At 37.1% G+C, this 144179-nt stretch overlaps 4 protein-coding genes and 1 long non-coding RNA gene across 18 annotated transcripts; 3 read left to right on the forward strand and 2 right to left on the reverse strand.

Moving 5' to 3' along the window:
• Positions 1 to 5360: 5360 nt before the first annotated feature.
• Positions 5361 to 12067, reverse strand: LOC128030385 (uncharacterized). 3 transcript variants are annotated; one of them, XR_008187887.1, is made up of 2 exons: positions 11806 to 12067; positions 5361 to 5672 (listed from the first exon to the last, which is right to left on the reverse strand). It is a non-coding gene; the product is annotated as an uncharacterized LOC128030385 (long non-coding RNA). The 3 variants fall into 3 exon arrangements; XR_008187886.1 differs by lacking the exon at positions 11806 to 12067 and adding an exon at positions 7932 to 8041; XR_008187885.1 differs by lacking the exon at positions 11806 to 12067 and adding an exon at positions 5767 to 5907.
• A 1319-nt stretch (positions 12068 to 13386) lies between these two features.
• Positions 13387 to 38249, reverse strand: amph (amphiphysin). Of its 12 annotated transcripts, none has more exons than XM_052617835.1 (26): positions 37970 to 38248; positions 33171 to 33251; positions 30329 to 30383; positions 29910 to 30004; positions 28701 to 28796; positions 28419 to 28526; positions 28199 to 28284; positions 25744 to 25819; positions 24419 to 24501; positions 23522 to 23660; positions 23218 to 23340; positions 23019 to 23120; positions 22838 to 22861; positions 22543 to 22569; positions 20486 to 22189; positions 20160 to 20192; positions 19508 to 19549; positions 18996 to 19154; positions 18544 to 18597; positions 17931 to 17978; positions 17629 to 17682; positions 17329 to 17370; positions 15564 to 15794; positions 15027 to 15200; positions 14713 to 14814; positions 13387 to 14634 (listed from the first exon to the last, which is right to left on the reverse strand). In XM_052617835.1, exons 1-26 carry the CDS (start codon positions 38036 to 38038, stop codon positions 14530 to 14532), a joined length of 3912 nt encoding a protein of 1303 aa, XP_052473795.1. In that variant the 5' UTR covers positions 38039 to 38248; the 3' UTR covers positions 13387 to 14529. The 12 variants fall into 12 exon arrangements, with proteins under 12 accessions (XP_052473795.1, XP_052473868.1, XP_052473819.1 ...); XM_052617908.1 differs by having other exon boundaries at positions 22013 to 22189; positions 37970 to 38201; XM_052617859.1 differs by lacking the exon at positions 37970 to 38248 and adding an exon at positions 37831 to 37968.
• On the forward strand, positions 38037 to 43673 carry LOC128022745 (ubiquitin thioesterase otulin). The gene is made up of 8 exons (XM_052610548.1): positions 38037 to 38129; positions 40864 to 40946; positions 40990 to 40997; positions 41064 to 41170; positions 41254 to 41394; positions 42085 to 42195; positions 42771 to 43040; positions 43218 to 43673. Exons 1-8 carry the CDS (start codon positions 38037 to 38039, stop codon positions 43614 to 43616), a joined length of 1212 nt encoding a protein of 403 aa, XP_052466508.1. The 3' UTR covers positions 43617 to 43673.
• A 4548-nt stretch (positions 43674 to 48221) lies between these two features.
• On the forward strand, positions 48222 to 65365 carry LOC128030394 (progressive ankylosis protein homolog B). The gene is made up of 12 exons (XM_052617979.1): positions 48222 to 48751; positions 53833 to 54049; positions 55759 to 55877; positions 56726 to 56809; positions 57116 to 57286; positions 57454 to 57588; positions 58669 to 58761; positions 60171 to 60266; positions 61616 to 61745; positions 62450 to 62573; positions 62705 to 62804; positions 64056 to 65365. The coding sequence occupies exons 1-12, from the start codon at positions 48656 to 48658 to the stop codon at positions 64194 to 64196; spliced, it is 1506 nt and encodes a 501-aa protein (XP_052473939.1). The 5' UTR covers positions 48222 to 48655; the 3' UTR covers positions 64197 to 65365.
• Positions 65366 to 69941: 4576 nt separating this feature from the next.
• Positions 69942 to 72179, forward strand: mycb (MYC proto-oncogene, bHLH transcription factor b). Its single transcript, XM_052617993.1, has 3 exons — positions 69942 to 70115; positions 70371 to 71040; positions 71315 to 72179. The coding sequence occupies exons 2-3, from the start codon at positions 70380 to 70382 to the stop codon at positions 71839 to 71841; spliced, it is 1188 nt and encodes a 395-aa protein (XP_052473953.1). The 5' UTR covers positions 69942 to 70115; positions 70371 to 70379; the 3' UTR covers positions 71842 to 72179.
• The last annotated feature ends 72000 nt before the right edge of the window (positions 72180 to 144179 follow it).

The following is a 144179-nucleotide window of genomic DNA, read 5'->3' on the forward strand; positions in this document are numbered from 1 at the left end:
TCAGGGTAACGGGTAGCAGTACACATTATCGTCAAAATATACTGGTGACCATGTTTTGACTTTGGAAGAGGCCCTACACAATCAATTACCAGCCTCTCAAAAGGTTCTCCAATGACAGGAATTGGCTGAAGAGGAGCTTTAGGAATGATTTGATTGGGTTTACCAGCACGCTGACAGATGTCACATGTGCGGCAGTAACGAGAGACAGCAGACTTGATTCCAGGCCAGTAGAAATGTTTAACTATCCTCTGAAATGTTTTTGTGACACCAAGGTGTCCAGCAAGAACATTTGCGTGTGCGAGATGCAAAACATGAGAACGGTAGCTGGAAGGCAAAACAATCTGATATACTGTTTGCCAGTCACCTCCGTCTGAAAACTTGGGCTGCCACTTGCGCATCAGAATTCCATCATCCCAAAAGTACGCTACCTTTGCCAACAAAAGACTGCGACTGTCCACTGCAGCACTAATGCAGTTTACAAGTGTAGGGTCTAATTTCTGTGCAGCAGCCAAATGTTCCCTACCCACTATGGAATGACGTTCGACTGGAAGCTGGGCGTCATGCTCAGTGACCATCTCATCCTCAACAGATAACTTGCACTCTACCAGTTTAGGTTGCTCCCTCAGGAAAGAATCAGAGAGATCAACGACATCTTGAAAGCTTCTTGACTGAGAACGTGTAACAGCACATGCTGGAAAAGCTAGAGGATGGGTTGTAGAGAGATCATGGGAATCACAGATTATTGGCTTGCTTACCACTATTGGACTGGGAAAAACGTTACCACCAGCAAGGTCATTACCCAGTATGAGACCAACATTATCTACAGGCAACCGTTTACACACACCCAATTGAACAAAGCCTGTAACAAGGTCAGACTTCAAGTTAACATTGTGTAGTGGAATGCTAATACAGCCCATCTCGATACCACGCACAAGGACATTTGCACCAGTATATGACACATCAGAGAATGGCAAAACATCCTCAAGCACAAAGGATTGGGCCGAACCAGTATCTCTAAGAACCTGCACACACTTCTCTGCAGAGTCACCAGCTAGCGATACATAAGCGTTCAAAAGAAAGGGACCATAGGATGATGTTTCAGCAGCAAACAAATCAGGAACCGATTGTACAAATGCCACACCTTTAGGCTTTATATTTGTGGCTTTCTGCTTCCATGCCTTACAATCCCCAATCATATGACTAGGATCAAGACAGTAAAAGCAAACCCTCCTATCTGTGCTCTTTGAGAACGACTTCCCTCCACCACTAGTCTTGCTGCCATTCACTCGGAGTGCATCTTGAACTCTAGACTCTGTGGTCAGGGATGTTTTAGACTGACGTGTTGAGGAAAAGAGAGTTCTGTGTGTAAGTGTGAATTCGTCGGCAAGCACGGCTGCATCAGAAAGTTTTGCCACTTTTTGTTCGTTTAAATGAACCACAATGCCTTCTGGCACAGAAGTTTTAAAATCCTCAAGTAAGATCAATTCTTGCAATTCCTCAAACGTGGTAACTTTACTAGCAAGACACCACTTTTCAAAAAACACCTTTTTCTCCCTTGCAAATTCAACATAAGTGTGTTTGGCTTGCTTTGAACACGCCCTGAACTTTTGTCGATACGCCTCCGGCACCAACTCGTATGCCCTCAACACAGCGGCTTTCAGAGTATCATAGTCTAATGACTCCTCAATTGGCAAAGCAGCACATACCTCTTGTGCTTTGCCAACGAGGTTGCTCTGCAACAGTAAAGCCCACATGTCTTTCGGCCAATTCAACTTTGCAGCTACCCGCTCAAAAGCAACAAAATAGGAGTCTACCTCTGATTCACGAAAAGGTGGCACTAATTTGATGTATTTGCCAACATCAAATTCAGGTTTAGACACAATGCCATCACTAGAGGAAGGTGGCCTAGAACGAGGTATAGGAATCGGGCGACTACGCAGGGTTTCCACTTCTAACTCAAGCTTACGTAACTTAATGTCACGATCTGCTTGTATTTCAAGAGCTCTCAGCCGAAGCAGCTGTGTATCATGCTCCTGCTTTCTTAATGCAAGATCAAGCTCTTTTAATTTCAGGGCTAACTGAGGATCTTCAGAAGCTGCGTTCTTATTGCTAGCTACAGAGCTTGAGTCATCTTTTGTTTCAATGCCAGCCTCATCCCCCTGCTCTAGTGTTTCTTCTGGGAAAACACCTGCCTCTACTAACTTGCTATACAGCTCCTCTTTTATTGCCTGTTTACGTGCAGCTTTAGATACTGTAACATTATAAAAGTCAGCTATCAAAAGCAGATCTTTTTTTCGACAACAGTTGTATTCCGCCAAAGGAGACAGCGTGAACTTTATCAAATCAAAATCCATGTTTCCAATAAAACATAAGACCTCCTCACCCACCAAAGTTTAAAGCAGCCAAACAAACCTACATCCAACCACAAGAAAACTGCAATTCTAATTTGCGTAGTAAAAAAGAAATGGACGAGCCCCCAATTGTTACGTGCCTCCCTGGTCTAGGGTCAGGGATGGCAGAAACAAGGAAATTTTTAAACAAGGTAGAAAACAACAAGTTCTCTACAGACCACCTGGAGATCTTCTCTCCTGTCCCAGCATGCCACAGAAAAACCACACAGACTTGTCACAGTCTAGAATTTTGGTTTATTTGACAAACTCAAGGAAAGATGCTTAGCATGGAGCAAAAATAAACTTCAGGAGGGGACCAGGCCAAAATAACAAACATAACAGATCTAACTTACAAAAAGGAGTACTTTCTAATCTCTCAAAACAAAATCCAAAATAAACAACAAAAGTCTTACCTTACTCCCTTTCTAGCCAAAAACAGGTGAAAACATGGACAATAAAAGAAATGGCGTCCTCCTCCCTACGGCTCCAAAATTAATTAAACTTTCAACTTCAGGTCTAACCCTTGGGAGCTTACTTGTACAAAAACAAATAAACCACAACTCTCCAACGTTTCAAACTGTATACACCAACAACTATGTAAACAAACAACTAGCACACATGCTATGGTCTGAGGCAGGATGAAAAGTCTCCAGAGGCAGTAAAGGGCACACTTCAGATGGAGTCTTCAGCTTTTATCCACAAGCTTCCCCTCCAGTAGCCAATCAGAGGAACCCGGTGATTGATGACAACCAGAACCAGCTGATCTTCATTAAGCTTTTGAAATGGCGTAGAGAGAATAGGGAGACAAAACACTGCACAAATAACACCTTAAATTACGCCCAAGGACGTAACACCACTGTGAAGTCAGCTGCATCAGTGCTGGTATCACGAGCAACACTACCTCCTTTACTGATGTAGAGTAGCCTCGTTGGGGCTTCTTTGTCTTTAAATTGGTACCAGTGGATATAGTCTGAAGAGCCCTCATACTTGCAGGGCAGATATATAGTTTTGCCCACTCCTTTAACCACAACCTTTGGACCTTGATCCAAATCCAGTCCCAGCACAACTACTTTAATTAAACAAATAAAGCAAACTTCAATACATTTAAATAATGTTTTTATTATTATTGTTATTATTATAATTATTAGTATTATTATTATAAATGTCACTTACCTGGCACCTCTAAGAGGAGGACAATAGAAATGTATAAAAACATCATTCATCTGGTGAAAAATGTGTATAATTGGTGTAAAGCTGTCTTTGAGGTTTCACACTGCTTTTGTATGAACTTCAAAAATGGGGTGCTGATGTCATTTCCTGATATGGAGATACCTTAGAAACCATGTTTAAGCAAATTTAGCATGAGCCTTTTATTTAAAATGAAATTGTCACATTATCCCCAACTGTAATATATTAGACAACTTACTGTATCAGAAGGATTAAAAATAAAAATGGTTATGGTCATACCAACGCTTAAGGTTATTTTATAATTATATTGCATTTGTATAGTAAGACTGTATCAGAAAACAAGAAAGCTGAGAAAAAAAGTGAAAAAATAAACTGACAGGCCAGATGTTTTAAACAAGCTAGTATACAGTAACAATAGACATTATGATTAAAGTTTTTTTTATTGATTTTCATTAACATGCAACAGTCACAACCACACAAACTTATGCAACATTCAAACCCATCTTGACTTCTGAGAGACACTGCTACTCTGAGAGGCTCTTTTTATTCCCAGTCATGTTGCATATTGACCTAATAAGTTGCAAATTGGTCCTCCAGCTGTTCCTTATATGTACATATAACTTTTCCGGCCTCTTATTGCTACCTGTCGCAACTTTTTTGGAATGTGTAGCTCACATGAAATCCAAAATGAACCAATATTTTGCATGACATTTCAAAATGTCTCACTTTCAACATTTGATATGTTTTCTATATTTTATTGTGAAAAAAAAAAAAAAATTATGAGATTTTTAAATTATTCAATTCCTTTTTTACTCACAATTTGTTCCAAATTTTTTGGAATCAGGTTTGTTAATAAAATAAAATAAAAACCCTGGGTTATAAAGCAGAATCTTCATCATTAGCATAATTTTTTATTTTTGCTAAAATGGCTCATTTTGATTTAAATCTGTGAAGTTTTGTTTTTGTACAATTCAGTTAAAAAAACATTTAGCTAATGATTACACTGTGTTCATTCTTCATCTTAAATTTACTTTTGTTGTGTTACTGTCTGTTTTATTAGTTTTTGTTTGTCTACCGTATATAGTTTTTTATTCATATTTATGCAGCTTTAGTTGTAGTTATTTTATTACATAAAATTAAACAAAATAAAAAATGACAAATGTCGCCTTGGAAACTAGCTGAAACAATGTAAGTCTGTGTTTTTTAGATTGTATTTTATTCTGTTGTTTAATTTTCAAGTATTTTAAGGAAGTTGTCTTTCCCATCAGTGATGAATGTAAAATAAAATTTAAAAAGAAGACCGTTCTCGTGAGTGCGGATCATAATTTCCTATAAAAAGTATTTCAAGGAACAAATATTCATAAATATTTCTTAGTTCTATTTTTTAGTTGGCCTAACTTTAATAACCCTGACCCTATTCAAACAAGTGCTTCATCAAACTGAATATAAAACCAACCCATAATTACACATTTTATAAAAAAAAAAAAAAATTGAAATACACATAACATTTAAGATACACTTGATATATTCCAAAATAACAAATATAAATACAGTGTGTAAAAGCAAAATCATACAAACATGTACAATGTCTCTATGAACACCAGGACAATAATAATTCCAATCTAAACAGATCCAAATTCCATCATCCAGCCAGAATGTGCATATAAAGTTTAAGTCAAATTAAGAATTTAAACAGAAAATTACAATTTAAGTATAAATATTGGTAATAACATTACCAGTATAGTTTATGTACAGGATGTGAGTAAATCTTCTCACTGTGGCCGCTGCTTCTGTCCCAGTAGGCGCAGAAATAAACAGCAGAATGTTTCGGCTGAATCTTACTCAGTTTTAGATCATAAAGCTTTGCTTTGTCCACTGTGAAGTCAGCTGCATCAGCGCTGGTATCACGAGCAACACTACCTCCTTTACTGATGTAGAGTAGCCTCGTTGGGGCTTCTTTGTCTTTAACTTGGTACCAGTGGATATAGTCTGAATCACTCAGACCATCCGCTTTGCATTGCAGATATATAGTTTTGCCCACTCCTTTAACCACAACCTTTGGACCTTGATCCAAAGTCACTCCCAGCACAACTGCTTTAATTAAACAAAGCAAACTTCAGTACATTTAAATAATGTTATTATTTTGTTGTTGTTGATAATTATTATTATTATTATAAATGTCACTTACCTGGCACCCCTAAGAGGAGGACAATAGAAATGTATAAAAACATCATTCATCTGGTGAAAAATGTGTATAATTGGTGTAAAGCTGTCTTTGAGGTTTCACACTGCTTTTGTATGAACTTCAAAAATGGGGTGCTGATGTCATTTCCTGATATGGAGTTACCTTAGAAACCATGTTTAAGCAAATTTAGCATGAGCCTTTTATTTTAAATAAAATTATTGTCACATAGCTGTAAGATATTCAAAAGGATTACAAAATAAAAATGGTAATGGTCATACCAATGCTTAAGGTTTAATTATATTACATTTGTATAGTAAGACTGTATAAGAAAACAAGAAAGCTGAAGAACAATAAGTTAAAAATATACTGACAGGCCAGATGTTTTAAACAAGCTAGTATACAGTAACAATAGACATTATTATTAAAGAATTTTTATTGATTTTCATTAACATGCAACAGTCATAACCACACAAACATATGCAACATTCAAACCCATCTTGACTTCTGAGAGACACTGCTACTCTGAGAGGCTCTTTTTATTCCCAGTCATGTTGCATATTGACCTAATAAGTTGCAAATTGGTCCTGTTCCTTATATTTACATTTAACATTTCCGGTCTCTTATTGCTACCTGTTTGGAATGTGTAGCTCTCATGAAATCCAAAATAAACCAATATTTTGCATGACATTTCAAAATGTCTCACTTTCAACATTTGATATGTTATCTATATTCTATTGTGAAAAAAAAAATATGTTTATGAGATATTAAAATTATTCAATTCCTTTTTTACTCACAATTTGTTCCAACATTTTTGGAATCGGGTTTGTTCATAAAATAAAATAAAAACTCTGGGTTATAAAGCAGAATCTTCATCAATAGCACCTTTTTTGTTGTTGTTTTATTGTTTTTGTTTTTTGCTAAAATGGCTAATTTGGATTTAAATCTGTGAAGATTTTTTTTTGTAAAATTCAGTTAAAAAAACATTTAGCTAATAATGACTGTTTTCATTCTTCATATTAAATTTACTTACATTTTGTTGTATTTCTGTCTGTTTTATTAGTTTTTGTTTGTATACAGTATATAGTTTTTACGCAGATTTAGTTGTAGTTATTTTATTACATAAAATTAAACAAAATAAAAAATGAAAAATGTCACCTTGGAAACTAGCTGAAACAATGTAAGTCTGTGTTATTTAGATTGTATTTTATTCTGTTGTTTAATTTTCAAGTATTTTAAGGAAGTTGTCTTTCCCATCAGTGATGAATGTAAAATAAAACGTAAAAAGAAGACCGTTCTCGTGAGTGCAAATCATAATTTCCTATAATACGTATTTCTTAGTTTTATTTTTTTAGTTGGCATAACTATAATACCCCTGACCCTATTCAAAGAAGTGCTTCATCAAACGGAATATAAAACAAACCCAAAATCCCTACAAATAACAATTACACATTTTTTTATTTATTGAAATACACATACCAATTAAGATACATTTGACATATTCCAAAATCACAAAAATAAATACAGTGTGTTTAAAAAAAAAAAAAAAACTCATTCAAACATGTACAATGTGTCCATGAACACCAGGAAAATAATAATTCCAATCTAAACAGATCCAAATTCCATCATCCAGCCAGAATGTGCATATAAAGTTTAAGTCAAATTAAGAATTTAAACAGAAAATTACAATTTAAGTATAAATATTGGTAATAACATTACCAGTATAGTTTATGTACAGGATGTGAGTAAATCTTCCCACTGTGGCCGCTGCTTGTGTCCCAGAAGGCGCAGAAATAAACAGCAGAATGTTTTGGCTGAATCTTACTCAGTTTTAGATCATAAAGCTTTGCTTTGTCCACTGTGAAGTCAGCTGCATCAGCGCTGGTATCACGAGCAACACTACCTCCTTTACTGATGTAGAGTAGCCTCGTTGGGGCTTCTTTGTCTTTAACTTGGTACCAGTGGATATAGTCTGAATCACTCAGACCATCCGCTTTGCAGGGCAGATATATAGTTTTGCCCACTCCTTTAACCACAACCTTTGGACCTTGATCCAAAGTCACTCCCAGCACAACTGCTTTAATTAAACAAAGCAAACTTCAGTACATTTAAATAATGTTATTATTTTGTTGTTGTTGATAATTATTATTATTATTATAAATGTCACTTACCTGGCACCCCTAAGAGGAGGACAATAGAAATGTATAAAAACATCATTCATCTGGTGAAAAATGTGTATAATTGGTGAAAAGTTGTCTCTGAGGTTACACACTGCTTTTGTATGAACTTCAAAAATGGGGTGCTGATGTCATTTCCTGAAATGGAGTTACCTTAGAAACCATGTTTAAGCAAATTTAGCATGAGCCTTTTATTTTAAATGAAATTATTGTCACATAACTGTAAGATATTAGACAACTTATCAAAAGGATTACAAAATAAAAATGGTTATGGTCATACCAATGCTTAAGGTTATTTTAATTATATTGCATTTGTATTGTAAGACTGTATCAGAAAACAAGAAAGCTGAAGAACAATAAGTGAAAAATAAAACTGACGGGCCAGATGTTTTAAACAAGCTAGTATACAGTAACAATAGACATTATGATTAAAGTATTTTTATTGATTTTCATTAACATGCAACAGTCACAACCACACAAACATATGCAAAATTATTTTAACTCACATATTCATATATTCCACAAGAAACGCACATAACTACATACATATGTGACCCTGTCACCCATAAAGTCTTAAGTCGCTGGGGTATATATTTACCAAACAGCCAAAAAACACACTGTATGGGTCACTTTGATATAGTAGCCCACGAGGATTCAACGTAAGATAAGAAGGGCTGCTAGACCCTGTAGAACTTTCCAGAAGTTTCTGAAGAGGTGGCCTTGACTTTTCCATCCGAGAAGAATGAGGCGTCTAGCCAATAATGAGGAAAAGGCAATAATTTCTATGTGGTTACCTGGCACTACCTATAAAATTGGACTGAGGGATCTCAAAGTCCGTTTTTTGCTGTTGGGTTGAAAAAAAAGGCATCTTTGAAAAGGTCCTTAACAAATTGAATCAGAATCAGAATCAGAATCAGAATCAGAATCAGAATGAGCTTTATTGCCAGGTATGTTTACACATACGAGGAATTTGTTTTCGTGACAAAAGCTCCGCAGTACAACAGAATGACAGCGACAGAACATAAAACACATAATAAAAGAATAAAAAATACAAATAAGTAGATAGTGAATAACAATATACAAATGACAATTGTAGGCAGGTATATTACAAAATGAAGTTATGTATGTACATATATATTGTGTGCAAAATTTAAGTGTATACTAAGTATGTGTGTTAGATAAATAAAGTGTGTGTGTATATAAATATAAAGTGTAGTGTGTCCGCCGTTATTATAAGCTGTTCATAAGATGGATTGCCTGAGGGAAGAAACTGGTCCTGTGTCTGGTCGTTCTAGTGTATAGTGAATAGGGTTAATAAGTTAATAGAATAGGGCAGAAGGCAATGCTTATTTACTGTTAAACTGAAGTCTGAACTGTGACTATATACTGAATGATCTGCAAATAATTGGATTATTTGTCAAATAGTGTTTGCTCACTGGGATTGGAGAACAGAGCAGTGAATGTAGAGATACTGGGTTACGCTCCTGCTGCTCCATCGACTTTAATTTTGATTCCCAAAACATTCCCAAAATCTCAAATAATTTTAAGGTTTTTTTTTTTAAATGTTTTCTGAAAAATAAATAACATTTCTTATATAATAAAATAAATATAATAATATAATAAAATAAAAAAGTCTAACACGCACACATTTTTTCCAACTGAGAAAATAAGATGAATGTCTCCCCCTTGCGTTATTTGCGTGTCATTACAAACACATGTAAAATTGGTACTGTACTTAAAAAGATGGCTCACCTTCAGTTGCTGGTCCCCATCGACTTTCATAGTATGGAAGGGGTTAAATACTACAACAAGTGACGTTGAACTATCCCTTTAACTACACTGAAAGTTATTTTAAATGCTCTACCCTGACCAGTGATTGTACAACACAGGATATTTAATTTGTAGGCCTATTACCAGTATGTATACATAATATTTATACTGATGCTGTTTCCTTTCATGAAAATAAACCACGACTCATATGAACTATTCTTTATTCACTTTACAGTTAAATTAGCACAGATATGTACATCACAGAAATGCTCTACAGTGAAGCTAACAATACTAACACAGGAGTGATGCAGTTTTTGTCTCAGAACCAAACGATGAAGACAATGATAACTCTATCAACCAATGACATATATTGCATATTTTTTTGATTTCCCACCCCAAACTTTCCCCCTCATCATTGGCTAAAAAATATAAAGTTGAATAAATACAATTTCTCCAAACATAAAACATCATTCACAAATTAATATTCCCACGTCCATTCAAGGATAAGTTCTGTGTTCATGTCCTTATGGATATAATACACATAATGTCTGTAATTATAGGGAGCTACATGTTGTGTTTTGCAAAGCTGTAATAGCCAGGTGCAATATTTCAGATTTCTTCTCACAACATTTCTCATGCTGTAGGAACTCAACACATATTCATCAAGAGGACTTTGATTAATTTGGCATAAACACTGAAAGTCTCGGTCATAAACTGTCAATATTAAATATATGCCAAATACCACCACCATAGCCGCGCACGGCCAGCCGTGAAACTACAGAGAACACTAACGTTGATGCAATGTCACATTTATATCTGAAATATCTCAAAGAAAACACCTAAGTTCCGTGTAACACTTAGAATGGTTAAATAGATCATATCACTACAAATTCTGATAAAATTCGCTGCAGAGCAACAAAGTCAGTACAATACGCTTGGTGCAGAGAGGATAAGATAACTTTTTTGTCTTTAGAGGGGAAACTTTCACTTGAGTTAATTCGACAGACAGGAATTACATGTGGAGGTCACCAGAGTTCCAACAAAGCACACATCAATTTGTTGCTGCTCACAGGTAAACAAACAAAAAACAGGGATTTGATCTTGGTTTTCTGAGAAAAGGTTGACCATACTATCACATCATGCTTGGTTATTTTCTTTATGCTCAGAGTAGGTACAGTATTTTTGTCTCCTCTTGATTTCGTTTAGTCGATGGTGTTATTTCCTCTTATGTGGTGTTTGTCTAGTCTGATAGTTCAGATGTCATCAGTACTTTAGACTTTATAGTGAGTGGCTCGGTCGGCAGACGTCCAGATCCATGTGCCTTCTCACAACACACCGAAGGTCATTTACTCCAGACACTGTGTAAAGTTTTCAGGAAACAGTTCTTTCTGAGCCGAAGTGCCATGCTGTAAAAAAAAAATGTTGAAATACACATCGCATTTAAGATACACTTGATATATTCCAAAAGCACAAATATAAATACAGTGTGTAAAAAAACTCATACAAACATGAACACCAGGAAAATAATAATTCCAATTTAAACAGATCCAAATTCCATCATCCCGCCAGAATGTGCATAAAGTTTAAGTCAAATTAAGAATTTAAACAGAAAATGACAATTTAAGTATAAATATTGGTAATAACATTACCAGTATAGTTTATGTACAGGATGTGAGTAAATCTTCTCACTGTGGTTGCCAGAGCCCCAGTAGGCGCAGAAATAAACAGCAGAATGTTTCGGCTGAATCTTACTCAGTTTTAGATCATAAAGCTTTGTTTTGTCCACTGTGAAGTCAGCTGCATCAGCGCTGGTATCACGAGCAACACTACCTCCTTTACTGATGTAGAGTAGCCTCGTTGGGGCTTCTTTGTCTTTAACTTGGTACCAGTGGATATAGTTTGAATCGCTCAGACCATCCACTTTGCATTGCAGATATATAGTTTTGCCCACTCCTTTAACCACAACCTTTGGACCTTGATCCAAAGTCACTCCCAGCACAACTGCTTTAATTAAACAAAGCAAACTTCAGTACATTTAAATAATGTTATTATTTTGTTGTTGTTGATAATTATTATTATTATTATAAATGTCACTTACCTGGCACCCCTAAGAGGAGGACAATAGAAATGTATAAAAACATCATTCATCTGGTGAAAAATGTGTATAATTGGTGTAAAGCTGTCTTTGAGGTTACACACTGCTTTTGTATGAACTTCAAAAATGGGGTGCTGATGTCATTTCCTGATATGGAGTTACCTTAGAAACCATGTTTAAGCAAATTTAGCATGAGCCTTTTATTTTAAATAAAATTATTGTCACATAGCTGTAAGATATTAGACAACTTATCAAAAGGATTACAAAATAAAAATGGTTATGGTCATACCAATGCTTAAGGTTATTTTAATTATATTACATTTGTATTGTAAAACTGTATCAGAAAACAAGAAAGCTGAAAAAAAATAAGTGAAAAATTAAACTGACAGGCCAGATGTTTTAAATAAGCTAGTATACAGTATCAATAGACATTATGATTAAAGTATTTTTATTGATTTTCATTAACATGCAACAGTCACAACCAAACAAACATATGCAACTTTCTTTTAACTCACATATTCATATATTCCACAAGAAACGCACATAACTACATACATATGTGACCCTGTCACCCATAAAGTCTCAAGTCGCTGGGGTATATTTTTAGCAACAGCCAAAAAAACACTGTATGGTTCAGTATAATATATTAGCCCACGAGGATAAGAAGGGCTGCTAGACCCTGTAGAACTTTCCAGAAGTTTCTGAAGAGGTGGCCTTGACTTTTCCATCCGAGAAGAATGAGGCGTCTAGACAATAATAAGGAAAAGGCAATAATTTATATGTGGTTACCTGGCACTACCTAAAAGAATCGGACCGAGGGATCTCAAAGTCTGTTCTTTGATGTTGGTTTGAAAAAAAAAAGCCATCTTTGAAAAGGTCCTTAACAAACTGATTCCATTTCTAAACCACAATTGAAATACCAAATCTGTAAGGATGAAACAAAGGGTTAATAGAATAGGGCAGAAGGCAATGCTTATTTACTGTTAAACTGAAGTCTGAACTGTGACTATATACTGAATGATCTGCAAATAATTGGATTATTTGTCAAATAGTGTTTGCTCACTGGGATTGGAGAACAGAGCAGTGAATGTAGAGATACTGGGTTACGCTCCTGCTGCTCCATCGACTTTAATTTTGATTCCCAAAACATTCCCAAAATCTGAAATACTTTTAAGTTATTATTTTTTTTTTTCAAATGTTTTCTGACATTTCTTATATAATAAAATAAATATTATACTATAATAAAATAAAAAAGTCTAACACGCATACACTTTGTCCAACTGAGAAAATAAGATGAATGTCTCCCCCTTGCGTTATTTGCGTGTCATTACAAACACATGTAAAATTGGTACTGTACTTAAAAAGATGGCTCACCTTGGAAGGGGGTAAAAAGCCCTGTGTAAGTCCATGGGGACCAACAAGTGACGTTGAACTATCCCTTTAACTACACTGAAAGTTATTTTAAATGCTCTACCCTGACCAGTGATTGTACAACACAGGATATTTAATTTGTAGGCCTATTACCAGTATGTATACATAATATTTATACTGATGCTGTTTCCTTTCATGAAAATAAACCACGACTCATATGAACTATTCTTTATTCACTTTACAGTTAAATTAGCACAGATATGTACATCACAGAAATGCTCTACAGTGAAGCTAACAATACTAACACAGGAGTGATGCAGTTTTTGTCTCAGAACCAAACGATGAAGACAATGATAACTCTATCAACCAATGACATATATTGCATATTTTTTTGATTTCCCACCCCAAACTTTCCCCCTCATCATTGGCTAAAAAATATAAAGTTGAATAAATACAATTTCTCCAAACATAAAACATCATTCACAAATTAATATTCCCACGTCCATTCAAGGATAAGTTCTGCGTTCATGTCCTTATGGATATAATACACATAATGTCTGTAATTATAGGGAGCTACATGTTGTGTTTTGCAAAGCTGTAATAGCCAGGTGCAATATTTCAGATTTCTTCTCACAACATTTCTCATGCTGTAGGAACTCAACACATATTCATCAAGAGGACTTTGATTAATTTGGCATAAACACTGAAAGTCTCGGTCACAAACTGTCAATATTAAATATATGCCAAATACCACCACCATAGCCGCGCACGGCCAGCCGTGAAACTACAGAGAACACTAACGTTGATGCAATGTCACATTTATATCTGAAATATCTCAAAGAAAACACCTAAGTTCCGTGTAACACTTAGAATGGTTAAATAGATCATATCACTACAAATTCTGATAAAATTCGCTGCAGAGCAACAAAGTCAGTACAATACGCTTGGTGCAGAGAGAGGATAAGATCACTTTTTTGTCTTTAGAGGGGAAACTTTCACTTGAGTTATTTGGACAGACAGGAATTACATGTGGAGGTCACCAGAGTTCCAACAAAGCACACATCAATTCGTTGCTGCTCACAGGTAAACAAACAAAAAACAGGGATTTGATCTTGGTTTTCTGAGAAAAGGTTGACCATACTATCACATCATGCTTGGTTATTTTCTTTATGCTCAGAGTAGGTACAGTATTTTTGTCTCCTCTTGCTTCGTTTAGTCGATGGTGTTATTTCCTCTTATGTGGTGTTTGTCTAGTCTGATAGTTCAGATGTCATCAGTACTTTAGACTTTATAGTGAGTGGCTCGGTCGGCAGACGTCCAGATCCATGTGCCTTCTCACAACACACCGAAGGTCATTTACTCCAGACGCTGCGTAAAATTTTCAGGAAACAGTCCTTTCTGAGCCGAAGTGCCATGCTGTAGCCAGTCGCTCTCTCTGATGCCAGTGAGCCAACCAGCATCCTGAAGAGACAACAAAATGAGCAACAAAATCACATTACGTTTATCATAAGAAAAGTTAAAAGTCAAGACAAATCTTACCTGATCTTCAGGTAGTTCTGTGGGTACTACCAAAACAATGTCTCCTTTTTTCAGCTCCAGTTCGTCTGGGTTTGCTGCTTCAAAATCATGCATCGTTTCAGCCTGCAGGACAGCATAGGAATTAGTTCATCTTGTTGCTAGGCCGAATATTCTGTACACTGTAATGGGCTATTTTTCTCAGAGAAAGCTTTAAGGTTACTGTACTGTATATCCACATTATATTTAAGATATTTACAGGCATGGAAATTTTTAAGTTCAGTGTGCAATGCGTCCGGATTCGGCCTTAAATTGTGTTTGCTTTACAGTATATTCACCTTGAAAAGGTATCCAGGAGGCATTCCAGAGGAGATGTCTTTGGTTGCCTGGCATTCTGTGATCATCCCATTGCCACTGGTTGCTACTGGAGATATGATATCACCATCACGGTCATCATCCCCCTCATTACTAGAGGCAGGCTCAATAACAACAGAAGGGATAGGCATCTTTTCCTGAGGTGGGGCAAAGAAGCAGCATCACTCAACATGCAACTCAAGTAATAAACCTGAAGATATGCAAGTACATTTTTGACAAGCAGCTTGATACATAATACACATACATGTAATACATACTTAATGTAATAAATAAAAACAACTGAATAAAAGAAAAATGGGTAACATTTTACATCACATTAAATAACCCCTTTTCTTGCACAATGGGGCTTTGTTGTAAAACATTGCTGAAAATAACTGACATTTTGATTCAGTGATTAAGTCTCAGTGAGTTTTAAAGTACAGTCCAGAACGGTTAGAAAGAAACCAGGGTCTTGTCAATGGCCTGCATACCAAAGTACAGAATCACAGGTGAATATCTACCTCCTCATTCCCATTGTTTGCAGCACCCTCCTTACTGGTTTCATCTCCTGGTTGGGGCTCAACATTATCAGGAGCATCTCCTGGTTTGGGCTCAATATTATCAGGAACTTCTCCTGGTTGGGTGTCAACCATATCTGGTTCATCTGTTGGTTTGGGCTCAACATTATTTGGTTCATCTCCTGGTTTGGCTTCTAGTGAACTGGCCTCTTCCTCTGGTTTGGCATCTATAGTCTGGAAGAGGTGCTCAGGAGTGAGAGCCAGTGTTTGAACACTCAACACAAGCCACTCATGTGGATGGATCGGTTTACAGAACCACGGAGGGGAGCACTCAGAGTGTCACAATGAAGGATGCAGGGACCAGTTTAACTTCTGAGGTTAAAACTGTCCCTGATGAGGAATGGCAAGTCAGTTCTCAGAAAAAAACAGACTTGAGTTTCACCAAAAGTCAAGTACTTTGGTTAGGGGAAATGTTCAACAGACGGCATGAAGGAACAGGGATCATGATTCATAGTGGATGATCACTGCCTACTGGATGAAGTACAGTAGTGTGGGTGAACATTCCTCAGATCATACTGACTATATGATCTCAATATACATGTGAAGAATTCATCAAAGAACTCAACATAACTCATTCAACAACGAGCCAAGGATAACGGTAAAATGGAATCCATTTTTGATCTTTCAGCAAGTGGACTACATAAATAAATTCCAAATCCCCATACAATTCAAAGCGGCTGAATGCAGATTCAACTAAACATAGATCGATGCATAGATAATATTTATACCCGAACATTTTTGCTCCACTTGCTTAGTCACTTAATGTGCTTCGAAAGAGAGAATGTAAAATTACTGCCCGTTATGGTGATGTAAGAATGCAGTCACCATGGAAACCGAACATGGTGATTGGAGGGGTAATAATAGTCATCAGTGAAGACACTATTTAAAGGTTCAGTAAGCAAGGGAATGATCAGGTTATAACATCATCTCTGTTTAACTGGATTCAATGTGTGCAACCTTATGGATCAAAACTAAAAGACCAGGGAAGAAAAAATGAAATGAAAATCAATTAAAGGTACAATCAGAAATGGCAGAAACAGTGGCAGCAGTAGCCTTCTAATCAGCTCTGGATCTAAAAACAAAGTTTTGCATTTGGAACGATTAGAATATATTATGTCAGAGCTGACAGTGTTTGTTGTTGTGCTGCCAGGTGTTGCAACTGCTCATTATACCCTCAAAAACTTCAAATAAAAGATACACATACAAAAAGATGGGTTATAGGTTCTGATTAATGCCACAGCACATGTTAGAAGTCTCCATCCATCAACACGCACTGTTAAAAAGCATTCTGCATAATGACATATGTGGCTACCATCCTGTCCCAGTGCATCAGTTTGGTAACCACACCAAGTGTCATGTGAAGCCAGATGATGATTTAATATCAGACTGAGACTCTTTATAAAACGCTACAAGGTATTCTGCAGAACTCACTAAAAAATATTAAGACTTTAAATTTTAAGGAAACCCAACTAGATAGTCAAGAAATATCTGACAATATTAGTGTTTGAATAATACATAAATTAAAAAAAAGTATTTTCATATGGCTTCACGATGATACAAAACAATTTGCAAAAAGAAATAAATACATAAATAAATAAATAAAAATACAGTAAATATTTAAATAGCAATGTTGGAATAATAACATGAAATAAAAATATAATAACAGTATTATAAAAGTTAGTTTATTTATTTAGACTTGAATAGTTACCGGAGTCTCTTCAATGGGAGACTCTTTATCCTCAAAAGTAGCCTACACACAAAGAAATGTGGTTGTCAGCATCATTACACATTCATTTATTCAAATTAATAATGACACATACTGCAGTGATTAGTCAATAAATCTGTCTCTGGTCATGCCAGTGTCTGGCTTGCCTTCATAACCGTTACTACCCATCTGTATCAGAGCCTGGATGCTTATGAACATCTCAGTGAATGTGATGCTGGAAGGCCTTTATTACTAATAAAAAGCAGTACTGCAGTAACATTAAATATATAGGGATGCAATTACCAGAGCCGCCTCTGTAGGTGACTCCTTCTGTGTTTCTTGGATGGAAGCAGAATCCTACATGCAAATAAAAAAACATCCATTCTATCTCCAATTTATGTTATATTTCCAAATAACACCACCTGTTTTCTTGTCATATCTTACATCTCATACATTAATATTCATTTGGAGACATTGCAAATGCCAAAAGGCATTACTACTGAGAACAAGGACTTGATAGATACAGTAACCAAGCACATATGCAACGTTGCTGCATATAACTTGAGTTTCTCTTATGTCATTCAATGGACATAAGTTATAGTTACCGGGGCTTCTTCACTGAGTTGCTCCTTTTCTATGTCCTCAACTGGAAGCTAAAGAATGTTTGAGACTTTTTCATCAACAATTTAATCTAAGGGTCAACCAAAACTGTTATTTTAAGATCTACAACATAACTGTGCTTCTGACTCCTACTGTTGCTCATGAAAAATAAAACCAATAGTAAAAACTGACCCCAAAGCATGTGTAAATGAAAAAAAGAAAGTAATAAAAATGATAATATTTGGTATGCCATTTTACACAAATAAACACATTCAAAATTCACCTCCATAAAAATAACTCATTAAAAGAAACATATGTAACTGGCTAATACATAAGAAAAAAAAGAAAAGTCAGAGCTCGCACTGGTAGTGCATGCAATTTTGTGTTATGGAAAAAATCTACATGTCAACAAAATAATAAAACAATTATATGTATGTACAATTCTCTCAATAATGTAAAATAAACATTTGTTAAATCAGTGTTAAAACAAATCAAATATGTTTAAAATAACAGAACTCAAGAGACTTTCTTTTCCAAAACATTTGAGTTTTGAAAATACAAAAGGTAATATGGCCAACATGCAGGCACTGTTTAGAATGATTATTCAGAGGTACATACCTCAGCCTGCTCAGCTGCCTCAGTCTCCGCAGACACCGGAGACTCCACAGTGCTCTTTATAAACAACAGTACACAGATATGATCAATGACTACAGCTCATTTCTGATCTGATGTGAGAGAATAGATATGTACCGTATGTAGCCAAAAATATAACATGATGATCATATCATGACAGCAAGGGCAATAATCTTGTTTTATGCACTGATGATGATGATGATAATGATGACGAATTCTAACAACACGGTTATTAAAAATGATAAAAACAGTATTGACAGATTGATGTAAATTAAGATGACGATCACAACAGCTATAATGAGGATGATGATTTAGTGATGAAAGTGATACCAGTAATGATGGAAAACACTGATGTAAAAACGTTGACAATGGCGTTGATGACGATGGTGATGACAGTTTTACTGATGACGTCTATGATTTAACTCTTTGTCACTCACTGTAGCAGTCTCTGCAGGGGGGCTTGAAGCAGTGATCTCCGCCGGTTGTGTGTCTGTAGGGGGAGTGGTGACAGGACCCTCCCCACCCTCAGCTACTGAGGCTGGGGCTGCTTCACCTTCTCCTTCAGCTACATCACCCTCTGGGGCCTCAACCTCAGACTTTATATTCATTTATAAGAGAACAAACAGAAAGACTGTCCAATGACACCTTCACTGTTGGACTAGTATTAAAACCCTTAGGTTTAAAAACACTTTCAAATATATAGTTTGCAACAAGCAATGACAGATGTATTTATGTACGTAGTACAGTCAGAATTTGAGACAAAATTGTCTTGATAAAAATGAATATGAAAACAGTTTTCTACAAAAGGGGAAGAAATAAAAAGAGGAAAAATGAAAAAATAAAAAATAAAGATATATTCATGGAAATATTCATGGGAATAAATAAAAATGCCAATTGACACCCATTAAGTAAGAAGTACAGACCATTACAGTTACTTCAGTCTACTCACCATCTTATCAAAGTCGGCCACAAATGTTGGGACTGTTGCTTCCTAAAAAATAACAGAGAATTAAAAAGATAGAGTTAAGCAAATCAAATTTACTTGTATAAAATCTGAAAAAGTATAATCAGCTACGTTCGACTGTTTTTTTCTTTGTTTGTTTGTTTGTTTTTATAATTCCTGTGAGAAATGGTTTAATGGATCATTCGGGGAAGAGGAATTAGTAGGGATCATAGTTAGATATAAAACAGCTTTTGGTTTATTAAAGCAGGGCCACAGTTATTTTTATCAATGGGTTCTACATGTTCATTGTAAAATTGTTGTCATCATTTACAAAATTAATTGTATTTGTTACTCATAAAATACATGTCAGGAATATTTTTGAAACTCCCTGGGGGTTGAATTTTGTTGAAAATGATGAGATCCATCATTTCTTATCTTTTTTAAAGATGCTCTTAAATTTGTTTAAATTTTTCATCCTTTTTTTTTTTTTTCAAAACAACCAATTCTAAGCATTGCTACAATGCCATTATGAAAGCACAATCAGTTGGGACAATGTGGCTGTTGTGATTGGCCACATTGTCAGTTATTCATAATGTCATTATGAATTCTCTTTTAATCTATTAAAAAGTTAGATTAATCTTTCTAAGATCCTATTTACCTTAGAAAATCCGTTAAAATCCTTGTTGGACACCTAAACCGAATTAAATAAATAATTAGCATGTAAACCCTCAAAGACATGTATTGTAATTGCACACACTTGGAGGACTGTAAATTCTACTTGAATTTAGCAAAAACAACAAACAATGAAAGCAAGCAAAGGAGAGAGAGGAGAACAGGTCTTGGGACTGTGGGCTGTGAGAGGGGTTCCAGGGTCAGAAGGGTTTTGTAACAGGAAAATAGTACTTCATCTGCAGGAAAAGAGGGGAGTATCTTGCTGTAGTCTAATCTACACTAAACTAAGCAGAGTTGCAGGAAGTCAGGTACCTCTTCCAGCTCTGTATCTATTTCTTGGTATAACTTTCCGTATCTCCGGTTTGCAACTTCGTCTTCTGACAGGTCTGAGTTCTCTGGCTCTTTATGATAGACCTTCTCCTCTGCAATGGTACTTTTAAGATTAGAGGTGTCTTGTTGCCCAGGGAAGGAGGTAAAGGGGTCTTGAGATGGAACAGCCTCACCTGGCCAGCCTGCGGTAAAGTTTCCTTGGCCATCAGAAGAGAAGAAGCCACTGCTATCACTCACCTCCTGCCAGGAGCCCTTACTGGAGTTCTCAGAGTCTGCAGCTGGTGCAGGAAAAGCTGCCCACTGGGCAAACCCATTGGCATATCCAGTTTTGTCCTCAAAGACATCAGAGTCTTTTCCTTGTCCAATAATCTCCTTTGTCCCGGTGGATTCCCAACCCCCTGCCCACCCCTGGTTGTTCTCACTGATAAATGGGTCTCCACCGCTTTCACTGGCAAAAGGATCAGATGTGATCTCATTAGCAAATGGGTCCTGATCACCCCCAGTAGCAAAAGGGTCTGATGTAAATTCAGTGGCAAAGGGGTCCGCTGCCCACTGTCCTTTGTCTCCTAGCTGGGTCTCTGCAAACGGATCAGAATGAAACCCACTTTTTGGACTCTTCGTTGATAACCCTTCGGTATAAAAAAGATCACTGCCTGTAGTAACAAAGGGTTCACTCCCAGAAAAGCCACTGGGATCTTTGTCCGAGGTCGCAAATGGATCATTTACATTCCCAAATGGGTCATCCCCTGATGCTGCAAAGGGATCATCCCCTGTACCAAATGGATCTTTGCCTTCGGTGTCAAATGGGTCTGAACTCAGAGTAGATTCAAGAAAATTTTGAGGCATATTTGCTCCTGCTTTGGTTGGATCTGCAAGTGGCTCATCCAAGCTTTCATTTTCAAGCTCTGAGGCAGATGGTGTTGCTTCAGGCTGATCCCAGTTGGATGCAAATGCATCACCACCGAACCCAGAGTCAGCAGGGGTAATCTGCTCGAGGACACCATCACCTGTGCCACAATCTGCAAAGCACTCTTTGGCCACAGTGCCTTGTTCTGGAGCCACAATGGGATTCTCATTCTCGGCACATTCAAGCTCATCATCTGCACTGACCCACCCACTATTTTGTCCTGGGACATCACCCCATTCTTCAGCAGTCTCGTACTCTGAGCCGGATCCATCTAGATCAACCTGGCTAGACAGACCCCATCTGGAACTATCTCCCCCTATGCCCTCTGTGGTATCCTGAATCTCCTGACCAAACTCATCAGTGAATATGATTCCAGGCATTGGTTGCAAGCCCACTGTCTCCTCTGCATCTCTCTCCTCTGACCTGCAACCTGCCTTTTCTTCTGCCCATTCCACCTGATTTTTAGCCCAGTCTGTCTGACCTTCCTCTACACTCTCTTTCCCCTGTCCTGGATGCTGTTGCTTGGCCTCATCACCCCCCACAGCAAAGGGATCACAGTCTGGGTCTGGCTCAAGATAGTTTTCTGGATTCCAGGCTCTAACCTCATCTGTGGCTGCCTCTTCTGGAGGCTGTGATGTTGCCTCTGTAGGCCAACCTTCGGAAGGTGGCCATCCCTGCTCATCCACTGCAGGTTGACCATTTCCAAATTCCTCTGTACCTGTAGTGGCTGAAGAGCCAAAGTCAGCTGCCCAGTTGGCAGTGAAGCCAGCATCTGCAGCCTGGTCAAGGAAAGAAAGGTAACAAGTGGTTACTATGCAAATAAGTTTCCCTTATGATGGGGGCCACCAAAGATGGAGACAGATTTGTCACAGACAGACACAGATTAAAGAAACTAAGTAGGAATAGCTTTTATGAAAACCATCGTATATAAAAATGTGTAAACCACAATCCAATGTCACACTGGAGAAATGGAGGACAGGACTAATTTGTAAAGTTAATGAATAAATGAACATTTAAGAAGTTATCAGCCAATTGTCCAAAGTCTTGAAAGCTGGAGGTTAAATCTGGCAGTGAACTTTAATTACATTTGCAATTGCTTTTTACTAAGACACTCTTGTCATTCATTACTTACGGGCTGTGCAGGCTCTGCAGCATTTCCCTAGAAATGAACAGAGATATCAGAGGTATTTGCTGTCAAATTAATGCTCGAGAGGAACATCTTTGATCTTGTCATAAAATTACAGTGAATTTACATTTTTATGTCAGTGCAAATTTATTGTCTTAAGAGACTACAAATCTAGACCACATCTTTTGACATCAGGACAGGAGACAGGATTCTGTCACCAAGTTACTATTAGCACCAAGATTTCTCTCCTTTGCATCAGCTCACATAGATCAGGGAGTACAAGCAAAGAAAGCAGACTTACCGCCCAAAGATCCCAAGGAAGTGTCTGTAAGACAAACAAATCAATAATTTAGCCAACATTTCCTTACTGATTGATTAATGTTATATAAACAAAAATGATTGCTAAGACATAAAAGTTTTCATTTGACCTGTCACTCTCAAGTTTTTTTATTTTATAAAATAAGCAAAGTGTTAAGAATGACCTGAGATATGGGTGATTGGGTCTGCCCGATAGGTGTACTGGCATCCGGCTTGAATGGATCAAAATCCAAATCCAGGAGAGATTCTCCAGGTTTTTCGTTTGGCTAAAGTAAGAAAATAAAATGAATGCTGCAGATGTAACTACTAGCAGATATTATTCTTATTCCACATTACCAGGAAAATAAGTGAATGCTCACTCACTTGTGGTGACGTAACACTGATCTCTGGAAACCCTCCATCGAACAGGTCAATTATCTGCTCTTGTTGGAGCTCCTTAGTTGGAGTAACTTTTGGAGGAGGTGGTTTTGGAGGTCCCATTTTGAGCTAATATGAAGAGATATCATGTGTGCCTTTGAACCTCGCAAATCAAAACCTCACAAATACTGGTCAAGGAGATCATTTGTACTCATTTTAGTGCTACACATTATGATTATATACTACAAACTTCCTAACTACTTGAATCATCTTCTCAATGCTGCAGGACTTGGAGGGTTTTCAGACCTACCTGTGAAGGTGATTTGGGTCGAGGTGGGCCAGGGGATGTGGGCCTAAGTGTGTGGTTGGGGCTGACAGCTGGGCTGCTGTCAGGGCTCTCATCATCAGGTGGGGTGGGAGTCCTCGCTAATCGCAGTGGCCCTGAGTCGCTGTCAATCAAAAATGACACACAAATAACATCTTGCCAACTCATCATGGCTTCTTTTGTTCTGAATATATTATTTTCACTATATCAGAGCTCTTAGGGGAGATTTCTAAGAAGGGCAGCTTGCAAGCAACATATCCGTGCTTTGCTATGTGAACTATTTAAGAGATGGTCTCAGTTCATCAAAGTTTTCAATTGTGTCCAAGTACCATAAAATTTATCATTTCTTTCACAATGTGCTCTGCTTATCACCCACTTTTCACTGTGAAGCTATATTTCGATGTAATGATGCACCTACAGTGAGATTCACTAAAACAAGCGAAGGAGAAACATCTACTGCATAATTACTCATCACCTACCAGATCTACAAAACTAAACACTATCATCATCTGCGTCAAGCACAGTGCTGCACTGCACTACAAACCACAGGACATTTACTTACTCAAAGGTGTTCTTTCACAAAGAACAAAGGTGTTCTTCAAATTTCCTTTCTAAACTTAGAACACTTTAGAGGAAGTAAACCTCCCATGTCTTTACATACACTAACAGTCGATGTGATTCCACTTACCGTTTCACTCTGTAACAGGAAAGAACACGAACAGAGCCAAACCATATAAATATTTGATTAAAAGCCAGAATTATGGCGATAATCTCGTTTTCTTATCTTCTTTGAAAGTGGTAAAAATATATACCATTAGTGCCATCAGTGAATAAGTGCATTCTGTGCAGGGAGGTTAATGGAGGTTAAAGACTGTTCCTTACCTGGGTGCTCCCTGGATCGTGAACATTTTGTCCGAGTGCTGCTCAGCGAGCTTATTCATCACTTCATACAGCTTATGACAGAGCTGGATCCAAAACATAGAGAAAGAAGTCATTGGAAAAAAATAATTATGAGAAGAGCTAAAGCAAAATGACTTGCCTTAGGCAACCTTAGTGAAATAAATGTTGTCATTCAGGTACTGTGGTACTACCGAATGTGATACTGCGCCTGCTAAGATTTGTATTATTTTCATTCCTTTTTGTTGGCATAAACTTGTACATGATCTCACAGTCATTAATAAAAACTAATTATGCAAATCATAATACGTTCATAATAATTCATCATCACCTTCATGAACACCAAATGCTCAAATGGCTTTTTCTTAATGTGAAATAAAGGAATACAAATGGTTTTCATTCCTTCAATAAAAGTAAAAATAATGCATGCGTCAATAGAGTGATGCATTGACCTCTATACGGATCACACTGACACAAATAGAGCAGAACTTTGCAGTAGCTCCTCTGCAGAGCAGCGTTGTTTAACCCTTCTGGCAAAAAAACGTCTTTAACAATGCATAGATGCCCACTGACAGCAACATGCTGTGTCTAATAATAAACATAATCTACCAATGCAGAGTGCACAACTAAAACATTATAACCTTCAGTGTGGACCCAAAATGAGAGATGTGGATCTAAAGAGGCACAATTTACTACTGTTTAATGTCTCTAACATTAGAAAAATATTATAATAAATAAGTATAAAATAAATATAATAAATAGAAAACTAGAACATAGTATTTGGAGCAATATTCAAAGAGTATTTAAAGAGTTATCTAATGGATGAATGTAGAGCAGGCAGTGCATTTAAAAAAAGTTGTTCTCCCACACTGTTAAGAGTTAAACAGCCCTAGAAATATCACTCAACAGCTCATCAGTGTCTCTTCTGTAATTTTGAAAACTAACACACACACACACACACACTTTATCCATCTTTCATGAGGAATTGCTGCACAACTAGCAGCTTGAATCAAAAATGAGATTTCATGCGAAGCATTAGAGCTTTTCTTTGACTGACTACATGGATCAGAAACAAAGCTCCTAATCTTACTATGTAAAGCCATGAATTTTGTCATAAACCACTCTTGATAACACAGTAGCCTCTATAAACCCTCATGCCACAGGAACTGTTCCTCGGATGTCAATCACAAGTGTCTAGAAACAAGAATGATTCACAAGGAGGTACATGTGCTTTGTGTTTTTGTTTGAGACATTTAGGAGGAACATCATGTTTAACAGTTTCAAGAGCTTTAGAAATTAATCTAACTCACAAAAGAGATCTCCCTATGGAATCGGGCTTCCAGGCTGGAGACGTTTTTGAAGGTGCTTACATAGAACCCCACCCGACTGCAAAGAGGAAAGGAGAAGAATAATGATTAGGCTCCGGCCTCCAACAAGTGCGCAATATGTTGAAGAAGCATCTGGATGGTGTACAAAAGGAAAAACAGATGGACACTGATGATGACATTTAGAGTTTAAGAATTCCTTGTTTTAAAATATCAACAACATTTTACCACATATATGTGACCCTGGACCACAAAACCAGCCTTAAGTCGCTGGGGTATATTTATAGCCAACAATACATTGTATGTATTTTTAATGCCAAAAATCATTAGGATATTACGTAAAAATCATGTTCCATGAAGATATTTTGTACATTTCCTACCATTAATATATCAAAACTTAATTTTTGATTAGTAATATGCATTGATAAGAACTTTTTCATTTGGAACTCTTTAAAGACAATTTTTTTATTTTTTTGCACCCTCAGATTCCAGATTTTCAAATTGCTGTATCTCAGCCAAATATTGTCCTATCCTAACAAAGCTTATTTATTTAGCTTTCAGATGATGTGTAAATCTCAGTTTCATAAAATTTACCTTTATGACTAGTTTTGTTGTCCAGGGTCACGAGTGAAAAGAGATCCAAAGTCAAATAACCTCTGCATCTCAAACATTAATACATCAAGCAAAATAGTAAAGCTTATTAATCCTTTTGAAACAAAGAATGCAGAATCATATCTGCAAGTTGCTCCTATAAGCTTTAATGCCTCAGTTCACGCCTGCATGTCAGTTAGAACCCTAAAATTCTAAATAATACAAATATAAAGTGATTCAGCCATTGATGTCTGCAACAGTTAGGAATCTATCTCAGTCATTTATGCTTTCTGGTTTGAGCTGAAATGAGCACGGCTGCAGGGTCTGGTGCAGAGAGGAAGCTGATGATTGGATAGATTATGTAACCAGGATGTTGCTCCAGTGAGCAGACAGACCCTTTCAGCTCAAAACAGCATAATGCTTACCGGAGCATATTCACCACAACATACAGCTGACCACAAGATACAGCACATATTGTATTACCATCAAAATACTATAATCTAGAATAATACTTAAAGTAGTAAATGGCATAGTTTACACATCATTTACTCAGTCATTCTCTTCAAGACTCTTTTTGTCCAATTAACAGAAAGTCCAAAATAACATTAGACCCAACTGATTTTAATTGTATGAAGAAAAAAAAAGTGATCCACGGCAGGAAGAAATAATTTTATTATATGGGCAAAAAGAACTAAAGAATGACATGAAGATTAGCAAACAATGTTTATTGTTGAACTGTTCCTTTAAAAACACAAATTTGCTGGAATATACAGGTTATTGCACATCATAACTACAAATATGCGGAGTAAATCAGAGCATATCGTTATATAAAAAAAGCATCATAAATAAGTACTGTAAATCAACTGATGACTAATCTAGACACTTACACTCTGATCCTTGTGTCAAAGCAAATGACTCCTGTTGTGTAAAACAGCTATTCATAGCATGTTACCATATCTACCATATCAATCATGCTATTTTCATCCATATGAATTTTGTTAATATCTAACTCATTCAATCAACAATGGAAAACATACACTACTCTTCAACCCACACGTCAGAGCACACATTTATATAGCTAGCTTAATGCCATGGAGTTGCTTTAAATATCCAGATTAACTCCTGCCAGACAAACATAAAAAGCAAGGCTTTTTTTTCCCAACAAGACCAACAGTATTCAATCTACATGAAATATATTTTACAAATTTGCCCCAATTTCTTCTTGGATCAGTGCAGCATATTCCTTTCCCTTTAAAAGTGTTGAGAAAACAACATCTTACCTCCTCTACTCCGTGTAACCGCAGCAGTGACATGAGTGTTCACAGCTAGCATGCTGTGCAACTAATGGATAAATGTAGAATGTTGGGATGTAAATGTAAATTCCATGAAGGCCTTTGGTCAAATGAAATCAATATTATTGGCCAGAGCCTTGTATTGTCAGGGCACCAGGCTGTACCTATTACTGCCACCCCACTGAGAATACAGTAATTATACTGGGCACAGCAAGGCTTTAGTTATATAAGAGACTGGTGGCTATGTATTGAGCTATTCTTCCACATAATGTTGTTCTCCAGTTAGTGCCGAATGTGAACAAAGGGTCAAAACATAACCCAACAAAATGTCCAACTACAACAATGAGAACAACCAGGGAATTTGAACTCTTTTGGACCTTTTCGCACCATATAGGTCTGGAGGTCTCATCATATCAGATGTTTCTTACCAGAATTAAAATAATAAAGCAGCAACTATAGAAAGCCGTCAGGATAACAGAAACGATTCTTTGAATGCTTTTCACGTAGCCTAGTATTAAACTCAGATTTTAGTAGCAGTCAGTCTTAAAATGTCTCACCTATCCCAGAGTGTGGGCAGTTCATCCTGCAGGCCAACGTTGAGATCATCAAAAACCCTTTGGGCCTTTTTCAAGTCTTCCTCTGCCTACACACAGATATGGTACATATGTTCAGGCAATAGCTCATATCACTGGGGCAGCAATTTTATGGTTTCAACCACTGTTTTCATAACATTTTAAAGATCAAGTTGTGATGCACAAATAGAAAAGACTTGTATACCTTTGCTATCTTTTTCTCATTCCTCATGGTTGAAGCCTGCAGGGTCTCAAGATGGTGCCTTGCACTGTCATAGTCAATTAACTTCCTGCTTCTCTTTGCAACACGTATCTGGAGGGGGGGAAACACTTGGGGTTACTATGGTTACCCTTCTGCTGAATATGTTTTGCATTTATTCTCAGCACTGAGCTGGCGCATGCATCCTCTTAAATAATATGGATGACAGGGATATGAATGACACTTCCCCTTAAAACCAATTCAGCATGAGTAAAATGACATCGGCACCTTGAGATCTGGGAACTGAGTCAAATATGTTTCCAGTGTGTCGATGGTAGAGTCTACCAGCTTCTGATGGAAGTCCTCCCACAAAGCATCACAGTTCTGCAGAAGAGACAAGACAGCCGTCAGTCAGATTAACTGAGAGCATTTGACAAGCATGAGAGATTTAACAGAGCGACGGAAGAGAGAATTTACTGTATAAGCCCCTCTGAATGTTATTCTGCAGCTTCTGCAACATAGATGAGTATGGGTGTTGGATTTGAGATTCAGCAGCAGAGAAATTAAAATCTAATTAGGCTCTTACTCATTCACAGAGGATGCAAATCAGATCCAGGAAGCTGAATTCGGTGAGGTGCGAGTAAACAAAAATGAGTGTCCTTGGGTAAATGAAATTGAAATTCTCTGAGGACAGCCCCACTTCCATACTAAAAATGACATATGTCATTATTCACTATTAATAACTTCCTCCCTCAAACCACATCATCTGTGTGTCTGTGGCAGAAGGACAGATGGAATGGTTTGGTTTTTTCTTCAGTCTGACACATAAACTTTCTCTGCTGCTGCTAGTGAAAAAAGCGCTAATATAAACAATATGCAGCCTGATAATTAGCACTATTGCTTGTGTGATACTCAAAATAAAATAAAATGACTTGAAGCATTTCTTTCCTCTAAATAATAAATATACAGTATACATACCTATATGCTATAATTTCAGCTATTAAATTTGCTGTATGGGAATTTTAACAGCCTGAAGATTAATTAAGATGACCAGTTGACATGACCCCTTCTGAATATATCTTATAAATTATCTGTGAAATGCATGTGCATGGGCTGCATAATAGACCTAAATGGCTCAGTGACTTGACCCAATTTTTCCTAAAAGCCACAGCATTTTATCTTTGGCACAGGTATTGAGTACAAATCCCTCAGCGGAGTCGTGTGAGAGACTGCCAAAACCTCTTGCCTGTTCTGAAACTTCAGATCGGACAAGAAAAGATGAGAATGTTCCAGAGTTGGTGAGAATTTTTTTGAATTTTGAATTGAACACAATCCTCAGGGTACCAGAGGTCAGGTATTTCATTTTCACCCACTTTAACAACAGTAGTATATGTCTTTTTCTAGAAATTTGGCAATGCTGTTTCAACATCATTATAATGTCAGTATTTTAAATACTAGTACTAACACATGGACAATCCCAACTATATTTCTGGTTACCTTTCCAATAACCATGACATCATCTTTGCCGTGCCAGTCAGACTCATATACTTCGTGTAATGACTCTGTCAGGTTCCTAGACGCTTGCTGCATCCCTGCAATAATAACAAAAAGAGAATCCAATTCAGTAGTAAGCAGATATGTGACCCTGGACCACAAAACTAGTTTTAAGTCACTGGGGTATATTTCTATAGTATTTTAAAATATTATTTTATTTAGATTTTTTTTGCTCCCTCAGATTCCAGATTTTCAAATAGTTGTATCTCAAACAAATATTGTCAGATCCTAATAAATCATACATCAACTGAAAGCTTATTTATTCAACTTGGTAATGTATAAATTGACACTTAAGACTGGTTTTGTGGTCCAGGGTCACATATGTGTATGTTCTTGTATGAGTGTATTTTGCAATGGTTCACCTTTGACAGCTGCTATGTAGGCTTTCATCTCCCTCTGAAGCCTAGAGCCCTCAAACTATGGATCAGAACACAAAAAAGTTGATTTATTTTTAACGTCCATCACATCAGGCATTAAACCACACAGGCTGATAATGTAAACATTAAATTGCCTTGCTATACTAGTGAGGTTTTCTTTTCAGATTTTTTCAGATCTGTCAATGAAAGAAAAAGGCAGTAGTTTTAGACATCCTCTGCAGTTTAAAAGTTTGTGGTGCGTATATATATATATATATATATATATATATATATATATATATATATATATATATATATATATATATATATATATATATATATATATATATATATATATATATATAAACATTCATTCTGAGCATTCATTCTTAAATTCATAGCTGAAGCGAATCGAATCACAGTAAAAAGCTCTTCATACTGCGGACAACATAATAACTAGCATTTCAAGCAGCGGAGAATAATTGCTGTCCATGGTGCTGAAATCAAAGCGTCACACTGAAAATCACATGCAGACTAACAAAAGATGCGTTCACAATTAGCTTTCCAGTTAGTGCAGCAGATGGAAGTCATTTCAGTTTCTGCACTCTAAGGTGGCTACAAGGAGAATTTAAATGAAAAGCCCAGCTCTGATGATCTTTATCTATACAATATGGTTAAATAATGCACCTTTAGAAGCGTAAGTCTGAAATATGCAAGTATTACTTCGCTTACTCATCACTTTGATTAAAACACACACAAACATTTCAGCAAAGGTGCTCATGTTGTTTTAACAGACAACTTCATTAGTGATATCTTGTGGCCACTAGAATATGTCAATATGTCATCTGTGTGTGAAATATTATAATGGTTATTTTAGCTCGACTAAAGGATTGGGATGTGGTTGTTTAACATTTACTGAGTCTGGTGGCTTTTACAGTCTAGGGTGGCCATTACAATTGACCAGTATCAAACTGACAGTATTTTACAGGCCCTGATGCAGAGAATTGATGTGTACAATATCGCAACGCAGTTAATGGCTCCATGTATCTGCTCTAACAAGCATTTTATGAAACAGACTTTTAGCATATGCTGTGTGGGTTCAGTTTTGGCTGTGACTGGTATCCTCCAGATGTAGTGATCGACTCTGACTCAGCAAATTAATATTGCACCTATTTATTCTGCATGTACTTCACTTTCCACAAACCAATTTATCACATGACTACGGAAAGTACAGAGCAAACAGTCCTTGAGAGAGAGGGGTTAAATGAAAAGAGATGTCTGGAGGTGAGAGAGGAGGTGAGCAGAGGAGAGGAGAGTGTTTCTGGAAGCACTGGCACAATGGAGCATAAAGCAGTCTAATCAGGATTAGTGAGGACAGGTGAAGAGGGTGGGATTAGACTGCTGCTATTTCTTCAGCAAACACACACATCTTCTGGAACACTTTCCCTCCCTATCTTCCCTCACAGACACTTCACTACAACTTTAATTGTGGAAATATAAAATTAAACATCATTTGATGAATTTAAAACACTTTTTATTTGCCCAATACATTTCATAAAAGTTTGTTTCGAGATGTCTCACGAGCAAAAAAAGCATGAAGGCTTTTAACTATCTAGATTAATTTTGCTTGACTCTTAAAATGTATTTTAAGATTTCCATATTAAAATCTTTTAGTATGAATATACTGGAGAAAACAATTACTACGTTTTTTTTATTATTATTGTTTTCACTTGTATTCTAAATCTAATTGGCTACAATGTCTATTTGGTTTTAATGACAGCTCCTGTAATATAAAAACACCCCTTTAAATGCTGAGATATATGTAAAAGCCAAAAGGCCACAAATAATGAGAAATAGCTAATGGAGTGTGTATTGCATTAGCCGACATAGTTCTAAAGAAAGAGAATAGAGAGAGAATTGTATCTGTGCTGTGCATCCTGGCAGTGCTTTTGTAGTTCTGTGGGATTGAAGTGCTGTAGTGACAGCAGGAATGAGAATCAGTACTGTTGTAAAAAGGCCTACAAACCTGTAAGCAGGAAAAAAACACATGGATACCGATATTCTCAAATCGTTTTCAGGCCTCATTCATATAAATAAATCTGATATGAATTTTGTGAACTTTTGTGAATGCCCTGTTAGCAGAAAGATCGGATATTCCCCTGTTAATGCAAGCTGCATGTCAGATGTTTTTGACACAGCACGCGGTACAGATATATCTATTACAAATGAAACATTTCCTGTTGACTAGCAGAGTATTAATTTCAATCGTTTGTGTTAAATAAGAGGAGATTTGAAGCTGAAATGTGTTGCTTTTGAATCATCCTGAGTGCATGTTGCCGCTGATATCAGTGACAGCGACTTGTGCACAGACGAGCACATTTGGTCTTAATGAGGAAAAAAATTATATGAGGGCAGATTAGAACCCAGAACAGTTAACACGCTTAGCACAAGTTCGACCGCTAGACCCCTGGATGTTTACAGCGGATCTGTGTTTATAATCACTGTCATGAAGAATCGGTACTAATTAATGATTTTGATGAAAGGATTAAACTATCACATTAAAAATATTTATATGAGTTCTGTCAAGATAAATCATTGCAGTCATATTCAGGATTCATCTGCTTCTCTATTCATAGTATGCTTTATTAATAAAGTGTGTGCCGAGTTTGGTGTTTTAATATTACTGTCTAATGCAGTGAGCCATGTTAAACATTGTTAAAGTCAAGCCTGTGTGGTATATATGCAGATATCGTTCAGAACTCTTACAAGATAAAAAGTGTAATTGGATATTTTTCCACTTATACTGACCCTTCACACAGCATAGCCCTATAGACCAGACTCATCTTACCTCCTGTCTTTTGAAATTCTGCACACACTGCTCGAACTGTTCATCTTTTGTCTCATCCGCCTTTCCCAACTTCTGCAGAACCTGAAAACAGAGTCAGAAACATTGATCCATATCAATATATATATATATATATATATATATATATATATATATATATATATATATATATTTTTTTTTTTTTTTTTTTTTTTATATATTATTATTTTTTTTTTGACGATGTATCCAAGCACACTTTTCCTGACAAAATACTTTAGTGTTAATGCCGAGACCAAGTAAAATACCAAACATCACACATAACTCCCAAACTTTTTTTGTAGTCTATATAAATGCTTGCATGTCTAATTATCGTTAAATTAATGATAAAGGCCAGCATGAACCCGTTCCCACAGCATTCTCATTGATTCAACCAAGCCATGACTGAATTCCCATGAGAGAATCCTCTAAGAGTGTCTGAAAACCCTGTGGACAGTATGACACACACACAAAGAAAGGGCTGAGCAGGAGTGGGGGAGGAAGAATGGGCATAAATTACACTTCCTAGTCTGTCAGGTCTCACTGCCAAAAAGAGGATTTCTGTCACATGACCAACTTGCTGCCTACCCATAGTAACAAACACGTCTCGACTGTTACTCAAAGATTGAATTTGCTAAGATCAAGAGGAGTGCCCGTTTCGATTTTATCTCAGCTAGAAGTATTCAAAAGCTTCTCAGTTTTCGCTATAGCCTTTTTATGTAATTTTGAATAGCTAAATATTTACACAGTATGATTCTTTCATTACGCCAAACGACATGAATAATACACAACATTCATACAATGACAACATGAAGTCAATGGACATAATGTACGCAGGTTCTGTGCAAACAATTGAAGTCTTTATAGTCTAATGCAAAGGAAGTGGATGTTTTGCTTTGGCAAACACACACATAGTGCTTTACCAACAACCTTGAGTTTTTTTCACCCAGTACAGCTAAACCAGATGTCAGTATGTTCTTCTATAAACCAGCTATCCTGTTTGTCATGCAACCTTAAATGTTATAAGTATGATTACAATCACACTAACATGTTTTATGTGTTAGTACAGTAAACTGTATGTACAGTTCAGTTCAGTATACTGTTACCTCCCACCACATGTGAAAGTATATGGCACGAGTCTCCTTCAGTAAAGCACAGGGACAGCCCCCGGGGAACATGAATAATGTCAAAGCTCCTCATTACTCCTGGTGGTAAGAACGTGCCATCTGGATGATTTCTTTGTAAGACACTGATATTGGAAGAGGCTTTGATATGGATCAATAGATAACATCCCATCATACATATATAATGACATCATTATAATCATCATCAAATTATCTACATCACAGTATATTAATATTAATGCAGTGCTCTATAATCAGGATTCAGGAACAATACTTATAAGGCACAAATATATTAATAAAACTGGCAAATGGAAAGGGTTCAGAATGTTTTTTTTTCTGCTGGGAACATTAATGATAGAACCAGATACCTCCCTTTGTTTTTAGATATATTGCCTAAATATGTAATTATTTAAAAGTGCAAAGTTTTAAACAGCACTGTATCACACTATAAAAGACAAAGTGTGTGCTAATCTGTATGTTTCATTTCTTAACAAATGACGTAAACCTCACATCTAGTGCCAGAGGATCAACACTGAACTCTAGTCTGAGACACAAAGCCCAAACTGGAAACACTATACAACGGTAGCAACCGGCCAATGAAATATTAACCCAACTTAGGCCTTTAAAACACACTCCACCCTACCGTGATGTCCTAGTTTATGTCCACAAATAGGTTATCCTTCATAAAGTGTTTTATAATGTTTAAAAAATAATCTCATATCTTTGCAAAATATTGTGGAAAAGCAAATGTTTTACAGCAAACTGTACAGTGCTACTTCAACAATGATAACATTTATCATGCAATACACAAGAGCATAAGACAAAATAATTTACATGCATTATTTATTTATTTTGATCCTGCTTAGTAAAGGTATTAAATTATTTGTAAAACAATTTACAGCGCTTAGCACAATGTTTCATTCAGTTCACAATTACATTGTCATGTTGCTTCAATCTTTCTGTGACAGTAAGCAACAGGATTATGAGTCATTTCAGTTGACTGTGAGGTATTTTGTCCCCACTGGGATTCAGATTAAAGGATCCCTTACACCCCTTATCATGTTATCTGCCCTGCTCAGGACCTTCTGTTCCAGAGGCAGTAAATTGTATACCTGTTCCTAAATGTGCTGGTCTTAACCCTTAATGGAATCATGTTACACTGATAGACATTGTGAGCAGCCAGACTGAACATTCTTGAACTGTGTGGCTTCATGATGCTCTTATGAAATCAGAGAGATATTTGAAATCTGATTAGATATTTTGCTGCGTAGCTTCAAAACTGCATCATCAAAATTGTGAAATCATAAATAATAGGAACTAGACACACTAGAAATTATACCAAAATATGACAAACATTTAATATAATACAAATTAGAGAAATATAAATAAATGTTGGCAACAGACCTAAGCTATGATTTTAATTATTACCATTAAGCATGAGTCATCAAGGTAAGAAAAATAATTCTAGAGGGTTGGACTCCCAATCGAAGGGTTGTGAGTTCTAGTCCCGGGCCGGATGGAATTGTGGGTGGGGGGAGTGCATGATCAGCTCTCTCTCCACCTTCAATACCACGACTTAGGTGCCCTTGAGCAAGGCATTGAACCCCCAACTGCTCCCCGGGCGCCGCAGCATAAATGGCTGCCCACTGCTCCGGGTGTGTGCTCACAGTGTGTGTGTGTGTGTGTGTGTGTTCACTGCTCTGTGTGTGTGCATTTCGGATGGGTTAAATGCAGAGCACAAATTCTGAGTATGGGTCACCATACTTGGCTGAATGTCAACTCACTTTTTCACTCACTTCACTTCACTTCACATATCATGAGGCAATCAAATGAAACAGTCATTAATAAATGCCACAAAGGTCTTGTCATTATGAAAATGTTTTCATTTGCCGCATGTCATTGTAGTGGTTATGGTTTTGATGTCTAAATGATCTCAGCAATACACACAGAAATATTTACAATAAACCTCTATTAAGATTATAAACTTGCACTGTGGTTAAAAAAATCACATACAAGCTAGAGAGAGAGAGAACACTCGTGTTTAATTTTTCTTTATATATATATATATATATATATATATATATATATATATATATGTATATATATATATATAATCATTATCATTATGTAAAATATATGTAATACATTATGTAAAAATTATCATTATTAAAAGCTATATGTCTAATAATTGCAAGTAGTTCTACTTTATTTTTATAATATTTTTGGCAGTATCTTTTATTTATAATGGGACATTATTAAAACTGTTCTGATAGATAATGGCCACTCATAATTATAATATTAAGAGATAACATGACATACAAGGTTGCAGTGAAATTCTGTAATTGGAGCAAACACACATGAGATAAATGTGATCACCAGTCTATTATTTTGATCTAGCCTATTTACAGAGGATTTTGGCATCACAAAATCCCAAAAGACTTATGAAAAAATATGAAGCTTTCATCAAGCCTCCACCAGGAATCTACCAAAACCTGTCCCACTTTCGCACAATTCACTCTGAAAAACCCCACCACAGTGTGACACGCACAGTTCATATACATGATAAGATGAAACACGGATCTCTAGGGAATCTTCACTTTCGATGTCTCATTACAGGTGGCCTGCCTTCAGTCTGTGAGTGAACCATGGGGATTAAAAGAAAAACAATCCTCTTACTGCAGCTCGGCTCGGGCTCGGAAAAACCACTACTGCTCTGTTTACCAGACGCCTTCGGTTTACTAGCTGACAGACGTTTCCTATTCAGCTCGATAGCTACCAACTGCAAAATATTGCGCAGGCTGTCAAAGAAACCACGAAAACCCAATCCCATTCTACAGTTAAATGCCAATTTATTGTCAAAAACATCAAGCGAAAGCGACACACACTTAATGGTCTATTCATATCTCGGTGTGAACAGAGAAAGACTGTTGCGTGTCTCTCCACAAACACATTAAAAGCGGCCTTCACGATCTCGTGGCCGCTCGGAAACCTCCTCCCGCTGGTATTCATACCGCATAGACGAGGGCATCCCCGCCTCCCCTTCTCCTGACCTTGCAGGAACATGACAGCTTCAACCAATATCTTGAGTAATAATGGATTACATCGTCGGAAATACAAGGAAAACTGATCTAGGGAAAAACAATCTGTCAAAATAAGAAGGATGAATGGTGAGACAAACAGTAGTCGAATACGTGGCACTGTATCTGTGACACATTAATCTAGGCTACTAGTCATCCATTGCTTTCAAACTGAGATGAATCATTTCTCCTTCAGGAAGTTATATACAATAAATTTAGAACACAAAGTATCATGATTCCTCTTGGGTTTAAGTGTGATGTCTGTCAGCACCTTAGTTGCTTTTAAATGGCAGTGCTGGCTAAGATTGCAGTCTGCGCATTTTTGACGCCGGGAATTATGTTTAAGGTCTGATGCAGTGAAAATGTAAAATAAGCATGTGAGAAAGCTGAAAAGAAGAAGAAGAAAAAAATCCTTTAACCTAAAATATTGCTGGTTAAATCGCACACCTGAAACTCCTTCCCCTGCCTGGAGAATCTGCTGGACAGCTCCACGAACACAAAATGCTGCCTCTGGCTTTGTCAAACGTCTTCTAACAATCAAGTCGCTGTTGATCTATCACAAATAAGGAACTCATTAAATCCATACCTTTTCCTGTGCCCGACTGAGCCTCTTTTGGACGTTTTTGGCAAAAATGCCCGTCTTTATTTCAGCCATGGCTGCTAGAGCTCTGAAACGAGAAAGGCGACGTTTCAGCACCTCCAGAGCAGAGGAGAGCGGAGGGGGAGGAGCGGCATTTAAAGACACAGTACGCGCCTCAGAGAGCCCTCACCAAAGCGCTAATCGTCAATATCTAAAACACAGGATATCAAATACTCTTGAAAAAATCATCGACTATTTTTTGGACAACATTTTAATACGTATAAGCATGTGCAAGGCTATGTGACTACCTAGAGAGACTGGTAGAGCTTCGCAAGTGAATATGCTCTACTACATCTCTTGTGGATGCATGTATTCTTACACTCTCACGTTTTACGCTCCAATCCCTCCCTTTTGCCCACTTTTGATGCCCCCTCATTGGCAAAGGCAAAGCAGGCGCTGTGTGGTCACGGTCACCCATATTGCCCATAGCCCTGGTCATCCTCTTTTTTTACATTAAGTAATTATTAATAAATATTCAATATAACATTTCCCCACCTTTTTATTTCAGTTTTAGTTTATCTTAAACTAACAGCCTACATACTTCGAAACGTGTACATGTAAACCTTTATTTATTCATTCATTTATTAATTTATTACCAATTTCACTTTCAAAATGATCTCCTATTATTACTATCAAAAATAAAAGTCTCAACAATTCTGAAACAAACTAGTGCTGTCATCTAGTGGATGAAAAAATATCCTACACAGCATTGGCCTGGGCAGTTGTAGATTACTAGGGTCGGACTGTTTTAAGTTTAAAATCATATAAAGTCATATCCTGAAGGCAGACAATACAGAAATATGGCAGATGGGTAGGCCGAGGCCACAAATGTTTTTTTATTAAAATTAATATGATTAATAAGTAGGCCTATAATAGCCTAAGTAAATATAAATATTTACCAATCATCATGAAAACTTATTCAAAATCATGAGCTTTCAAGTGAAAAAAATAAATGTATTCGCAAATAGTGGTGTGACATAGGAACTATTTTCCAGCAGAAATCCTGAAAAGCAAAATGGTTTGTGCACGACAACTAGATGAAAAATAATTCACCACAAGAGAAACGCCTGAGTTATTTGCCACTAATGCAGATAAAATGGTTACTCTATTATTATGCTATGGGGATAATAATAATAATAATACACATTTATTTGTATAGCACTTTCCATAGGCTACATAAAATGAAACTCAAGTGCTTCACATGAATAAAATCAAATAAAATCAAAATCAAACAACTATAAAAGGTTCTAAATGTACAATAAAGCATAGTTTGACATCAATATAAATAAAACAACGATAAAAGAAGATAAAATAAAACATAAAAACTGACTTACACACAACTTCAGACCACATAAAACGCAAACAAGCCCAAACAGGTGACAGTGTGGCACAGAAAGGCTCAAAAACTGTTCAATCTAAGAAATGTTTGCTTGAACAAATAAGCTTATGGTCGATTAAAAAAAGAGGGTCCTTAAAGAGGATGTGGCAACAGCTAGCAGCAGAGCGCCGGAAAACTACAAATCCCACAATCCCCTATTCACAGGAAATATACGTAGGCTTTTCGCGTTATCATATTTTGTAGTTATATTATATTCTGTTCGGTGGGACAGTAAAAGCAGGTGAGTTATATAAAAGCGCCTTCGGCTGTTTTTTTTTTTTTTGTTGTTTGCTTTTTTATTTTTTTATTTATTTTTTTTATGTTTTTTTGTCTTGTCTGAAAATGGTTAGTAAATCATTACTTTGTTACTATTCGTTTCGTTACTGGTGTGAGATTGTGGAGTTTGTCAGAATGCCGAAGTGTTTTTGTGTATGTATTTTTAATTAATTTATTTTTTTAGAGTGTGTGTGTGTGTGTGCGTGTGTGCTAGTCGCATAACTTCTTTTATTTGTATTTGTATTACTTCCCTTCCCTTCCCTTTTATAAATAAATTACTTATTTACTTATTAAGTGGTGGTTGTATTTTCTGGAGCAGAGGACTGATGTGATTCCTCCACGTTTTTCTTTAATTCGTTCCTTTATAAATTTAGTTAGTTTGTTACTCCCACTCCCAACCCTAGACTGGGAAAGTGGATCGTAACACAGTGCATGCAGTATGGCTGAAGCTTACCATACAATAGGTGCTTATGGAGAGCATAGTGTAGATTGTGCCACTTTTTTACTAAAGTGTTATTCAATGCAAATAGAAATAACAGTAGATAAACGTAATACTTCTAATTATAATTCTAGATATCTGCTATTATGTGTAATTGAGATCATACTCGGTTCGTTATGTCAAAGGTTAAGACAAGTGATTTTGGAATACATTTACATTTCACATTTTCCTTATGATAATTTTCCACTATCACTTTTAGTGACACGCTTTACTCCACACCAACCATTTTGAGCAATTGCTTATTTGAAAAATGAATTGCGTATCTTTATTCTATTCATTTATAGACTAAATACAATTATTTGTTTTCCGTTTTAAAATTACTGGACACCATTTGAATATTTTTAGTAAATTATAATAATTAAAAAGCATGTCTAATTAACAGAATTCATAAAACTTTTTTTTATATATACAACTATAAAAATGTAATAATTTTTTAGAATAATAGGACCCTATGACTTTATTTTTTCAGAAAGCCAAATGCTAAAACACAACAAGCATCACACTGAGTATGTGCAGCAGATGAAATAGCACCATTAAGTCACACAGACACTCAGTAAATGCAGACTTCTTATTTTAAACAGCTGTCTTTTTGGGTTTCACAGACACTAGTCCATAACACATTTTGATTAAATTTTCTTTGCTAGATTAAGGAAGTGACACAACTCACTATGCACCATTTTGCATAAGTCTTTGTTGTTTCATAGTGATGTGGACCTGTACAGAGGAGAAGAGGAAATAGAAAAAGAGCAGCAGGACAAGCAGCATCCAAAGTCAGTTTTTGAAGAATATTCAGTGTGTACTGAAATGTTGCAGAGATGTCTGTGAGGTGCTTTATTCCCATCAGCGGCTGTTGCAGAGATGTCTGTGAGGTGCTTTATTCCCATCAGCGGCTGTTGGTGAGACCCCGAGCAGTGTATCAGCTGCAGAGGATCTTCAGACCTACAGCGAGAGAGAATGGAAAGGCAACACCACAAAAAGTCTGCTTATCCGAAAGGTGAGCCTGCTTCTTTCACACATTACTCTAAGTGTTTCTTTTTTAAAGGGCATTACTCACACATGTCTCTCTTTTTTTTTTAGGGATATGAAGCAATAGCCAGTGAGTTCAATCTGTGCAGAGTGAGAGGTGATAACTACTGTGCTCTAAGGGCGACTCTCTTCCAGGTGCTCAGCCAATCAAAACAGCTTCCTGCCTGGTTGCACGACTCTGACATTAGTAAGGTAATTAAGCCTTATAGTGCTTAGACGTTAGACATCCATATTACATCCTCACTAATTCTGTTCTTGCACAAAGCAGCGTTACTTGATCATTCAGGGCTCAATGCTAAGGATTTTTTCTGCAGACCCAGTAGGGCCAGTGGTTCAAATGTGACCCTGTCACAAAAACAAACAAAAAATTGTTGCTGTTATTATTGTTTTTGACCCGTGCTATCTTTTTATGACTCCAAAATTTTAGATGTTAACATTTTCAGTACTCTATTCTAATTTCGATACCACATCACAAACTACAAGGCTAACAAATATAAAGTTAAAAAATGATTAAAAACAGTTATTACTGAACAGTTTGTAAATAAGAACAAATGAACAAATGAAGTTCCCCTCAGAGCTTCATTCATATAAACCTCCAATTAAATCATTAGGATGGAGTACTAAATGGATTAAGTCGATGGATTTTTTTTTTTTAAGAAAGGCTTGTAAATATGTGCAAGTAATAAGCTTTTGTGACAATGCAGCAGTGGCCCAATCAGGCCAGTGACAATCTCATCAACTGTGTCCCAAATGTCTTTGACGCTGGCCCTGGGCCATCAGGCAGTTCTTATTGTTGAGCCCTGTCATTATTTTTTATATATTAATATAGAATGTTATTATGTGTTAAGTTGATTTTGATGCATTATGGGTTTTCCATTGTAGTGGGCAAAAGAAATGCACTCAGATTTTATTACGGAGTGGCAGTTTCCATTTGAAACTAGCATGAGCAAAGTGCAGCATCTTGAACAATGTCTGGAGCTACTGAAGAATAAGGTAACTTTTTTTTTTTAATTGCTTATGCATATTTATATACAGTACCGTTCAAACTTTTTGGGGGAAGCTTTTTTAAATGTTATTGAAAGCTGTCTCTATTGCTCACCAATACTGCATATTTTGATCAAATATACAGTAAACAGGGTAATATTGTGAATTTTTATTACAATTTAAAATATATTGAAAAATAGAATTTATTCCTGTGATGGCAAAGCTGAAATTTAGCAAAAATTATTCCAATCTTCAGTCTCAAATGATCCTTCAGAAATCATTCATTATGCTGATTTGGTGATTGGGGGAATTTTTTTTTTTTAAACAATCAGTGTTGTTCTACTTAATATATTTGTGGATACTGTTATACATTGTTTCAAAATTCTATGATGAATAAAAAGTTCAAAAGATAATTTGAAATAGAAATCTTTTCTAACAGTATAAATTTATTTACTGTCACTTTTTAACAATTTAATGCATCCTTGATGAATAAAGGTATTAATAATAATAATAATAAAAAACAATCGTATTTACCCCAAACTTAACTGTACCCACTTGGAAATATTTTATTGTTTTATCTTCAGTGGCAAGAGGCTGTCCAGTGTAAAAGTCTTGAGGACAGGGAGCACATGTGCCAGCATGTGTTCAGAGGTCATGATGAAGAGTATGAGCTTCTTGAAGCGCTGAAGTTCTTGATGCTGAGGACTGCCATTCAGTTGCACTCAGATATGGAGAAGGGCTCTGACGTACCAGAGTTCTGCTGGCTCCTCTTTGCTCGTGACTCGTCTAAATGCCCCAAGACATTTTTCACCAACCACCTCAGACATGTAGGGTTTAGTGGTGGGCTGGAACAGGTTAGTGCGGTTTATATGAACGATTACAAAAAATCTTTAGCCTTATTATGGACCAGTCATGTACATTTAATAACTACCAGATTATTATATCTACTGTTAATTCATTAATTGCATTGTTTCAGTGGTTGAAGTGATCTTATTTCATAAAGGAACCTCTACTAATGTAATGTTGTTTAGGTGGAGATGTGCCTCCTGGGTTATTCCCTTCAAGAGATGATCCAGGTTGTTCGGCTGTACAAGTGTGATACTGAAGAGTTTATTACATACTACCCGAACGACCACAAGAATGCCAGTCCTCTATGCTTGCTTACAGAAGATGACGGACACTATAATGTACTCGTCCCCAAAAAGTCCTCCAAATTTGATGCATATGGTAGACCAAAGTGGATTCAATCTTCAGGTGGACAACCAAGCATAACGACCTGTCTAGTAAATGGCAAGGAGTTACAATCCTTCATGTTTTCCACATGGCTGTTCTTGAGTTTATGTTTTGGGATATTCTTCTTTCATGTTTTAATTCTTATAAATTTAAATATTTGCTTATCTTTACTTTTCTACCTATGTAATTTTAAATAAGGAAAAAACTATACATTTCTTAATAAATTCTGTGCAAAAGTTTTATGAGACATAGAATGGGAGGTTTGTAATGTTTTTTTATTTAGTTGATAATTTGCAAAGCAATTATTAACTTTGTATGTTACAATAAAATTCAACTGTAATTTTAGGTGTTACATTTAGCTAATTTAGTGTGCCATTCAGTTCAGGAGTTTCTGCTGGTTTCAGTTTCTTCTTGTACTGTCTTCGGTTATCATCATCTTAATAATCTGACAATTACTACTTTGCAGAGCAATTTACACCGTGGGCAGATTAATTGTTCACTGAAACATTATATTGAAATGTTCTGATGATAGAGTAAAGAAATGGCAGATGTTTCAGAAGTTTATGAATGCATGAACCTTTCAATTGATAAAAGGTATTAGATTTTGGGGGTGTAATGGTTTAAACCAGCTTCAGCTGATCTTGTATGGTTTACATTACATTACAATGCAAATGTAATATGGTCTCTGCAGTTGCGGCATTTTGTATCAAATGTAGTTTATCAATACAGTTGGAAAACCAGTTTAAAATGACAATATTCAGGGCAAAAGAAAATAAAAGCATAAATCAATATTTTTGCATCATACAGTGAAATAAAAATCAGATTCAAACAATACTGAAATGGGTCTCAGTAACAATTTAAGTTAAATTTAAAACTAATTATTTTTAATGACCACGAGACTCAAATAATACATTTCGTGATTTGGTTTGGACTCGCCTTCTCATTCAAAGAGTTTTCTTTATTTTCATGACTATGAAATTGTAGATTCACACTGAAGGCATCAAAACTATGAATTAACACATGTGGATTTATATATGGAATTATATACATGACAAAAAAGTGTGAAACAACTGAAAATATGTCATATTGTAGGTTCTTCATATAGCCACCTTTTGCTTTGATGACTGCTTTGCACACTCTTGGCATTCTCTTGATGAGCTTCAAGAGGTAGTCACCTGAAATGGTCTTCAACAGTCTTGAAGGAGTTCCCCGAGAGACGCTTAGCACTTGTTGGCCCTTTTGCCTTCAGTCTGCGGTCCAGCTCACCCCTAAACCATCTCGATTGGGTTCAGGTCCGGTGACTGTGGAGGCCAGGTCATCTGGCGCAGCACCCCATCACTCTCCTTCTTTGTCAAATAGCCCTTGATGCCTTCAGTGTGACTCTACAATTTTCATAGTCATGAAAATAAAGAAAACTCTTTGAATGAGAAGGTGTGTCCAAACTTTTGGTCCGTACTGTATATGTATTTTTTTTTTTTCAAAACAAAAGACTCTTATTTTTTATTTTAATGTGTGTATTCCCCAGGAAACATTGCCCCTTGGGGGTATGAGTTCAATGAAAACAGAACACTTGTTTATCAATGCTTGTTACAAAATGGTTGTATTTCCTGAACGCTTTATAATACAGATTTAAGGTTGGTCTCTTTTTAAAGAAAACACATACCAGATTATCAAAGTCAAAGCATTAAAAAAAGTATAAAAAGTTATTTAGAAATTGTTGTTTACAGTAAAGTATAATGTAGTATACTTTTTTATTGAATATAAAATAAATATTTTCTAAAATATGTTGCACTCTAAAAAAGCATGCATATAAAATCAAAGCCATATGTAAGTTATGTTTCAAATTTGAAGTCAATATCACAAAAATTGTGGTTCCTTTGAGATTTTGTTTGGGCATTATACCAGAAAATTACCACTGGTTGACACCCAAACTATATAGAAAGTTTTTGATGCAGTTTTCTGTCACAAATCAATAATTTTCTGTCACGATATAATTTATATTACAAAGCAGTTAACAAATATGGAACCTTGGCTGACAGACCTTTCCAACAATAGGCCTATGTGTTTTGTCAAGATTACAAAAAGATTAGATTTTCTAAAACAAGCCACAAAATCTCAGTTTAAATATACATTTTTATATCTTGAATTATACTCCCAAAAGGACAACGTATCCCCTGAGATACAAACATTTAGAGACAAGATTACACACACAAAAAAAATAATAATTTAAAAAGTATTTAATTCATAAAATTGAAAAAGTAAAACTATGGGCATCACAAGGCCATTTCTAGGCGGACTACCATAGGCTGAATAAAAACGGGACTACTCATACATATTACAACTTAAAACATAGTGCATGTGGCAGAGGTTTGCATACTTGAGCTAAGGAAAGAAGGGGGCCTACTAGATATGCAAACAGTAAAATTTAGTGTTTGTAAAGTAAACAGGTGTGTCAGAGAGAGAGAGATCAGCAAGACTTTGGCTTATTCGCTAGTCAAATGTTATACCTATCTATTCAATACTGTGGAATACTGCAATAAGTTTGGTATGCCACCCCTATAAGTCAAGCATTTTTTATTATATTTATATAGTGATGTATTTATTTTTATTATTATAATAGCCTCACTGGCTGAGCCCCCCTAAAATGAAAATCTAGAATCGCCCGGGTAAACCTAATAAGCTAATGCTAACGGCTTTTTAAACAGATAGCCTAACTCCCCTCCTGCATGTGTAAATATGTGTACTGCCACTCCCTATACGCAGAGCACATGATTATAACATGAGCATATACATAATTATAAAATATACATTTTAGGGTGAATGCAGTAGGCTAGGCACACGTGATGCGCCATTCCCGTTCCGGTGAAACTTTTTTGGTCTGTTGGCATTAATAACATTCATTAACGTTAATTAATGTTTTAATTATAATATGATGACGACTCATTGACGGCTTCACCTCCAAAAAAGCAGGAGTGTGCCTTTGTAAATGCTGAAATTTGGAATGCTCCAGCAGATGAATAGCAGTGTTGATTTTCGGAGTGTCTATTTACACTAAGTGCAAATACCTTGCCTTGTTGGCAGAAGCTACTTAGACTAATTTTGCCCATCTACGTTTAATTAGGATAGTCAACACTACAAAAGACTGTTGACTGACATTTGCTTCAGTGGTGTAGAAGGCACAGCAAGTAACGTTGCAGCTTTGATGCGATTGACCCGAGTTCGAATCCATCTTTTGTTGAGCTTTTTTATTGTCTCTCCTTTTAAATCTCCTATTGCACTGGAAAGGCATTTATTGTCAATATAAATTAAGGAAATAATTGAAAAGTTGAAAATAATGTATCTGGTACGGTTAGGGTAGGTTTAGAGGGATATTCTCCCAATAAGGTGGCATCCATTTTTTAAAATTTGAAATAAAATTAGATTCTACAATCAATATGTTATTGCATACTGTTTTGTAATTAACTACAATATTGAGGTTCAGACAATTGCCAATATTTGTATAAATACTGTAGTATACATAGCAGAAAATCTTGCTATTTTAGTGTAAATATAGCTAGGTTATTTGCTCTTGGTGCAAAGCATATCATTAAGAAAATACTGATATTTAACCCTTAGTGCAAATAGCCATTGCTATTGATTTTTGATTGAGTTTATTATTGTTTATTTTGATAATTTTTAATCTTTTAAAATGTTTTACTTAATGTGTGTCATTTTAGTTTAGTTTTACGTTTCTTTTTCTTTTTTGCTGTAGAGCTACAATAGTAAATTATACAATTTAATTCCAATTTATTTATTTACCTACTTTTATGTTTTATTAAAGTTCTATTTTGACCCCTAGAGTAGTATTATTAGTATTTTTTTTTTTTTTTTCAAAATATTTGGGGGAGAAGGCACAACAATACAATTCTGATTAGGTTACACATTTGGTCAGCACCGGCCCTGGAACTATAATCAACTTTTATCGGAGGGTGAGCAGATTTCCCACTACAGGCGTTAAATGCTTCTTACGAGCTAAACAAAGAATGTAAAAAAAGAAAAAAAAGAAAACCAAGAAATATAAAACCTACATTTTCACCGCTTCTGCCCACAGCTTCTCAAATGTTTGTATTCCCCAGGATAGGTCTGTTAGGGTTATATTAGAGTTAGATTTTTTTTTTTTTTTTTGTAGTAATTTCAAAGGCAACATGAATAAATTATTCAAACTGTATTATATTACATAGGCAATTTAAATTAACCTAAATGAACTGACCTAATTTAATATAAAGCCATGTGGTCCCTTTAGAGACCCCTGATGGACCACGGCCCCCTGGTTAAAAGATATTCACTATGTGTCTATTCAATACACATGGCGCACAAAATGAGAAGTTAGTCAAAGTGACATCCTCTGTCACACAAAAAAAAAAGGAAGTCATAGTTTGCACATTTTGGGGTGAACGGACCCTTTAATTGACAGTCTGTCAGACAGCAGCGCGTCTCTCGAGACTTGCCCGCTCTGCAGCCCCACCTGCTGGCCGAAACAAAATTAGACGTCCGTCTTCACTGAGATTCCTCCGAGTCATTTAAATGTTGTCTTGACTTTTAATTCTCATTCTAATGTGTTATTTATTGTATTAACACTCCATGCCAGATGAACTTATATGCCTACATGCAGGAAAGATGTAATGACGAAGACGGCCATTTGATCCCCCTGTCCCGTGCTCTGACCTACCTGGCAAGCTCTTCTCTGAACCTGAACTCTATTTTAGGCATCTCTGTGTTGTTCTGCCGTGCGTTCCTGTGTTTTTCTGCACGCACCAGCTGACGTTCAGAAGAGGAGTGGCTTTTATGCGCCGACCGTCCCCCACGTGTTGTTAAGGAAAGGATGATGATTTAAGTACAGTTAACCGAGTGGCCATCTACAGCAGAATTGCGGCTGGCCAATCGACTCCATGCATACGGCTTTATACTCGTGTCGCACTTAATCTCCGCGGCCGATTATATGCATTTATTTTTCCTCTCCACTGACGGGTGAACAATGGAGAAGCCGTCAGCAGAAATTTCTGGCGACCCTCCTATTTTCCCATGCACCAGATCATTGTTTATGATGCTGTTGTTGTGTAGGAGGGCAGGGACGGACCTGATCTCGTCGGATTTCTGCTAGAAAACACTCAGAGCTCGACGGGCTGTGACCGGCCTCGCATCCTTCCAGATCCGAGCCGCTGTTGTTGGCAGTGCTGCTGCTCTCCTCCCGGCGAACATGGTGGAATTCCCGGTACTCACGCATTACTGGACTCTTATCCGATTCCTGGTGCCGCTGGCCATAACCAACATAGCCATCGACCTCGGCGAACAGGCAAGTGTGAATGAATTGTGCATCAAAATACAAGGCTGCATGACGTAAGATTGGTTGTGTATCCTTGGAGCTAGACTCTGCAGCAATGGGCATCCATCAGATTATTAAAGCTCTGTTTATCAGTCGCCTCGGAATATGTAATATGATATGAACGTAATTTATAGGTTAGGTCGACCCTGTGGTTTTATTCCCTAAGGAAACTTTGAAACGGTGGCCCTTCGTAAACAAGCATCATCACAAACAACAGGAGCCGGTCAGCTGTGTTCGTCAACAGCTGGCCATACAGCGCATCCAATGACGTGTGTCCCACTGAACAATGCACTTTTGGATGGGCTGATTTTGTTGTCACCTCAGCGTGAACTAACTTGTTTTTGTCAACCATTAAGGAATGCTTAGTTTTTCTAACAGTATTTACATGTCTAAAGTGAGACGGCTATAAAAATCTTAAACCCTTGGCTGATTAAATGTTTAATTCATGTAATTCAAATCTCATTTTGATGCTCTTATGTTTCTTCATTGTCCATATTGAAAAGTCTTTCTTAATATTATGAGATTAGTGTCCCTGTCATTTTTACTGAAACAATTAATAGATCGAGAAAGACTGACAATCGGTTTGACCAGTGTTTTTCAGATATTCACCCTTTTCAGCCTAATTGGTTGTTGGTTCCTCAATATTAGGTTTATAAATAAATTTATACAATTTTTAATAATACATTTGTATAATTATTGAACTTTCAAAATGAAGTAATTTATTCTTCATCAAGAAATGTGTAGCTTAATTGCATAATTGGGTAACACTTTAGAATAAGGTTCCATTAGTTAATTTTAGTTAATGTATTAATTAACATGAACAAACAATGAATAATACATTTATTACTGTATTTATTCATCTTCGTTAATGTTATTTAATGAAAATACATTTATTCATTGTTAGTTCATGGTAATTCACAGTGCATTAACTAATGTTAACAAGCACAATAATGCATTAGTAAATGGTGAAATTAACATGAACTAAGACTTATAAATGCTGTAGAAGGATTGTTCTTGCTTAGTTCATGTTAACGAAAGTAGTTAACTAACATTAACTAATGGAACCCTATTCTAAAGTGTTACCCATAATGGTAATGCAAATATTGTTAGAGTATAATGAAAAGTAATGATTGCAACCCTTTACACACAACTTGGCAATATAATCACCATTGGCTAGTAATTTTTTTTGTTTAGTCGCCATACTGATAATATTTTACACACACTCACAAACACACATTTATATATATAGAAACTTGGAAACCATGTATGAATGCTTATTCGTCATTTTAACTAAACATAGGACTGGTGGTGATATTGTTGGCCATTCAGGGTTTCTTTAAAAAAATAAAAATAATAATAGAAATAGATAATAGTAATTATTACTAAAAGATAAAACTAAGCCTACTAGTTCTTCTGCGGTACTAACAATATACACCACACTAGGGTTGATGTGCTGCTGGTTTCATGAATATTAAACACGTTGTTAGCGTTCCTTCGAACTGATTTGCTAAACTCAAAACAGGGTCGGTAATAGATGAGCACCAGACAATGGTATTGCCGTTTGCGCATTAACCCCACCCACTACCAGAGAAATTGAGAGATCTTCTGCTTGTTTTTAAAGCTGAATAATTCTAAATGAACTCTGTTATTTTGACAGGAAAAAATTTAACAAAGAGTGGTTTATATAAAACGCGTCGATTTAGCATTGTATGAAAGGCTCTTTCTCTTTGTATGTGTGAAAACCATAGACTGAATAAAAACATGGACGTAGTGTCCGTGACGTCACACGTAGACTCCTAAAGAGAGTTTTTGAAGCTCTAAGTGTGCAGAGCAGGCCGTCGCCATCTTGGCAGCGCGTCACCGCGTGGCTCTCCCGACAATCGAAAATGGGCAAAAAGGCAGGAGCTGGTTGCTGAAGTCACGCCCACCTAGCGCGACAGCAGTGACAGCAGCGGCAATCCACCTGTCATTCAAGTGACCACGCCCTTAATTATGCAGAACTTTAAGGCTTAATATAATTTAAACTGATGAGTTATAAATAAAATTCACCCCCTTCACAGTTATCATGAAGAGCAAAATATAGCTATATATAATATTAGCTATATAGACCAAACAAATTATTTGCACCAGGTAGGGCTGTGCAAAAAATCGAATGCGATTTTCATTTTATTTGTATTGGGGTTGCTTCAAACCGCGGACATGAAGAACAATCACAGACTTGGCAACACTGGTTCAGGTGGAGCGGCAGTTACTACACAGAGCCGTAGTCTACCGACAATCTACACAAAATCGTTTTCAAAATCGACAAAGTATCACCTGCGATTTTAACATCGATTTTGTGTAGATTGTCAGTGAATTACAGCTCGGTGTAGTAAATGCCAACCAGTTTTGCCAAGTCTGGGGTTGTTTTTCATGTCTGCGGGTCAAAGCGACCCCAATACAAATAACGTGATATTTAGCCCCTAAATGCGAATTTTACCAAGGCAACCCTGCTAAAAAACTTATATTGTAACCCCGGGAAGCAATTTTTATCGGGGAGCCTCCTGGAAGCGCGATTGGACATGAAAATCGCATTCAATTTTTTGCACAGCCCTAGCACCAGACTGTGAACATGTTTTTTTCTGCTGTAAAGTTGGGCATTTCAACATAGGGTGTCTATGGGATTGACTCTCTTTTGCAGCCAGCCTCAAGCGGCCAGTCAATGAATTGCAGTTTTTTTTCACTTCCTTGTTGGCTTCATGAGAGAGAGTGGGAGGTTGCTGCTCGGTGAAAACAGTGCTCTCAGCAAAAAGCTGTGTGCCTTCACTCTAGAGTTTACGGTGCATCAAACACAGGTGCGCTGCACATCCATTGAGATGAACTGAAAAAATACAGATCGCTTGATGGAGAGTGAAACTCTGAAGCACTCGGTCAGTGTTCGGCGAGTGAAATATATATGTACGAAACTTATAATAGCCTCTAACTCACACACTGGCAATTAAAATCTAAGAATTTACTAGCCAATGGCTAACCATATTATACATCATTTATTTGCCCAGAGTAAAAAATATTTTCGCAATGTAGAGGGTTGGGTTGTATAATGCATTATCAGTTGATCTTAAATCTAAAAATATTAGATTCAACTGTTGCAATTGACCGCTGTGGAGGAAATGTAGTGTGCTGATGCAATCCCTCAGTTTTCACAAGAGCACGTTTACATGCACACCAGTAAGCTGATAACTCACAAATATCAGCTTATTAAAATAACAAGTTTTCCCTGTTTACATGCACATCAGTAACCTGACAATGCAAGTAAGCTGCGTTCACATGACTTCATTAATAAATCAGGTTATTTTCCTGTAGTGACGTCAAAATATAAGCATTTGCGTATCGGACTCAAGAGTATTTAATACATTTGTCAGTTGTGATGTTAAATTAAGCTTGCAACATGTCAACTTGCAACATGTCGGGAAATTTATATTTTACATAAATAAATGCATTGTCACTGAACCACTTCTGCTTCTGCTACACAAGATGCGAACACATTTTAATAATTTTCAGAGTCATGAAAAGCCAAGACATTTGCTCAGTCTAGATGTGCTTAAATCTGCAATAACTATGCGTTCCTGTCACGTATCACACATTCGCACTTCTTTAAGCCGACAGAAAGCAGGTTATTGTATAGCTATACATGCCGTGCGAAATCAGAGAAAGAGGCAAAAAACTACCTGTTGTGACCGGTCTATGCTTATGCCATTTATGACCTTAAGAAAATGAGTTACCGGGTTTACGTGACCAAGTTCGTTTTCAGCTTAAGCATAATCGGATTAAGAACATGCATGTAAACGCACAATTGTGTGGTTTTTTTTTTTTTTGGTAAATATAGAGTGGAATATAAGAATATAAAAAAAAAATGTATTGGATTTGATGGCCTCAAGCCACTACACTGAACACTGTTTGATTTTTGTAAAACTGGAATAAAATATTACCATTCAAATTTTGATAAATACAAATTAGTTTTTCAGAATCACTAATGGGAGGGAAACAATGTGAGCAGGTACTCTAAGAGCCCATCTGCCCACAGTAACGAAATATCATTATCTCTCTGCACATTGTTCTTAGCCGTTGGAGATGAAGTGACAGACAAAAGTCAGAGTAAGACGGTTGCAGAAGATAAGGAGAAGAACTGTACATTCACACATCCTTTTGACGTTATCTGTTATTGTACAGGTCTTGCTGCTTCCTAATTCTGCAACTGACTATCTACTGTAGTATCATCCAAATGAAATCTTAAGATTTAAACATAAGCAGAGTTCTCTTGAAACTGCAAATATTACAGAGTGGTGCCACCAGGTTAGTCTAGGACAGGTCAGAAAAGGTTATTAACGGTTATTAGAACATCTCACCATTTTCCAACAGGTTTGACATCTGACACATTTCCATATCATCTTATCATGTGTTGATGGGGATATATTCTGGCATGTGACAATAAAGCTGTAAAATTGTTCATAATACAGTTGGTCATCATTGAGATTATTCAAGATTACGAGGTATATTGTTTATTGTGTTTCTCTCGAGAAAGGTCCATGAATGAATGTAATTTTATAACAAGTCTTCCTCTTTCTGCATTTCACTCTTGCTTAATATCATTTAGACATCTGACACACTGTGCATTGTGAAACTGTGAAGTTTGTATTTTCACACATAATTTGGCTTTAAAAGACAGAAACTCTGTAAAGAGACAGTTCTGGGTCAGTGGTCCTATGAAACATGAACTTCTCCAGTAAAGCAAACTGGTCCTGAGTTCTGGACAAGCCATGAAAGGCATTTAGTCAACTGATACAGAGGTTCTGTTGTATATTATGGGTGTAAAACCTTCTTTGAAAAGAGGAATCCCATGAGGAGTTTCATTTCATCCCTCAACATCAGAAAATAAATGTTTTAAGATAAATGTAAATCTAGATTATCTGTTTTTGTTTTTTTGTACTCACTCACTCTACTAATCTGTCTTCTGTGATGCTGAAAAAATGGAATTTCTGATGAATTTGTATAATTTCTGTCACTCTCTATAGGCTCTGAACAGGGGTATTGCGGCAGTCAAAGAGGATGCCGTGGAAATGCTGGCCAGTTATGGTCTGGCCTATTCCCTCATGAAGTTCTTCACAGGCCCTATGAGCGATTTCAAGAACGTAGGGCTGGTGTTTGTCAACAGCAAACGGGACAGAGCCAAGGCAGTCCTCTGTATGGTCGCCGCTGGAACCGTGGCTATTATTTTCCACACTCTTATTGGTCAGTATATCAATGTATCATTTCCTCACTCCGCTTTTGGGAAGTTGTGGCCTAGTGGTTAGAGAGTTTGACTCCTAACCCTAGGGTTGTGGGTTAGAGTCTCGGGCCGACAATACCACGATTTGAGCAAGGCACTGATTGCTCCCTGAGTGCTGCAGCATAAATGGCTGCCCACTGCTCTGGGTGTGTGTTCACGGTTTGTGTGTGTATGTTTACCGCTGTGTGTGTGTGCACTTTGGATGGGTTAAATGCAGAACACAAATTCTGAGTATGGGTCACCATACTTGGCTGAATTTCACATCATTTCACTTCTGGTCTTGCATGTCTAGGTTGTATTAAATGTATAGGGGATAGCGCATCGCTTTGCACTTTTCTAAACAAACGCATCCCGATGGTAGGCTTAGTGAGCAATGTTTTGACTGGAGAAGGACCTCCTTTTAGCTCAAGTGGACTGAATCACTCAGACCCCACTCACCACTGCAGATGTAACTGTAAAAAAACTCATTACACAAAGGAACATTATGTTCCAAGCACATTCCCATCCACAGGTAACTACATGCCTGTTCTGTGTACTCTGTGAATGGAGAGGCGTCTCTCAAACAAACTATATTTAAGCTCACAGAGGTAGATCACCATTTTTTTCAGGTTTTCATTCGCCCTCTATGATTCTATTGTCCTTAAACAAATTGTGCAAAATACTGCACTCCTACTCGGCAGGAAATACGTTCTGCCACCCATATTTACCAAATTACAAATACTTAAGTTTGTGGGATTTGGTTGAAAATGGTTCACTCATCTTGAAACACTCTATTTATACAATATAATCCAAAAATTAATATGAACATTATATAAACATTAAAGCAAATTTACCCTGAGAAAACAGCTTCTATACCCCAGATACATTTGCATTTAGTCAAATAGCTATTTACATACAAACCTAGAAATCAGAGCCATTTTCAGCCGCTCAGCAGTGCCCATATGGTTACTGCTATGAGTGCATGGAGAAGGAATGTAACCACGGTAACCCTGAGGGATATAGAATAGAAATCACCACCTTCTTGGAAAAAGGCAGGAATTTTTAATCACTAACCACCTCCTGTCTGCCACATGTAATGATGTGCTTTTAAATGAAGGACTTATGTTCTGTTAGCATAACATGGAGACTCCCCATCATCTTGAGTGTGGTCTCAGACATATTATGGCTGTCTGTGCAGTCAGAGAGTTTGGTAGAGTGCTGTCATCCATCTGTGGATCACGTCACTGCACACATTCCTGGGAAAAGTGGAAAGAAACAGGAGAAATGAGAAACACGACAACTTCTAGTTCCTTGCATGTTATTTGTACCAAGTTTAACAGCAAAAGAGTCAAGAATGTTATATATAATATTGTATATTTTGTTATATTATATTAGAACATTTGTATCCTAGGCATTTTATTTGTTCAAGTTTTAACAGCAAAGCCATAATTTGTTTCTTTTATATTACATTACATTTACTATCTATCCATTCTCCAAACAGGTTATTCTATGTTATGTTGTGGGAATGCTGAAACCTAGTCCAGCATTATAGTATAGTATAATATAGTATAGTATAGTATAGTATAGTATAGTGTAGTATATTATAGTATATTATTGAATGTTATATGGCATCATGTTATATAATTATTTATTATAATACATATTCATCTTGTTCTCATTTTTCCTTGTTTAGCCTACACAAATCTGGGCTATTACATCATTAACAAACTGCATCACGTGGATGAGTCTGTGGGGAGTAAGACCCGGAAGGCGTTTCTCTATCTGGCTGCTTTTCCTTTACTTGACGCCGTGGTGAGTGTATCGTGACGTCTCAACCCTGGATATTTTGCTGTAGTATCATAATGTGTTCTTGCTCTGACCGCCAGATCTGGCTCGTCTGCCCGGCACAGATGGCATAGAGTATGTGTGTATAAGCCAGCGTGATAAGGCCATGCATCAGAGCCTGTTCAGATCTAGAAATCATCAAGCTCCTTTGGATGAATAACAGCTCACGCGAACATCCTGTGCCTCTCAACGGAGGTTAAGCTGCAGCAGTGTTTTGTTCAAAGTGTTAAGTATCAAGAGAGTGTACCCAGTTAACGGGGGTCCATGACCCCTAGGGGATGAAATGTGGCATTGCAGGGGGGTTGCCAATTATTGCTTTAAACTCTCTTTTTTTATTTAATATTAATTTTAACAAAACTAAACATAAGAAGCTAAAATTCTACAACTTTTTTTCAAAGTCACTTCAAAAGTCATTGATTTCTTTTTCATATAAATGTATAAAAGATTAAGCCGCTTGTTTAGAACTAGCATCATTATGTGCAACCTATTAGAATGATTTCTGAAGGATCATGTGACGCTTAAAGACTGGAGAACCTGAAGATTCAGCTTTTCAGTCACAGGAATACATTTAATTAAAAAAGGAAGAAAAAAATCACAATATTGATGCACATGAATAATGCATTAATGGCTTTGCAAGGTTACGGTAGGTGTATTATATAATAACAAAAATGGGACTTTAGGACTAAAATGTACCCACTATTTAATATAATATGTAACGGGGTCCCTCTCTTTCTTTCTATCCATTAAGGAGTGCTTGGCCTGGATTAGCATATTGTATTGTGCATGTGACAGTTAGCTCATGTCTGTGGTTTCAGGCCTGGACTCATGCTGGAATCCTTCTGAAGCACAAGCACAGTTTCCTGGTGGGATGTGCGTCTATTTCTGATGTCGTTGCACAGGTATGTGTCGAATTCATCAAATCAGCATTTCATTGCTTGATTTATGTCTTCTTAAAATCATTTCAGTATTGGTATGTTTATGAAAATGTGAATATAGTGTATGAAGGATAATTGAAGTGAACGTAATTGGTTATGTTTCTGTGGATGTCATAGTAATAGTGTATTTAGTTTTTATTAAAGATGTATTTGGGTCTGAATTAATAGTAGAGTCTGTGTGTGCCACGAGAACGGCTATATTTATCACTGTCATTGTAATCAGGTTACACAGTTGTGCTTCTCTCTCTCTCTCTCTCTCTCTCTCTCTAGATCGTGTTTGTTGCTATTTTGCTTCACAGTCACATGGAGTGCGTGGAGCCCTTGTTGATCCCAATCCTTTCTCTGTATATGGGTGCCTTGGTACGCTTCACTGTTGTTGGTTTGGGTTACTACAAGAAAGTTCATGATAATATCCCAGTCTCCAGTGGACCTGAGGTTGGGGTATGTCCAGTGACTCTCTTTACACCAATTCAACCTATGTGACCTTCTCAGTTCAGTTTCACATCTACCTTGGTCAGATTCTGTACCAATTATTTCTTGCTCTGCCCCATCAAACCTGTGAGAATCCTAAAACTGTGCTATGTACTGAGCCTCATTCTGTGTAATAGGGTGATGCCACTATTAAAAAGATGCTAAGCTTTTGGTGGCCGTTGGCTCTCATCCTGGCTACGCAGAGGATTAGCAGACCCATCGTCAACCTGTTTGTGTCTCGGGATCTGAAAGGAAGCATAGCTGCCACAGAGGTTAGTGTGTCCCATGGCAAGAACACGCATGCCTTTACAGTATTTAGATTAAATTTAGCAATTCATTCACAGTGAAATTCTGCTTCTTTTGCTATGAATATATACTGAAATGGTTGGGGAAACCAGTTTTTATTTTATTTGAAGTGCAATCAGATGAAAACAGAGCAGCACTTGAATAAGAATTGTGACATTTATTATTTTAGTTGGGACTACAGAAATGGTAAATGCATATATAGTGTCAATATTTAATTATGCATCCAGTGAATAAAATAAATATTATAAACTAAAACTATTAAAAATAGTCTTCAGTAATTTAATAATCCTGAAATAAAGTGAATTATAAATATTAGATTAAAGATGATATTAGACGTAAACTTAAAATGTTGAAATGTTGCCTTGGCAACTATCTGAACTAAAATTAATTTAAGATAAAGTACTAAAATTACTAAAATAACACTGAAGTAAAATAATTGAAGCTAATTAGAAATGTTTAAATAGATATAAATGAAAACAAAATAAAAGCTAATTCAAAGTATTGATAAATACTACAATAATATATAATTAATTCTAAAATAACACTGAATAAAACTAATTTTAGCATAGTTGTTAATGTGGCATAACTGCAACTCATCTGCATCCATTGCTTTATAGGCCAACTTAACACTGAAGGACAATTGTTTTTCACCTCATACCTACTGTAATATACTGTATAAACTAGGTTTAAACAATAAATAAACAATTTGAAGTTGTCCAAAGATTCTTAGCAATACATATTTCAAATCAAAAATTACATTTTGATATACAGTATTTACGGCAGGAAATTTACAAAATATCTTCATGGAACATGATCTTTACATATTATCCTAATGATTTTTGTCATAAAAGAAAAATGGATAATTTTGACCCATACCATGTTTTTTTGGCTGTTGCTAAAAATATACCCCAGTGACTGAAGACTGGTTTTGTGGTCCAGGGTCACATATGTTACGTCACTCAGCTCCTCTACAATAGAAGCATTCATTATAAACAGATGAAATTGTGAGTGTTTAATGTTACCATCATCTCACCATTGTTTTCCAGGCTGTCGCAGTTCTCACAGCAACATATCCAGTGGGTCATATGCCATATGGATGGCTCACTGAACTCAGAGCTGTTTACCCTGCTTTTGACAAGGTAAATGTTGTTGTTTTCCCTCTAACTAACAATGTTTTTAATCCTTAATCATACAGTTCTCTGAATGTTTAATACTAATCATCCTCCACGTATTTACTTGAGTTAAAATGACAGCATCTTCTTCTAACTTTGTCTCATACCCCTAAGGGATGACAAAATTAGTTTATGTCTTATGCCTTTTTTTGTGTACTAATGCTGCAGCATGTCTATTATCTTGTTGTACTTCATGACAAAGCAATTATTTTTGGGGTAAACAGAGCGGGTTCATGGAGACAGAGCTGCAGCTGGAGTCCCAGAGACTGTAATTAAAAAAGAGGCACAGTATTGTGGTGTTATTTATGGTTGTTTGCCCTGAGAAAAAGGATCAGAAGGAACAACGATTAGGAAGTCATCGGGAAGTGAGGGATCATTCTCTGGCCACAGGTGTCTGGCTAACTATGAATAAAAATGATCTACACTGCCGTTCAAATGTTTGGGGTCTGTAATATTTTTGAATGAAGTGTCCTATGCTCACCAAGGCTGCATTTATTTAATCAAACTGTAAGATTGTGAAATATTATTGTAATTTAAAATTAGGCAGTGGCTATTTGCACTAAGTATAAATAGCAATTATATTTGATGTACACTAAGTGCAAATAACTTATTTTCTTAGCGATAAATGATATTTACACTAAGTGTAAATAGTAATTCGATTCTGTTTACACTAAGTGCAAATATCATTTCCATTGGTTACCACAGGTTTTAAATATCTTTGTAGCGGTTCCCGCAGGCAGAAATTCCTCCTATTACCCACGGCACAAAAATTGTCTTATTTATTAAGACATTTTATTAATTATTTTAATTACATAGGCTACTATTCCATTGAATTACATACTCATATTATGCATTATTGTGCATTGTAAATGATGCAAAATGACAGCATTTAAATTATAGAGTTCTCCTTGCTTTGTCAAATAGTGTCTCAGTGAATGGGACACATTTTTCTGATACTAAATCTATACTGTATATTGAATACTATCAGAAACAATAGTTTCAACTAGGCAGGCTACTGGTACTTAATGTAAATAGACACTCCATTAAAATATACTGTTTTCTATTTTAATATATTTTAAAATGTAATTTATTGCTGTGATGGCAAAGCTGAATTTTTATTCATTTGCAGTCATTACACCAGTGTCACATGATCCTTCAGAAATCATTCTAATATGCTGATTTTGTAACATAATATAAATGTCTTTACTGTCACTTTTGATCAATTGAATGCATCCCTGTTTAATAAAAACATGCATTTCTTTAAATCTTTCTAAATGCTCAAAACACCCCTCTTACATTGTACATTTTTCTGACAAAGAAATGAACAGCTTTCTTGACATCTGCGACATCTGTTTGTCTTTGTTCTTATTTTCCAGAATAACCCAAGCAACAAGTTAGCCAGCAGCGGGACAGTGGTGACAAAGTCCCACATCAAGCGCTTCACTTTTGTTTGTTTGGCTCTTTCCATAACAGTAAGTTCATCCACCATCTCTTCTCTCTCCGTCTGGCTTTAATAACACTTGTTTCATATTTTAGTAACAGCGGTTACTGAAGTTTAGCAAGTTTAAAGGTGCTGTGGGAGTCACATTCTTTGTTTAGCTAATCAGAAAGAAGATATTTCTAACTGTCAGTCATAGCAGCCCATACATGGAAAGCAGGAAAATGAAAGTGTGGTAGATAGAGCTTGCTGTACTACATTTGATTTGAAACTTTATTTGTGACCATTGACAAACTATGTTCTATACACTATGAATATGAGTAGTATGAGTTCTGTTGCTTCATTGCCATTTACAGCTTCTCTCCCAAACTAGCCTAATCTGTATACATCACACTAATCAGTACACATTTCCTTATAATTAAATTGTATAGTCCCCTGAATATAAAAAATGCAGTTAACAAAATCCATATGCTCTTATTCAGCTACTAAACACGTAGTTGTAAAGCCATAAGGAGTGCATTAGGACAGAGTGACTTGATATTGTGAGTGCTTTTAGAGTCAGTCTAAATGATTAATTGATGCTCTCTGCCTCTGTAACAGGGTCAGATCTTCCCTTCCTGACCTAGATTAAAGCCTTCATAGTATTCAACTGCAGCTATCATTTTTACACCATCATTTCACCTCTCTGACAGTTATATGGAGGGAGAATCATGATTGCACGAGTCTGTGTCACTCATACAGCACGGCTTCTGTTTAATCTCGTATCTAATCGCTATATAGTTGTGCCCTGATTTTCTCCTCTTAAGTGAAATGTTTCATGAATGCATTGCTATGGATAAATACTAGGGTTTCGTCGTTTTTTTGAAATTAATCACTCAAAGGCATCAAGGCGTGATTTTTTTTTTTTTTTAAGTTGCATGTCCCCTTAGGACTTTTTTTGTAAATAAAGTGTCATTGATGGTTGGTCTATGTTACTGAATGATTGAGTTTTCCTTCTCCCAACTTGTCTGGTCATGTCTGTCTGTGCACACACTTCCAATTCCAGGGCTCTTAGTCGCATTTCAAAGGCTTTTCTCCGGCCAGACACTGTAGATATAAACAGTTATGAGTGTAAATGATAGTGTTTTGATAGCTGTGTAATGAGGGTAAGTATAATATACTTGCTTATGTGTGCTGGATCTAAAATCAACATGCATACTATATTACATTCCCCCTAGATAACCAGAAAAAACAGTGCCATTTCACAGAAATAACCAGAATAACCTTTTTTTTTTTTTTTTTTTTTTTTTTTTTTGTATACATTTTCCTAATTTGAGTTTTCACTTACTTCCTACGTCATGTCTGGATAGCTCCATTCAGGTTAGTGTGTTTTTCTCTGTGCAGCTCTGTTTTGTGGTGTTCTGGGCACCACACATTTCCGAGAAGATCCTGGTGGACATCATTGGAGTAGATCATGCCTTTGCTGAGCTGTGTGTCACCCCTTTACGAATTTTCTCCTTCTTTCCCATTCCAGGTATTGCACTTTAAGTCAATTTCCATAAAAACAAGCATTCTACATTATTCTTTTAACATCCTGTAGAACGTACATAGAAAGTACAGTTTTAACCAGTAAGCCTACAACACTCTTAATCTTCACTGTCACGTGATCTTTCAGAAATCATTATAATATAATGATTTGCTGCTCAAGAGTCTTCTTCTTATTAGTTATTATTAATTTCTTAGTATTCATTTCTTATATTATAAGTTGTGCTGTTAAATGTTTTTATGGAAACTTACTATGGAAAATTTTTTTTTAGTAACATTTGAAATGTCTACTGTTACTTTTGATCGAATTAATGTCTCCTTGCAGAATAAAACTATTAATTTCTTTAATAAATAGACAAATTCCACAGACCCCAATCTTTAGTGTGTACTTTGTGAATGTCCCATTTTCAAATTCTGAGGAAATCTGCAAAGTTCTGTAGCTGCACATTCTGAAAAAATTCAGGGTCTGATGTGCAGTGCATCATCAGATAGACAGATGGACTTAGGAGGACCGGTTGCTCTTTGAAAATGCCTTTTGAAAAGTCAAAGGTCAAGAGTGGTCACAGAAACTGAGAGAGAAAGAACCACAATTTAGATTTACTGATAGCAACAACTGGCATGTAAAATATGTTTTCACATGATTGCTTGAGACAAATTTTGCATAAACTTTTTTTTTTTTTTTTTTATCATCAGTGACGATTCGAGCTCACCTGACTGGTTGGCTCATGACCCTGAAGAAGACCTTCGTCCTGGCGCCCAGCTCTGTCCTCCGCATCATTGTCCTCATTACCAGTCTCATAGTGCTGCCTTACATGGGGTAAGTTGTTTTTGACTCTACTCAAATGTTGAAGCATATTGGTCAATAGTCTTTTTACTTCAGTGCATCAAATTGTAGAAGACAATCTGTTAGAATGTATTTGAAAGCTGTCTGCTCCTCAATTTGTGCAGAGTACACGGAGCCACACTTGGTGTTGGATCCCTGCTGGCTGGTTTCGTTGGGGAGTCTACTATGGTTGCAATCGCAGCATGCTATGTCTACCGAAAGCAGGTACAATTACACAGAAGCCTGCCGTTTTTTTCTAACGATACACCTGCTTTTTATTTGATTAGTAAATGCAGTTAAAGTGTACCTTTTAACAATGCATCAGTGCACTGCTGTGGCAACTCCACAGACATGAATCTACAAACATTTCAACGTTCATTTCAATAGTGTATAGCATATTTTAAGCACACACACATACGGGAGACTGAGGGTAGTTATTTCAATAAACATAAAGTCTTGAATCAAAAGTCCAGTTACATAAGTGTGTTTTCTCTAGCAGTGGTTTGTATGCTGGCTTCAAAGTTCAATAATTTAGTCTTTCAACCTAACATTTTTCCTACAGCTGTTGAGTGAACTTTATTATTTATCACAATAAAGCACACTGACATATAAGGCAAGGGTCAACTATTTCATGAAGGTAGACTTTATTTGAGAAAATGCTGAACTGTGTCTCAGAAAGGATTTGTTTTCATACAGTATATGTCAGTTTGAGATTTGCCTTATTTTTATGGATGAAGATTGTCACATATTTTTAATTAATTAAATAGAATAGCTGCCTTTTAAATCAATGGTTTCATGTGTATACACTACGGTTCAAAGTTGGGGGTTAGTATGACTTTTATTCAGTAAAGATTGATTCATTTAATCATACACAACAGTCACAACATTGATGATGTTTCAAAACGTTTCTATTTCATAAAATGCTGTTCTTTTGAAGATTCTATTCGTCAAAGAATCCTGAAAAAATGTTTCATGTTTTTCACAAAAAGATTAAGCAGCACAACTGTTTTTAATACTGATGATAAATATTTCTTGAGCACCAAATCAGCATGTGGACACTTAATAATTTGTCATCACATGAATACATTGTATTAAAATAGAAACCAGTTACACTAAATTTAAATAACAGTTTTTGTATTTTTTATCATAAATAAATGCAACCCTGTTGAGATTGAAATTATTTAAAAAAACAAAAAAAACAAAAAATACAGTGTACGTTACACTATTCATTTATTAGTTATTTTATTAAGTTTAACTGAAATCCCATTAAATCATATGATTTCACAACTCCACTTTTGATTTGTAAATTAAACTTCCTTCTACAAATAACCTTTGTAAATAATTCTTCTTAATAATTCTTAATTCTTACTAGGCTTTTAGTAATGTTTTAAACATAATTTAGTTTGGTCCGTATTTCATAAATGAAGCGCAATGCTTTAGGAAAGATAATTCGCATTTTTCTTTCTGCTCACACAGAAGAAAAAGAAAGACTCCGATGAAGACATGACCATCGACGGGGAGGACTCTGCCCCCATGAACGAGTACAGGGGCAGGGGCCGCGTGGACGACATCGTGGAGTTTAGAGAAGAGGATGAGGAAGAGCTGGAGGAGGACTGAGCAGTGGATTCTAGGCTGTGCAGGATGTGTTGTGGGAATCAGGGCGGTGTTCTTATTGCTTACTGTCCCCCGCTGTCGCCCTTCCCCTCCTGCCGAAGCGAGAGCCCAGCTCACCTTTTCAGTGTGCACACAGTTCAAATAACCACAGAGGGAGATTTAGATATCGGTTGTCAAGACTACAGTCGTCTGCTGCAGCATATCTATGTTACAGTACACACGCAGACATACAAATGCGTACATGCGTCTTCCAGCTGCCGTCGGGAGATTTTATTTTCTGATGCAGGACAGTGAAGATATCGATTTGTACCAAAGCAATGTTGTGCATTAACTGCTTTTTATCTTATTTTTTTCTGTATGCTGATCTGTATGCCGTCCTATAATTCATGATTCTTCAAAGGAAAGACTATACTAAATGCAGTTACATCATCCACTTGGAATGTATTTTCTGTTTCTTCTTCTTCTTCTTCTTCTTCTTCTTTACTTCTAATATTTAACAGAAAGGACAGACTTGATAAGAGGTCCAGAGGCGGTGACCTGTGTTACTGCACAGTTTCAATATGTTTTTTTTTGTGGCTATTATCATTACAGGAAATGTCAACAAAGGATATAAATATATATTACAGATTTTTATTGGAATTGAGAATGAATTTGATGGACATCTTAGAAAACAGCACTTTCAGAGTGACAAATGGTTGAAGTTTATGGGTCATCTAGAGGACCTACATTTTTTTAAATATACATATCATATGTTGTAGGTGTATAAAATATACATTTTGTATGGGTGATGTTGTGAACTCTGTATATTGTAGGAAAAGAAAGAATTGGACTGTGTGTTTTCATAATTACGTCTATTGGAAGTATTTTTTTTGGGGGGGGGGGGGGGCATCTATTTTGTATCTCAGGATGTTCGGGATAGAAAATATTAAAGTACTATAAAGTCTGATTAACGATCCCTCCCAAATGAACTGTTTTCAAGTTTCTTCATGGGACATTGATACACAGCTACTGAGGATGTAGTGTTTGTTTCATTTAGATGATAGTGAAGTCTGGCTGAGCTTGTTCTGTATTTGAGATTTCCTGGACAATGCAAAGTCGTGATAGAAACGGTCATTATAGTTTCAAAAGGAAAGTCTTCAGTCCTCTCATTAAATGTGAAAATGTGGTTTAAAGTGGTCTATGGTGAGGTTCTTATGTTCTGTCTTCTATTAAAATGGAGTAAATGGTGTGTTTGTCACTTTTACTGCAGTTGATGAGAAGTCTGCTGCACAGAAAACAAAATTATATATCTAATACTCTAGAAAGCACATTATTTGCAATGTGATTGATGTAAAAATTTGTGAAAGTGATTTCACGATGCCCCCTACCGTGCAGTTTTGACACTGCCGTGACTTCTGAACACAGTGACCTAGTACACGAACAGCTGAGGGTCAGTGCAGGATTGAGGCACACATGCTCTGTGTGCATGATCAGTGAGCTCAAAGATAATAATAATAACATTATTCAACATAATAGGAACCTTTTTATTATTATTTATGAGCATTTTAGTACAGTTCCTAGTTTTTTTTTTTTTTGCTAATTAATAATAGTAATAATATCGCATAATACCCAATGCAATAAATAGATTATTTCTGTGATACATGAAACAAGATATTTTGAATAAGTATCAGTGTTTTTGTCCCTGTAATGAAAGTCAAAGGGGCCCAGTGTTATTTTGGACCCCACTGATTTTCATTGCATGATCAAAAACAGTTAAAACATCTAGAAAATATATTATAATGTGTTTTACAGTTGAATGACATAATGTCATTCAGGTTTAGAGTGACGAGGGTGCATAAACAGTGAAAGAGTTTCATGTTTACATGAACTATCCCTGTTTAACTTGATTCAGTGTTCTAGTTTAATCTATTTTCAGCCACACTGAGAAAATGGGGTAATGATTCACATCTATATTTTTTAACTTGAGCCAATGAAAAATAAATAAAAAATAAATTGAGCTATATGTGATCCTGTTACCTGGCAGACATTGACAAAAATCTGATGTGTGAATATGATGAGCACAGAAATGCTTGGTCTCCTCCCACAATGAAGTGCAGTAGATCCAGTTGTTTGTAACGTTTTAAATATGATATTTTTCTTACAAAAACACATGGATTCACTGCTGGATTTGAATTTAATTTTCTTCTTTTTTTTTCTTATTATTTTTTCTTATATTTCATTATTTGTATTTCATTTTGTATTTATTTATCTTTTTTTAAGAGTATGCCAGACCTACATTTCACTGCTTCTTGTATGTCATATAACTTGTACGTGACAAATAATATCTTGAATCTTGAGGTCTTTTACCCCATGGAGCCATGTGAGGCACTTTTTATAATGGATGGATGCGCTCTGTTTGACTACTTTTGGACTGTTGAAAAAAACACCTGCCTACTGCTATTATAAAGCTTGGAAGAGCAAAGATAATTTGTGAAATAATCCGATTGGATTCTTCTGAAAGAAGAAAGTCATACACACCAATGATGCCATGAGGGTGAATAAAACATGCATTTTTGGGTTAATTAACCCTTTAAGAGTCATGCTTTACTCTGGAACATGCAGTGCAACAGATTATTATTTAAAAGGAATATCTCTTTACACCAGGATATTTTCAGATCATTATTAAAATGGTGGGACAGATTAGACTGAAATTGCAAGGCAAAACTGGATTAAGGAAAAAAAAATTCATACGTTTCATTGGTTTGCCACATTTTATGACATGCAGAAATCATGTAGAATACCAGTAAAGAAAATAACATGCAACATTTTTACCCTTTTTAAGACTAGTTGGTTCCGGAGGTTCCACTTATTTTGCCATTGGGATTTTAAAGTCTTCGTGTTCAGCAAAACAAATAAATTTGTACAGGCTTTTAACAGTTTAATACAGGAAGTTATTTTGAATGTTCGTAACCAAAACAGTTGAGGAGCACCATTTACTTTTAACTTTCATGTTTGATTACGAACATTTTTCAAAATTTCTTCCACTTGTGGGTGAAGGACAATTTTCATTTATTGGTAGATGTCCTTTTAACAAAACAAACAACTTTAATAGTGTATGTACATATCTGTGTTCAGTTGTTATAAAGTTATTAAGTAATGCAATATTTTGTTTTTTCCCAACCATCCAGTGAAATTGAAGATATTGTGAAAGAAATTGACGAGGGAATTCTGATTGTAACTGATGAGCAGCAATGTGATGTGCTTCCCAAGGAATAACCCACATTGCCCTCATTTGGACATCTCCCATTTCCCCAAGGCATTTGGACTCCTAATGGGTCTGTATGCAGTGAACATTCACTACCTCAAGCGCATTAAATTTATCATTGAGGCTCTGCAAAACCTTGCGAAGAACAGCTGCTCCCGATGTTCAGGATGTGTTCATGGGCTTCACAGCAAGCTCTTTCATAAAAAGTATAGTTTTTTTTAAAGGAGCTTTTGGTTCTTTTGAGCCTTTCACTACATTTTAGAATGCACATTTAAAGTTTATGTTATGACTTGGTCTCATTTTCCTATAAAGAATTTAAAAAAAAAAAAATCTTCAAATTGACAAGTGCTTTTGCACTTTGTTTCTTGTGTTATGACCACTTAATTAATAGTGTATATGGTACAGTGCATTCCCATGGGGTCAGCCTTTCCCTTGTGCACACTTGGCACAAGTGTGAAAAGAAAAAACCTTTAATAGTAACCCCAATGTGAAAGCCCAGCCCTCCCCACTTCCCTCAGCACTCTCCCACAACCAGGATCCTCTCTCATGGCTAAACATGGGCCTTTGGCATTATGCAAATGAAGGGAGGATGAGATGAGTTGAGTTGAATGTCTGGTAGTAAAGCAGACCTGTTGGTTCCCAGAAGGACCCCTGTGGTCGAGGAGTGCATGCCTGATGAATCTGTGCTCAGCCATATATCACACATCACTATGTCATGTTGAGCATAACTTGAAAAGTATTAAGTCCACACAGAAAATAACCTCCCTACTCACCGGTCTTCTATTTTTTAAGCTTTAAGGTTTTTATTTTTCTGTGGAAACCAAAAATATTTATTTATAATAGAATTCCCAAGTGGAAAAAGGGAATGTAACCACAAATGTTTTCTATGAAAAACAAAGTTTAGGTTATCACATAAACCTTTCAATATTGCTTTAGAGGACTTGAAATGTAATGCAGTGTATTTTTACTCTTTTCTTTTTTTTCATCAATATTGAGCTTGTCGGCCATTGAAGTATTCTCTGACTTTTTAAAAAAGAGCAGTTCAACTGTTTGATAATAAGAAATCAATCTTAAGCATCAAACTGAGCATACTGGAATGATTTGTGGAGGACCACGCTGAAGACTGGAGTAAAGATGCTGAAAAATCAGCTTTGCCTTTACAGAAATAAATTACATTTTAAAAAAGTCAACTAAATAAAATAGAACGTTTTCCTTATTGTAGTAATACTTCACAATATTACTGTTTTACTATATTTTTTAAAATACATTAAGCCTTTTTGAGCAGAAGATACTTATATCAATAACAAAAAATCTAAAAAAATATATAAAGTATTTTAAACACAAGAAAATTAAATTATTAAGGATTATACAAGTGCAATAATTAAATCAATGTATTCAACAATTCTAAATCCTATTAAGATTAAAAAATAGTCTCCAGAAAAATCCTCTTAAAAGTAAATTGAATGCTGTTTAATATAATACTCAATTTAAAAGCTTAATTACTGACAATAAATTCAATGTTTGTGTCAGAGAAATAATTATTAATATCACTCAATTAAGTTAAAGCCATAGACTGTAAAAATGTGTGTGTGTGTGTATATATTATATATATATATATATATATATATATATATATATATATATATATATATATATATATATATATATATATATATATATATATATATATATATATATATATGTGTGTGTGTGTGTGTGTGTGTGTGTGTGTGTGTGTGTGTGTGTGTGTGTGTGTGTGTATTACAGATGGCCACCAGAGGGAAGTACTAACCACTTCTGAATAAATCAAGAACATTTGCTCCTTATCCATCAGGTCAAGATCAAACACTATATCAGACTTATTTCGATAATCAGTCATAAAATGTACTCTAATCTTAATGCTTATGATGATGGTGATGATTAAATAGCTTACAGTATTCGCCTACTTTAACGCAAATAGCGACAGTAACTGCATTAATTAACAATAGACACTACAATAAAAGGGAATAATTCTCATTCTTGAAAATAACAGTCGGATTGCTTTAATGTAATTATCAGAAACAATTCATTTGGATAATTAGGACGTCTGCGTATTTATTTTAATCAACAGTTACATAGGCCTATTTGTGGTTGTAAATAAAATCGCCCCTTCTGACACCCAACACAAACAACTGTGAGGGGAGCTTGTAAACTGTGTCAATAAGACGTGATTTTGGGTTCAGGTGTAGGCTACTACTACAGAGCATAGATTCTCGGAGTCACCCTCCTGCTAAACTCAATGTGCAACAAGGCTCCGCCCGGAATAAGTCCGCGCTGGCAAGTAGTTCCATGACTCGTTTTCATTAAATAACGCCACGTCTTAAATATCTTTTTTCATTGTTGCATACAATAGCCACTGTATCAATGACATGTTACTAGAATAACTAACAAGAAACGTCTATGTTCTGTTCATCTTTCACATTTGGCGGGAACGGCGCATGAATATCAAGAGGAGGAAAACAATCCGTAGTATTAAAACCCGCGGGAGCAGCTGTTCGAAATCTTGCAGATGACAAGCAGCCGTAGGTTGAGCGGCGCGACCCACTCACTCACACTTTGGACTTCCATTCACCTGATAGTTCACATACACTGACATCTGACCATAGTGTCAGTTTTCATTGAGTAGCACCACAGCTACGGTAAGTCTGTCTGAATTATGATTTATTCTCATTCTTTACTTTTTTATCCATTTATTTGTGCATATATATTTGGCGAACTACTGGTCATTAAAACAATTGTACCATAAGATAAAAACCATAGGTTTAACGTTACATGACTTGTGTTCTGTATTACTTAATGCGTACCACATTCAGTAAGTTGATGCGTTTGTAGGAAACTGTACTTAACTGAAGTTTAGGCTTAAGATGAATTTAACCATAATGTATTCTTCACAGGCATTCACCATGCCGCTGAATTCAAGTATGGCGAGTAAAAATTATGATTATGATTACGAATACGACTCCTACCAGCCCTATTTCTATTTCGACAACGAGGATGAGGATTTCTATAACCACCAGCACGGACAGCCACCGGCGCCCAGTGAAGATATATGGAAGAAGTTTGAACTGCTGCCCACTCCGCCGCTGTCCCCGAGCCGGTGTCCCTCGCTGTCAGACCCCTTCCCCTCCACGGCCGACCAGCTGGAAATGGTTTCAGAGTTTCTCGGGGACGACGTGGTCAACCACAGTTTTATTTGCGACGCGGATTACTCTCAGTCTTTTCTGAAGTCGATTATAATTCAGGACTGTATGTGGAGTGGTTTCTCCGCCGCGGCCAAACTGGAGAAGGCGGTGTCGGAGAGATTAGCGTCGCTGCAGGCGGCGAGGAGAGAGTCGTCCAGGAGCGACTCCGTGGACTGCTTTCGGTCCAGCTCTAACGTCAGCTACCTTCAGGACATGAGCACCCCTGCCTCACAGTGCATTGACCCATCAGTAGTGTTTCCTTTTTCGTTGACTGACAGCTCAAAGTCGTGTAAACCGTCATCCACACCGACTTCCACAACCGTGCCACTGGATACTCCACCTAATAGTGGGAGCAGCTGCAGCAGCAGTGACAGTGATTCCGGTGAGTTATAGACTGCTTTTTTTAATGCTGATGAAATGTACTCGTTTGACTGATCGGCTTACACTTAAATAAGTTAAGATTTATAAGCTGTAATTATTGCTGCGTATTGGTTTTTTTAACCAGAGAATCTGGTGGTTAAAGCGTTAATCCTAGATTGTAGCGTCAATTGCGTAAAGGCACACACGCCCACTGCACGCCAGTCTACGCTAAACTGTCTACTATGAATAAGCAGAGCTGCAAATTGACGTCTATTTTTGCTTTTTAATCCATCTAGATGACGAAGAGGAGGAGGAAATCGACGTTGTCACGGTGGAAAAGAGAAAGTCTGTGAGAAAGCCTGACGCCCACTCAACGCATCAAAGCCCCGTTGTCCTCAAGCGGTGTCACGTTAATATTCACCAACACAATTACGCTGCGCATCCATCTACGCGGAGTGAGCAGCCTGCGGTCAAGCGGATTAAATTCGAGAGTCCCATCCGGGTGTTTAAACAAATTAACCACAACAGAAAATGCTCGAGTCCCAGGACGTCGGACTCTGAGGATAACGACAAACGCAGGACTCATAACGTGCTCGAGCGGCAAAGGCGGAACGAGCTCAAACTCAGTTTCTTCGCGCTGAGAGACGTGATTCCTGACGTGGCCAACAACGAAAAAGCTGCCAAAGTAGTGATACTCAAGAAGGCGACGGAGTGTATAGCGAGTATGCAAGAAGATGAACAAAGACTTATTTCACTTAAGGAGCATTTAAAGAGAAAATGTGAACATTTGAAACGGAGACTTGAGCAGTTAAGCAGTTCTTAAGTTGCTTGGACTTAATTTATGGACTGAACCTGTTTTAAGCATCCTTGTATGGTAACGTCAATACAAGGTCTAGAGGGTGTGGCAAGTGACGTAGTGAGCAATCTGACGTCGATTTATACAATAGCACTGCCTCAGTTTGAACATAATGGAGGTTAGATTTATTTGTATTTAATTTTTTATTTTTATTAATGAAATGGTCTGCAGTTCTGTTTACTGTTGGCCTTAACTTAATGTTTTGTTTTTGTAAGTTTTGTACATACTGCACATATGTATTCAAGATACTGTTGATTTCTGGATCATAAAATGCGTTTCTCTATAAAACTGTTTTCTTGGGTTAATCCTGTCTTCAATGTGAACTCATTACTTTTTGCTGCATCTTTCAGTCTCCTGATGACCCACTTCAAAGCCTTCAATTAGGCAATCCATTAAGATACAGTCATGCACTCATTTGTGTAATTGATTTGACATTCAGTGTATGTAAGATTGTTTTTCATATAATTTACCTTGGCAATGCCGTCATCTGTTTGTAGCTTTTTAGGATGACTAATGCTTGTGTCAGATTTACATTCTCTATTTACAAGCATCAAAGCCAGTGCCTTATGTAAAGCCACTTAGACTGAATCACACATCCCATTGATTTTTGTTACAGATAACTGCATTTTATTCTACAAGAATATAAAGATGGGAGTCTGATTTTGGGTACATAATGAGTGTAATTTCTCTATATAATTTACTATAAAACTGCTGGCTTAATGTTATGAAATGCAATATCATTGGCATTTAACTTTTGTAAGAGCTCTGATGCACCTGTTGTACAAAAAGATGTCCCCTTTCCTTCTATGCTGGTATTAGGAGTCTCATAAGGAGAGCATCTTATTCTTTCCTTCACCTTCTACTCAAAAGTGCCATGTTTTCTAAAAAAAATTGTGAAGGGCTTGGTAGATGACATCCAGTGCGTGCTCCTTTTCATACTCCATTTACATTTTTTCTCTGATTTAATTTTGTCTTGTTATTCTGCTAAGATTATGGAAACCGTACTGGATGGATGAGGACAAATTCACAGACTAAACATTTGCTGTGCCAATTTGGGTCCAAATTTGTCTTTGCTTGGTTTCACAGACAGGTTTAGGTTAAGCCAGGATTAGGCCATAGTTCCATTAGGACCTTTAAGTATCTTTTATAAATTTTCCTTAGAAAAAAAAAAAAAAATTACTGGTTTGCATTTTGAGACAAATCAATAGTACTAAAATATTTCCAAATATTACAGAAAAAAGAGAACAGACATGCATTTTAGTCTGGGACTAGGTTTAAGCCTTGTCTGTGAAACCAGGGGTATGAATATTACATTCTTTATAGCAGGTAAGTGTTTTTATGACCAAACTTGGATCCATGTAGGTAAACTTCCAAAGAAGTAAGTTCAGGAGTCCTGAATAAGTTAAGTCTACCACAGACAGCCTCTTCTTGTTGTCTTCTCTTCTTGACAGGTTGTCATTTAGGGTAAAAGTTTTAGGCCTGGTTTCAAAAACAGGGTTTAGACTAAACCAGGATTAGGCCATAGTTCAATTAGGATATTTAAGTAATTTTTAATAAACATGTCTCAGAAAACACGTTACTGTTGTGCATCTTGAACCAAAACAAAGGCACTGATATATTTTAAGATCAGTCAGGGTAAGTTTCTTTCAGTTGTCCTTGAAACCGGGGTAAGTGTCAAGCACTGTGTTATTTACAATCACTGTTAGGATGATAATGAAGCTAAATAGTCTATGTAGGGTAAAATGATGAGCCACAGGTTAAATTATAATTGTTTTGTGGAGTAATAGATTAAGTTGTCGTGCTGTGACGTCAAGCCCTGATCAGACTATGCACAGCGCACCGCGATGCGCGTGCTTCTGTGAGCACATGGAGGAGAGAGGACGTCCACTTAGCAGACTGGCTAATGTAGCCTGTGGGTCGCAAAATATTTGGAAATGATCAACAATTCAGATATGGAAAGCGGACTGGGTTGCTAAAGGCGTCCAACGTGGTAAGATTATTATCCATTGTTGCGTTTAAGGTGCATCCAGTAGTTTTTAAACCAAATCTTAGCTTTAGCAAAACATTGTCCTTATGTTGTTTTGTGCCACAGGTGCAATAATTTAATTCCGTTTAATAAGCAGTAATCAATATAGATTTGAATGGGAAAGCCGAAACTTTTTGTTTTAAAGTATTATTATTATTTTAAATTATTAAAATTTGTTTAATTATACATTATTTTGGCCAATGAACTTTGCACGATTATAAACAACTGATTTATTCTGATTTGTCAAAGCTTTTTCTCTTGACCTAATGCCACATAATATCGACACTTGCAGCTTTTCAAAAACCTTTTTATGTTGGCATGACATTAATGTGGTTGTTATTGATAGTTTGTATGTTACCTATAGAAAACATTCAGCTGATGACAACTTTATAGACTTTATATATAGAGTTTATGTCTAGGTGTGTCTGTCCTCTAGAAATGGTTATAAAAGCTATTACAGTGAACTGTCTACGTTTTTGCTTAAATAAACAGGTTACACTTTTTCTTTCATGTGCATATTTTATAAATTACAATGTTGTTGTTTTTTTGTTTTTTTGTTTTTGTTTTTTTTGCAAGTCAGCAAGCAGGTCCATTGCTATGATTTATGATATGATGCATTACATCTACCATTAAATGACTTTACCAGAAAAGTTTTTTACAGGTTTGCAGATTTATTCTGTCCTAATTTGAAGGTCTTGTCATTGTCACGGTGTATGCAGTGCTCGTCTTCCTTTGGTACAGTTAGTTGACGGAGTTCATAAATTATTTTCTAAGGCACTCAGCCTATCATTGGCGTTAGGACTACCCAGTAAGAGATTTATGATATAGAAGACGGTGGTGGATTGTCATAAGGAGGTTTCCTCTACAGTTATGTAATGTCAAAATATGTTACAGTGTACTGTCTTCATGGTGCTATCAGAGACGGAACGGGAGAAAGTAAAATCCTACATATGCAAATAATACAGTGACTATAGGAAAGACAGTTTCAAACCTGTATGCATTTCTTTCTTCTGTGGGACACAAAAATGTTTTGTCCATGCAGTAAATGTCAACAGGGTGCTATGCTGTTTTGGACCCCATTGTCTTTCATTGGGACAAAAGCAATTTAAACATTCTTCACAATATCTTCTTTTGTGTTCTGCAGAAGAAAGAAAGTCACAGATGTTTGAAAGGACAAGAGGATGATGTACAGTACAGTAAGTGACAGAATTTTTATTTTTGTCTAAATTTTCCCTTCCAGTTGTCCTGTAGGACTGCTGACACATCCAAATGTGCATATCCTCAATTCAGTGTGGAGGAACATTGTAAATTAAAAGGAGCGTACTTGCCTGTGCACAACTGTTCCATAGCTTTAACATGTCCCTCGAGAGCAGACCTGACTCAATCAGATAGCTTAGATTTCAGTCTGTTGATCACTGTGATTGAGTGATCCATGCTTGGACCCCCTTTTCAGTGCAACTGAAATTTTCAGTTTAGGACCATCTGTGTTGACCTGAGGTCTGGTCGATGACCTTATTTACAGGGAAGGTCTAAAAGGAACATCCCCCTCAAGATAGTTGATGTATCATTGTGTCTCATATTAACTATATACTGCTGACTTCATTATTCATTGGTCATGAAGCATTGATCCATATGCACCTGGGGAGATGCAGCAGCTGGTGGAGCATACAGAAATGATTGCTGCAGCAACATGGTTGAATTAGCTTTGATTAGATGAGCGTGAATGTTGAACTGAATGCGCTGGATGGCACTTTGTTGAAGTTGATGATCCAGAAACCGAGCTGGCTGGTTGGTTGTTCTCCAGTATGGGAACACAAGTTAGTGCTCACTGTTTGGTTAAGACTGGGCATCACAATTCTATCCGAGCCCATTATATAGTCTCATTTATGGGTGAAATCAGTTCATGAAAATTTCAAGCCTGTATGGTCCAATATTAATACCAAACATGAAATCACGTCTGCATCCAAATATAGCATACCTCCCTACTACATAGTAGGTGAAAAACAATGAACAGAGTAGTTTGTCCAAATTCACAGTATTTATTAAACAGAAGGCAGAAAGTCACAAGATGACCTACTGTGTCCAGCAAGATTTTGAAGTGGCATCTGATGGACACTTTAATATCCCATGAGGCTACGGGAGATGGCAGTGAAGAGACAACACAACTGACGCCAGTAGGTCACATGACAATGAGAGCATGACGGATGTAGTGCATCTGGATTACATTCACAATACACAGAATTCATACTAGACAGAACGTAGGTCTTCAACCCTGCTCCTAGGTACCCGCTGTCCTGCAAAGTTTATTTCCAACGTGCTTTAGCACTCCTGCCTGTGTAATTTCAAGAAATCTTGAGGAGCTAGATTGGTTGCGTTAGGTGTGTTTGATTAGGGTTGCAGCTGGACTGCAGGACATTGGGTCCTCAGGAATAGGGTTGAAGAACTCTGATATCCACTCAGTCTGCATTTCTTGATGCAGCCTCGCTTTTTTTATTCCCACCCTTGGTGATTAAAACCAGAAACACTGTGATTCTTGCAGGCGCGGTTGTACAATGCTTTGCTCTGACTCATAGATGGTGTATGCAAAGAATGTTTTTCATTAAATATTAAAGATTAAGACGTTTTTTCTTTTCCATAAATTACAAACTCAAAGTTATTCTTTTAAAAAATGGTTCACCCTAACAGCAGACATCTATTGTGACATCACAATGGAAATATTATTTTCATATGTAGTGAAAGTCAGGCTGCAGTTAGGTTGGTCACTCAACCACAGCCTGAAGTCATGTTCTCTTTCATTTACGTAACCAGACACAGTGTGTTTTTCTCAATAACAAAGCCCAGAGAAATCTTTATTTTAACTCTTTTTGCCCCTTTGGGGTGACTGAGTTGTAAATGCCTGTTGCGGTCTGTCCAGTTCTTGGTACCAAGCGTTTAAACCGTGAATGTGAGGGCGATATGGTGCTAATGTCAGTGAGTCTCATCCTGTCCTTCTCGCACTGGGGGTCATCAGGGGCATTGGAAGCCTCCCAAATACTGAGAGAAGCAGCTCTGCTCTCCCTCTCTCTCTCTCTCTGCGATACTGCAGCATGCAGTGGCTTCTTAGGGATTGATATGAAACTTGATCTTCAGTAGCATTTTCCATAAGAGGCTGCAATATTTAGCCAAGTGCTCAGCTGTTATGTGTTATGTTACCTGGTTTGTAAAAGATGTCCAAGACCGAAGTAGTTCTATACTATTGCTTTCACTCACCCATCACCTAGTTCTGTGGATCTCAAATGGTTGGTCATGTCCCAAAAATGGGTCACAGATCTGTTCTGATTCCGGGTCATGGACGGCAGAGGAAAATATTAATTGAGTATTAATTATTAATTGAGTATTAATTGAGAAATAAAATGCAGCTAAACATATAAAAGTAAATAGGCTCATCAGCTTATAAAAAGGATAGTTATAACATAGTTATTTAAAGCCTAAAAGGTGATGTTTGCAAATAAAATAATTGTTTCCATACAGGTTTCCCAAAAACTCTCATGGCCTTTACTGCCTCACCCATATCAATATGTTTGCTGGAACTCATGACCCATGACTGGCTTATATGTCTTTGCACAGTAAACCAAGTTAGTAGGAAGTATTACAAATCTGACCTTTAGTTATTATTGTAAATGTCTTGCACTCAACATCAATTAATTGCCCTGCCATAAACGTGATTGCTGCATTTCATTTGAGCTAGATGTAACCAGTCATCGGTGATCAAACTAGTTCTTGATGTTAATGCTGATGCATTCCTTGAAGTCAGGAAGTGATCAGATGTCACATGTTTTATCCCTAAACATTTTACAAGCCTTTTATGGATTAGATAGCAGTTCCTAGAGTCCAGGTTCACTCGTCATGGCTGATTGAAGCAATAGCTGTGGCAAAGTGAGCGGCCTTCCCTTTCATGTTATGGGGATGAGCAGTTAAGGACTCAATGTCTTGGGCTCTTCCGCACAAGCCCGTGTCCCCAGGGAGGCTTGAATTGCTCTGGCCAGCCCATGTAAACGAGAGGAGATAGCCGGCCATCTGGAGAAAGCGATACGATCACAACTGGTTTCTGCCATTTAAAGTGCCCCATCACCCCCCCGCCAGCACATCTCCCTTGGCCTTGACACATGTTTAGTGGCATGTTAGTCATCAGCTGTCATATATTTTATCTTATTTTCTTTTGTTCATTCATACCTGGCTATTATAAACCACACTCGAATGTGGAACAAGAGAGCTCAGTAAAATGTTCTTTGTGGGTTGTGCGTATGTTCGAGTGTTGTGGTGTGCCTGTGTGTTTTTCTAATTGTTAGAGGAGTATCATGTTCTCCTGCACACAACACAAGGATGTATAGACATATCGCAGCCAAACACAATGAATTATTCAACTGGGCTCATACTGTTTGCTGGTTGGACAATGCACACAGAATCCACACAACAAATGTGAAACTTCATATTTAAAAAAAAAATCTATTTCTATATATAATATAAGCTCATTCTTTGTTCTCATATAACATCTGGAGGAATAAGAGGAACCAGTAAATGATACAGAGGAAATGAAGCTTTTTTTAAATGCAGGCAGCACTTGTGATTGTCTTGAAATATTTTCAGATTAATGTCCAATATAAAAAATGTAAAACTTTAAATCCTAAAAACTAAAATCAGTAATTTTAAATGCTACAAGTGAGCCAGGTTGTCAGTCACCACAACATTATAATGTACAGTATAGGGATATACTGGTATCCAATTTTTTTGCAAAATCACAATGTTTTGTTTTTATTGTCAGTGTACACAAATAAAAGTAGGCCCTTTTTAGATTTGATTGATTTTAGTCTTATTGTATCGGAGTATTTAAGGTTTCTCTGTGAATCAGGAAAAACTGAGAGTGAACGCGCAAGGGGTTAAAGACGCTGCCTTCAATTGTTTTTTCAGATGTTAAATTTAGATTTCAAATTCAATATTGATTACTGTATATAACGCAAGTACTTTACTGTATAGACGGTTTCAACGGCAACAACATAAACAAACGTTACTGCGCGTGCACGCTTTTGTGGACCTAACTTAACTTCCGGTAGACTTCCAAATAGAATCAATAACAGCCAAGTCCCTCTAGAGTAGATATTTTTTGATAACAAACAAAATATGTTTGCTGCGTGGATCAGGCGGACTTGCATGAAAATGCAAATGCATTCTTTGCCAGCAGGAGATGTTTTAAAGCATAGACATAAAGCGCGAGAAATAGAGGTTTCCCCAGTAACAGCTGTAAACAAAGCAGAGCTGGTACGCTCACACGCTGCTTTATCACGCATATAACATGCAAGTCTTTCTTCAGAAATACAGCGATATAAAAACAACTGTGCCTCGTTTTGATATTTAAACATGTGAATGTAAGGAATTATTATTATTATTAAACGCACAGAATGTAGCGTTACTCATGTTTTTTCAACGAAGCCTTTTTGAAAATAGATCAGTTTTAAAGTTGTGGCGAGTCTCCAAAAATAAATAAATGTATGGGAAACACATCCCGCAGCACAACCACCTGAGCCCAACTTCAGTTAGAGCTTAAGGTATTTGCCCGAACCCGATGAGACCCGACGGGTTCGGGCTGAATTTATACCATCTTAGGGGCCGTTCACATATCGCGCCTAAAAACACGTGGAAAACGCTAAGCGCGCCGCTTTCTCCTTGTTTCCAAAGCACTCGGGCAGTTGCGCCCGTCATTTAGTCATTTTAGCCCTAGCGCAAACACAATTATGCTGATTGGGTCAGTCGCACTGTTGCTCCTAAATATATTTTTCATAGTCACACACAGTAGTTTTCAGTCTGAAATGCGACACTGCATAAGCTAACCATGACATGAGTGCATGCTTGGCTAATACATTTACCAAAGAGTTTTTCCTGGAGAATCCAAGTGTGTTGTAAGTTGTTAACATGCTCAGCAGGAAGTGTCTGATAATAACTCCTATTAGATATTATTTATTTAAGCTAATGCTCTCAAGGTTAGATAAATGTGATTCTTAATAATATTAGCATGATATTTGAATACTAATACAGTGAGTACAGTAACACCAAGAAGACACTAGCACAACAAGATATTGAGATAATATGAATGCATACTTTGTAAAAAAGAAGTAAATTGCCCCTTGAAATCTGCAGTATAAAAAAGTATACTATATAAATAGATTCATAAAAAAGAGGGAGGGATCTTTGGGATGCTGGTTTCTAAAAATAGCTGGAATAAAATCAATATCAATATAAATCTATCTGGTATATACTTATGTATGCACCTAAATCAAACAGTAACTCTTAAAACAAAAGGCAGCATTTTTCAACATTCAATTATTAAAACACCTGATGATGAATGTTGTACCCTTTTACATTATTTAGGGTTTAATACATAGTATGTGAACATAAGTATGATTGTAATAGTTCTGTAAGTAGGCAATCTAAGCAGCGAAATCAGACCATCATAGGCTACTAAAGCTAATAGGTAGATTTTTTACTTAGGGTTTTTGGAAGCAAATTTCAAGGTGTATTTTACCTCCTTTGTTAAATCCATATTCATATGAGACCCTTAATTGAATATAAACAGTATTTGATGTTTTCTGTAAATGTGGATACAGTGGATTACTGAATGATGTTTCCGCCAGAGCTTCAGCCATAATGACTTTATTTAATTTTGAGGCTTGAAAAGGAGGAACTAGCTCTCTGTTCATTACAGTGCCTTAAGGACTGATTCAGCCTGAATGATTCTGGAGTCTTTTCTCATGCAGGCCTTTCTCACTCACTCACTCACTCACTCACTCACCCACTCTCCCTCTTTCTCTCTCTCTCTCTCTCTCTCTCTCAGTTTGTCTGCAGAGGAGTCAAAGTGAATGGGATGAGCCAAATTGCTTTACAAATTGATTTAAACAGCTAAGGTAGTGTCTCACATGTGTTGTGTTTTGAATCCAGAAGGCGTCCTTCTCAAATAGAAGAGCTGACTTTGGCTTTTTCAATGAAGAAAAACCCTTCTGGGTCATCTCTTCCAGGTGTGGCATCTGTTTCATTTGAGGAATGATTTGTAGTTGATTGTGTGAGGATCCTGTCCTTCATTCCATGTACACTTTCACAGGGCCGACTGCCTCGACTGTCAAGTGAGACTTGAAGATTTCTTCCATTTAGTCTTCTTGCTAACAATTATTATAATTTTTTTTATTCTTAGAGATGCTTTTGAGAGTCTTGTTTTACTACGTGTCACAGACATGGAATTCATCTATGTATTCTTACAGCTGATATTGCTGATGTGTTGGCAGGCAACCAGCTCTGCATTAAGTCAAAGTTGAGTATGATGTTTGTGCTTTTAAACCGAACAAAAGTCCATGGAGACTCTACTCTTCCAAGTAGGGCTCTTGAAAGCAGATATTTAAACAACAAATTATGAAATCAGGCCTCATTGTTAACCCCTCATTTATTCCAGCTCTACTGTAAACCTTCTTAGAAGCCATTGAGAACAGTCAGTGAAAGTTTGTGTGTATTTACTGATTATCAGATAAAATGGAAAAAAAGTTTTTTAACTATATGCTTCTAATATTATTCTGTATAACTTCTACTGTTATTTATTATTCAGATTTTTGGGAAATGTAAAATTCTAAAGATTTTTTTATTTTACATATATATTTTTAAATCATACATCTATTATTTACATTAGTAGCAAGTATGAAAAAAGTACATAATACGTATTAAATATTTCCAGATAAGATTTATTTTAACAAATATTTTATTTTCCTTTTATAATGATTAATATTTTTCTCACACATTATAACTGGATTTTATACATGAAATGAAAGTTTTTTTTGGGGGGTGTTAGAAACTAGATCTGCAATTACTAATAATAGTACCAACTCCCCACTACAACATCGAGGCTGGAGTTTCCCTTGCTACCTTGCTACACATCTTGTCCAAGCTCTCTTTACGTCCACCCCCAGCTTCTAGTGGCAGCCATCTTAAATACACATTTTTTCCCCACTTTCCCCAAATTGGAAAATAACATATATACACACACACACACACACACACACACACAAACTCTTGCCTTTGACACTTATTATATACACATGATTTAGAAACAAGAGTTTAAATATAATTAATAATACAATTAAAGAGAACGAATAAACCAAAACATTTCCATCAGATAATCTTAAGGTTATCTATCTAGGCAGTGTGCCCCAAAATAGTATAGATATAAGATATAAGCATTTAAAGCTTGCAGTTCAACTCTTCTGCCAAAATGACTTTATTGACATCAGATCATACTTCCATCTTCTCATCAAATCTTCTGACCAATCAAATGCTCTCTAGAATCCGAATCGCCCGCCTCCTGTACTATAACTATAGACGCTGAAGCACCAGCTGAGATCAGTCATTTGTTTACAGTGTAGTATTTCCTGTACAGTGAATGCCTTGTAGTGCACAGTGTAGGTCATAGGGAACTATTCAGACAGTGTAAATTATACTTTCGATTGGTGCAAATGAGGTCTGGTTTCACGCAAACTGCAGCATAGCACATCTTGACTTTGGCTCCAGTTCAGAGACCTGATCACACGGAGTGGATCATATGCACAAATCGCATTTACTAAAAACCTTTGCAACTAAACCGCCTCAGCATGATTATGACCACTATTTTGTTTTACTAAGAGTTCCGAATAGAATCTAGGGGGTAATCTATTAGACTGTGGCTATCAAATACTGGCTGCTCAGTGTCCCACCTTCTCTTCCTGTTTCAGTTTAAATTACGTTACCACATACACCAGCTGCAGAGTTAAGCTCCAAGCCTGATCAAACTCACCTACCTGTGATTTTGTAATGATCCAGAAGACACTGATTAGCTCAGGTGGGTTTGTTTAGTGTTAGAGCTGAACTCTGCAGGAAAGTGGATCTTGTGGGCCAGATTTGAGGATCCCTGACATAGAATAACTCTGCTTGTTTCAAAGCACTGCAGGGGACCTTTAAGGTATTCAATCATCGTATATTTGGGTGATTCCTTGGAAATGAAAATTTTGAAAACCCCTTAGCTGAAGCAATGTACATGTCACCGAGTTTAAATGGAAATGATTGGCTTCCACCATTTTTCCTTTACGTTGGTTGTTTTTGCGGGTGGAAAGCCTGATCATCTGCCCTCACACAATATTGGCCTATTGTTAGGAAAGAGAAGGATCTTCCGGTTTGCCTGAATCCACTGAGCTTCCAGTAAATATAACATTTTTAGAGCTTCTTTATATCTGTGACTGCCGGCCATCGTAATGTAATGATTTTGAATGCCTTTACTAAATAACAGGAAGGAAAACTCAGAAGGTGTTGTGCATTGTGTTATTCCAGTAACCTGGTCTTCTACATAACTTGCCCATCATGGTCATGGCTAAAGCAACAGCACCATCTTGCTTTGTCAAGATCGGGTTGTTAATAAGGAGCGCTTGTATGTCCTACACTGCCAGTCTTGCCAGTCTTGTTATATAATTTAATTGAAACCAGTTAGTGCTTAAAAATAGCCAAAGGCCAAAGGAACAGAAACACCCTTATCCAGAGGAAAATACAAGACTTTCAATGGTTTTATGGCACTACCCTTTTCTGTAGTAACAATTCTCTTGAGATGGTCTTTTGAAAGGTTCAAAGGGTTAGTTTACCCAAAAATGAAAAATAGCCTGTGTTTTACTTACCCTTGAAGCATCCTAGGTGCTTTTCTTTCAGATGAGTCATATCGGAGTTCTATTAAAAATTGTCCTGGCTATGCCAAGCTATCATTGCAGTCATCTAGTGTTTCGTTGAATAGTCCACAAGACATCAAATAAAGTAGGCATGCTCTAATCTTTTTATTTTTATTTTTTTGAGGCAGATCGCCGATCACAGAAAGCAGTATCTGCTAATACGATCAACAATACCCATCTTTTTTGGGCCATGTTTTTATCATATAGAATTATTTATAGTAATAGTTCACAGAGGAATTTTAGACATTTATTCAGGGACTTCCCTCTTATAGGCGGCTCTTATGAGGGGATTTTTTTATAAATTGAGGAGTGGAGGGGAGCATTTTTTAGACATTTTTCAAAAATATATATGTCACCTAAATGTTGGAACATGCAGTGCATTTTTGTTTTACACTCATGCAGTTGTTGCACAATAGCTTACACACAGACAGCACAAAAAAAAGTTTCTCAAGCAAGTGGCAAAACATTTAAAATAGTTTTATGTTATCACCAACATTAAAATAAACATTTAAAAATAAAAACTTATCACTGACAGAAACCGTCAGCTCTACTGCCTTTTCTTTTGATTAAAAAGTTGTAAAAAGTTGTAATTTTTATTACAACTAATTCTGCGGTTCATGAAGAACTTTGATTTCTTACTTCCACGAATTCCATCTGTTATTGCCTTGTTTATCTAAAAGTGCTCTTTTCCTTTAAACCTAGCAAACAAGTCATATGTGTTAACCGTGAAACAAAATATATTATATACTTTATATGCATTTATGTTGCAATTACTACATTTTCGTTGACATATTTACAGCAAACAATGGGCTGTTACTTTAATTCAGCGCTTGCAGCTCAGCAAAAATGGACTCTGCGCGGAAACAATCTCTGCACTGTTGCAGATGCACCGTTCCTGGAACGCAAACGCACTGCAACTTTGTGCAGTGTGAATGCTTTAATCCGTCAACGTGAGCGCAGAAAAGATATGTACCGCATACTCACTGTAAACTGAGTATGTGTGAACCTGCCGTTATATGTTTGCACTGCGAGTGTGCATGAGTGCACAGTCTCTAGGGAAGCGCTGAATTGTTTAAACACTGCCAAGAATGAAAAATAAATGCAATTTATAAACTTCAGTGATGATGCAATACTGCCTCGACTGTGCAAAGCCCCTTTCACACTGCCATTCCGGCAAATACACAGGTAAAGTGTTCCTGCAATTGTTCCCAGGTCACTAGATTTTGCACTTTCACACTGCCAGTGATGACCCAGTATATGTGCGTGCTTTCACACACAACCCTTGAAGATCCCGTAACGACACGTGACATCAGCGCAGTGATGTGTAATGTACGAGTCCAAAACACTAGGCACGTTATGCTTTCACTGAAGCAAGCAAACGATCTCTGCGTCAGCGCGGAAAGTGAGGAAATAACTGATCTCTGCTTCTTTACAGTTTGCACATATGTTTTTGTCGCGAACGTTGATCTTCCTTCAAAACAGCCAGTAAAAGAGTCGCGCGATAACGCGCGTCATCACTTTGACACGGAATTAGATCTTTGCTTTTGTTCACACAGCGCTCGTCCCGGGGTCGAACCCCGCAATGTTACTAGGTCCCCTACCCGGGTTCAATGCGGTAATCAATTCCGGGACGTGGTTGCTTTCGGCGACCCGGCAATGTTCCGGAAATATTGCTGGTCCGACATGCAGTGTGAAAGGGGCTCAGGTGACAATTCCTGTGTCAACTGTGCAGTGTGCAGCTGCTTCTAGACAGATGCGAGGTGATTTGAAGTCATTTGGGCATTTTGAGAGAGAAATAGAGCATGTGCAGTGATCCACTCGGTTTGTGAAATTATGTCTCACAGAAAGTTTTCATATAAGGAACTCCCGCACACTATCTTAACTTGAAAAATGTATTTTGAATAGCACAACGTTTCGATCACACGACCTTCATCAGGAGTGTGACCGAAACGTTGTGCTATTAAAATTTTTTTTTTGCAAGTTAAGAGTGTGCGAGAGTTCCTTCTATGTTGACACGACCTACCAGGTCTTATTTTCCTACGCAACTATTACTTACAGGGTGCGATGGAGTTCGTTCACTAATTCACAGAAAGTTTTCAAAATACTTAAAGGTATTTTAATGAAGAAATGTGAATTGTACCTCACCTTCAGCATTATTATTATTATTTTACCTGTGCCGGACAGAGACTGAGAAGGTGCTGCTCCATGTCGTGCCAAACCTCTCACGGCAGGCACATCATCAGCTTAAGGTGGTGGTTTTTTTTTTTTTCGGTTTTTTTTTCTGTTTTTTTTTTTTATAGATCTGCCGGAACTCATTCTGCATATGACAGATATTGGAACAGAGAGAAAGGTGTTTATTGCGTTTGAAACTTGTATATTGTTCTTATGAAAAAGCATGGATTCACTACAGGAGGCCTTTATTCATCCCCTGGAGCCATGTGAGGCACGTTTTTTTATGGATGCATGCACTTTATTTGACGAGTTGTGGACAACTGAACAGAAACCCCCCTCTGACTGCAATAAAACTGGAATAGCCAGGACAATTTTTTACATAACTTTGATATGACTCATCTGAAAGAAGAAAGTCATAGACACCTAGGAAGCTTCAAGGGTGAGTAAAACACAGGCAAATTTAATTTTTGGGGTGAACTAACCCTTTAAGAATTGATTTGCATTTCTCATACAACTGTGTTGCCAATTCAGTGTCTGTGAAGTGTGAAGTGATCACATCTTCTTGGGCAGCATTTGTTTGCTTTCTGTTGGTTAAGAATGGGGTGTCATTTTCTCGTTCTTTCTCAGTATGTCCTTTCCATCATGACACAGTGATTTACTGATCTACCGTCTCATGTTCCCTCTCTCGCTGAGTCACGGCATGTATTTAAAGAGTGGAGTGGTATAACTGGATTCGCTTACACCTCGTGAAGAGATTTGCTGCAGTCATATTACAAGCTGTGCTTACTCTTATTAGCATGTAGCAAAAACCAAAAAGACCAAACTAGGACCGAGTTGAGAGGCCGGCAGGTCCTATTTTAGATCTGTAGCCTGTAATGTACACATTTAAGCTGCCAGATCTCTTAAAATACTCCTGTTCAGTGGCCAGAGATCATCTTGATCAGCTCACCCGCTGTATCTGGTCAGTACGGTACCATTATAATCCAATAAAGACTCAGTGAAGTGCATACATCGTTTCTCCCCTCGTTTTTCTTTCTTTAAAGTCTTTTGTTCATTCTGTCTCTTTAAACAATTACATTTTCATTCTTGGCCCACTTCCTGAAGCACACCGGCGATGCCAAGGAGAGCATGAGAGAGGAATGAAGCAAGGAATGAAGGAATGTGGCAAGAAAAGCGAAGTTTATAAATGGTTATTGTGTGTCACCACTAAATAAGAACGCTTAAGCAATCAAGGACTTTGAGATTCCTTGACTTGTCAAATCCCTGGTCCCAACTCAAAATGCCTTTTGCCAGTGTGGCTTAACGCACGTTTACTGTAAACAGGCTGGAATCCTGGCGTCTGTGTGAACAATGCACTGACTTGTCTGCCAAAACCGTAACCCTGTGTTTATGACCAATACCACTTCAGAAGCGAGGCTTGGGATTGTGTAATAGCACGACTGTCTTAACAGTGGAGTAATTATGGAATAACTTGGAAAAAATTTGCCTTTTAAACTCTGTGGCCTCTGAAGGATGGCTTACTGTTAGGGCTGGGTGATATCATGTGCATCTAGTCAGTAAATCTGGATCTGTGATTACCGCTAAATCGCCATCACCTGCTTTTAAATTGAGCGCCATTTAATAGACAGAGCCGTAGATCACTGACAAGCTACACAATATCGTTCATTATCAAAGGCGATTCATCAGTGTTTTGCTGTGTTCAGTCAATGTGGGAGTTATTACGCGAGGGAGTTTTTATCCAATAAATGTTTTTTTTTCCCTATGACTGTGTGTCTATGAAGTACTTCCAGGTCTTGACCAAATTACAGTTGCATATCACTTTGCCATTTTATTTGTTATTTTGAAGAGCCTTACAGACTTCCGGAGCGAAAGAATCAAGAAAAACAGACACTGACAAAGAAAATAAACGAGTATTTATCTGCTTTGTCCCCAGACTTAAACCCCGTTGAAAACTTTAATCTTGCCTTTCTGTTTTTGCTGCTGGTCAGAGGTTTGAATCTTGCTGTGTAGTAGGGGTGCTCCGATCAAGATCGGCCGATCGTTAATGCGCATCTCGTCAGTAAAGCCGGTTTTTCTTCTCTATTAACAATGGCTCTGTGTAGTAACAGCTGCTCTATGTGAAATCACGCACCTTATGGAATTAACCGCTGATTAGAGAACCGGCTTTACTGACAAGATGCACATAACGATCGACCGATCGTGATCGGAGCACCCCTACTGTGTAGCTGTGGAAATCCCTGCAGACAGTAGATTGTCAGACCATCATTCCAGTTTGTTGATGATTTTACAGACAGCTCCCTCGTCTTAATCCTGGTTTGTGTGTGTCGTTATCAAATGAAAACTCAGAATACAGAAGCAATGGCTATAACTGATACAGCAGCAATCAGAAGCAACAGCAGGCAAGTGTATGAGTAAGACTATTATACACTCTAAACACAAGTCTGACTGTCTCCCTCAATCGGAAGGGGGCACAGAGATATCCGTGGGGGGGGCGCCAGGCCTGAGACAGACACAGGTAATAACACGCCCAGTAACCTGTCTCTATATAGAAATGGCCCAGTCCTCTGTTTACTAGTTGTAAAATGACTTCTCTTTTTTAACACAGTGACTTGGGCTGTTCCTAACAAGTTGCATAGGAAAATATTGACAGCTATCATGAGCTTGATAATATTTTCGGCCATGATAATTTTTTTTTTAATTTTTATTTATAGAATGTAACATGTCATGATATGGGGTTAGTCTGGAGGGCAGCCTGTGAACAGCCCGCAGCAGAAAACACCCTCTCCAATGGCACAGATGTCCCGGGAATAAAGAGATATTGTCTCGCTAGAGTGACCAGCTTTGGGAAGCTCCTTTCATTTGCTTGTGGATGTTTGCGTCTCAAGTGATACAGCATTGTACTTGCAATACTGCTTTATTTTAATACCGCGTAGCATATTTTGCATGTGACTTCGTTGGCCTTTGTCGAAATGGGCCTACTTTTCGCTTGCTTCATTTGGCTTGCTCAGCTAAATATGTCTGTAGCGTGTGTCTACGCACCCAGTGAGTTAACACATACACGCGCACACACACACACACACACACACGCACGCCCACACACACACACGCATGCATGCATGTCGTTTTCTCCTTTAACGTAAAAAAACTGCAGTGTTTTGGTGCACCACATTTTTTAGAAACAACAGGGAATTTCACCCTGAAGGAAGGTGATTGAGTTGGTTCATATCACATGACCTGGTGCGCTTGCGTCATTCTGAAAAGCTGAGATGTTTTTAACTAGATGCGGTGCAGACAGGGCTGGAAAAATGAGCGCGTCTCTTCCATTATGAGTGCAAATACCGCATTTGAAATAACGAACTTGAGCACAAAAAAAGACGTGAATATGTGAACGGCCCCTTCATTGGTCAAAATGTTTACTTTCATTTAAACGGTCAATATGATCATCCCTAACTGGCATTTAAACATAATATAGCATACAAAATTAATAAATTTTAAGCCACACAAAGTCAACATGTTGGTATGTGATGAGGGGGGTGGGACTCGAGACTGGTGGGTCGAGCAGGTGTCGCTCATCTCCAATCACTCCACCGGTCTCACTTCGTTCCCATGGCTCTCAGCCCCACCCCACTCGTCACATGGTATTTCTTGCTCGGAATCTGCCATAAAATAAAAGTTTATTGAACTTTGAAAAGGTGTATCTGTGTTATTATGCCATTATCATTATATTCGTTGAAACTGGTCTTAGAACGACAATATTATCGTTTATTTTCATTTCTTGGACAATTTATCGTCCAGCAAATTCTTTTATCGTGACATGCCTAAGTTCAAAGACTTCATCCTAGTGATAAAGGGAGAGGCATCTGTATCTGATGGCTGTCCAACAGGGGGTCACAGAGGTCTGGCAGACTGGAAAAATCATGACACTCTCGTCTTGTGCCGAAGGGGCATCACTGAAGGATGTACCATCTGTTCCAGCCAATAGAAGAGGAGCTCAATTGCTTAAGGGCTAATTTTGTTGTTTGCAGCTCAGCATGATAGTGACCAAGACCAAAGTGAAGAGCTACACTGTCCCAACACCCCTTAGGCCGAGAGGGCACCTGTTGTGCTGGCAGTCCGTTGAGGTCTAATTTATGAAACACAGCTGTAGCCTGCAGTGACTTGTGTTGACCTCTCAACTTTGCTGGACGGCTGTGTGATCTGGGGCTGGATTCACAAAAATCTTCTTAAGAAAAATTCCACAAAAGTTCTAAGAATGTTCTTAGAACTTAGAACAAGTGCAATTATTGAAAAATTCTTAAGGTCTCAAATATATTCTTAAGACTCTTGATTTTTTTCATCAGAAGAAAATAACTATAGCCATTATCTGTTATTTATAAAATCTTTAATATGTATTGTCTTTTTGAGCTTTCTGCAAATTACCCTAATAATCAGAAGCTCAACAAACTTTTTTTTTCAATATTAATTTGAAATAACCCAATAAATGAATAAAATAATTCTTACTTTTGGGGATTTAAGACTGGGGCTGTCATAAATTTCAGAAGTTATTTACGATTATTTTTAAGGAGATTCTTAAGGTTAATTTTTGGGAATACAAAATATTTGTCCCTTTTTTTCTAAAGTTCAATTTGGTGATTTGTATGGAAGTTTATATCATTTCCATCAGGCTGAGCTAATTCAACTACGAGATGTGAGCATTTCCTACATATATGCCTATATAAAGATGGTGGACCCTGTTAAGTTTGGAAAAATGTTGAATAAATTGTCCTGAAAGAGTCTGAGCAAAAATCCAAAATTCAACTAGGTTTGATTTCTTCAATGTGAACCCCATAGACATATTGTACTGGACTATTTAATACAAATCCACTGATACAAAGCTAGCAGACATAGGAAAGGTATGGCGACGGAAGCGTGGGTAATTGAGTTTCCTTCCACTCAGCACTGTTTATACAGGGCTTTTTCTTTTTCATTTCTTGAAAAGACGTCTGTGTGGATTTGTGAGCGATGGTGGAACAGTGATGTGATTGTATAGAGGAAGGTTTGAGCGTCCTTTCTCAGCTAAGAAGAATATTACTGACCAGGAGCCAGCACACATCGAGTGTGTTTATATAAACTCTGTTGTCCTTCTGCTCTCTCTCTCTCTGTTCTCTCGCTAACTCACACACAGAGTCTATTCATACAAGCCCTCACACATACACACACACACAGAAGCTATTTATACGATGTCTCTTACCTACGGCATGTGCACGTTTTTTAAAAAAATATTATAGCATCAGATATCAGCACCGTTTCAATACCTGAATTTAAATTGATGTACCAAATCAATGTTAAAATGTAATTCAAATTAAGTGAAAGTAATAAATATATAGGCTACATTTATCAATAAAAAAAAAGTGTATTTATATACATAGAAGTTATATAACGTGTAAAAAGTAGTTATTAGTGATTGATTTAAATTAAATATAGTTTTATAAATATAAAGTGTAATCATGTGTTTATAATCAAAGTATTATTGGTTTTATTATTTAGCAAATTAAATGTATATACATGATTATTTTACATATAAATATTTGTCATTTTTTTTAACAAATATTGGGGATGATTATATTTTATGAAACTTTACTAAATTTTATTTACTCTATTTAAATTCATTAAAAAATCAACACTGCTAACTGTGTCTGTTGCATCAGGGAAAGGAGGGTTTGGAGAGTTAGTGAGAGGGTTTGTGTGTGTGTGTGTGTGTGTGTGTATTAGGTTTCATCAGTGAAAGGCCAGCGGGTCGACTGAAGGACCTATAGCTCAGCTGCAGTGATATGTCAGTGGAGTTCAGTCAGATCAGGTCTTTCCCTCCACAGCGGCGCCAAGCTGCCTTGCCTGGCATACTATAGAACCACTCACTGGAAGAAAGCATGTTTAAATATTTACTACAAAACATATATGGTTATTGTCTCTACAGTGAGACATTGTTAACATTGCAGGGGCCGTATTAATAGTGTTTTTCTTTAGCAGTCTTGAGGAAATGAATTAAGGTCTGGGGAGTATGGGAAACATTTACATCAACACTCACAATGCATTGTCAAGAATCAGACAATTGCAACTTTTACAATAGCTTGTGTTGCTATAGGTTGGTTTTGTTTGTTTGTCCACAGCAGAAACTTTTTAGTTTTAATCTCTAGTTCAGCTTTACTTTAAATGAACGGATATAGAAATTGTGTGAAATACGGTTGCTAATAGATGACTGATATTGACATCGTTTTGTATGTTTTTACTGTGTACTTTAATGAAATCAGCCATGAAAATGTTTTTCGTCAATTATAGAAAAAATAACCACTATATATGAAACCAATATTATAATAATAATAATAAAAGACTAATTGTGGCCGATATGGTCTTCAGTGTGTTCTGCATCTTTGTTGGCTTTTTCACCAAATTTGGTGATTTGAGACTCCAGAGGTCTGTTTATCATGTTTTTATTCACCATTTGCTTGCTGACCTATGTAAAAGGACCTCGCATATGACATTAGACTTGATGATCTGGTCTGATAAGCTTGAAGAAAAGGAGCTCACCATATCATTTTTACTACCAGCTTGCTTTTGCTTTGCTCGGGACCCGGGTGTATAGACGAGCATTGTTTTTAGGATGCGACCGTTCCCACCAAATACCTACAAAAAAGCTGTGGATTTTACCGTGCGGTGTTACTTTTGTCCTGTGTACCACCGTTTAGATGTGTTTTCCTGGGATTGAGCCCCATGGGAATAGCTCTGCCCCATGCTGTAGATCTGATAGCCAAGCCGGTTATTGTTGTGTTGTTGCTCTTGGAGATTTGTTTCCATTAACCAGAGGTGCTGCTCAGCTGAGAGAGTTAGCTGAGTACACACAGACAGGAAGATGTCATTCATCTCCATTACAGACAGCAGAGTCAGCTGAGCGCAGAGGGAGAGGGGGTGGAGCTGAGAGGCAGAAGGGGCGGGGCCAATGAAGAGGGCTGATCTTTTTTTCTTTTCTGGGCCTGAGAAGGTTCATTGAGTTCATCAGCACATTGCAAATCTCTCACTCTCAAACCTTCTAGCTCAAAGCAAATATTCTATAGAGCCATGATTTTTCCATCAGGTGTTTTTGCATGTAGGTTTCATGAGGGGAATTATAAATGAGCCAGATTTTCAGTGTTTAGCGAGTTGGGAATAATCATACACAACTGTGTTGTTACTGGGGGGTCGTTGGTGGTGGTGGGGGGGGGGGGGGGGGTCGGGTGAGACTAATAAAAAATACAATGCAAAATGTCCTTTGCAGACTTTCTATGCACTGCAGTTTAGTGTTCAGGACATTTTTTCACACCTCTTGACGGAGACATATATGGTTTTATTAATTTACAAAAATTACTATTGCAATGATACTTCACATGATTGTTTATACAAAAGGCATGTGTACAAATAACACAACTGAAGGAAAAAGTGCTAAGATGAAATGTTTCAATTATATTTACTTTGTCTAATTATACATTACATCAGTCTTTTACTCTCATCTGAGGACTAACATTCATTTCATGCTCTTGGGTGTCGGAGTATGACTTGCCAAACTGAAAAACTTCCCCATGCTTCCCCAGAAAACCTGGAAATACCAGCGTTCAAGTTTATGCAAGCCTAGCATAGTTTAAATAGTCATAATGATGCTTTGGCCGTTAACATTTGCAATGCAAATCTCCTCATATAAATGTCTACTATTGATTTTCATATCAACCGTTTCTAGTTTACAGGTTCATCAAAGCAGTTTGTGGTTTCCTTTTGTGTCCTGTTGTGTACAGTGTAGAGTTGAATCCGGATCACAACTTGCATACGTAAACATCCGGGTTATTGACCGTCTTTCTGAATGAATCACTGTCATTCACATATCAAGTAGTAGTGAGAACTACAAACAAGATCCATGCTAATGCCAAACACATGTTTTTCTGGCTCACAATTACTTGGAAGGGAAACATTAACTAGAGACTGTCCCTCAAACACACACACACACACATATTAATTATGCCTTGTTAAAGAACTGAACTAGCAGAATTCACTCCAGCGCTTGACCGCCTGCCTGATATGGATAGTGAGCTCATTGTTTTCATAATTCTTCCATAACAATGTACTGTGTTCATATTTTCCTAAAGCAAGAGGACTCCCTGACTCACGTGTGCTCAATGCGGTTGGCATCGCAGATTTCCACTGATTCACTTCTTTTGGCTGGTTAACATTTCCTCTTTTTTTATCTTATTGCTGTTACATCCCATTGTCTGATGTTATGGGGCCAGAAAAAGAACATCTTGCTCTCATGTAAGGAATTGAAACTTGGAATAGAAAGGATTCTGTGTGCCTTACACCTTTCATATGTAAATGCATGCAAAACAGACTATATATATATATATATATATATATATATATATATATATATATATATATATATATATATATATATATATATATATATATATATATATATATAAATATATATATATATATATATAATATGGGATTATATAGGGATATATTGATGAAGAAATGAGTTGAGTAAAGTGAATAAAAGTAGTAATAATTACCATCAGTAAACCTATGGCAATGTGAGTCTGGTTTTCTCTTTGGGATTGAAGAGTCTTTGAAATTTTAGCCGCTGGTCTGTGCGCATGTTTCAATGAGCCTTTTCTGTAAAGGTGACATAACACACACACAATTTCTGCCAGTCTCATGTTAATCATGAGTACCTTTAGAGTAGTACTGCCTCCTTTATATCTCCATATAAACTTTGTTTATTTATAACAAAGCATTGCAGCTTTATGCTTCTGAAACAGTTGAGCTCCTGGAGACGTGTAGTGGGTGGAGCTAAAGAGTCGCGAGCACGTTAAGCTGTCCCGTAGCGATCGTCTGCAACTGTGACAAAGTCATAAATACAACAGTAAACTTTATTGACTTAAATGTTATTAAATTTGTTTATAAAACATTTTCACCTAAATGCCAGGAACAAACGAACACACTTGCACAAGTCCTGTGCACCGGTGGCGATGACTTCCATAATCGAATGAAGCATGTTGATAGGTGTGCTCTCGCTCTGGTTGAAGTGTGCGCACACTCTTCCAGGAGAAGGGCCCATATAAGGAATTCTGACCTTTATGACATCATACAGGGCCATACTCAGTTAAACTTTCTGAAACTTTTAGGTCGAACATTGAAGGAGTGTATTTCACACAGAAATACTCCGTCATATGTCCATTAGGGCCTTCACTTTTAGTTTGAAAATCGATTGCACAATCGATCTGACCAACCAAAAAAAGTTTCGAAAATGAAAATGGGGAATCGATTTTAACCAAATATGTACACTATTAATTTTAAAAGAATTAAACAATAAAAAATATATGTAACAAAACTCACAAACAAGCAGTAAAAGGAAATAAAGAATTCCGAAAGTGCAGTATGCCTTGCAAAAGCTAGACAGAAAATACCAGCAATTTAATGCGCCTATAAGACCTCTTATGCTGCATTGCGTTCACACCAAACGCGAACAGAGCGTCTGGCACGAATGATTTCAATGTTAAGTTAATGTAAAGACGCCTTTACGCGCGTCTGGAGGTCTCGCGGCGCTGTAGACGTGAATTTGCGTCATTCGCGCATCTAGTTAGAGGAGATTCTAAGTTATGAAAAGGACCGTTGCAAACTGACAGCGACCGGCTTTTGTGGTGGAAAATGGGCAGTATTACCACCACCTGGCGCAGCTGTAACGTTACCTGACTGTCCCTGGGACATCAGTGCGGTCAGAGTGCATCTTCTCAACAGCTGGACATATAGTGAATAAAAAAACGCTCTGCTCGACATATCAACTTTTTTTCCTGTCCAATAAATTTGTAATGGTGTCGGTTACATTCAATAAAAAAAAGAAATAAAAGTCAATTTAAAGTTTCATTTTTTTTGAACCGTTGTTTGAAATGGATTGAATTATTATTTAAAATAATCTTGGAGATTTTTGAATTGCCTATATCATAAATGCAGCCGGGTTGAAGCCTGCACTGATGTTTTTCTTTTGTTATGGCAGCCGTCCCCTCTGCATATATATTTTTGCTGTTTGTTATTCTGCACGAAACATCATGCCAATAAATAAGAAATGGCTATTGCTGACTTGTGCGTTTCCAGCGGTCTCTTTACGTTCGTCCGTTATTTGACACTGAAAGAAACATCCTTTTTTTTTAGACATGTAAAATCGATTTTACAATTAGATTCAATGAAGACTTATGTCTTAAAAATTGAAAATGATTTTTTTCACAAAAGTAACAGTCCTAATGTCCATAACTTGTTTTTTTTTAAACTTTTTGTCATGTTTTGCATGAGAATCCAGCATTAGACCTAGACGCTTAATACAGTTCCTTTATACATCAAAATCTCTAAACTTTAGGAATTAAACGTGTGCATCTTATTTTAGCACAGTTAATAAAATATTAATATCTCTAAATATCATTCATTAACCTCTGTACAAATTTACCTTCTTTTTTTTAAGAAATTAATATTTTTATACAGCAAGGATGCATTCAAGTGACTGTAAGCATTCATAATATAACATATTTCTATTTTGAAGCAAAAGAGACATTTTCTAAAATATATACTATATTATATTGTTTAATACCATTAACATGTCACTTTGCTTTTATAATAAATATTTTGCAACCACACTTGTCTGTTGTAATATTGTTGACAAGCAGGAGGAACCTTAGATATATTTAAATATCTGTGCATTTAATTATGTGGACATCCTCTTTTCCTTTACCCTCTTCCCTTCTCCCGTCTAGCCACTGTAGTGATTAAACATGATTCATGAAACCCTAGTTAGTCATTTAAACATCTGAGGGGGAGCTGGGACCCATCGTTTTGTTTGTTCCTCATTTTGAGCTCTTTTGGAGCCATTGGATGATAAAGTTGTAATGTAGTTAGTAATATGTGATGTGATTGGAGAAACCAGATCTGATTTGTATGTCACTTATAACCCCATGAACCTTGATTCCAGAGAGAATTCTAGATTTGTCCAGATTTGTTTTCCAGAGTTGAACTGGAAAACTAAACTGTTGCATAGGTCTGTCAGCTAATAGGCAAATGTGTGCAGGGTCTCAATGTTCCTATCCACATCAGGGGATTTTGGCTTTTATCTGGTTCCTCTTTTATGGTTTCAGCTCCTTTAAACGATGTGGGACTCTTAGCTTTTAATGTATGTCACACAACCTCAGAGGAGACATCACAGGTTAACACCTAAACCGAACACAAGCTTGCTTATCCAATGGAACGAGAGTGAAAGTTTCTTCTGAGGCTCATGGTTTATAACCGATTTGAAATTGTCTTTGTGTGGAGTGTGTCATTTTACTTTTCAGTTAAACTACCTTCTCCTATGCCTCCTAACTAAAAGGGTCTCATTCATTAACCATGCATACACACATTTATGTGTGAATTTTGTAAACAAACTTTTCCTGAACAAATCATGATTCACTTTGAACAACTCGTTCTAAAAATATATAAATGGAGATGGGTGGGTGTCAGTCCCCAAAATCATTAATATTAAGATGAAATTAAGAACAAATTCATGTGAATACATACGTTTTGTAAATTTGGCCGCAATAAGAATTATTCACATAATCATTATTGAATGAGGCCCACTGACTTCTGAAAAGTGTAAACATGGTCATGGTTTAAACGCTTTGCTCATTATTAGATCAGTCCGTTTGTGGCTTAACAAATGATGTTATTTTGTTTTTGGGGAAACCTGTTTGGAAATAATCATTATTATTTTTTACAATTCATTTGATGGTCCTAATGGTCAAAAAATACTCATTAACGTAAATGACTTTAAACCAACTGCTACATTGAATCTACTGAGACTCCAAATCTTAAAATATAATACTAAAATAAAGAATACAATATTTATTTATTTTTTTATTTTTTTTATTTTTTAAAGCTACTTTAGCAACTTTAGTAAACAAAATGTATGCAAACCCATGATATGCAGGAGTAGACCTTGGACAAGATGTGCTGTTAATAGGTTACAAGCAGCTGATAAAGTGCATACTCTCTTCCCAGTGCGATATTATATGGATGCATTAGTTACATTTGAGTGAACTGTTTGCTATAGCTTGCCATCAATTTGTCCTAAAGCCCTTCTCTGGTTTCATGTGTTTGTCAGTCATGCTCTTGTTGTGTTTTTTTCACTTGACTGACCGTATTGAGGTTTGTGCTGACGATAGCTGTGTATTACTCACTCCTTCCTGAAAATGTGTGGGGACCCTCCCCTACAGAGGCCCATGGCCAAGAATGTAATACACACTTCTGCAGCATTTGAATACAGCACAGTAATTTCCAACCACACGTGCATTTCTCTCTCCACAGGGAGCAAGACACCTGATCTAAGCTGTCTCAGCGGAGAGAGAAAACAAGACAAAAATAGATTGAAATAAAACCCCCAGACAATCATTCCTTCACTTTTTTCCCCCCATTTCTATCATCAACCCACCTATTCTTTTTTTTTTCACATTAGGTATAAAACACTAAGACTCTGACTTCACCTTTATTCATGCTTTTCTCGTAGTTTGCATATTTAACATGGTTATGAAAGTGTGATTATTCATTCACTGAATCTTACTCATATTGTTTAATAGTACGTAATAGGTTTCTGTATCTTGGTGCAGAGTAAAAGTCAAACCTCAGATAGAACGGAAATGAATCTACCATGAGTTGAGCGTTGCTGTTAAGAGTTTTGTTTTTGAGCAGATGACTCTGATTTTAACTCTGTGGTAATCCGCTGCTTTGCCGGGCTCCATTTGGAAGCTGACTGTGATTCCAGCTGACGGACATGGGACGTCACATGAGCGCTGTGTGCTAACGTGTGTGTTCTCGGGTACGTCATTGCTGGAAGCCAGCTATAGATTCTCACACAGTCCCAAAATGGAATTATGGAAGCAGAGCACTCTGCTAGATCAGTCGTCGGTGGATGTGACATGGCAGGTGTTCCTCCCAACATGGTGTCCAACATGGGAAAAAATACCAAACGTGAAAGTGCTGTGCAATGATCAGGTCACCAGGCTTTGGATTGTGACAGGCTCCATCTGGCCCTGGACATGTCCTTATATAGCTCATGATGACCGTGTTAAATGTTTTTTAATAATAATAATAAAGCATGAATATAACTATTTATAATAATTATATATTAATGACAATATCGCTATTCTTATTCTATGATGTTAAACGTATTTAAAAATGTATTCTTTTTATTATTACTGGTGCTTGTATGATCTCATTTGGATTATGACTGCTTATTAAAGATACTTAATAAATATAAATAAATATATCTAGTATTAATAGTACATTACTCCTGTTAAATGGGTTACAGATATGATGATATGGTTAGCCTCAGTTGCCTTCACTAGTGTGATTGTTTTATCAATGAGCAGACAGTGTGTTTTATTAACCAGAGGAATGTTATAATGCTTGATTACGAGTTTAATCTGACAGGGTGTAAAAGTGTTACAGAGAAACTTAAGGGTGTGCCTGAGACCAGTCCAGGTGAGCTCGGTCTCATGTGTCACTGTGTTCAGCTTTGACTTTCATTTGAAAAAATAGACAGCAAAAGTGTATTGTTCATTTCACTGTGTCTTCCATATAATGGTCTGGAGGGATTTACCTGGTAAAATCCCAGTGAAATAATAATTTTTGCTTTGTGGTTTTTGACCTGTGTGAACAAACACCGTTTTTAAACATGAGGTCATTGTTACACGAAACCAAAGTGATGGTTAGTCAAAGCAAATAAGGCGTCTGTTTACAATACATGGAGTGTATTTGCTGCCGATCTTTCCATAGGAAAGTGTGTGTGTGTGTGTGTGTGTAAAATGGCACCGTTTTTTATATTTGAAAGTACACTCTTAACCTCTGTCAGTGAAACATAATATAATAATCAAGTATTATTGAATGACAGAACTTTAGTATTTAGAATTAAAACTTGATAACCATGTATGCATATTAGTAATTTTAACTGAATTTAGGACTGGTGGTGGTGTGTTTTTTTGTTTTTTGGTGATTGTTTCTTAAAAACATTTGGGAAAAACTAACAGAAATTCAGGTAAGATAATGATATGAATTCTGCTAATAAGAACAATATGAAATGCACTAAGGATTAACGACCTGCTAGATTTATGAATATTAATCAGGTTGTGTGCATTCACTCAAACTGGTTGCTGAAATCAAAACAGGGATGATGATAGGTGAGCGCCTATGAGATTGCTGTTTGTGCCCACTACTGGAAAACCCAGCAGTTCTTACAAGCTGAAAAGATCCAAAGGAAACTACAACAAATAATATTGTTTACATGTAGTGCGTCAATTCTCTCTCTCTCTCTCTCTCTCTCTCTTTCTCTCTCTCTCCCGCTCTCTCGTGCTCTGAATGTGTGAGAGAAAGTGATGGTGATTTGTGCGCTTTCACACTAGAGTTTACAAATACAGGTGTGCTGAGCGTCCACTGAGATGAACTGAAAAACAGCAAAGATTGCCTGATGGAGAGTGAAACTCTGATGTACACAATCATAGACAGAGAGTGTTCGCGAGTGAAAATATATCTTTGCTAAACTTCTACTTAGACTCTAACTCACACACTGGCGAGTAAAATCTGAGAATTTATCAGCCATTGGCTAATATTAGACATAATTTAGTCGCCAGAAGGAAGATTTAGACTCAATGGCACACAAAGCCACTGTGATCAGCTGTGGTCATTTTGATGAACTCAGCATGAAAAGAGCTTCCCTGGAGCAATTCAGTACTTGGTAGTGCAACACAGGCCATGTCCACACTAATATGTTTTCATTTGAAAACGCATCTTTTTCTCTCCATTTTGGCCTTCCGTCCACATTGAGAAGGAGTTTCCAACTCAGTTGGAAAACTGAGCTTTTTGAAAATGGAACGGAAGCTTTTGAAAACGATGATGCAAATTTAGTCATGTGACGCATATTATACCAATATATATCCGTGTTTATACTGGTTTTGTGCATGTTATGTGCTATGGACTTTCAAGCTATTGCTATAGATGTGTTAATTGGTACACTCAAAATATCACAGTCCTGCAAATATGAAGGCAAATTTACACGTGAGGGCAGTTTGTGCTACCTGGACGGTCAGGGAATGGTGACTTATTTTTGTAAATGAAATAATCCCGTCAGAAAAACTGCATGAAAACTTCTCATGTCTCTTCCATGTGTATCATCTGCAAGGAGCTTTTTTGAGGCTTTAAGCATGTGCAGAAAACAAATGTAACATTTTTATTACCTTTCAGCGTCGATAAGACCTTTTTGGAAAATGCTAGTGTGGACGGGGAGTGTTTTAAAATGTTTCAGGATTAATGTAGACGCAGCTTGAAGCAAAAAAAATCAATTACGGGTCGCAAGGCACTGTCAAAAGATCTCTGGGATAAAGTTGTGCACAGGCACATTTAAAAAGCTTTATCAATTCCTAGAAGCACAGTGAAGTCCATTATTAAGAAGTGAAGATATTTGGTACATTACAGACCCTCCCTTGATTGGGATGTCACTCCAAACCAAATGAAAGTGCCAGGAGGAAACTGGTTAGAGAGCCGACCAAGATCAAGAAGCCTACAGCAACTCTGAAGCAGTTGTAGGAACAAATGACAAAGAGTGGTCATTGTGTGACAACAATATAACAAATGAATGAGGCACATTTTTCTTCTCAACAGCATGCTGCTTGCCCTCATGAGACAGAGGAATCAAATGTCCCAGAGAGGCTGTCCAAGCCCTGTTGCTTTGAGGGGCCTCTGAGCTTTTTCCTCTGGCTGTTCGTTCAGCTGCGGCAGTAAAACCTCAGCCATCAGCAGCTGATAGTGATCTTAGTTTGCAGTGCGGCATCTGCATAATCAGTATGCATGTCTGAGTTCTCAGGGTGAACAAGTTCTCTTATTCATACGTGGACTTTCTCTGGTTTTACCTCAGCCACATAGACTTGGTCTGGCTTGGCACACCTCCACAGCTACCCTGACCATTTTGGAGCTGGTTTGGATTCGGTGTGTGTGTACAGGCGTCCTGAAGAATGCCATATCTGCAGTAATTGTTCATGCTTGAATGAAATTTAGTTTGGGTTCACTAGGGGTTCTTATTTATTTATTTTTATGTTAGAGGCTGAAATGGGCTTGTAGAGCTCACATTTGCCTTTATTTTGTTATTTTTTTTATTTTTTTTTTTTTTAACGTGGTAATACAAATCTCTTTATGTGTTTCCTGTCTATTGATCACATAGGGTTTGTGCAAGGTCATTTGTTCCTAAATTTACTGACTAAAAATCAATGCATATTATGCACACCAGACATCAATTCAGAGTTTTTTTATTTTATTTTTTTATGTATTTAAAAGCGCTCTCTTATGGTGACCAAGGCTGTATGTATTTTATTATCAAAAACAGTAATATTGTGAAATGTTTTTAAATGTAATTAAATGTTTTATATTTAAACATTTAACATCTTAAAATGTAATTTATTCCCATGATGACAACTTTTTTTTTCAAGATTCTTTGATAAAAAATGTGTGTGTGTGTGTGTGTGTGTATTTAAATACATGTATGTATTTTTTATATATATATTTGTCTCTTTTGTCCATGTGATAAAGTTCTGTAATTGTGAGTGAACCTGCTGTAACGCAAGACAAATTTCAGACCTTGTTCGACAATAAAGTTCTATCATCATATATATGTTTGTGTGTGTGTGTGTGTGTGTATAAACAGTATATGAGTAACAAATTTTTCTTTTTTTGCGATCAAAGTAAATGCATCTGAGCTCTTACGTTCTATTAGACTTATCGTCTTGGTCAATTTGTTTTCCTTATTTACATTGGGAATATGTTAAGTAGTTGAGTCAAGTATACCGAGTTGCTGGGTTTTTCGTTTTGTTCGAGTTTAGCTTCATCATTAACACATCTTTATAAAAATCTGAATGTTGCACACAATAGTTCTCCTGATCATCTGATAACTTTACCTACAATTACAGAATCTTAACAGTAGGCTTTTGATTCAGCTGGGTCATTTGGATATTACGGTTTAATTTGCTCATTGCTCAAAATGTTTTGTAAACTATTTAATTGCTGTGAATGTTACGAGATCACAGAATTGTCATGGCTTGCCTTTTCAAACCACCTGCACAACAACTTTTATTTACAAAAATCCTCAGCACATGGCTCACAAGTCTTGACAGGGAAAGCCGTTTAAATTACCATCTCTTTTTATGCCTCAACATGATAAATTATGCAGGAGGAGGATTCACAGTTCTGAGCATCACATGGTAATTACCTTCTAAACAAGCTAACAAATGGAGCAATTACAATATTTCAGATCCCATAGGGAGGCATTTACATTGGTAATCAAAAGGACAGCAGTTCTGGTAAACGCAAACGCTGGGAATCGTTATTTAAATATTCAGATCTGGTCCCTCTCTCCAATCCCCAATTGCCCCCCTGAGCCAGATGAAACAGCTGACCTATTTGTCAATGACCCCCCTACTAGAAAATAACATGAACATTTAGCATTGAATCCGGGAAGACAGGATTTTCATAGCTTTGTGAGGATAAGTGTGACATTCTCCAATTTCATGCTGTTATTCAGCAGCTGGTGGGTCGATGCCAGCTTCACGTGTCACGTGTAGCTGCAGTCACCTGACGTGAAGGGCGGCATTGTTGGCAGCGATTGCCTGAAGACTGACTGACATTTAACTGAAGAATAACTGTCTGGCCAAATCATCTACATGTGCCTTATAGGAACAATAGGTCCTCTGTATGTTCTGTTTGCTCAGAATAAACTGTTAGTCACATGAGCGTTTTCATGTTTAGCAGGGTGCTTTTCTTTTTATGCTCCAGGCTCTTGAAAGCAGCTTGTAGATGGTCCTGTTGATAGTCCACAGTTATTTCTACAGATTGACAACCAATGGTAACACTTTATTTTAAGGACCAGTTTTCACTAATAACTAGTTGCTTACTAGCATGGCTGTTTATTAATACTTATAAAGCACATATTAATACCTTGTTTCTGCATGACCATATTTTTTTTAGATCCTTTAATCTTACCCCATACCTAAACTTACCTACCTTACTAACTATTAATAAACAGTTAATTCGGAGTTTGAGGGAAAACCCTTAGTTAATATTGAATATGTGTTACCCAACCTATTGTGCTAAATAAAATACAAATATGTAATACCTCTAGCTGTAAATGGGTTAACTGTTTTCTTGGGGCTGTGTTTATAGCTTGTTGGCCTGAACTTTGTGTTGGTTTGACCCCTGTTAAAGGATGAATGAGATGTTTGACTCTCCGCAGCACTGCAACTAATTCCTCGAGATCAGTACAGACTGACAGTAAACGCCAGGTTGTTTATGCATCTACTGTAGCAACCAGAATGTATTTACAAACAGATTTTCTGTGAACAGAATAATTATTGTACTGTTCACCTGAGAATTAATATTCTAAGTATTATAAGTTTATCAGTATTTTCTTGATTTTAGTCATTGGTTGGTTTGTACTTTCTGTTAAAGGCAATTTTATCAGATTAGAACATTTTCAGAATATAAAAACCTCAGAGAGACTTGGTAAAACGCAAATATGTTGCCTTTGATCTTGAGAATTTGTATGCTGCCACATGGCCTTCTTTGAGCAGACAGGTGAATGACACACTACAGTTCAAACCTTTGGGGCAGTAAGGCATTTTTGTTGTTTTTTTTTGGGTGTGTGTGCGTGTGTGTGTGTGTGTAACTCAACTATCAGACCTCTCAATGTCTCAGTATGTTGTTTTTGTTAGCTGTGCAAAGAACTGTGCAAGTTGTTTGGTTTCTTCCAATCATGTTGGTGCAGAAAGAACATGCCCTGGAATGATGGACTGCAGCATCCTCAAAGAATGCCAGCTGAAATCAGAAATGGACAGGAACCTTGTGAGATTTGTAAATACGCCCTGATAGCAGCATAACCGCATGTGTCTTAAAACAGTAGTGTTGAGATTATGCTCACTTACACACAAACTAACATCATGTGCCAAACTTTAACTGCGGAGACATTATGGATGCGATGGGAACCTTTGTGGAACAAACCACGAGTCTTAGCGCATAAGAGCTCTAAAAATACTCCTGCTGTCCTAGTAACTTTAGGTGTTGAACCCAGCCACTTTTGTGGCATGATACACTAGCAACTTTTTGGGATCCCGAGAAAAAATATGTGGTTTTACTAATATGTACGTTCTCAGGATGGTTTTACTAACACAATTTGATTCCTAGCAGAGTAAAACCCTATTCGGCTGGTCATGCTCCGACAAAGTGTTGTAGTCGGGCAAGGATTACATGAAAGGTCAACAAGAAAAGATGCACACAATAAAATAAAGCTGTAAACCATTCACTTACTCTAGGTTTTATTGTACCACGTGTTTTGTTAGTGAATCATTCTGATTAGATATTAAACCATGTGTGGTGTTGTGTAAATTGTGAAAACCATTATGCATTTGCTGTGTTTTTGCTTGTTTTAAACTAGAATCAACCTAAAATTCGAAGTAATGGTTGTGTCACCCGTGCAGAGATTATTACATTTGTTTTAATCTAAAATAAACCTGCTGACAACCTTCTGTCATTCACTTAGGTCAACCCATATGTTGGCTGATGTTTTTTTTTTTTTTTTTTTTTTTTTTTTTTGTGCGTGTTTTATGAGAGAAGCGATTTGATCAAACATGGCTGAATGTTGATAATAAAATCTGGTTCCGCTGGTGTAGTTTCCAAACCGACAGTGCTGTGCAGCTACGGTATTTTTTTTTAAGAAACCTGACCGCTTAATTAGTGAGCTGCAGAATCCATTTTAATAATACCAATGAAACTTTATAGTTGAAATGTTTTGCTTTTTCTCATTGTGGTTTCACTTTTACAGAGAGTGAAGTACTGCTGTTTTTGTAAACATCATAAGCCGCTTTTCCACCGTTGGAACTTTACCCAGGAACTAGGGAGTTTCGGCTGATACTCGGTGTGTTTCCACCGCAGGAACCAGGATCTAAATAAGAAAGTCCATGATCGTGAGGTAGTACTTTTTCCAAAGGTCCAGAACTTTCGGGGATGGGACTTGTGCACTAAACATGCTGATTGGTTGAATTTACGCATTATTGTGATTTTAACCACCATTTATTTGGATAATTTTCTAAATATTACTGTTATTATGTCATGAAATCTAGTTTTAAAAGTAATTCAGTTAAAAATGTAGTTGTTTTAAACTCAAATCTGCGGTTTATTTATAAAGTCTGCGCATATTTAAAAATGTGTTTTGCTGATTTCGGAGACGATCAGCTCCACATGATCAGTGGGAGCTCAGTGCTCACGTTTACCTGCAAGAACAGTCTCACCTCGGCTAGTCCTTCTGAAATTTGCAGCTGGCTCTGATGTCTCTTCTGCTGTTTGCAGAATTACCAGACTTGTTTCGTCCTGTCTGCGGGAGATTACACTCCTGGTTCAAACTAGCAAAGTCCGAACTACGGAGGATGCAAGTCCGAAATTTGCGTAATTTGTATTGAGAAACTCGCGTAGACCTATGTCACCAGACTATCTTTCACAATGCTTTTGACCGCGGTTGAAGTGTAGAAAGCAACCGGTCTGGGGGGAAAATAGTTCCTGGTACAATTGTTCTGGGTAATTTCCATGGAAACGTGGCAATAGTGACGTTTCATTATTAGGCAAGAACTGTTTGTGCTACAGACATGTACAGTATAATTACATTCATGATACAACTCATTGTTGAGATAGATGTGTTGATATTTTTCAGAGGGAATAAATTGTCATTTTTATGATAAAATATTGTTTAATTTTGTTGATTTTGGGCATTATGTAGATATCATGTGTTTCTAATACTTGAACACCGTCCCCCCATCAAACAAAGTTTTCCCATATTTTGATACTCGTTTATAACTCTTTTGGATATAAATGGATTATTTTAGGTAAATATTCACCTCCTCAAGTGCTCGTTATGTCTTTTAAAATATCCTGTTACTATTTTGGTGTGAGAAACTAATGCAATTCTGTGCAAGAGTCAACTGTCCAAATTAATCAAACTGAATGGCAAACAATTTCAGACCTTGCTAACCCATTTGACCAATTAGTCAAGGCAAGTTTATTTGTATAGCGCTTTATATAATACTGGTTTTGTCAAAGCAGCTTTACAAAGTCAAACAGGAAATTAATTTGTCAATGATGCAAGACAATAGAATAATTTTTCAGCTAAAGTCAGTCCATTTGATGATTCCGTGATGTCATCATCCACTTCAGTTCTCTTCTAATTGTGTCAAACAGTCAAGTGTTCTCAACTAAGAAAGTCAAAGGTGACAGTGGCAAGGAACCAAAACTCCATCGATGACAGAAATGGAGAAAAAACCTTGAGAGAAACCAGGCTCAGTCAGGGAGCCAGTTCTCCTCTGGCCAGATGAACCGACATGGCGTGGTTTAATTCCAACCTGCAACACAGGTGCAGAGGACTCGGCAGGTTCCTGTGGTCTTGCACCGATGGTTGTTGAAGTGATAAGGTCTTCGCAAAGGATCTGTCTGACATGGTCTCTGCTTACATTCAGGACTGTAAGATATTTTATGGGGGTGGCGTTGGCGGAGTTGATAAGACACATGCCTTTGGTGTGAGAGACCCAGGTTCGAATCCATAATGGTGAATTTTACATGGGCAATCACCAGTAATTTTCTGAAGGATATGTGTATTTATATTATGTGCATGTTTACCTTCAGTGGTGGGGAATCCACTCTGCTTTTATTAGTGGCTATTTCTCATCTGCTCCCACATGAAAAAGCCCAGTGAGTGGCAGAGCATTGAATACCACCTCTCTTTATAAACTGATTGTTCCCCTTTCTCTTCACACTCTTGAGGTGAGTCTGCAGTGGGTGTCTTCTGTGTGCCTGTGATCTTTCCTCTTCTGTTGACACTCTTGCCTGCCCCATATTCAATTCTCACTCTAAGTGAGCGCTGCTTTGGTGCTGGCATGAGGCAGACCTCTCTGGCAGGATTCAGGCTAGTTCACTGTGCCAGGCATAGTTTGGCTGTGTGTGTCTGGTTTCCAGAAGGTTGCTAGTATTATGGTCTGGCTTAGATTCCTGGTTCTCACAGGATTTTGTGTTTATTTTTGCCTGCCCCACTCGTCTGTTACCTGTGTGTTTTGCATGTATGTTTATCTGTGAGTTCATTTGAGTGCATTGCATGTACATACAGATAGTTACACAACAAAACTATGTAAACCAGAGGTACTGTAGCATCCACTGTTTCTTTACGGTCACATCCTCTTCTGCTTTTGGGGACAAGCAACCTGACAATTTCATATTTCATTAGATTATTTAATTGCACAAAACAGGCAAGCCTGAAATTGGATATTGTGGTGGAAGTTTCTTGAAAAGATCACAAGATTTTTTGGATAAATATATACATTAATGGTTGACTTGTTCTTGTACCTTTCTGTTCTTGACTTTTAAACTGTGCAGTTTTAAGCCGTATATTCTCAGAATATAATATTTATCAAATAAAACTCTTGTCACGTGCTTTTCCTCCGTCTGTGTGCTTTGTGATGCTTTATGGCCTGTAAATGAACGAGAGGAAATCTTACCATTGAACACAAACCGCTTTAAAATGGTCAACAATTATTCAAATTTGCTTTCTAGTCTCAAAGTGGGTATAATCTTATTCTAATCTTCCCAAATGTGATCTGTTATGATCTTTGTGGGTATACACAAATAAGCAGTGGTTTTAATGATGGTTTTATTTGGTGACTGGGCACTTTGTAGAAGCACAATGATTTATATTTTTTATATTTATTTTCATTTTCCAGCATTTTCTCATGGAAATGCTTATCATTTCACACTATAATAAATAAACGGTAGTGGCTTTTCTTTGTTTTATCATATATTTCTTTAGTGAATGAGGTTATCATCTGTGATAACTATAGGCTGATTATAATCTCTGTTATCAAGGTTAATTTAATTTTGGCAAAACAGCACAAAATATTGTGTAGCTTTTTAATTATTACTTTCTTCCTTTTTAAAACATAATAATAAAGCTTGATTCTTGAGAAACCTTTGGCATGTTGCTTAGCGTTAGGGGCTAGTGACCAGGAGGGCTTTGCTATTAAAACTATGACACACAAGAAAATTAAATAAAACCGTTGTGGGGATTTAATGGCAGGTTAGAAACCATGCTAGTAGTAGTTGACAGGTTGTGTTTCCTGTGTGAGATCACTGAGATCACAGCAACATCCGCTGGCTATGTGAGATCATTGAGTTCATTAACTTCTGTCCAGCTTGAAGTTCTTCATAAAGAGAAAAAAGTAGAAAAATGAGGGAATAAAACTTTACATAAACATTACATAAAACATAAACCATTTTTATGAATTCGCTATAGATTTTTAGTTCATGTACAAGAATCATGTGAGAATACCTGAGTGAAACCTTCTTATGACAGTTATATCCTTTTTTTGTTGTTGTTGTTTCCTTGTAGGGATGATATTGAGGATGTGAGCAGTCCTTTCACCTTTCAGAGTTATCTTCAAAATGGAGCTTCAGCTTTCAAGTTTCAGTCTGAGGTAAATCACCCTACACAGTTGTGCTGTCATGAACCTACACTATTTCTGTCCCCTTGGAGAAAACGTTGATATCTCATCATATATGATCTTCTGTTCGCTATTCAATTGCAAGAAACCTCAGGTCCCTCAGCAGAAAGTCAAGAAACAAAGAGTGAAAGTCGTAGGTAGAACAGAAGAACGGGGACTTGCTAGAGCCTAGCTCTTCAAAAATACCCAGCGTTTCCTGTGCTATCCTTCACATATCTAAAACCTCAGTACAAGAGCAATTCTGAGAATTACCACCACACTCTTTTTATAAGGAATTAACCCTTCTGACTCTTCAAGAAAGATGCAGGGTTTCCTTTTTGAGCTCTAACACAGTGCTATTTATAAAGCTGAAAGAGTCATACATAGAATTTCAAAATCGACTAGTTAGCAGGTTGTGTGAAAAACTAGTCAACTAGTAGGTCTTTTATAAAAAGCCCTATATAATTAGACCTAGGGTCATATCCACCAAACGGACACATTTGACACATTTCTTAGGGTGTGTTCACACAGGATGCGTATTGTTGAAAAACAGAATGTAACAATTCAGGGGTCTTTTTATAACAATGTTAATTTGTCAATTTAAAATTAATGCACATGGCGTGAGATGCAGAAAAACCATGTAAGATGCAATGCAACAGATAATGACATACAACCACAGAAATATATTTAAACATTTGTTGTTTGGAATTGTAATGCATTTTTTTTTTTTTTTAAGTGTATTTATTTATTTTCTGAATATTTATTTTTATTTAGTTGGGGTGGGGGGGGGTTACTTATAGATCTCAGTAATTCATCAATTGTCCTTTTACATGGAGTTTGATTGACAGGCGTTCTGACCAATCATTACTCAGAATTTGCTGTTTTTTTCTGACATACAACAGTAACAAAGGGTATGGGTCTTTTGCATAGGGTCATTTGACCCATCTGACCCATGCCTAGTGTGTTTGTGTGACACAATGACAGAACAGAGATGTGGATGGCCTTTGCTTATTGTTGAGACAAAAACAGGAAGTGCTTCCCACCCAGATGTGAACAGTAATGAGCGGCAGAGACATGAGACCGAAGGGTTTTGTACAGATCGATGGTGGAGTTATTTCGCCAACAGAAAGCACTTCTCTTGTCTGTGCTGACAGGTCTGTTGTAATCTCATACTGAGCTGCTGGCTAACAGCCATTACTCTTTCCCGAGAAACCCATCTCAGTGCTCCTCCTGCACAGACAAACCCAGATACCAGCAAATACTTGCTTTGTCGCTCCGTTCAAGCAGGAATCTGTTGGAGAATAACGGCTGATGTTAAGAAATAACCGAAAGTCCTTGTTTGCTCGAGGCTTAGATTGGTGTTGTTTTTGAGAGTTGGGTAATTTGCATATGTGGTGTCTTCGTTGACCAGGACTGACCCTCATGCTTTATCATACTGAAATATTAAAGGGATGTGACACTGTCAGTATTTTAAAGGTCTCAATCATCTTAAAAGTCCTTCAACATTGCTTTGTGTACTTAATAGTGAGATTATTTTGGCATCGGGATCCACTTTTATACCCATATAATCACTGTAGTAAATGGTCATTTGACCTGTCGGGGTCATTATCAGTCATTCTGATTTCCTACCAGTTTTATTGCAGTACAACTGCTCCATAAATGACAGGGAAGGCCAAATTGAGCTAAGTGGACTCGTCCTCTGTGCAAGCCGAGGACAAAAGACAAGGTCGCATTCCTTTTTAGGATTAAACACAGCATCAGCAAAATCAGGGATGGAACAAACTTGGTTGCTGAATTGAAACTTTCAGAGTCGACCTTGATTTCAGAAACCGTGTAAATTAAGTTTTTTGTTGTTGTTTTTTAATCAAGATTAACAAAAGTAAGAAAGGCTCATCTATCATCAGCCACAGCCTTTTTTGACAAAGGAAAGTTTTGTTTATCTCTATTTCACTCTGTTGCTATTTATTCGACTCAGTATTACATTTTCCAACTTTTTTTCCCAGTGTGCAAGCTGCTTTTATTTTTTACATAGGGATTAAGAGCCCATTCACATCAAGAATGATAATTCACACTAAGAATGATAACTGTAACTTAAGTTTTTCACAGAATAAAGAAACTACACGGGTTAGAACAAAAATGTGGGTGAGTAAATAACTGCACTGTTTTCACGTTTGGGGAAACTTTCCCATTCATTTGCTAAATGTGACCACTTTCACAACAGCTGTGACTCTAATGTTCCACATTTTTTAGGTTTTCTCACCTATTCTCTTTCTCCATAGTTAACATACAGTACTTGCTTAAGAAGACTAAACATGGATTCCTCCTTTAGTGGAAACCACCTCCTCTCACACAGTGTCCATTGGAAACAACTGGGAGAGGAAGTCAATATTTTGATAGGAGGATGTTTGGGTGCCGGGGTTTGGATGTGGTCAGACCTCTGTTGTTGAATATGTGCTGTGGGAAATCACTGGTGTGAGTCGCGACGGACACGGCTCTCTGAACAGTGTCTCTCCATTTGTGAGATGGGAGAGGGTTATGTAATGCGTGATAAATGGAATTGCCATTTAGTTGGAATGCTGAGAAGGCCTAACCCTTTCCTTGACATTTGCAATGGCCTGGCTTGTCTGAAAGAATGTAAAAAGAAGAAAAAAATGACGTAAGCTACAAAATAGTTAAGATAATGAAGTGCATGTCAGCACATACAGACTTTGGAAAAACTACAAGGAAGGGGAAAAAAAAAAAGAGTAAAAGAAAGCGAAGCATATGGTGGGAGAGAAAGGGAGTAGAAAGAAAGAAAATTTTGGATCGCACCTCCCTCACTAACTCGTTCCTGTCACGGTTTTCCCCCCATTGTGGATTGTTGTTATGGGAACAACGGCGTGTGTGCATGTGAATTATGTGAATTTTAATGATGTAAGACGATCTATTCCAAACCATGAAGATTTTAAGGGATTTTCATGCAGCCTGATATATTTTCCAACTCAAAATCTTTAGTTTATTTGGCCTAAGGTTGAAGGCCTTAGTTCAATAATAAAAATAAATTACTGTGGTGTCTGAGATGTAGTGATCCGTAACTACATAGGCTATATTTGAGCTGCTGAATCCATGTCAATCCCCCTCTCTGTTGTAATTCGACTGCGAGCCCGAGCCCAAAGCATACTGAAGCAGAGAAGTCTTTTTTAGGGAAATCTCTTGCTTACTGTGAAACGGTCCTGGAGCATTCTCAGGTCAACGCTGTGATTAGCACACAAACATTCTAGTAATGTTTCAAGGCCGAAATGAAAATAAACAGATGATCAGGATCAGTTACTGCAAGGACATCACAACTGTTTTTCAATATAGACTCTGCTAACCAGACGCTGTGGTCGATTGGACTTTCTGTACATTCTGTCAAATGTCAGAGTGAAGTTCTAGGAAAAATCCTTCTAGGAAAAAAACGTAAATATGGAGCGTACTCTTCACTCTGAGAGAATGTTTATTCCCTCCTCTGTCGTTTCTGTTTCCACTTCACTTTCTGCTGCTACTTCTGCCTTTTAATGTGACAGTACAGCCTGTACAGGTTTTCTTCTTTAAACTGTTCAGTGACTTTGTTGTGTTTGTCCTGACGGACAGAGCTGTTTGTTCAAAAAGGTCAGGATGATGTCATTAAATGGTCTTATTTGCAGTATTCACGATTGTAACTGATGTGAGTGGGTTTCTCAGTTTTTTGTTTATCTGTTGGTTGTGATTGGCCTTTAGTGATGCTGTTAAATAAGCAGAGAGCATCTCAATAAAGCTCATTGTAATACTTGTGATAATTCCCACCATTGGCCTTAGGCCAGTGTGCTCAATCTTCTTAATTGAGTTTCTCTGATCTGCTACACAAATGAATAAAATCATCTACATCTCACTGTCCTTTTTTCCATATTACCAGGCTTTTCCTCTTCCTGATGTACTGGAAATTTATGTGATGTTACAATTTATACTGTAGATTAAAAAACGTATTAACGGTGGCCATTACCCTAATTTGAATAATATTTATGCACTTTCTTTAACACTGTCTGATGTTTTATTCTGCTATCTGACGGTAATCACATAAAGTGCAGCTGGTCATCCATCATTCCCAAATTACATGATTCTATATTAGGAAATACAGGCTTCTTTTTTATATATATTTACTCAATCCTGTTTACAGGTCACATTGTACTTTTCCGGTCTCTCTCACTCTCATACACGTTTACTTGTTTTCTAGAATCTAGTTGGCGTATCAGCCACTCACCCTGCCACTGAAGAATATGGTGAAGAGGCGGTCCTTTGCGATAAAAGCACTTTGCCAGACAGCATGACCTTCAGAAGACTGGACTGAACTTGAACTGTGTTTAGGCAGCATGAAGTAGGGAACACGAGGTACTTAACCGAGAGCAACATCTCGATGAAGCCATTAGACAAGCCGCCTTCAGCAGCACTCAGACCATAGTCACCAGAGATGTTAAATAGATCAGGAGCATCTGCGTGTGCCACATATTGCTCACAAAAGAAGATTGCATGCTTGTGAATTGGTGTTAAATTGGTCAAATGGTGGTCTGAAAGAAGTCTTTTGGTTAATTAACTAATTTTTGTAAAAAAATGAAATGTGCATTTTATTGTTATTATTAACAACAGGTTAATATTATTATATAAGAGGTGTCCCTGCTCTGTTTTTCTCTCCATCTCACCGGGTGTTTTGAAGGGTTTAAGCACAGAATGCACCATTTAACCCCAGAGTGAACTCAGTCTATTGTAATATTGTAATTGTAATATTAACATGCGTATTTATGACAATTCATTTAAAAATCTGTGATAATGCCCTTATGCTTTAATGATTACTGTAGGTGACTGTAGATATATAGTGAGATAGTTTAACTGGGACTAGCCATCCTCTTTGGCTGAGGATTTTCTTGTGAATCCTCTGTAAATGCCAGGTTAATAGAATTGCTTCGGATCTGGTTTTGGAGATTGAGATGTTTAGATTAATGTGAGTCAGGGATACTTCTAGTGCTCTCTAATAAAATAATGAGGGCCCCACCCCTCATTGCTGGCCAATAACACCCCCCCGTCAATAACAGGGCATGCCGCAAGCCCATTCTGGCTAGACTGTTTCGTCAGTGGATTCTCTCATAATCCTCTTTCTCTGACTGCCACCATGACCACGTGACCACCTCTGTAACAGAAACCATGAAACTTGGACAGCAAGGCAGCTTTATGAATTGTAAACAAAATCGTATGCATTGTGAATCATGAAATAAATGCAGATCGTCCCAGCCAGGTAGACATTTGAAGAGCAGTTCTCTAAATATTTCCGCCCTCTTGTTTAAATGTCATGCGTTTCCTCTTTTACAGTGAAGAGGTTGTGTATCAGTTATCCTGACCCTCTGCTGGAGGATTCAAATTGGACGAATTCCTTTGTAAAGTGGTCTCTCACCTCTATTATGGGACATGTTTTACTTCATTGCTTCTGGGTGGTCCTGTCACAGAGGTATGGCTTTCAAGTGCTTACTTTTAATAGATAGTTCACACAAAAATGAAAATGAACTCATCATTTACTCACCCTCAGGACATCCTAGGTGTTTAGAATTTTATTCTTTCAGATGAATACAATCAGAGTTCTATTTAAAAATGTCCTGGCTCTTCCATGCTTTATAATGGCAGTGAATGGAGGTTGAGATTCAATAGTCCAATAGAAGTTCAATGAGCTGCATCCATCCCTCATCAAAAAAAGTGTTCCACATGACTCTGGCAGTTTAATAAAGGCCTCCTGAAGCAAATCAATGTGTTTTTGTAAGAAAAATATCCATATTTAAAACTGTATGAGGTGTAATCTCTAGCTTCTGCTAACTGTCGTACACATGTTCGCAAGAGAGTGGCGTTCCAGTGGAGGATGTTGGACGTAAGCAAAGCTTAATAAGACAGGAGAGAGCAAAACAAAACATGTCACATATTAGTACAAACTGAGGATTTGTAAATAAAAATTTCGATTTAAGCCAAGAGGAAACTGGTTTTCCTTTGATGTAAACAAAACTTTGTTCTTGCGAAACTAACTAATTCTCACCGGAGATTATGCTACGTCTACGTCCTACGTCATCCAGCTGGAATGCCACTCTCTCTTTTTTTTTTTTTTTTATGATGGATGAATGCAGTTTATTGGACTTCTAATGGACTATTGAATATTACCCATTCTCTGCCATTATAAAGCTTGGAAGAGACAAGCCATTTTTAAATATAACTCTGACTGTATTTGTCTGAATGAAGAAAGTTATATTGCGCTAGAATGGCTTATGGGTTGAGTAAATTATTGCCAACTTTCTCTCAACTCGTACTGTATTTCAGCATTAAATGCAGTATTACAGGTTAGACATCCTTCAAGGGGTTCCCGGATTCAACCGGCACAGGCAGCCTGTCTCTATTTGTTTTGTGACTTGCTGTTATGTAAACATTTCTTAATTCTATACAGTTGTATCTTTCTACTGAACGCATTCGACCCCCACATCCTCCTGTTTGCCAGACAATTTCTTTTTATCTCTTTTTACTTTGATTTCCCTTCCCCCTCGCAAACACACTGTTCTTTATCTAAGGGCAGCAGGCCAGGCACATGTGTACCAGCTCTCTGAAGAAGGCAAGTTTATTGGAAACTAGCAAGCAAACACTCTGAAAAGGACACCAATGTCAGTCAGCAAATATTTGGTCTCAATTACAAAGGGACTGACAGTCATTTGAAACTTAGGCACTATTAGAGCAGGTAAATGTGTAAGTTTGCTGTTAAAGATCAATGTGATTAGCTGATTGATCAGGGTTTTCATGGCCATTTATTTAGATCATTTTACTAATAATGATGTACAGTCTTTGCATTAGGCCAATGTGGCGATGTATTTCTGAAGACATTCTGTGATGTAACGTCACAACATGCCACCTGTAAGACCAGCTGTGATGATGAGAAATGGATTGAAGGGAATGTTGATACTTTGAATGAAGTGTAATTAGAAAGATAGATTGTCACTTAAGCATTTATATCTTCTGTTCAGCTCCTCCTGTCCCTGAAGTGTTCTGAAATTCATTACACACTTTTAATTTTGATGATTATAACTGGCAACTAAGGAAAATCCCAAATTCAGTATCTCAAAAAATTTGAATATTGTGAAAAGGTTCAATATTGAAGAAACCTGGTGCCACACTCTAATCAGCTAATAAATTCAAAACACCTGCAAAGGCCTTTAAATGGTCTCTCAGTCTAGTTCTGTAGGTTACATAATCATGGGGAAGACTGCTGACTTGACAGTTGTCCAAAAGATGAGCATTGACACCTTGCACAAGGAGGGCAAGACACAAAAGGTCATTGTAAAAGAGGCTGGCTGTTCACAGAGCTCTGTGTCCAAACACGTTATTAGAGAGGCAAAGGGAAGGAAAAGATGTGGTGAAAAAAAGTGTACAAGCAATAAGGATAACCGCACCATGGAGAGGATTGTTAAACAAAACCTATTCAAAAATGTGGGGAGATTCACAAAGAGTGGACTGCAGCTGGAGTCAGTGCTTCAAGAACCACTACACACAGACGTATGCAAGACATGGGTTTCAGCTGTTGGATTCCTTGTGTCAAGCCACTCTTGAACAACAGACTGCGTCAGAAGCGTCTCGCCTGGGCTAAAGACAAAAAGGACTGGACTGCTGCTGAGTGGTCCAAAGTTATGTTCTCTGATGAAAGTACATTTTGCATTTCCTATGGAAATCAGGCTCCCAGAGTCTGGAGGAAGAGAGGAGAGGCACATAATCCACGTTGCTTGAGGTCCAGTGTAAAGTTTCCACAGTAAGTGATGGTTTGGGGTGCCATGTCATCTGCTGGTGTTGGTCCACTGTGTTTTCTGAGGTCCAACATCAATGCAGCTGTATACCAGGAAGGTTTAAAGCACTTCATGCTTCCTGCTGCTGACCAACTTTATGGAGATGCAGATTTCATTTTCCAACAGGACTTGACACCTGCACACAATGCCAAAGCTTCCAGTACCTGGTTTAAGGACCATGGTATCCCTTTGCTTAATTGGCCAGCAAACTTGCCTGACCTTAACCCCATAGAAAATCTATGGGGTATTGTGAAGAGGAAGATGTGATATGCCAGACCCAACAATGCAGAAGAGCTGAAGGCCACTATCAGATCAACCTGGGCTCTCGTAACACCTGAGCAGTGCCACAGACTGATCGACTCCATGCCACGCCGCATTGCTGCAGTAATTCAGGCAAAAGGAGCCCCAACTAAGTATTGAGTTCTGTACATGCCCATACTTTTTATATTCATACTTTTCAGTTGGCCAAGATTTCAAAAAATCCTTTCTTTTTATTGGTCTTAAGTAATATTCTAATTTCCTGAGATACTGAATTTTGGATTTTCCTTAGTTGACATTTATAATCATCAAAATTAAAAGAAATAAACATTTGGAATATATCAGTCTGTGTGTAATGAATGAATATAATATACAAGTTTCACTTTTTGAATGGAATTGGTGAAATTTCAACTTTTTGATGATATTCTAATTGTATGACCAGCACCTGTACAGCACACAGTGAAAATGACATAAATATGACAGTGGGCAAATGCATAAAGCCCAGCATAATTTGAAATCACGTTTAAAGTTTAAAGCATTCAATAAGGGTTCATCACAGGGTTAGCATGGTGCCGGAAAAGTCAAAGTCATTTTTTTCTGGCACCTTGATCCTTCTGGGTTGCTTGACATTGCATCATTTATCTCTTCCCATGTGTTTAGTGTTGTGAAAGTGCATCACAGTGAGGGAGAGCAAGGAAATCCCCTTCTTCTACTTGGGATATGAACAAAGAGTCCAGTTTAGCTCATACTCTCTTTCTCTCTTGCCTTCCAGTGCGAGAGGTCCCGCCACACTCAACTGCCAGCATTCAAATTCCATCCTCGCTCACTGCACACCTTCCTGTGGAGATTGGCTCTCTTCGATTCCTCCAAGATGAATGTCTCTTTGAACCTCTTGTGGCATTTGAGTGAACTACAGTTCCAGCTCTGGGAACTACAGAGGAGTTTGCTGCCTCACACACAAGATCTGTTCAGATTTTCATGTGTACACAACATTCCTTTGACGTGACCAACAAGAGTATATAAATGTCTCTTGAGAGAAATCCGTTTACTGGTTCTCAATTACGTTCTGTCTTTCTGTTCGGACCCACTTTATTTTAAGTGGCCTTAACTACTATGTACTTACATTTTAATTAATAATTTAGTACAATGTACTTATTGTGTACATACATGTTTTTACATTGTACTTATATTTAAAAAAACGACATTTAATTACATCTATATTTAATTTCTGTAATTACATTTATAATTACACTGTTGACCCATACTTTACACCTTAACCCACCCTTAAACTTACCCATACCTCCAACCCTCTCCCTAACCTTACCCCTATCCCACCTCAATAGCAGCAAAAGTGTTTTACAATACAATATTAACACAATAAGTACATTGTACTTATTTTTTTATGTAAGTACATAGTAGTTAAGGCCACCTAATATAAAGTGGGACCTGTTCATCCATCAACTTAGTCTCACTTTTCACAGTCTCTCTACCACTGTCGTTTCAAACAGCGATTTGTATGAATAATACATACCACATTGCTTAGCCGTCATTAAAGGTGACCTTGGTTAATTATTGATCAGGTCAGATGATTACATTCCTGACCTCTATGTTCTCATATACCGCCCGGCTCAGTTTTCATGTCTACGCTCTTCCTCTTTGTATTCTGGAGACCCTCATATGATGATTTACGGTCTATTGTTATTGCTGGGGGAGTGTTGGTGCATTTACAGAGACATGAAATGTAAAATTACAAATGTAACCCCAACACCAAGACTATTACTTTGTTTTAATGAAATATGTAAGGGGCAATGTGTAGTCAGTTGGTCATTATCACTAAATAAACCCTGACAGGGTGATCAGGTTGATCCCCTGAAGGGATTTATTTTGTTACATTGATCATCTGACTCTAAAATGTCCTGCTTATTACGCTGCTACTTGTCAAATAAATACACAAATGTACTTGAAATATTGTTTTTTATTATGTTTTTTTATGTGAGAAGAGACCATGTGGTTGACAGAGTATAATAAGGAAATAATGCAGTTTAGCAGCTATTACAGTATTGTTCAAAATAATAGCAGTACAATGTGACTAACCAGAATAATCAAGGTTTTTCGTATATTTTTTTATTGCTACGTGGCAAACAAGTTACCAGTAGGTTCAGTAGATTCTCAGAAAACAAATGAGACCCAGCATTCATGATATGCACGCTCTTAAGGCTGTGCAATTGGGCAATTAGTTGAATTAGTTGAAAGGGGTGTGTTCAAAAAAATAGCAGTGTGGCATTCAATCACTGCGGTCATCAATTTTGTGAAGAAACAGGTGTGAATCAGGTGGCCCCTATTTAAGGATGAAGCCAACACTTGTTGAACATGCATTTGAAAGCTGAGGAAAATGGGTCGTTCAAGACATTGTTCAGAAGAACAGCGTACTTTGATTAAAAAGTTGATTAGAGAGGGGAAAACCTATAAAGAGGTGCAAAAAATGATAGGCTGTTCAGCTAAAATGATCTCCAATGCCTTAAAATGGAGAGCAAAACCAGAGAGACGTGGAAGAAAACGAAAGACAACCATCAAAATGGATAGAAGAATAACCAGAATGGCAAAGGCTCAGCCAATGATCACCTCCAGGATGATCAAAGACAGTCTGGAGTTACCTGTAAGTACTGTGACAGTTAGAAGACGTCTGTGTGAAGCTAATCTATTTTCAAGAATCCCCCGCAAAGTCCCTCTGTTAAAAAAAAGGCATGTGCAGAAGAGGTTACAATTTGCCAAAGAACACATCAACTGGCCTAAAGAGAAATGGAGGAACATTTTGTGGACTGATGAGAGTAAAATTGTTCTTTTTGGGTCCAAGGGCCACAGGCAGTTTGTGAGACGACCCCCAAACTCTGAATTCAAGCCACAGTACACAGTAAAGACAGTGAAGCATGGAGGTGCAAGCATCATGATATGGGCATGTTTCTCCTACTATGGTGTTGGGCCTATTTATCGCATACCAGGGATCATGGATCAGTTTGCATATGTTAAAATACTTGAAGAGGTCATGTTGCCCTATGCTGAAGAGGACATGCCCTTGAAATGGTTGTTTCAACAAGACAATGACCCAAAACACACTAGTAAACGGGCAAAGTCTTGGTTCCAAACCAACAAAATTAATGTTATTGAGTGGCCAGCCCAATCTCCAGACCTTAATCCAATTGAGAACTTGTGGGGTGATATCAAAAATGCTGTTTCTGAAGCAAAACCAAGAAATGTGAATGAATTGTGGAATGTTGTTAAAGAATCATGGAGTGGAATAACAGCTGAGAGGTGCCACAAGTTGGTTGACTCCATGCCACACAGATGTCAAGCAGTTTTAAAAAACTGTGGTCATACAACTAAATATTAGTTTAGTGATTCACAGGATTGCTAAATCCCAGAAAAAAAAAATGTTTGTACAAAATAGTTTTGAGTTTGTACAGTCAAAGGTAGACACTGCTATTTTTTTGAACACACCCCTTTCAACTAATTGCCCAATTGCACAGCCTTAAGAGTGTGTATATCATGAATGCTGGGTCTTGTTTGTTTTCTGACAATCTACTGAACCTACTGGTAACTTGTTTGCCACGTAGCAATAAAAAAATATACTAAAAACCTTGATTATTCTGGTTAGTCACATTGTACTGCTATTATTTTGAACAATACTGTATATAAAAAATTGCTGTTTTCAACATTAATAAATAATTTCTGAAGGATCATGTGATGCTTAATATTAGAGTAATGCCTTCAGAAAATTCAACACTGCCATCTCAAAGGAAAACATTTTTTTTTACATTTTTTTACATTTAACATTAAGTTGTAATATTTCACAAGATTTGAGAATTTGTTAAAATGTGAGGAAAAAAAAGAGACCACGGATTGATAGATTGATAGAAAAGAAAAGAATGTTTGTTGAATGGAAAGGATGGGAGGAACGTCGTCTTGACCTTTCGAAAGGCATTCCCTAATTGCTATGGCCCTTTGGCCTGAATGCTTTAATAAGCTCTCATGAAATTAACTCTTAATGCGTGCCAGTGTGCTAACTCATCAGCCGTCGCATGGGTCAATCTGAGTTTGATTATTCTGTTCCTGGATGCCCCAAGCTGAGGTTGAGTCGGGTCAGGAATGAAGCACCTGTCACTTGTGTATAATTTGCAAGAGAATGATGAATGTGGCTGTAATGGCTAAACCACTACAGAATTAGCTCCAATGATGAGCTTGTAATGACCTCATGATTTACAATAGTTGTTTGCCTAGTGTTGTGTTACATTAGTGTGCTTGTTTGGGCTTTAGCAGCCTGTAAAGTTCACACTGTGGTCACACCATAGCACCTCAACACCTGTTAAAGCACTTGTCATGGTTGGTATAGCACCAGAGGGATGCTTTTACATCTCTCTCTCTGTGCACAGACCTGTAGTGGAGTGAGGCCAGTGAGAATGTGCTGACAGTCTGAGGCACACTGACTCTCTGGGGTGATCAGACGGCTCCTGCTGACTCAGCGCCAGTCGCTGTCCTCCTCCCCTCGCTCACTGATGTCTGACTGCATTCAGAGAAACTGGAGGAAAACTCTTCTGATTGAGGCTTGGATAAACAGTCTTCAAAGAGCACGCAAGATAAAGGGTTTTCTCACTCCAAGTAATTTTCGATAATTGAAATAAGTATTTTCAGAGTGCAATTTTTTGTTATATTGTTATTTCTACTTTTATAAAGTGCATTTATTTAATTTTGTTCTTTTGTTTTATTATTTTTATGATATAATTCTAAAATATTGAGTATATATTATCAATTATTTTAATATACTTTAAAATGTGTATTACTGTTTTAATACAAAAATATTTTAAAGCAATATCTGAAATATTACGATTTCTATAAGAAATAAAATGTAAAAACTGAATATATATAATCTCAAGTTATAGAACATGGAAATTGCTCTTAGTTTCAGATCACATAATATTCAGATACTGATCAAAATGAATACCTTGGATTGTCTGTATGCTTTGCATAAAACTGTCTGACAATTGATTAAACACACGTTGTGTGGAGGTGAGTTTGGAGGAAGAACTGGATCAAAACGTTTTGAATTGAAAAACTGATTAATGCCATGTCACCATTCAATACTTGTAGATCATAGAGTATAGATTTAAATATAGATTCCATAATAAGTACATGTTAGGTTAATGGCTTTCTGATTGGGATTTTCCCTCAAGCTGTTTCACGAATCACAAGACGATCAAAACAGCACCAGGATCCTGAATGAGATCAATACCAGCTTCACAGCCCAATGTTTGATCATTGACCACAGGTTGATTTTTGAGTTATCTATAACACAAGAGTCCAGTACCTAATAAAACCCCCAACACCCTGTAGGATGCTGTGATGTTCAAGAATGAAAGCTGGTCTTCTGTAGAGTGAATTGCTCCTGAGGCTTGCTGAATGAATACTGATGCGTTAAACGCAGAGGTCATGCAGTCATTTATATTCAACAATCACACTTTGAGGAAGATGAAAACTGATGGATACCGGTGTAAACCCTCAGAACCAATGCTGTGTGTTTCAGGAGGGGGTGGGGTTGGAGTCTTATAGAGGTCTTTAGGACACAAGGAGATGGGCTCTTACATACCCATGAGAGCAGCAAGGAGGATTTATTAGCCCTGCTTTAAGCATGCAAACTGGTTCAATGTTCTAAAGGTCATTTTTTTTTCCTTTTAGCCATCAGATTTGTGTGCAGATCAGCTAAATAAAAATGCAGTAGCCAGCGCTGTCACATCAACATAGTTCCCCCTTTAAATTTCCCCAGTTGTCCCCAAAAAACTGAAAATTCAAAAATGGCTGGTCACTAGGTGGTACGAATCCACCGGGACCTAAAACTCCAGTTTCTAAGCCCCTTCGGCCCCGAGAGCCCATCATTTATCTAACATGTCTGGGAGGATGTGGAGCACCTGAGCCAGTTATTTAGGATGTGATGGATGACCGTACCTTCTGCCTCAGCTGTTTCCTGCTGATCCCGTCCCTGATTCCTCCCCTGTCTCCATTTTCTTTTCTCTTACCAGTCTCACCATCTCTTCCTATCTCTCCATCTCCCAGGTATTCCTAAACCCAGCTGGGACCAGCTCTTCCATCAAGCCCATTTGTCTTTCCGAGCTGACAGCTCTCTCCACACACCCGCAGTTGACCTGCTCTTTATTTGTGTTGCCTAAAATAGCTGGGCTGTCAGTGTATCTGTGCCACTGAAGTGCGATATGGAGTATTAACTTTATCAAAGTCACATGTATGTCTCAGCGCTGCTCGAGTCTGCCACCAAGCATTTTCTGCATGAGTACGTTTGATGCTTCTCTGATGTGTGTACCATCAATAGTCTCTCTGGACAACTAAAAAATACCTTTCAAAATTTCCACACACAGGTAAAATAAAGAATTTATGTCAGTGTTTTTTCCTTTATATATAAACTGTCATTAAATGTACAGATATTTTTTGTACATAAAAGCATTAGGGATGTGTTTGAGACCTTAAACAGTTATTTATTTTTTTATTGTTTTGAATACCGAGAAATTTAGATTTCTCTCTCAATGTATTTTTAAGCAATAAAATCGAAATAATATCTATAATCCGCTTGGAGCATTTCTCATGGCTGCAGAGGATTATTTATAAAGATAGCACCTATTTGAAAAATTGCTTTGACGTTTTCAGAGATGTGAGCTATTTCAGCTTTAGATCAGTAAACATAACCTCACGGTCATTTTCAGTCATGCCTTATGGGAAAAAAAGTTGGTTGATGGATATAAGGAAAGGTTTTTGGTTTAATTTCAGCCCCATTCTAATGATTCCCTCAGAGATTTTAACACTTGGTGCGAGTCACATTTTAATTAGCACACTAGATAAAATTGGTGTAGCTTCCTATTAACATCTGGAACGGAGCCAAATTAATGTACTTTGCCAATTCGTTGCACATGATTGGGTTTTACATTAAGTGTTTTAGGCCATGATGAACAGAAAGGAATCAAGGATTCGCAAAACTGGGGAGTAACACATTTCAGTTTTGAATTGTAATTTTTACACAGGCTGTCAGCAATCCGATAAACACTCTTTACTGGGTCTGGGGTGTATTTGGACTGTTGGACTGATAAACGCAGCTCAGCTGATAAAAAGCTGCTGTTCTTTATGCACCAAAAAGTCCTCCGTTTCTATTTGGAAAGAGATTTGGCCCACTTAGAAAGACGTTGTTTCGCTGTTTCTAAAGCCGTCCTGTTCACAGCCACTAAGCAGGTGTGTGTCAGCTGGACTTGCCCTGTTCTGCAGCCTAAACAAGGATAACAAATGGCTTGGGGGCAGTTGGAAAGAGAGAAGAGAGAAAGTGTGTGAGGGAAAGAAAGAAGTAAAACAAGAAAGCGGCACAATTCTTGGCCAGAAAGCCCTCATTAGGAACAGAGAGGCATGTGAGGGAGTCAGCTGCTGGGGTGATAAAGGCAGCTGGAGGGATCCAGGAAAAAGCAGCACAGAGAGGCCTGTGTGGGACTGGACCTCAGCCAAACCCAGAGGCCCTGGCTCACATTATATAACCCTAAAGTGAAAAGAAAACACAGCAACAGTACAGCTAGACGATATATGACCAGGAAAAGTGTACGCTTTGAATTATAAACAGCCTATTTAGTGAAAGGGGCAAAAGTGCTTTTTGCCCCGAGAAAGTTGTAAAACAAAGACGAGTGGCCTGAGTTGGTTTTTCTGTTCAGTAAATGTTTTGCTTATTCAAACTGTTTTAAATAATGTTCTTATTCTAAGTGAATGAACACATATTTTCATACGTTGACGTAACATTTGGCCAAGTTGCATTTGATTGTGCTGAACTTGCCTTGGATTTGACACTGAAGGATACTGTTGCTTCACACTGGCCGTGACAGTGAAGATGGAGCCAAGGTCAAATTGTTGCCTGAATACCAGAGATGTGCAACATTCAGAATTGCATTGAAAAAAATAAAAGGAATTTAAAGAAGTAGAATTCAAATGTCTTTAAATTCATTGGCGGATTGATGGATGGATGATATACATATATATAGAGAGAGAGAGAGAGAGAGCAAGATTATTAGCTTCTGCTGTGAAATGCTTGCTTTTATAGATGGATGTATGGGTGTATAGACAGATGCAGACAGAGGGATGTATGTATAGTAAGACGTGGATGAATAGATGGAAGATAGATGTATAGAGATTTTTAGCTTTTACCTTGAAATTCTTGTTTTTATGGATGGATGGATAGATGATAGATAAGCATTGATAGATCAGACAGTCCATATTCTTACATCAGTTGCCAAACACTCTTTTGAAGTAGTCCCTTCACAGTAGTCCCATAGCTTTCAATAAACAGTGAGCATTTGGAAAAAAGAGAGGGATTTGCATGCATATTTAAGGTGACATTTCTGCTGAGCAAATTCAGCCAGCCGTAGAATGACAATGGCAGGATTAACATTAGCACCCACCCCCACGCTCTCGTCATGCCTCGCTCTGTCAGAATGCTGCGCTCATCATTTCCAGCACCGATCCACAGACATGTCCAGGCTGGTCCCATCCAGTAACGGACCCTAGTATGAAGAAAAACACCCCTCATTTTGAAATTCCAAATGGAATGTGATTTTCGGTAACATGTAGGAGGCATTCAAATTATGTACGCTTCACCTGTCTTTCATCTGTGTAATGGTTCCCCACAGATTCATGTGGAATGGCTTTCTAGAGCATTTTGAGGCAGTGGCATTATATCTATTTTGTGTATTAGTTTTACACTGAAGTCTTTTTCCCTACAATCTTATTTATGTTTTAGAAGAGATGTAAACATCATGTGCATTCTTTAGTTTTTTTTTATTTTTATTTTTTTTATTTTTTTTGCATAGTGTGTTTCACATTGTTTTAAATATAAAACAGTCCCTTCCATGGTGATTTGTCTCCTGGAAGCTGCAGTGATTATCTGGCTTGTCATCGATCACCAATCATCATTCAAGCATCAGTGCACAGAAAGAGCTGAGACAGACATTCTCCACCAGACGCCACACAGAGGAGGTTTTCAGATCGCTATTAATGTATTTCTGAGGAGTTTTTCTCTCTCATGTTATTTTTGAAAGATTTTTGCATGCTGTCACAAATACTACCTTTCAAGATCTAGGTGATGTCTCTTCAAGTCAGCATGAGTTTTTTGCCAAGAAGCACCGCATTAAAGAAGTTAGGTGTTAATGGTGTATTAAGTACTAACAGATTAAAAAAAAATAAATAAGTGTTTATGATCCGTAAAACTGTGGTTAGTCTGACTTAACATGGCAAGTGACTACGATTTAATTTGTTAAAGGTGCAGTTCACCCAAAAATCTGTTTCCATTTGCTCGCCCTCATGTAATTCTAAATCTGTATGACTTTCTTCTGTGCAACACAAAAGATATAAAAAAAAAGAATAATAATTCTCCATACAGTGGAAGTCAATGGCATCCAGCGTTGTTTGTTCTGCAAAATAATGTCTCTCAGTTTTGGAACCACATGCAGATGAGAAAATTTGCATACATTTTCATTTTGGGTGATCTATCTCTTCAGAAATATCATCTGGATATACGCTGAAAATCTGAGAATCAATTTTCACTCAGAATTAATAGCAAAATTCACAACCAATAACAAAGAACTGGAAAGCAGAAAAAAAAAAAAATTCTATTTTACTCCAGTGATCTTTTTTATAGGTTTTTATAAACATATGTGATCCTGGACCCCAAAACCAGTCATAATCGTATGAAATCTGAATAAATAAGCTTTCCTTTGATGCATGGTTTGTTAGGATAGGGCAGTATTTGGCCGGGATACAACTATCTGAAAATCTGCAATCTGAGGGTGCAAAAAAAAAATCTAAATATTGAGAAAATCGCCTTTAAGGTTGTCAGAAGGAAGTCCTTAGCAATTTCCTGAGTAATTATAATAAATTGTTATATATTTACAGTAGGAAATGTACAAAATATATTCATATTAATAGCCTGTGATTTTGGGCATAAAAGAAAAATCAATAATTTTGACCCATATAATGTATTTAGGGCTATTGCTACAAATATATCCATGCTATGACTGGTTTTGTGGTCCAGGGCCATATATTATTATTGTTACCATGTAGCATTTAGCGGCATAAAAATGTATGCTACTATTCCAAATCTAACACTCCAGTGTTATTAGAAGAGATTCTTTTCTTCCCTGTAATAGCTGTTATTAAAAGTCTTTTAGCCTGCAGTCATGGTGTAAGATTTGTGATTAGAAGGTCAGGAATGTTCTGTTAATCAAGTGTGAAGACCTTCTGTTTCTCTAAAATGGGCATAGTAGCTTGTGATGCTGTTTTTTTGTGTGTGGTCAGTGTTTATTCCCTCTCAGCTGGTACTTTGAGTTGACCCTAAGGCTATATAAGATTTTACTTTAAACAAAATGGGTCTCCAGTAAAAATCGAAGGATGCTGCTTTCAGCTCCTATAAGGAGCTACAAAATACAAAACTGTATTTTTTTTATGTGACCAGTTTATTCACATCAATAATTTATTAAGATGGATATGGATGCATTTCTTGCAGTTATGTTTGCATACATCTGACAGATGACTTGATCAAACTGTCACAAATCCACATACCTGGACGATCTGCTTCAGTGATGCAAAATCATGAAAGAATTTGTGAATTTTGAACACATTTTATTTAAATTGGTTATATTTGTAAAAGACTTCTAATAAGTTTCTGATAAGTGACAGAAAAGTAACTGAAGAATTGTCTAATAATCATGAATGACCAGGAAAGTCTATTCTGCAAAGAATAGTGTTGATAAAAAAGAGATAATAATAATAATACATTTTACTTGAGCACCAAATCAGCATATTAGAATGATTTCTAAAGGATCACGTGACATAGAAGACTGGAGCTATGGTCATAAATTACATTTTATATATATATATATATATATATATATATATATATATATATATATATATATATATAAATTGTTATAGTATTTTAATATTAGTATTAAAATTTTTCAATAAAAACAGCATTTGCCAGCATAATAAACATCTTTCAAAAACATAAAAAATAAGACCGACCCCAAACTTTGGAATGGTACTATTTATATATATTTTTTATTTACAGATGTACCACCTCTTTTTAGTGCTTTGCTTTCTCATCTTAGGCAGATGTGATCTGTATATATATAAAGTTACTACCTGGTCAGAAGTTTCTCTGGATCACATCTGCTGTGATCTTCTTCTTATTAAACACCAGGGAAATTCAATTCCAAATGTTTGCACTGAAACAAGGAATTGAGTCTGGAGCTCTCTTGGTCCGGCATCTGTTTCCCTTTAATCCGAGTTGTTTAAATACATAAAAGACAAGTCTTTATATCAAGGACATGTTGACAGAATTACAAACAGGTTCTAAACATCTGACAGCTGCAGGCCAAGACTAGCATTACTCGAAAGTGGCGGAAACAAGAAAGAAATGCATCATTTGGCGCCAAAATTTCTCCATTCAGAGCAAAAGCAGCAGCACTGAACTGCGCTGAGGATGAATAAGTCGTTTTATCCTGGTTCTCTGGCTTTGGCAGATTGTCTTTTATGTGCTTGCACAGTGCTTGACTCTCTGTAAGTCTGTTTGTCCAATCTGCCAGCCATTTATCAGCTGCTCTTCTGGAAGACTGACGTTTTGCTCACCATGGAAATGTCCAGCCAGGCCTGTGACGGTTGTCTTGGCACATTGCTTGGATAATGAGGTAGTGCGTTTCATTTGTTTTCTTTGCACTCTTCATCTTTGTTGATAGAGTGGACAGCAAGAGGGGCCTTTAATCGATGAAGGGCAAATTTAAGGTGTAAAAGCCATGTGCCAAGCCGAGTTAACTGCCCTCACCATCCGTTGTTGAATCTGTGCCAGCCTTTAACAGAGGCCAGGCTGTGTGTGTGTGTGTGTGTGTGTGTGTGTTTGGGGGACAAGACCCCTCAATTGTATCCTCCCGTAAAGGGTTCAATATAATCAACTTCACTTTTTCATCCTAGATAAAGCGAAACAGTGATTATGTGACTTTCAATGACTTCTCTGGCATGTAAACAAAACTTCATTTCCTATTTGAAAGGTGACAGTGTTTAGTGAGCGAGAAGGACACACTGTATAAAGCTGTTAATTAATTAAAAATCGAGTCTGTCTGTGTGGAATTGTCACATCTAATACAGCTTGATATCGGTGCTCATGGTGAATAATAATATCTCGTGACTTCATCATTGATCACTGCTGACTCATTATGAGTCATACATTAGTGCTACTTGGATGCATCTTACACTGCTGATGCACAATACAGACAAAAGTTTAAAACAAATGTGTGTTTTCATGATCTTAAAGCTTGTGATCAAAAAGCTATGACTTAAAGCTGCAGTTGGTAACTTTTGTAAAAATATATTTTTTACATATTTGTTAAACCTGTCATTATGTCCTGACAATAGAATATGAGAAAGATAATCTGTGAAAAAATCAAGCTCCTCTTGCTCCTCCCAGTGCTCCTATTGCTATTTGCAGAAACTCCATCGCTCCCGGTAAAAAACAACCAATCAGAGCTGCGGTCCGTAACTTTGTTTGTGTTCAAAATGTAGAAAAATGTATATAATAAGCGAGTACACCATGAATCCATTTTCCAAACCGTGTTTGTAGCCTGTCCTGAATCACTAGGGTGCACCTATAATAAGTGTTTATATTCGGACTATTTTAGATTGCTTCGGGGGTACCGCGGCGGAGTAACCCAGTACCTTTGTGATTCTTCATAGACATAAACAGAGAGAAGTAGTTCCGGCTACGATGTTCTTCCGCAAGATGCAAGCAGTTCTGTTTATTAACCGCTAGAGCGTCAAAAGTTCCCTACCGCAGCTTTAAATAAGTTTTGTAGTATCATAATTTAGTATTTTAGTTTAATTATAGTTACATTTATATAGTAAATTGTAATGTTATATTTAAACTATAAATAGATTTTGTATTTACTGTATAGTAATAGTAAAACTGTTATTATAGTAATAGGTATAATAGTAATAGGGGGAAGTCGTGGCCGGGGAAGTCGTGGCCTAATGGTTAGAGGGTTGGACTCCCAATCGAAGGGTTGTGGGTTCTAGTCTCGGGCCGGACGGAATTGTGGGTGGGGGGAGTGCATGAACAGCTCTCTCTCCACCTTCAATACCACGACTTAGGTGCCCTTGAGCAAGGCATCGAACCCCCAACTGCTCCCCGGGCGCCGCAGCATAAATGGCTGCCCACTGCTCTGGGTGTGTGCGCACAGTGTGTGTATGTGTGTGTTCACTGCTCTGTGTGTGTGCATTTCGGATGGGTTAAATGCAGAGCACAAATTCTGAGTATGGGTCACCATACTTGGCTGAATGTCACTTCACTTCACTTTTTTAGTAATAATAGCCTATATATTAATAAAATCAGTAAATTATGTTTATTTATCTATGGACTGAACACTGAAGGTAGTTTATGTAGATAAACCCGTTTAACTTCCATTTGTGCTATTTCCTAGTTTTGGTAACTTTAATAATTATAAAATAATTATAAATTATTATAAAATGTTGTAAATAAGCAGTATGTGCAACCAAAATTTTGACTGGTGTCCTAGATTATTATTTAAATATCCATTATAAAATGTATGATCTAAAGATCCATTTGTCATTTGCTTTTTACTTCTAGCAGAGCAAAAATCTTTGAAGATCTAAAGGTCTGCTTCATAATTTATTTATAGACTTTCCTGCACGTACTTCACGGCATTATTGGAAATGAGCCATTGACTATTCTAGAATCCATGCTGGTATTTTAGGATCGGCCTGTTCTGGACTCACTGCTGGATGGGTGATTGGCTGCTGTCCCAAAGATTCCTCATGGGGGTTATGTGGGACACCAAGTGTCCCATTATAGGACAGTGAAGGAATAATGTTCCAGCACCTCATGCACCTCAATACATCAGTGAGTTCACAACAAACAATATATCTATTTGTTTCAAAGTTGCTCTCAATAATTCACATCTGCACATTTATCAGCCTGTGCCAAGATGTGATATCAGGTGAGAACAAGTTCCTCCACTTTGAATTTCTGCTTTCTCTGCTTTATAACAAACAGCAGATCACTAGAGAGGAAAACCTCGATACACGTGGAGACGTGTGGTTTCATTGGTGAGCGCATGCATATCCAGGTTTAAAGGAACTCTCTGAACTGTAACTAGAAACAGACACGAGCTTTTGTGGCTGCTCTGCAGACAGCCAGCAGACCGAGGAAGCATTGTGAGCTGACAGATAAGAAATACTGCATGGGAATAGAGAAGAGGTTTCAAACACCTGAATACTATAAATAAGACGGCTGGGGGGGGGGGGGGGGGTATCTTTTTATCTATATCTGAACTATTCAAAGAAAGACAGGTGAGAAATCTAGGAATATCTTCCAGCTGCAGTTTTTAAAGAGAATTACTCACACACAAAAAAATGATCTCTTTCATTGTTATTTACTTAACCGTGACTGTGTAATGGGAGCAAAACTTGCCAGCAAAATAGAGATATGTGTATATATAATATATATAGATGTATACACCCCATGCAACGTGCCTATCAATGGGCATGGCAGGTGTTGGGCTTCATGTATCCATACTTAGAATATATACTGAAGATCTATTTACACTACATACCGGGTACACTGCAAATACACCAGGACCATTTTGATTGCTTCCTCCTCCATGCTCTTAATTTGTTGGCAGAAATTCCTAATAATATTGCATTGTGAAGCCTTGATTAAGACCTTAATTAGGTCCTTAATTCAACATAAACTGTCAGTCTGTATGGTGCTATTTTTTTGCAGAGCTCTAATCCATAATTCCAAATGTCTTTACTGTTACAATTTAATGCACCCTTGGTCGATGAAAGTATTGATATCAGTTTCATTTCTGTTTCTCTGTTTGTTTGTTTGTTTGTTTTTTATCTTATCCCAAATCTTTCAACAGTGGTGTATTTTCATTAATGGAGGAAGAATTAACAAAATAAGTATCCATATTGATTGTAAAAATGTATGTTACATCTATATGTTATAGAACATAACCACAAGCTGCTGGAGTAAAAAAAAAACTGAAGTCATAAAGCACAGTGTGAATATAATGCAATACTTGAATGTATGGCAAGTCTATTCATGCAAGGCCTTTCTTTCACACACAATCTTGAAGATACTCTGCTTGTATAGAATTGTGCCATTGATCTTTGAACTACAAGTTTAACTGATAAGATTCAACTTTGCAGCTTCTTACTAAACACCTTGTACACAATGGCTCCGATGTGCTCCAAGAACACTTCTCCAACAACACCACCATGAAAAACAGCAAATCGTCCATCACTGCTTTGTGCATAACTATGATTTACTGCTTACCATTCATTTAACTGAGGGGAAAAAAAGAGTGCATGTAAGCATCAGTTATATTGAGAATATTTGCACTGGCAGGGATCCAGTGTACCATCATATTACTCATGCATAGACATGCCTCTTGAAGAGCATTCATTACATTCATACAGTGTTATATGTCAACATTGCATCCCTGCAGTTGTTTCACACAAAAGCGGCTGATTGGAAAAGAATGCTGTCTTCTAGCACAAAAATGCATATGGCATTGCCTACTCAGCCGGTTGGCGTTTGAAATATTGTATCGAGCTGAGACAGGGAAAGGCACTGTTACTCTTATGTGAGAACAAGTCCCGTCACGGCAGCCCGTGGAGCTTTTCCCAGTTTACCCAGGGTGTGCCTGACTCTGAATTACATGATGTACCTGTGCCTGGGACAAATGGCTGTTAAAGTGCTCAGCTCTCAACAGATTCTACAAAGCGGTGTGCCAGAGGGAAAGAGCGGAGAAATCCACAAGGTCGTTCCCAGGCCAGGCTCCAGCTGTCGTCATTCGTCATTCATACTCTTTTAAGTAATTCTTTGAAAACTAAATGAGTGTGTTTTGCTGCTTTCATGGACCTTAGCCCTTCTACAGCTGACATTAGAACAGAAATGTTTGTGTTGCTGCATCTTACAGGTCTAATCCTTTCACATGTGGCGTCAGGCTCTGTGTATACAGTGGCGTCTCTCTCCGAGGGAGAGACTTTGTCACTCAAATAGTGAATGTCATATTATTGAATGTCATTGAATCCTGTGCTGTTTTGGTTGAATAAGCAGTTCTGTTGTTCCTTTAGCTGTATGTATTAAGAGTCTTTTTGGTCAGGATGGCCTTTGGTAATGTACAGTGACCCCAAAAATCTATTTGGACACTTAAAGGGATAGTTCACCCAAAATGAAACATCAGTCATTATTTACTCAACCTCATGTTGTTCCAAAGCTTTCCTCCTGTTTAACACAAAATAATATATTCTGAATACTGATTTAACTGATTTTGTCCACATAAGGAGTTTAAAATAAAATTAAACATCTTTAACTTTCAGTTTATGGGCAAAAAACACTGAGACATTTTCAGCTTTTATATTCCACAGAAGGAAAGTCATACAGGTTTGGAACAACATGAGGATGATTAAATGATGACAGATGTTTCTCTTTTTTTTTTTTTTTTACTGAACAACCCTCTAAACTAGGATTTGTATTTGACTACTTTGGCTTGCTTAGTTTCAGAAAATTTGCGAAAAATAATTTATTTTACATTACATTTTAAAAGGATTAGCCACTTTTCTAAGTTCCAGTGCTGAGCCCGTTTGATAACCAGAAAGTGTTATAGAAGGCATTTTGTCTTTATTTTGAACTTGAATATTTTTTTTTAATCCACACATCTTTTCAGTAGAAACCTGCATAGCTTTAGTCAACCCAAACATGTATTGTGAGTCTACCAAGCTCATAAACAGTAACTCCATGTGGTATATTCAAAAGGTTTCAAAATTATGGATCAGTCGTTCTCTAAAATAGAAGCAACCCCAGCCTCTCATCAGTGGGCTTAACTGAAGCAAACATTCACTCCACAGCACAGTCTAATGAGAACCAGCATGCGACTTATAGCACTACCCTTGTCCCTAAATAAGCATTGTTTAGGGGACTCTAATTGATGTGGTAAGTTGTGAATAATGCATTTGGTGGTGGAATGTTTTCATTGATTGCAGATGGTCGAGGTTCAGCCATAAAGCCACAGAATAGGAGCACTGTTAAGTTTTATACAATGGACACCCATAATGGTTTTTATTTTTAGGCATGGAAAGGGTTCAAATCAAGGTGTTGTAATTACTGGTTGGTCAGCTCTCATATCACAGTCTTGCTACACTAGCTGTTAACTATCTTGTCTCTTTGAGGAGGAGTTGAACTTGTGCCTAGACAACTACAGTGACTATTGTAATTATGCATCAGATGGGACTCCGACAGGGGCCCCCTAATTTGGGTGAGTGTGTTAGATGCCTGTGTGTATGTCCCCCTCTGTTCTGCCTGAACACAGACTGCTCTTTCAGGCTTAATGTCAGTGTTGGCTCAGTCAGGCTTTCTATACATCTCCCCAAACTGCCTCCAGACACTACAACAACAAAGGAAATGTGGAGACAATGGAGGTATTTATAGCATCCGGGGCTGTTAAGGCTCAAACGCACAGACATGTGAGAGTGTGTGATTTATAAAAGAGCGTAGAAATAAGGAGTTGTGAGGATATGGGAGTTCATGCTGAATGCACAGAGGTTTTAAATGTGGGTCGCAAGGAGATACTAGAATCTGTACTCTTCCCGCTGAGCCGCTTCATCCGTCAAGAGATTGTTGAAGTGATGATGGCTCTGGTCCAAAACTAGTGAGCAGCCTATGTAGGTTGCATTTTAAAACGCTCCTGGTTTCTGTTTGGCAAATTCACTCCCATAATTCATTTTTAAAAGCTCAGTGAAAAAATCCATTTAAGACGACATAGTGGACAATCACTGTGGAATTTTTGATAGCAAACTATACTTTATTCCAATGTTGCATTGAAAGGAAGCTTTATAATAAAAAATCATTTATTTCTATGTCAAATAAATGATATACATAAAATAAAATACCTAAACGCTATAATTCTATTAAAAATTTATACACGGTTTAAAAGTTTATTGTACCATCCATCGCTATTGTTTCCTCTGATGGCAAAGTTGAATTTTCAGCATCATTACTGCATTCTCAGTCTCATGTTACATCTTCAGAAATCATTGATGAAAAAATGATTTTTTATTTATTTATGTAAACTGTGATACATTTCTTTCACAAAGAATGAATAGAAAGTTCAAAAGAACAACATTTATTTGATATTGAAATAAAATGTAATGTGTCCTTGCTTAATAAAGGTATTCATTTCTCTTTAAAAAGAAAAAACCCAAAATCAAAACTCTTTCATTTACCCACACTCATGTCATTCCAAACCCATTTGCTACTTCCAAATTCTTCCAAATTACAGAATCTTCCAAATTCTCCTTTTGTGTTCCATGGGGAAAATAACAGCTTATTGGTTTTAAAAAGACATGATGGCAAATAAATAATGACAGACTTGTCATTTTTGGGTGAACTATCCCTTTAAGCTGTGTGTCAGAGGCCTCTGACACACTGTCCTTTGCAGCGCGCCAAGCCAACTAATTCCCCTCAGCTTCTTACTTCTGCATAATGAGCAATTCGTGATAAATCTCCTAATGTTATAACCAGAAGAGGGAAGGATGAGGAATAAGAAGAAGTTAGGATGCTGAAAAGTGGAATTAAAAGAGAAGGAGATAGAGACAGAGGAAGAGAGAGAGAGTAAGAGACTGAGGGATATTTTTAGGAGTCTCCTCTCTGACCACTTCAGTGGCTCGGGCTTCGTGCCTGGAACTTCTGGTTTCATTGTGCAACCCGGCATCCAACGAGACGCCATTTATCCAACCGGAGACAGGGCTCACTTTGTCTGTGTGCACCACAGTGAGGGTACCTAAAGACAACTTCTGCCTCCGCTAAAGGGAACAGCTGTATCGAGGCCACGCTCCTAAAAATAACGTTCCCAGTTTAATTAGGGGCCATCAGGATTCCTCTGGATCCTGCCAAAAGGCCGGAGTTTGGAGGGGAATCAAGGTCAACTGAAAAAAAAATTGTAAAAGCTTTCTTTGATGTGCCATTTAATTCTATTTGATACTTTTGGTTATGTTTGATGTGTTATTGTTGTATTAAAGACCACTTGTATTCACTTAAACTAGTTTCACATGGATTATATTGCAGAACCAGTATTTATTTTAAAGATGGAGTGTGTCTGTGCTGGTCTTACGTTCCACTGTACACATGTGAAAGATTCCTGTGGGAATAGCAATTAACAGGCTGGTCTGGAAAACCCTGGGACAGTTTAACTCTGCCCTGACCACTGTTAATAAATAATGAGCAGCACATTACCTCTTTCTAATGATTCTATAAGCTACTGATTAATATTGTAAAACTCTATATCCGCTGTATGCTGGCATGATTCCTGTGGGAACTGAAGCTGAAAAAAAAAAACTGCTTGTGAAAGCAGCTGTGTTGAAGTGACATTAAAGACCTGCAATTAAAGAAAACATGAAAATTCTGTTTCAAACAGGACATTCTTTCTTTCTATTTCTCATAAATGTTGTTAAATAAAGTAATAATAAATTAATAAACTTATTGTTTGCAGAAATTACTTTTAACATAATTCTTTCTGAAGTAATGTGTCTAAGCTTAACAGTCACAAGCAAAAATAAATGTGCAATTTCATCTCAAAACTTGGAATATTATATATGTTGTTGTTTGTCTTTATTATGAAATACACCAAATGCATTTTGTGTTATTGTACTGCAGTGATTATTTAAGAATAACACTAATTACAAATCAGATATCGGACATGTCAGTACAAAAATAATGTGGATTAATACGATTACTGTGTGTGTGTATGTGTGTGTGTGTGTGTGTTTTTTTGTGTGAAAATTTTTTTTTGGAAGAACATGAAGGTAAAAAAAGAAAAAAGGAAAATTTTTCATTTTGGGTTGAACTTTCCCCTTTAAAAAAGCGACACTGCTCAAACAGTTCTTTCTTGGTTTAGCATTGCAACCTCATGTTGTTCATTTGTTTACTGTAAGAATATTCTTAATGTTTCACTCATGAGTGTTTCCCAATTTTTTAACCATGATATTTACTCTTGTGCTTTGATGTTTAGCTTTAATTTGGTCAGTATACTGTTGTTTCTGTTACACTGTTGTTTCTTTTTTTCTCCATGAATTTAAGAGGTAATGATTTCCCAACTTAATATATAAACGAACCAACCGTTTAAGCCTTGTATTTTATGTCTCACTGAAAGTGGAAATATTCTTCTCTCTATAGTCTACATAACACACCTTTTAGTCTCACTATTTCTTTTTGGCACACAAACACATTCATTCTGGCTTAGTTCTTGCCCTCTATTATGTCATAATCTAATATTATCCCTCTCACACTACAGATTTCACTGAATGCAGCCTTTTTTTAGATGCATATATGCTTCTCAAAGGGGTTTGAATCAATAGCTGTTTTCTGTCTTGAGGGCAATAGTTTAATTATTGGTCTTTTTCTGTGTTGTATTGGGTCACTGAAAGCCTGGCTGTTTCGGCCCTCACTGCCCCCCCTGTGTTGATCCGCTATTTTCAACATGTTAAAAGTCGGCATTGATAGGAAACAATTACGGGGGTCAGAGGTTAGGTGATTAGCAGTAATTACAGGAAAAGGACGACTGAGTGCATGAACGTGCTTAGACGAGGTCACTGGTCACCATCTAATGTGACAGTTATATGAATATAGCTGATTCAACATGGCTTTCCACTTTCCTTTTTAAAAATGTATAACCTTAAATGAATAAATAAACATAGTTACTACATACTACTTCTATTTGGTTCTGGTTAGGAAACATTGTTGCAATGTAATGCGAGAGTTGTGCATTGATCAGTCAATATTGTGCAAAAAACATAGTATTTGAACTCATAGTGTACTCAAAAATGTGCTCAAATCAGTTATTATTTAATGTTTAATGAACAGTTGTGAGCATTTTGTTAGAAATTAGTTGGGCTGTACAAGATTTTCCCCTAATATCTTATTGGTATATACATAATAATGGTGTAGAAATGTAGAATTTGTTGTCAAAAAGTAGAGTTTGGTGTAGAAATTTTCACTCAGAATTGTATTTTTATTTTATTTTTTACAAACAATTAGAAAGAAACACATTGAATGAAATGTCAATTTCTGAAGTAGAAAAACTGCAAAAAGTAATATTTACCTATAGCTTGACATTAAGTTAAACACAAAAAATACCTTTCTCATAATATGTCTAAATTGTACAATTTCGAACAAATTTGCAACCAAAACTTAAAGCTAAGCATAAAACCCAAGACCATAAAATAAAAACTTTGTTTAAAAAAAAAAAACATAATACATTTTTTATACAAAGTCATATGATTTCATGAAAAAACTTTTTTTTTTTTTTAGTAAAAGTGTCTTGGCATTTCAAGTTTCGTATCTCACACTTTAAATGTTAATTTCTAGCATTGCTTAATAAATGTTGTTCTACCTAAGTGAGAGATTGTATTTGTCTGAGGTGCTCTGAAATATCGGAGGTCTTGTTTGTGATGCGTGAATATGTATAATGAGCAGCGCTGTAGTCCCCTCAGGACTTCCTCATAAATCAACAAGGTATGCTGACCAGAAGTCTCCACGGATATTTCTGCTTCCAAGAACTGGGCAACACATTCATTTCCAATCATGGCCTGACGCTTCACAGAAAGAGACTCTTTTAACTATCCTGGTGAAGTGCTTAAAATATTGGGCACATCTTACGTACTGTACCAGATTCAGTAATACTAACACATATTTAAACTGTATACACAACAGTAGTGCAATTAAACTCGTAACACAGCTCAGTTGTAAGCTAGTATTCATGATGCATATTTTCCTGTGCTCTTTCCACAGTCTCACACGCTCATACCTCTGCTTCAGATAAACAGCAAGCACACTAATGGCTCTCTCACATGGATGCAGTATGTGTTCTCCGCTTTCTGAGAAGGAGGCTCCTCTCTCTAGTTGCTGTAAATCACATTTGTAACCTTGGACCACACAGTTTAGTGAGCTCAGCCCAGGCCACAGGCACAGAGGATGGGACACTGAATGGAGAGATGCTAAACAGAGCAGGAAGTGCACTTAATAGAAGCTCTGGAAATTCTCTAGAAGTACTGCTATGAAGTTATTCATTGATGTATTCAAGAAATACCAATTAAACTGTTTCAGTCTCTCTCTCTCCCTTGCAGATTAAAGTCAACAAGCAAGGAGATTTCTTTTTTGTCTCTCTAAAGCCCCTTTCACACTGCCGTTCCGGCAAATTCAGAGGTAAAGTGTTCCTGCAATTGTTCCCTGGTCTCTAGATTTTGCACTTGCACACTGCCAGTGATGACCTGGTATATGTGCGTGCTTTCACACACAATGTACGAGTCGACAACGCTAGGCACGTTATACTTTCACTGAAGCAAATAAACAATCTCTGCGTCAGCGCGGAAAGTGAGGAACTAACTGATCTCTGCTTCATTACAGTTTGCACATATGTTTTCGTCGCGAACGTTGAGCTTCCTTCAAAACAGCCGGTAAAAGAGTCGCGCGATAACACGCGTCATCACTTCGACACAGAATTAGATCTGGCTTTTGTTCACACAGCGCTCGTACTGGGTCGAACCCCGCAATGTTACTAGGTCCCCGACCCGGGTTCAATTCGGTAATCAATCCCGGGACGTGGTTGCTTTCACACAGAAGGCGACCCAGCAATGTTTCGGAAATATTGGGGGTCCGACGTGCAGTGTGAAAGGGGCTTAAGTGTTTTCTGACACATCCCACAGTTTATCCCATCAACTCTCTCTGAAAGAAAAACATCCTATAATGACCCGTTTCAAAATCTAAACTCAAAATCCTGTGGTTTATACTAATAAGTCTAGATGTTAGTCACTGCTGCTTACATGCTGATGCTCATGAACATAATACAGCATGTAGAGACTATATCAATCCATAAAAAGGCCATTTTCTTCTAAATCAAAGTATTCAGTTCTAGTCTAGTCTATCTAGACTGTCCCCAAGGGTAAATTTGGTTTAGACTTCATGTTGCTAAATAGACATGTACATCTGAAAGATGACACCCATAAGGGGACAGTCTTCTTTTGTGTTCCACAGATGAAATTAAGTCATACAGGTTTGGAACAATTCCATTTTTGGTTGAACTATCATTTTAAAATTCACACTTTTGGTTCAGAGGAGGGGGATTTTGCTAGTCATTGTCAAACCACTCTCCACTTCATTGTTGACTTCAGCCCATTTACCAAGTTGAGAGTGTGGTAATGTAGGGGATGTCACACCTATTCACAGCCGAAATCTTACCACCTACTTTTGTGGGTTTGTCACATTTCTTGTTTACAAAGAGGAGTGATCAATTAAATGCTTTCCTGTGGCATTTCTCACAGATTACGTGTCATGTATTGCAACACCTTTGGCAGCAAATAACGAAGCTTGTAGGAGGAACGTAAACCATAACCATGAGCAACAATCACAGTCTTTGTGCAGACCACACTACATTTGTAGAGTTCTTCAGTGTGAACTGAAAGTGAGAAAGAGCTAATTCACTGTCAAGGGCAGCTTCAGCACCAACCACAAAGAAATTCCTAACTGATTGTGTTCTGATTGGCTGAAAAAAATTAGTAGGGCCATTAACTGTTGAGTTAACATTCACCCACTTCTGTGAACCAACTCACTCTGTTTTTGTTTAAGAGTTATGGAAATTAAGCTCACAAATAAGTTGTCGGCAACAGTCTCACATTATTGGGGAGAAGTTTGTTGTTGTTGTTTATTTTGTTTTGCCAGGGGCGTTCAATGGAGCACCAAAACTAGTTCATCTGTAAGAATTCACGTTATATCTTATTAGCATATTTATTATACATTTTCTTTTACTGGCATTTTGTATAGTAATTTTAGCATTTTTATACATATAGTAATACATCATGTATGCTTTGAATATCTGCTTGAAAAAATTAAGAGTAAAATTAATTCTCAGTCAGATGCGACCTAACATTTTTTGTACTTTTGTGGGAGCCTAAATGTCGCTAACTATTGTTTGTTGCTAACTAGCAATTGTTTTACGGTTTAATGAAACCAGATCAAGAGAAGCACAGCTATTTAATATCCATAATGGCAGCAGGCTTTAGGTGTCAGAGCAGTGCTAAGTGGGGTATCCGATAGCTTTATCTGCTCCTCTTTAATTAAAGTGAGTGTTTTTTTTTTTTTTGGCAGAATATGGTTAAGTGTCACTGTCACAGTCAATACACAGAGCTCCTATTTGCCATATGCCACACACATGCCATATTGTGCATGTTCCAGGTTGCATGTACAATAGAATGAGATTTTGCAAGCCCAGTTTAAAATGATTATTATAAAGAACATAAGGATTTATAAATACATTGTTTAAACCCTATAGCCCTAATCCCTGCTGATTAGAGTTCCAGTAAACCCCAGATGAACTTATCCATTTTTAATTTCACAGCACTGACTTATTCATCACCTAGATGTCTGTAGAATCAATTTTGTGCCACTGTCATTTTGTAGCGTCTGTGAAGTCACAGCACGAGACAAAACATTTCTTTGATGTCCTTGTTTCAAACCAAAACATAAAAGGCAACAACAGAAAATGACCTTTATTTACTCACCTGACCATCTTAAACTACCAATAAAAAGCTGGGATCAAAACAAGGTAAGAAGATAAAGCAATAATTGTTATGATTCATAGTTCATAGTACATTCTCTGTTGTCTTGTCCCCTATCTAGATTGGCACATTAATTCAATGACCTCTGATTTCAAGTAAAACCGATGGTTCACTTTTACCTGTGTTCTTTGGTTTTTGAGCACCCTGTTGTCACACAATGAGGATGGGGTTGAAATTAAATTCACAATGCTTGGACCCATTGTTCCATGGCAGTGGACATGTTGTGCTTCTGACAATTTCAGAGTACATTACATACAATGTGGGGCGGTTGTCTTTTTATATGGAGCAATGACAGAAGACACCTACTGCTGTGACTGTCATAAGCATTATAAAGGAGCACACTGACCAACTGCCAGCTTGTTCATGTTCCCTAAACTAGTTTTGTGAAAAACAAGAGGCGTTGAGTTTATATTTAATTCCTGGGAGATACTGTAAAAAAACTTTTTCGTTATTTAGCTTGACACAATAAAATCCATGTTTTTTTTATATATACTGCAGCATGATGAAAATTACACTTAAAGATAGCTTTTCAAACTGCACATCTGATATCTGCAAATCACACTCACCAGTATCGGTGTTGGCAGTTTTGACCAACTCTGACGGGGGTTATGATGATGAATACCACTTTCAGACTGAACCTGCAAACAATTATGGATAAGATGACTGGAGGGTGGTCCTCATGAGGGCTGACCACGAAAGTATAAAGAATCAAACATGTGGCACACAGTAGCTGGAGCTCTGGAAAAAAAGAAGAAGAAGTTCACAAGAGGCCAGTATGGTCACAAGACTTCTTTGTCATTTCAGAGGTTTGGTTTGGATTGCATTGGCTTGGGTTGTTTTCCATCGGTCAACGACATGCCTCCAAGATCATTTTGATCTTCAACATCTGCTATATAACATATATTTGATCGCATGCTCACTATTGACACACTGAGTGCCTCAAGGGCCCTTTTTCGTTCTGTCCCATTGTTTATTTCACGGCATGGCTGTAAATATCTTTGACAAGTATTGTATTGCTACTTAGCTCCTTATCTTGATGGAACATAGTTTAGAAGAATGATCAAAGAGCGGCATGCGTGGGCATGTGCTGATATACCGCTATATATGTTTTTAGTGTTTTATTTTTTCTCTGTAGCACTTTTGGCATGACTTTGCTTATTTTGCTCGTAAAAATAAAGTTAACATATTCCAGCATATTCCTCATTCGGCACATTTAAGGAAACTCTGACCTGGATACAGATGTGCAGATTCAATAGAATCACGTGCAAGTGTGACATACTGTAAATGTAATTTCACAGCTCAGTTGAGTAAACCTGTCTGATAATGTGTACTTGACAACAGAAGATAACAATATTAGACAGCAATGGCAGAGAGCACATGCAGGAAACAGCCGTGACAGCTGCGCTTTGTTCTTTGTGTACCCAAAATGCCGAACCTTTCTTATCTTTAAGATATATGAGTGATTTCCTGCTTTCTCTTGGCACACATTCACAGCCTGTTATGTGCCTGGCACTGATACAAAATTTACCTAGGAAGGAAATGCCATATATGGTCTAGTAGATCTGCCGCGCTCTTATATAGTACAAAGTATTCTGATACAGCTTCTACTGATGGCCTATTTGCATATGAAAGTGCTAAAATGCTTTCAGTTAATTGTCGTTCAAGGACACTTTAGTGGCACCACAATATCAAGCCAAAGGGCATCTGCAAACAAATGCTAGACCTTTTCCCAGCATTAACTTCACTTTTCTACACATCATTTTAAAATCTATTGTTTTATCATTTTAAAACTAATAAACGATATCTGTAACATTGACACTTACATATTTTTAAAAGTACACGTTTTATGGTG

This window comes from Carassius gibelio, chromosome A2 (genome assembly GCF_023724105.1).
Source record: "Carassius gibelio isolate Cgi1373 ecotype wild population from Czech Republic chromosome A2, carGib1.2-hapl.c, whole genome shotgun sequence".
Taxonomy (NCBI): Eukaryota; Metazoa; Chordata; class Actinopteri; order Cypriniformes; family Cyprinidae; genus Carassius; species Carassius gibelio.

Coding starts and splice junctions, on each gene's coding strand:
- LOC128022745 (XM_052610548.1), top strand. CDS start 38,037: ATGGCTGCTAGAGCTCTGAAACGAGAAAGGCGACGTTTCAGCACCTCC. Junction 38,130..40,863: donor GAGCGGCATTTAAAGACACA/GTACGCGCCTCA, acceptor ATTTTGCATAAG/TCTTTGTTGTTTCATAGTGA. Junction 42,196..42,770: donor TGGAGCTACTGAAGAATAAG/GTAACTTTTTTT, acceptor TTTTATCTTCAG/TGGCAAGAGGCTGTCCAGTG.
- amph (XM_052617835.1), bottom strand. CDS start 38,038: ATGGCTGAAATAAAGACGGGCATTTTTGCCAAAAACGTCCAAAAGAGG. Junction 30,005..30,328: donor CTACATAGCAGCTGTCAAAG/GTGAACCATTGC, acceptor TTATTATTGCAG/GGATGCAGCAAGCGTCTAGG. Junction 23,121..23,217: donor TCAGTGTTACGTCACCACAA/GTGAGTGAGCAT, acceptor TTCTTACTTTAG/CCAAACGAAAAACCTGGAGA.
- LOC128030394 (XM_052617979.1), top strand. CDS start 48,656: ATGGTGGAATTCCCGGTACTCACGCATTACTGGACTCTTATCCGATTC. Junction 54,050..55,758: donor TATTTTCCACACTCTTATTG/GTCAGTATATCA, acceptor TTCCTTGTTTAG/CCTACACAAATCTGGGCTAT. Junction 62,574..62,704: donor ATAGTGCTGCCTTACATGGG/GTAAGTTGTTTT, acceptor CAATTTGTGCAG/AGTACACGGAGCCACACTTG.
- mycb (XM_052617993.1), top strand. CDS start 70,380: ATGCCGCTGAATTCAAGTATGGCGAGTAAAAATTATGATTATGATTAC. Junction 71,041..71,314: donor CAGCAGTGACAGTGATTCCG/GTGAGTTATAGA, acceptor TAATCCATCTAG/ATGACGAAGAGGAGGAGGAA.